General features: G+C 37.8%; 6 protein-coding genes, 1 long non-coding RNA gene and 2 pseudogenes across 7 annotated transcripts; 5 read left to right on the forward strand and 4 right to left on the reverse strand.

Moving 5' to 3' along the window:
• The first annotated feature begins 5,202 nt into the window (after positions 1-5,202).
• LOC139778996 (uncharacterized) lies at positions 5,203-5,617 on the forward strand. Its single transcript, XR_011719760.1, has 2 exons — positions 5,203-5,306; positions 5,412-5,617. It is a non-coding gene; the product is annotated as an uncharacterized lncRNA (long non-coding RNA).
• Positions 5,618-9,543: 3,926 nt separating this feature from the next.
• LOC139779006 (KH domain-containing protein akap-1-like) lies at positions 9,544-12,567 on the reverse strand (annotated as a pseudogene).
• Positions 12,568-16,377: 3,810 nt separating this feature from the next.
• LOC139779019 (uncharacterized) lies at positions 16,378-99,803 on the reverse strand. Its single transcript, XM_071717209.1, has 4 exons — positions 99,663-99,803; positions 99,343-99,444; positions 22,561-27,446; positions 16,378-18,377 (listed from the first exon to the last, which is right to left on the reverse strand). Exons 1-3 carry the CDS (start codon positions 99,783-99,785, stop codon positions 26,670-26,672), a joined length of 1,002 nt encoding a protein of 333 aa, XP_071573310.1. The 5' UTR covers positions 99,786-99,803; the 3' UTR covers positions 16,378-18,377; positions 22,561-26,669.
• LOC139779016 (uncharacterized) lies at positions 31,337-42,366 on the forward strand (annotated as a pseudogene).
• LOC139778997 (uncharacterized) lies at positions 47,570-48,562 on the reverse strand. Its single transcript, XM_071717193.1, has one exon. It carries the CDS (start codon positions 48,512-48,514, stop codon positions 47,570-47,572), a length of 945 nt encoding a protein of 314 aa, XP_071573294.1. The 5' UTR covers positions 48,515-48,562.
• On the reverse strand, positions 56,010-57,956 carry LOC139779018 (uncharacterized). Its single transcript, XM_071717208.1, has 2 exons — positions 57,904-57,956; positions 56,010-57,843 (listed from the first exon to the last, which is right to left on the reverse strand). The coding sequence occupies exon 2, from the start codon at positions 57,840-57,842 to the stop codon at positions 56,256-56,258; it is 1,587 nt and encodes a 528-aa protein (XP_071573309.1). The 5' UTR covers position 57,843; positions 57,904-57,956; the 3' UTR covers positions 56,010-56,255.
• LOC139778998 (uncharacterized) lies at positions 70,967-74,824 on the forward strand. Its single transcript, XM_071717194.1, has 3 exons — positions 70,967-71,432; positions 71,517-71,831; positions 72,456-74,824. The coding sequence occupies exons 1-3, from the start codon at positions 71,297-71,299 to the stop codon at positions 74,822-74,824; spliced, it is 2,820 nt and encodes a 939-aa protein (XP_071573295.1). The 5' UTR covers positions 70,967-71,296.
• A 770-nt stretch (positions 99,804-100,573) lies between the features above and the next one.
• LOC139779007 (uncharacterized) lies at positions 100,574-106,999 on the forward strand. Its single transcript, XM_071717202.1, has 6 exons — positions 100,574-100,823; positions 102,614-102,882; positions 103,632-103,815; positions 103,902-104,218; positions 105,382-105,613; positions 106,851-106,999. Exons 1-6 carry the CDS (start codon positions 100,574-100,576, stop codon positions 106,949-106,951), a joined length of 1,353 nt encoding a protein of 450 aa, XP_071573303.1. The 3' UTR covers positions 106,952-106,999.
• Positions 107,000-133,905: 26,906 nt separating this feature from the next.
• Positions 133,906-134,418, forward strand: LOC139779008 (uncharacterized). The gene has a single exon (XM_071717203.1). It carries the CDS (start codon positions 133,906-133,908, stop codon positions 134,416-134,418), a length of 513 nt encoding a protein of 170 aa, XP_071573304.1.
• Positions 134,419-144,179: the final 9,761 nt, after the last annotated feature.

Genomic DNA, 144,179 nt, shown 5'->3' on the forward strand with positions numbered 1-144,179 from the left:
AGTCACGTACCGCCGAACGTCCGCTTCTGACTTGTTGTCGGCTATCTGCTCTCAATATCGCGATCGTGGCACGATGGCACTTGCGGAAGCGGAAAGAGACCTATATTATAGTATGATATGCACAACGTGTTCTAACCTAGCTTCTAACGTATATATACATACCTTCAAGTAGATTATCTCTCGTACGAGGGCGAATCAAAGCGACGTCCTCGACCGTCTCTCGCCGGCGTCGCATCCTTTCACGAGCGACGGGCCGTCGCGTCGCGCGCACAAGACACCCGCGAACGCGGTTCACGATCTCCCACGGACGGTCGGTCTTCTAATGTATATCGCGATCGTGGCATGATGGCACTAGCGGAAGCGGAAAGAGACGGCGAACTTGCGCGCGCCGCTATGGCGCATGCTATCGAGGTTATATAATTCCGGCGGTAATTGAAATTATGTTATACAGCATTAATATAATATCAACGCAACAGTTGTTATATAACACGCAATATTGCAGTTATATTAATGTGTATTTATTATAACATATAAATAACAGAGCAACATCATAGTTTTATAACTTAGTCATATTATAATAATAAAGTAAGTTATATAACTGTTATGCTACTACAGTCTAACACCTGTTATATTATCTGTTACTCCTACGTTATATACCACTTATATTTGGTGTTTGCTGGGTTAAAGCTACTACTACCTGGGTTAGAATAGAAAAACTCTTAAATGGGAATACACACAAAGTTATATGTACTACATGGGTTTTCATTTTTTTTAAAATAAAGATACTACCCACCCACTTTTGGGTTTTTTCGAGGTACAAAGATACTACGTACCATTTGGGTTTTATTAATATTTTTGAATTTAAAATTAATGATACAACCATTTGGTTTTTTTTTAGGTAACAACTACGCGTGTACTTGGCGCCTTTTTTATCTTTTTGAAAAAGGTAATTTTGTACTAATATCATGCATTTTGTAGTGTTACGCATCTTAGAAACAGTATATCTTTATCTTACAAACAATATGTACAGATTGTAAAGCTCTATAAGCCGTATATATTTTGCGATACAAGACATAATCGCAATCTAGCTTGAATAATGCTAATAATATAAACACATTAAATACCGCTTGGATTTTATTAATTTAAAATTAATGATACTACCACTTAGTTTTTCCGAGGTAACCATGCGTGTACTTGGCGCCTTTTTTTACCTTTTTGAAAAAGGTAATTTTGTACAGATATCACGCCTTTTTGTAGTGTTACGCATCTTAATCTTATAAACAATATATCTTATAATCTTATAAACAGTATGTACAAGGTGTGAAGCTAAAGGTGTTACGGACTATTATTTCTAAAGAAAACAACAATTTAATATTTTGCTTAGTTTTTTAAAAATAATAATCTGTAACCCTTTTAGTTGTACACCTTGTATATATTTTTCAATTCAACATAAAACATAATCGCAATATAGCATGATTAATGTTAATGCTAATACATATGTATACCACAGAAAAAAATTAACTTAAAAATAAAAATGTAATGTGTCTGAAGTTGTTAATAATAGGTAAAACGTTTGACACACACACACACACACACACACACACACACACACACACACACACACACACACACACACACACACACACACACACACACACACACACACATGCGCCTTAGGGTAGCAGAAAAGAGAACAAGAGAAAAGTATCTTCGCGAACAATGGAGCTAGTCTCATGACGATGAGTCAAGTATGTACAGTCGTTCACGGAAAGGTTGCAACACTTTTTTTTTGATGATTTTTGGAACGCGCAGAAATTTTGAGATCGCGATCCACCATCTCTGTATACACGTAGTGAACGGTTATGATAGCTGTCAAAGTGAGCTATACAAGGTGGAGGTTCACGAAATGTATCTTGTGCGCCGCGGAAAATCTTAAGATATCAACTGGATACTGTAATATCGGGGTTAGTATAAAAGAATAAGCTAAATAGACCATTTTATTTTATAAATTAATTTTTATTTTCAAGACATGTGTAACATTAAAAATTAATGTAATATAAACATATTAATATAATTATTTATAATAATTATATTAATTATTATAATAATTATATTAATTATTATAATAATTATATTAATTATATTAATTATTTATAATAATTATATTAATATATTGTGTTATATGTTATGTTAATTTTAATTACATAATTAATTACATAATTAATAACATTAAAATTACAATAATTAATAACATATTAATTTTAATACATAATATTAATACATAATTAATATAACAGTAAAATTAACCGATGTCTGGATTAATGTTCGGCAAGCAGAGGACATCAGTCGATTGAAGAAGCTGCCGTGGAAGACGTGGATGCTGAGACTGCGAAACCACATCAATGCTTCAAAGCCAATCCTTCTCGTCAAATAACAATGAAGTAATCTTTCTAAAAAATTACAATTATAAAAATTAATTACTTGCAAATTCTGTTTTAGTACAAAATCATTATTTTATTATAATTATATTAAGTTGAGGAGATAGATTTACTTACATAAAATTGCCATATCGCTGATTACTATTGACTGTTCAGTAAGAACAGATCAATCGCAATCTGTTGTCCGCTGCAACCCAGAGCGAATCTCTTGTAGAAATTCGTTGTGGGATTAAGATGTGCATGTCTTTGTTCACTCTAGTACTGGGATCTTCTCTCGGCTGCAGGGCCCCTGGACCGATATTAGGCAGGCATGTTTGGAAAACGGCGATACGCCCTCGGGTGGTAGAGAGGAGTTTGTGAACAGCTTGACGACCGGCACCAAGGGCGTTGTTATTATTAAGAGTGCCACAGAACTTGATGGGCAGCTAGGCGAGAAGGTCGCGGAATCGGCAGGCCCATAGATATTTCAGATGACTTTTGCCTTGTGCCGTGTTCATTCAAGATTTTCATTCCTTCATTCGTTCATTTATTAACGAGAGTTGTTCACGTTAAAATCATTCAATGTCAAACATATTATTCATTTATTCATACATCATCTTGGTGAAAAAACTTCTCATATTTTCTCAGAAATTTTGCAAGAATTGGAACTTATAAAAAATTCTGAAGAAGTATATGATATTTCTCAGATACTTTCAGAAATAATTGAAGATTTTTAGAATATTTCAATATCCGTATATATGAAAATTTCTGATAAATTGCACAGATTTTCTCATATTTATTCAAGTTTCTACAAGGATATATTAGCGAAAAATATTTTATTCTTATTTTGTCTGAGTTTTTCAATTTGTATAAAAAATCTGAAAATTTCTAAGTATTCTAAAAAAATCAAAAATGTTTATAGAAATTTTGATTAATAATGTGAAAAATTTTGATATTTTTTCACCAAGGCATCCATGGAAAGTATTAATACCGTGTGACACTTCCATGATTCTCTATTACTGCATTTAATCTTTGGGGCATAGATAAATTTTAAAATAATTCAGGCCTTGCGCGAAAACCTTCCCATACGTTGAGAACATGTTGCGCTAATGCCTCGCGTCTACGTGGAAATTGGGGATTCCATATTTTCTGAGTAGCTTGTTCCTCTCGTTTTTCATAATGTTACACGCTCAGATTCATCCGACGAAAATACCTTCTCTTTCGAGAAAATGGTATTTGTCCATTCATGCTCCCATGCCAAATGCTGCAAGGCAAAAGCCATCCGTTGTTCTTTGTGGCGTTCAATTAATTGTTTATATGGAGCCAGTTTATATCGATTATATCTCTGTTCCCGCTCTCTGCGCCGCACGGTTTGCGCTATCGCATATTAGGAGCCTATCTCATAATAGGGGACTTTCCTCTACATTGCAAAGAAGTACGGTATACAAATTAGTGCGACAATTTAAAATAGACGGCCATATAAATTCTCGGCCAATAACAAGGCGTCCACGATGCACTACCGTCGAGGAAGATCAACAACTTTTAAATTTAGTTCAGAAGACCGGATTCCGCTCAGCGGCGCAGCAAACGGTAGCGGAAGTTGGTTTGAATTGTTGCGCGCTAACCGTGCGACGCAGATGGCGGGAACAGAGATACAATCGATATAAACCGGCTCAATATAAACAATTAACCGAACGCCACAAAGAACAACGGATGGCTTTTACCTTGCAGCATTTGGCATGGGAATATGAATGGACAAATACCATTTTCTCGAATGAGAAGGTATTTTCGACGGATGAATCTGAGCCTGTAACATTATGGAAAACGAGAGGAACAAGCTACTCAGAAAATATGGAATCCTCAATTTCCACGTAGACGCGAGGCATTGGCGCAACAGTTCTCAACGTATGGGAAGGTTTCCGCGCAAGGCCTGAGTTATTCTGAAATTTAGTTGCATCTATGCCCCAAAGATTAAATGCAGTAATAGAGAATCATGTCACACGGTATTAATACTATGTGATCTTCCATGGATGTCCTGGTGAAAAAATATCAAAATTTTTCACATTATTAATCAGAATTTCTATAAAAATTTTCAGATTTTTTTTTTGAATACTCAGAGAAATTTTCAGATTTTTTATACGAATTGAAAAACTCAGACAAAATAAGAATAAAATATTTTTCGCAAATATATCCTTGTAGAAATCTGAATAAATATGAGAAAATCTGTGCAATTTATCAGAAATTTTCACATATACGGATATTGAAATATTCTATAAATCTTCATCTAATTAATTCTGAAAGTATCTGAGAAATATCATATACCTCTTCAGAATTTTTCACAAGTCCCAATTCTTGCAAAATTTCTGAGAAAATATGAGAGATTTTCTGAGAAATTTTTTCACCAAGGTGATGTATGAATAAATAAATGATATGTTTGACATTGAATGATTGTAACGTGAACTCTCGTTAATGAATGGAATGAATAAACGAATGAAGGAATAAATCTTGAATGAACACGGCACAAGGTAAAAATTATCCGAAATATCTTTGGGCCTGCCGATTCCGCAACCTTCTCGCCTAGCTGCCTATCAAGTTGTGTGGCACTCTTGATGATAACAACGCCCTTGGTGCCGGTCTTCAAGCTACTCACAAACTCCTCTCCACCACCCGAGGACGTATCGCCGTTTTCGAAACATCCCTGCCTAATATCGATCCAGGGGCCCTGCAGCCGAGAGAAGATCCCAGTACTAGAGTGAACAAAGACGTGCACATCTTAATCCCACAACGAATTTCTACAAGAGATTCGTTCTGGATTGCAGCGGACAACAGATTGCGATTGATCTGTTCTTACCGAACAATCAATAGTAATCAGCGATCTGGCAATTTTATGTAAGTAAATCTATCTTCTCAACTTAATATAATTATAATAAAATGATGATTTTGTACTAAAACTGAATTTGCAAGTAATTAATTTTTATAATTGTAATTTTTTAGAAAGATTACTTCATCGTTATTTGACGAGAAGGATTGGCTTTGAAGCGGTGATGTGACTTCGCGGTCTCAGCATCCACGTCTTCCACGGCAGCTTCTTCGATCGACTGATGTCCTCTGCTTGCCGAACATTAATCCAGACACCGGTTAATTTTACTGTTATATTAATTATGTATTAATAATATGTATTAAAATTAATATGTTATTAATTAATTTTAATGTTATTAATTATGTAATTAATTATGTAATTAAAATTAATATAACATATAACACAATATATTAATATAATTATTATAAATAATTAATATATTGTTAATATAATTATTATAATAATTAATATAATTATTATAAATAATTATATTAATATGTTTATATTACATTAATTTTTAATGTTACACATGTCTTGAAAATAAAAATTAATTTATAAAATAAAATTGTCTATTTAGCTTATTCTTTTATATTAACCCCGATATTACAGTATCCAGTTGATATCTTAAGATTTTCCGCGGCGCACAAGATACATTTCGTGAACCTCCACCTTGTATAGTTCACTTTGACAGCTATCATAACCGTTCACTACGTGTATACAGAGATGGTGAATCGCGATCTCAAAATTACTGCGCGTTCCAAAAATCATCAAAAAAAAAGTGTTGCAACCTTTCCGTGAACGACTGTACAAGAGCGAGATCGCAATGACCGATATGCAAATGGATTAACCTAGTTGCGAAAGGTTCACCCGTTATACTGTTGAAGAACCGACCGCATAACATTCCGTCTTTTTCTAATCCCGCTGTGAATCGATTTTCCAGCTAACATATATCTTATGTCTTCGCAAAGCGTAACTTTTAAATCCTTTAGGGAGATCAATCACTTCAAGACGACACATTTTTTTTTAGAGCGATTGAAGAAAAAGACAGAGAGCTTGTAAATGTCGCGAATAACGTCTTGGACGAGTATAGTAGCGTATACGTCAAGTCGGGAGGCGAATAGAAGTTAAGCAATGGAGAAAAAAAAGACAGACCAAGATATGCGAGTTAATTCAGTTATGATATATTTTTATATATTTTACAGAAGGTGTTCCATGGATCAAAGGCGGCGGTGATCGAACCGTCGCAGGAGCGTCAAGCGCAATTCAATTGTCGCGGCAGTTGAATTTGTTATTAATTAACTAGGCAACGAAAAAATCAATCTGTCACGCGAATCTTCTTAGAATAGACAATTCGTCGCGCCCTTCTTCGCAAAACGATCATTTGTACGGTGATATTATCTCACGTAGAAAGAGCCGAGTCTCTCATACGAATACGCGATTGAGCCGAGTCTCTCATACGAATACGCGATCGAGCCGAGTCTCGATTACGGGGCCCCGTTCGCGATACCGAGTATCGCCATTAATCTTTGTATACGGGTAAGAATACGTCAGAAATATCACGATTTGGACGTGGTTTCCGGATTGATTTGCAAATTGGTGAAATTATAGTATTGGATAAGAGAAATTAAAAGGTCAAAGGATTTTTAAAAATTTTGAAAATTGTAAAAGTTACGCCATGTTGAATTTTTTACTAAGTATTTTTTTAAGTATTAATATTTACGAAACTATTCATCGGATTTTAATAAAATTTAAATATGTTATACTTAAAATCATGTCTTTTTAGACTATTGCATTATTGAAAACAAATTTTTTAATTTTGACCAAAAAAAAGTAAAAATATTTTTTGGAATCGTTTTTATTCGAACGGGACCAATTTGTCAGAAATTTTGTAAGATAATAAAATATTCCTTATAGTGTAACCTTTCTTTAAAAAAAAAAAAAATTAATGGAGACTCTAATAGGTTCTGAGATATCGCAATTTTCGTGAAAGCGTGCAGCACCGCGCCGCGCCGCGCGGCCCGCCCGTACAGTGCCACACGTAGTACAAGGCGCTTGTTCGAGCTTCGCTAGCGCCTAAGCTATTAACCGTAGAGTAGGGCTCTCACGGACTTTTTTATAGGAAATTTTATGCTCTACGAAAAAGGTCCAGTACAATTTTGTCGTAAAGTGCACCGTTTTTGATACGGAGGCGTCAATATGAAAACAATCTTAACATATTGGCAGAAAAAACTCAAAAACCAATCTCTTTGTTGGTTTCTTCTACCCCTATTTCATATATAATTTTTTTAAATTTGGTTGAAGACTAAACCCAACTTAAACGCAATCAAAGGTTCATATACGAAATTCACGAAAACAAAGCTTCCTCTATGAGGAAGCTATGTTGAGCAAAAAATTTCCTATAAAAAAGTCCCGGAGAGCTCTAGTGTAAAGTTAATAGCTTAGGCACTAGTGAAGCCCGAATTAGCGCAAATGCATGCGTGGAAGAAATTCACAGGATAAGACAAAAGACGGCTTGGCTTGATACTTCATACGCGTGGGTAATTTGAAAGCGAAGATAAGTGCAGATTTCGGAATTTCTCTCCGTGGAGTTGCGTACACTTGCTGTCTGCCCATTTCATCGTATTTTTACTACCGCTTTAACATTATATATATATGTATATATATGTGTGTAAATAATATTTTCAGTTTTATCTGTTTTCTTTTATAATTTGTAATAAGTAGATTTAAGAAAGATCGATTGTTAATCGACACAATGCCGCGAAGGAAATGCTTTAATCCTTGTAAAAGGAAGCCACACGGCGTTGTTAATCCGAAAAATTGTACTGGACTTTTTTCGTAGAGCATAAAATTTCCTATAAAAAAGTCCGTGAGAGCCCTACTCTACGGTTAATAGCTATAGGCGCTAGCGAAGCTCGAACAAGCGCCTTGTACTACGTGTGGCACTGTACGGGCGGGCCGCGCGGCGCGGCGCGGTGCTGCACGCTTTCACGAAAATTGCGATATCTCAGAACCTATTAGAGTCTCCATTAATTTTTTTTTTTAAAGAAAGGTTACACTATAAGGAATATTTTATTATCTTACAAAATTTCTGACAAATTGGTCCCGTTCGAATAAAAACGATTCCAAAAAATATTTTTACTTTTTTTTGGTCAAAATTAAAAAATTTGTTTTCAATAATGCAATAGTCTAAAAAGGCATGATTTCAAGTATAACATATTTAAATTTTATTAAAATCCGATGAATAGTTTCGTAAATATTAATACTTAAGGGAGGACACCACTGTAACTGCCCATTTTCGACTGCCTTCTTTGGTATTTTTTTTTTAGAAAGGAATAAAATATATGGTCAAAAGAACTTTTAGGCTTTATTAGACATATATTAAAGTATGTAAAAAAATTTTTTATTTGTTGAAAAAATACAAAATGGCAGCGCACGAGTCGCTATAGCACTTATTGGTTTTCAGCCAACCCTCTCCGCGGCACGCAGTAGAACTGTCGTAAATTTGATCCTGGAACAAAAAGTGAAATATTTTCGTTAATTATATTAGTTTTAGCAGTGAAGTACGAGGGGAAATAAGAAAATATTAAAAAACAAAAAATAGAGACGAGTTTGAATAAAAAGTTCGATTTTTCGACCATCGAACTTTTTATTCAAACTCGTCTCTATTTTTTGTTTTTTAATATTTTCTTATTTCCCCTCGTACTTCACTGCTAAAACTAATATAATTAACGAAAATATTTCACTTTTTGTTCCAGGATCAAATTTACGACAGTTCTACTGCGTGCCGCGGAGAGGGTTGGCTGAAAACCAATAAGTGCTATAGCGACTCGTGCGCCGCCTTTTTGTATTTTTTTAACAAATAAAAAATTTTTTTACATACTTTAATATATGTCTAATAAAGCCTAAAAGTTCTTTTGACCATATATTTTATTCCTTTCTAAAAAAAAAATACCAAAAAAGGCAGTCGAAAATGGGCAGTTACAGTGGTGTCCTCCCTTAAAGAAATACTTAGTAAAAAATTCAACATGGCGTAACTTTTACAATTTTTAAAACTTTTAAAAATCCTTTGACCTTTTAATTTCTCTTATCCAATACTATAATTTTACCAATTTGCAAATCAATCCGGAAACCACGTCCAAATCGTGATATTTCTGACGTATTCTTACCCATACACGTATTCTCTAATTATTCACCCAATTGTATATCACGTGAATTCAGGGGGTTTTTATGCCTTAACAGGCTTTTCCCCCATGAGCCAATAAAGGATTATTTTCTCTTGGCTCAAAATCACGACTTGTTTATTTTACTTATCCATTTCGAAACCGGGAGACTTCTTCATGTTGAAGAGGTTTTCGACGATACAGAAGGCGTATAAAAGATGTAAGAGGACTTGCGGTAAAAATTGATGCAAGTCTTAATAACTTCAAGGATTAAACTAACGAATATACAAAAGCTACTAAATGTACTCAAAGCTACTTAATGATTAATACAATGCTAAATGAAGTGTTATACAAAATTTGAATAGAGTCAAAGATTACGATCAGCTACGTATTATATACACGAAAATGAATTACGAATGATTATTACGTAACAATGTTCATTGCGCCATATTATCGCTATATTTTCGCTTTGTTAAAAAATTATAATAAATTATAATAAATTGAGTTAATTGCAGCGCGCAACAAAGTTATGTACGTGAGCACTGTGAGCGATTTAATGATTGTAACCTTACTTGTATACATTTCCTAGAAAAATATTTCTATATTATGTTTAACAACAATATTAAATATTAACATTTCATAACTGCCAAACGTTTCCAGTTGAGCGCAATTGCACGAGTTACGAATCATTTATAGACTCTTTTTCTCGGTTAACTAGTTTTTACTGCATTGAAATATTGCGTAGAAAAAAATGTGTTAGCATATCGCGCAAGAATCATCGATATCTAAGTAAACAATTAATCAAATATATACAGTATATATGCGTATATCTGGATTAATCCGAAAGCTTAGTCTCCATCTTTTGAAACATAAAATAATTTTATGCCACGACAGTGAAGTGCGGAATATTAAATAAAATGCGCCATTTAACAATAACTTCTAAGGTAACAAGTTTAATCTACGGTGACCTAAATTTGAACGTGAAAAGAAATTAAATTATTTCAATGAGTTCTCGAATCGTCCCCAATAAGAAATAGATATGAGTCACGTAGAAACGAATTTCCTAATTCGTCTGAGTTATTCGATACAATGTTCTTGTTTAAATGTGACACTACTTTGTAAAATGTTAAGTTATTGTTTTCTCTATTCTACGATCAATATAGCAATCTTTATAAATTTCTTTCTTTCTAAATATAAATATTCTACACAATCGGAAAACTATTTTACAACATGAGTAAAGAACGAAGTCAAAAAGCGAAATAATCAATTTTGACGCGATTAAAGGGGATCATCAATGGCGATTGTATTAAACTCTAGTCCATACTGACTAAGAATCGCGGATTATGCGTGAAAATTGTAGAGTTTCTTGACAACTCTTATGTACAGACGGATTCAAGTGTTTCTGGCTTCATCTGGTCCCATGCTACTTGTTCAGCATGTCCGTTCATTATCCGTTCATTTTACCAGTTCTTCAGTAAGGGAAATTAGCTTTAAAAAAATCAATTTTAATTAATTTGCGCATCTGCAAAGAGATTCTCGAAGATTGGATAATAATATAACTACTTACCCCATAATTTTGTATCATAAAATAAATATTTGCATAAATATTAGTTTGAATGTGACCTTCAATCTGAGCTTGAGCAGCAACTCCCTTTCGGAACAATTTTGTACCACATTGTAAGCTTCTGTCGACCATTCACCTGCAAAGGAGTAACATCAAAGTATAATTACATATCCAAAGATAAATAATTTTGAGTAGAGATGTATAATCTGGAAGAATAGTATACATAACGTCAATATATAGTTACCGTTCTTTGGCTGAATATTTGCTAAAAAGATTTCGATGGCTTGGAAGGGTAGGTTCAAATAATTATATATCAATGGCCTACATTACGAATTACTAAACTGCCAGTAACCACCGTGATCGAGTAATCGTACTACGCTTCTCTCTCCCGATGGATCTGGACGTTCAATGCATCTTCTAATCCATTTGTCGCTCCAATATACAGCCACGTAATCATCCTCTACAAAGTAAAAATGTATGGTATAATCAGAATATCCTGATTTCTTTTTTATTCAACGTGTTAAGATTAACACTTACTGTTCAATACATCTGGAACTGGCAGCAATTCACTGTTATACCAACCAATACATCATGCTGTCTTCCAAATTTTGCAAAAGGAGAAATGATGAATGAGTCGGAAGCTGAACGAAGAGCCAATTTGGCTTGACAGTGTGAGAGATATTAATGTCATTATTAACACTCTCAACCAGGGACAGGGGCCGTTGAATCGGGACATTATACACAACTTCTTCGATCACCTCGGCTATTGTCGCGATCTCCGCTAATGTTACTTGCGGAAACCTTTTCTCCAGAAACTTCTGCCTTACCATTTTAAGCGCGATATTAATTCCTTCAACACTGCCTCGTATCGAGCAAATCTTATGATCACCATCGCAAGGATGATCGTTGACGTATATACCGACATTTGCCTTTGTTCGAATACTGTGTAAGAAGCTACCGTGACGACCAATCAATCTACCTACTAGATGTTGCGGTATAACAAAGTCATACATTGTTGGTGCGGTACTATCCCTCCTGGATCCGTTAATACTTCCACTTGTATGAAGAAATAAAAATTTAGAGATAAAAAATACAAGATTCTTCAGAAAATCAGTGCCTGTCACACGTGCATATAGATACAGATCACTTTCAATAATATGTATTATAATGTCTTTTAGTATTCACGTGCAAATATCGGGGAGAAATACAGATACTGTTGTATTATCTATTGCAGGTGGCCACAAATCCCCCAATGATCCACGTATTTTACCACACGAACCCTCGTAACTATTCGTCCGATTACTGTAATTCCACTCTTTTAGCATTCCCATATCATACAAGTTGGTTGTACCAGTTAACATGTTGAATGTGCCGTCGTAGCTATCCGACTCGTTTCTCTGTAAGAAAAAAAAATCGTTTCTCTGTAAGAAAAAAAATAAAGGTTTACGTGATCATATTTGAGACTACTCGTATGTACTCAAATTGCTTGATGCATAAGGTTCGATTCATTGAACTCACCCCGTAGAACCAGGCGAATTTAGAATCCGGTAAATTGGTCACGTTCATCTTTCGCGCGACGCGCGATGTCCAACAACGTGTCATTAAACCCTTCAAATATAAGTATTTACATTTCTGCGTCTTTCCTCGTCAGAAACGTTTTCTGATTCTTTATGAGTCTTATGTCGCCCCAATGAGAGAGTCCCAGATCGTCGATATTTATATCCATGTTATGCACAATCTATCTAGGTTAACCTGTGTAAACACTCGCGTAATCGCGTAAACGTAGTATAGTTAAGTAACAGTAATATATAGAATATATATAGCATAATTACATATAAAACAATTACCTTGAATTAATCGTCGCGTCGCGTAAAGAGTCACGGTCGGTCTCGCTCCGACACTACCGTGTCTCTCGATAGGTTAACTGAACTGACTGTGACAGCGCGCTAAACGCACTATCTGCACTGCGCGCAGTACACACACGTATACATATGTACATATCGAAACTGACGATACTAGCACCGCCAGTGTCGAAAAAGTGAAAGTGACATTACTCTGTTATATGTATGTTATATTGAGAGACGTCGGCGTTAGGAGGAGAAGAAGTATCTTAATATAAAATTTTCACATTTGAACTTTGCGTTGCAATATCTCCGCTCGTAGGGCACGTAGCGGAAAATATTATAAGAGATACCCCCCCCCCATATCGACCCCAAGCTATCGAACAAGCCTACTTAGAACTTGATCCGTTCACTCGTTATCGAGATCTCAACATCTCGAGTACTCGCAACCCGTCGCGTCGCGTAAAAGAGTCACGGTCGGTCTCGCTCCGCGTATACTTGGCGCGAGACACTACCGTGTCTCTTGATATCTGTATATCAATCCCGTCTCGACATCCGCGTATTATCCATATCTGTATATCAGTTCCGTCTCGAAATCCGCGTATTATATCTAATGTATCACACCGTAATTCTCGTATTATTAATAAACCATTGTTGTTAACTTTTTCTAAAACCGAGTCTTGTGCCCCTATTCCGAACCTTGACCAGCCGCGAGCTAGATCCGCACTTCGAAAGATAGGTTGTTTTATCTAAGTGCCATAAAACAACCTAGCTTCCGAAGCGCGGATCTAGCTCGCGGCTGGTCAGGGTTCGGAGTAGGTTTTAAAAAGAGTTAACAATAACGGTTTATTAGAATGCTCGGAATACGGCATGATACATTATATATTTACAGATATAATACGCGGATTTCGAGATGGAATGTTATACGGATAGATATATTTGATACGCGGTCTTCGAGAGGGAATAATGTGCAAAGATATCACACACGGATTTCAAGACGGAACGCTATGTACAATGCGGCGTATAGCCGAACGTGTAAACGCGTAATGGCGCGGGATACGCGAGCGATGATTGGCGGGCTTGCGGGCTCCCCTGGCGAAAATAAGATTTATAAAGCGTTGACAATCGTTCGATGAGGGTTTTTTTGAGAGTTTATTTGCTTTCAAACTTTGTAAGAACGCTTACAGAACGCCGTTAGGTTTTGAACGCTTTTAAAACGTTTATCAAACGCTATATATAAGGTTTTGTGTAAGTTCAGCAATGCTGAACTTACGCTTTTCAGAGCATATTTAGTAAACGTAGATTCACTTTCAGAGAGTTTGCTGTCAGACTCTTCAAACGTTTAGCAAATGCTTTTCCCAACGTCGTAAGACAAGCGTTTTCTTTCCGTTCAGCAAACACTTTTTCAATACGACGAATTGTAGGGCGTTTATGCAAACGGCTTGGAAACGTCTAAGAAACGCTTTTTTCGACGCTGTAACACGAGCGTTTTCCCTTCATTCAGCAAACACCCTTCCAACCACGCCGCTAGGTGGCGCATTTTTCTTGCATTTAAAATACATCCAGCCACGTATATAAGCAGACCCCCTGCAATGTGAAAAGCAGATTCGGTTTCGAAACCTTATCATCATCGATAAAAATTATTTTTTAGTAATAAGAATATATTTTTCTTTATTGAATTATATATAAGAATTAATAGAGGTATAATGTTCGACCCAACTGGCCAAATTTTATTGCTCAAAACAACGCTAAGTTTCGACCGTAGATTCCGGTCCTTTTCAAGCGTATGTACTCACAAATATTGATTGGTCAGACATAATGTCCAAACTATGTCGAATCTAAAAACTAAGCAACAAAGTTGAGAGCTCCGCAATAAATATAAAAGAATATAAAAAGAATGTAAAAAATTCTATAAATAATATAAACCTGAAACTTACATATTTGTGCGTTAAAATTAAAACGATAGAAAACTTATTAAACGGCATAATTCGTTGTGTCAGAGCCGTGCGGTAGTAAAATCCAAACTAACGAACTTGACAAACAGACCAGTGCCGTCAATAACAAACTAAGTCGTGGAGAGGGAAGTGGCGAAGAAGGAGAAAAGCAATTATATTTCCTTTATAATATGTTCGTAGAGAACGTTAAGATTCTCCGTGTCCTTTTGTAAGTTAATGGTGTCATCAAATTTTTTAATAAAAAACATCTCTGCCAATTCCCTCTTTCTGATCTGTCTCTCTTTATGCATTACTTCTGGTTTTTCCCAATCGAAATCGTGCCCGTAAGATATTCGGTGCTCGCTCACTACGGAATGATACGGAATTATATATAATTTGATGAGAGTATTTTATCTTTGTTTAACGCTCTATTATTTTAACATTTAATGCTCTTTACGCTGTTTCTTCTACGACAAGAGTAAACGCCCGTTAAACGCTCAATAGAAGCTGCACGCAGTTTCCAATGATGAAAGCAAACGCCTGTTAAACGCTTAAGAGAGGATCTATAAATGTTTTAAAAAACTCTCAGCAAACGTCATATGTCATGTAAACGCTGTGCAAACTCTCAAAAACGCTATATACAAACGTCTTTCAAACGCTGCAGCGTTGCAATTTCCGCTCTAAGAAATCTTTACTGACCGTTTCTAAACTCTCAACGAACTCCCGTAAACACTCACATAAACGTCAAACAAACGTTCATGAAACTTCTCATTTTCGCCAGGGTCGCAGAATACGGCGCGGTGATACGTCGACGGTCGGCGCGGAAACGCGGATTCGTGCAAGGCGGTATCGCGATACGACGACGGTCGGCGCAGGCCTCGGGCGTTCGAATCGTCGGGTTCGGAGTTCCCGGACGGCGGGATAACGTATTATCGAGCTCCAGGAAGCTGCACCGTGCGAGCGTAGAAAGCACCTCTCTACTCTGGTTTGCGATGGTAAAGCTGGACGGAGATGTTTTATCGGACGGCTGAGACTCTCAGCGAGTCTAGAGAGCAATTCTCTAGACTGAATCGCGGCGATAATAAGAAACTGGTCAGGATCGAGTCGGCCGTCGAGATACGTCACTCGACTGAGCCAAAGAGCGTCTCTTTACCTCAGGCGTCTTCGGTTTAGGATTTCGGAGTCCGGGAGCAGCAGATTGGTCGGGTCGGATTGCTGGCTCACGGCGGAATCTAATTGTTGGAAGGCAATGACAGATTATAGAAGTCTTTAGTTAGTTTTTGAAAGACGCGCCCGTTTGTCATGCGCGTCTTCTCGAGATGTCTCTCGCTATTACCGTTTCCGTTTTCTTCTTTACCACGCGCGCCGCGCGCAACGAGAGAGCGCTCGTTTCATTACGTATTTTTCCGTTCTGGCGAATTAACCGTTTTTGTACGAGAGGAATAAAATATACTATTGTAGTTCGTCAATTAGCTTGCGTGACTTACTCTGTACACCCTAATATATTACAACACTAATCTTCGTCAAAAAGACGCGGGTATATATATCCCTCGACGCTGTCATATTGCGTTAAATAGTTAATAACTTTTAACTTAACTTAGTTAATTTAAAATGTATTTATTTTTAACTTAAACTAGATTTATTTTTAAAACATTATAAACTTAAACTTTTGAACTTTTTCTAAGTTAAAAATTTTTATATTTTTGAACGCCGACATTTTTTTTCTGTAAAATTTTGGACATTGAACAATTATTTTTAACATGTAATTCTTATAGACTTATATAGATGCACCGGTCCCTTCCGAAAGAGGCAACATGATAACTTCAACGGTGCAAAAATAGTTTCCTTAGAAAATTTGTCTTTTTCTTCTAATTGCTTAGTTAGAAGAACACGCTGTCTCTTACGGCAGGAGCCGGTCTATCTACACGTATAAGTATAGTAATTCTGCACAACTTTCATAATTGTAAAAGATAACAATACATTTTTATAACTTTTTTGTTATTTTATATAAACTTCAAAAATAACAAAATAAAAAAACTTCACAAATTTAAGTTTCTTTATTTTTATTGATTTCTAATATTTTATGAGCGACCAAACTTGGAACTTGTGTCCGGGGTGAAGTCGTCACCAAGCCATATCATGAACCGTCTTCCGGCGAAAATCAAAGTCAAAGAAGCAGCAGGGTCGGATTCTGGCAAGGACTTGGATAATATGTGCTGCGTGTGCTCAGAGATGACAGAATAGAGCTGACGAGAAACGGGCGAGCGTAGGACACATGAGTGTGTGCGCTTTCCTTGTAATTATTTTCCGCCACCGTGTTTTTAATTAATGTTTCCATTTTCCTATTAAAAAATAATTAATAAAATGTATTCTATCATTTTTCATGATCATAATTATGAATTTTTATTTAAAATTTAGTCCGAGAATGGAGTGATGGAGACGACTCCGCCCCGGCATTTCAATTTTTGCACCTTTGTCGTTTTCACTCTATACCAGTTGAACAAAGCGACGTAGACCAAAAATGTCCGTATAAATTTTGTAGCCAAGGGTTCATTCTTTACAACGGTATACCACATTTTACTAAAATTATTTGTGTTGTTGTTAAAAATCGGCACCGAAAAAATAGTGACGATTTTCTCGGTCTTCCCTAATATAAATAATGGTTTTAAAAATTAACTTTTTATTTAACTTAAATTAATTTAATCTTAACTTTTAACTGAGTTAGTTTTTTTATACAATTTTTAACGTAACTAAATTAATTTTATAAGTCATTAACTTTAACTTAATAACTTAGTTTAAAAAAAATTAACTTATCCATTCAGATCTTATATTTAAGACTGTCTTAAGGGGATCCTAAAGCGAAGGCCAAACTTCCTCGATGTCGATAATGTCAACATTTCTAATCCTGTTTTCTCTATATCTGTCCTTGTTTAACTATAGTAATCTGTCCTTGTTCGATCGCTGCGTCATCTCTCGCTACACGCAATACTGCTTATCCTATCAACCTGCATGTACTTTTGCACAAAGTAGTAGCGAAGGCTCAAACTTTTTTGTTACGTTATTAATTTTAGTTTTTCATGTACGGTATTCTTTGTTTACATTATACGAATTGCGCGTGTATCTTATTTTGTACATACAAACTGTACAACTTCTGTATTAAGCAAACGTTGACGGTAGGTGACAGCTCAAAAATGTATTTTTTTAATTTTTTTCGATTTTTGTCTTGAAATCAACACTCGCGCGATGTGTTTTCGTGCATATTTCAATTGTGTATAAATTTTTTTAACTTCTGTGCAGTCTACTCAAAGTTGGAGCCCTCCCTGCAATTGTCGGTAATTTGGGTCAATTTAGGATCCCCTTAAGGGGTTTACACCACAGTGAACCTGGAAACATAGGGTAACTTTGGGAATGTTTTGTAGCTAAATAATAAAATAAATAAAAATTTGGTTTTAAGGCCTGTATTCTACATGTCTTAAGCTATATAAAACAATTTTTGTTTAATTTTTTTGTATCAAAATGGTGGTGCTGGAGCTCTGCAAGTGGAACTGTTTATTTCTGGAGGTCCTCCGAGGCTTGCAGCAGAAGTGCAGTAAACTTTCACCTAAGTTAAAAAACAAAATCTTTTTATAATCTGCATTAAATTTGTTAGAGAAGTACATATGTATTCCATGCCAAATCACCGAGGATTTTCCCATTTTTAATTTGGCGAAATTTTTTTTGTGTTTTTATACTAAACTACCTGGTTACCCGGGCTTCACCCCGGAGGACGTACGTAATAAGACACGCAAATAGTCTCTCTCTCTCTCTCCCCCTCTCTCCCTCTCTCTCCCTCTCCCTCTCCCTCTCCCCCCCTCTCTCTCTCTCTCTCTCTCTCTCTCTCTCTCTAAAATGCTATAAATTGAAAAATATTACTTTTTTATCGACTGAAGTTCAATTCCGTCGTAAGGTAAACGTCCCAGTGCCCGGACACGTCCTAGTGGCCGGACAAATTGGAGAAAAATATTTACTATTTATTTAAACAATTAAAAATGAAAATAATAATTATTGTAAAAAAAAATTAATATTTAACAATTAATTGGGAAAAAGAAGTAAACCTAATTAAACATTTTTGTATTTAAAAAAATTGATTAAATGAGCATGTGTCTGTTGTTTGTCAAAATGATGGCCAATCGTTAACAGATTTGTTAAGCGCAAGCATATAACTAATAGTATAAAAATTGGATATTTAATTATATTTGTAAATAAATAATCAATTATATAATTTTAAAGATTAGTTAGAAACTCGTTTTGACGAAATTCATCCTAAAAATCACAATTAAAACGATAATTTTGAGTGTCCGGATACTGGTACATTAAAAATATCAGTAGTCCCAATCGCCGGACGCATGTGCGAACGCAATTTGTTAAAAAATGAGAGGTTAGTGTCATGCAGTGTCGCTTGTTGGAATCGATAGATTTTTGCGGTAAGTGTAATAATTACATGTTTTTAAAGGCATTAAAACTATTCACCGACAATTTATCTTCATTTACAAATGTTAAAATAAATATAATTTTTTAATTGGTCGGACACTGGGACAAGTTATGCCCGGATACTAGATCATAACCTATTTCAGCTGTCCGGCCACTGGGACAAAAGTATGTCCGGACACTAAGCCACAACCTATTTCAGCTGTCCGGCCACTGGTACATTGACACGCTCCATTATTTATGTAAATATTAAATTATTAATTGATATATGTGAGTTAAAATAATTTTTCCCTGCTTAAGGGAATCTTAAGTTTTCGAATGAATACAAATATTTTAATAAAACATCTTTCTAAATATTATAAATTGTATTATTTATGACAAATCATGCTTAACCGTCCGGCCACTGGGACGTTTACCTTATACAATTCTTTGAGATTCGCTCAATTATTTCCTAAAAAATTGGAAAAATTTCGTAACCGATTCCCCAAAAGATCGGTAACAAAAAACTATACAGTTTATAGCACTCCCGGGAAATTCTACCCCTGTTTTATATACAATTCTTTAAAATTCGATTAATTATTTCCCGAAAAATTCGAAAAACTTCTGATACCGGTTTCCAAAAAGATCGGTAACGAAAAATTATATACTTTATAGCACTCCCCGAAAAATTCTACCCCTACTTTATGTACAATTCTTTGAGATTCGGTCATTCGGAACCGGTTTCCAAAAAGATTGGTAACAAAAAATAGTACACTTTATAGCACTCCCCGGGAAATTCTACCCCAACTTCATGTATAATTCTTTGAGATTCAATCAATTATTTCCCGAAAAATTGGAAAAATTAAAAAAACCGGTTTCCAGAAAACCAGTAACCAAAAACTGTACACATCATGGCGCTCCCCGAAAAATTCTACCCCTACTTCATATACAATTCTTTAAGATTCGGTCAATTAATTCCCGAACAATTGAAAAAATTTCGGTATCGGCTTCCAAAAAGATCGGTAACGAAAAATTATACACTTTATAGCACTCCCCGGAAAATTCTACCCCTGTTTGGTCTATAATTCTTTGAGATTCAATCAATTATTTCCCGAAAAATTAAAAAAATTAGAAAAATTAGAAAAATTAAAAAAACCGGTTTCAAGAAAATCGGTAACGAAAAACTATACACATAGTGGCACTCCCCGGAAAATTCTACCCCTATTTCATATACTTTTGATAAAAATTCGGTTCAGGGCTTTGGCCTGGGCGATATTAAAGAATCCGTGAAAACACGTTTTACTCCTTTTCACCCCGTTAGGGCTTGAATTTCTAAAAATCCTTTCTTAGTGGCACTCCCCGGAAAATTCTACCCCTATTTCATATACTTTTGGTAAAAATTCGGTTCAGGGGTTTGGGCTGGGCGTTGATGAGTGAGTCAGTCAGGACATCTTTTGTCTTTATATATAGATAGATGAAAGTAGCTTCCATGGTGTAAGTAGACAGGTGAAGCATTCCCGACGCTGCGCACTCATTCAGTTTTTGAGCCAATCAGCGCGCGACCCGTTTTGCAAGAAAAGCAATATGGCTGCTCCGGTCAGCGCGTCATCCGTTATGTCCATTATGTTGCGTTCCCACTATACGCGTCGCGCGTCGCGTCGTCTGTCGTTAACCAATCTAAACATCCCGTCACAAGTAATGTAATAAAATGGGATGTTTTGATTGGTTAACGACAGACGACGCGACGCGCGACGCGTATAGTGGGAACGCAGCATTACCCGTCGCGTGCGTCTGTTGTGCGGAAAAAATCGTGTGTGCGTAATCACAATATGTGTACATACGTAATCCAACCATAAATATAAACTGATATACAATTAAACCTACCTAACTTAAACAAGGTAGGGTAATATTTGATTAAAATTCCTGATTTGATTACGCAAAAATTGTCATTATAGTTTATTTATGTATTAAACTCCTTTCTTCTGTCCTGATTTGGTCAGGTAGGTTTAACCCTTAAAGTGCATAGGTTTTTTCGGTAGAAGGTTCTAAGTGCATACGTGGGTCTGTCACGTTCAACGCTATTTTTCCCTACCTTAAAGTATTTTTAAAAATCTAAAAAAATTCATGAAACATCTGTCTACATTGCAATTGACGATTTTATAGTAATTTTGATAAACATCGTTTATTTAATATCTTCTGATAGGCTTGCAAGTTTTACAGTTACGAGCAGATATCACTTTGGGTCGGATGCCGTATGCAGCTTAAGGGTTAATCGTTTATTAGTTTATTCATTTATTCCGTTTTTCCTGCCTTAGTTGGGTTACGTAGGTTTAATTGTCATTAATTAATTTATTTATTTAAGGTTTTATTATATTTCATTAAATATATATTTAAAATTTTACATGATTCACGCATTTTTATTTCTTATAATCGAATTTCACTTTAAAGTGAGCGCCTACAAAACGGGTCGCCTCCTGATTGGTTCAACCGCCAAACCTGCCGCCATTATGCGCAATGCTTCACCTGTCTATTTACACCATGGTAGCTTCCATGATTTTTTTTAAATTTTCATCTCTATCCATACTTAAGTTATGGATTTTTTCAAAAAAATGCAGTTTAAAATTTCAAATGTCTGTAACTTTAAGAAGAAAAAAGATATTGTAAAAAATAAGGTAATCTTTTTTTTCATTTTTCATTGTACTTTTCAAAGAAAATATCGAAAAAATTGTTAATGGACAATATGACTATTTTTTTTAGAATTTAAGTAAAAAATATTTTTTTTCTCAATGCGACAGTTTTGATTTTTTTCAAAAAAATCTCAAATCCTAGACTTAATTCCAAAATTCTTAAGCCATTGGTGAAGATGGAATTTCAATAACTTCGATTTTTTAAGGGACTTTCTCTTCATTTTTTTTCAAAAATAATTTTTTTTAAATAAGATACTCTACCGATGGCTATCAAAAAATTTGATAAATTTATAGACAGCAATCCTGAAATTTTGATCTATAGATAAAGAGGAAATTCAAATATTTTCTATTTTTTAATTGCATTTTTACTTATTTTTATTATTGAATTACTTTTTTAAAATAGAATATTATAAATTGTTAAATGTTAAAATATTGATTTTTGTAGAAATGGTGAACATATGAAAAAAAGTTTTATTTTTACCTAAAAAATTTAGTGAAAAATTATTTATAACAAAAAAAGTTTTCAACCAATCGTAAAAATCATGTTTACTTCTCTAGAAATTGAAAAACGTGATTTCGAGAAAAACGCGTTTAAAGTTTCACTAACAATTATTTCGTATTTAACTGTAGAAATTTTTAATTTATCTTTACTCTGCGACGCCTGCGCCATACAGCTGTCCTCCCAGATTAATATTTTCTTCTTGTTCCTCTTTCCTTGAAGATCTGGAGATCCTACGAGCGTCTTTAGTGGCATCCGTGAGTGAGCGCTCGGCAGCCTTGAGCGGTGTGCGTCTGCCTCGGTGCAGAAATTGAAGCAATTATGGCCCACTGGGCCCACAGTCAGTTGTAGCACTTGCACAGTTTCCATTATACTTGACAATCCATCATTAAATATAGAAGTTGCAATATTTGATGCAATGTCAACCACGTTTTTGCCACTTGAGGATGTTTTTGGACTAGCACCATGTACAGTTACTGAAGCTTATTATTTAATGGTATGGGCCGTCGGACACAAAATTCCTTAGGCCCTTAATTCATATTATGAACCTTATGAGCTCAGAAGCCTTAAATCGTTGCGCACTGCTCCGAACCATTCAATGGCGCTACGACTTGCTTTAGAAAATTGGCTCTAAAACCACTTAAAAAATTTTTTTTACGTATAAGACTAATTACAACTTATTTTTAAGACCCTAAGGTATCATTTAAGACAAAAATTTTTCGATTTTTTGAAAATTTTACTGTGGTGTAATCCCTTAAGTATGTACAATCTTAAGATGTCATAAACCAATCATAGAGTCGTATTATCATCTTAAGACATTATTTAAGACGGTCTTGAAATAAGAATCGACTAAGAATACCGGCCTTAAAGTATGTTTGTTGATTTAAACAGAAAGATCGCGTGTTTAAAATAAAGTGAGAAAAAATGTTTATAATATATAATGGTAATTTATAACATCCTATAACCATATAACAATTTATAACATCCTATAGAATTGTTAAAATCTTCCTATACTTTTTAACATTTTATCTTAAAAAATGACTTTGTTATAGGAGTCCCAAAATTCCCCTTAAAAGCTTTTATTTTAACCCGAAATAAAGCTTTTTACAAAGTTTCATCAAAATCGTAGGTGGACATATTTGGGACTCCACCCCATCGGGGCTCATCACTTATACTTTATAAAAAATGGCCAAAAACGCGTTTTTTTTGCGCATTTAACCTCAATTTTTTCAAAAACCAGATGTGATAGAAAAATTTTACTGACAGATTTAGATTCAGCGGCCAAAAATTTATAGGAAACGACTCGAGGAACCCAATCCGCATCTGATATATCTACCAGTGTAATTAACCTTTTCGCTTCTAAGGCGGTTATATATAACCGGCATCCATGCGACGACTTGTAGGTACTAGCTTTGGCTATGGCCGGTATAGCCGTATTGGTACTAACTCAGTTTGTAGCGTATTAAATACAAGGTTTAAAATAATGGTAAAATATAATTTTAAAAATAAATATTGTTTTTGTGTAAATTTTGTTTTAAGCTTGGAAAATTATATTTTTGATGCAACGAGTTAAAACAGTGGAGTTACTACCTCGTCGCTTCAAGGCGAACGCTGGTGACCTATACTGCCATACCTCATAATCATTATTCAGCCGACGCCGCCGCAGCGAAAAGGCTATAGACTCTAGATATTAAAATTAACGAGTAACAAGAAAAATTGGGCTTTGAGGGTCAAACGCGATTAGTTAATATTATGTAACGTTTAATTAATAATTTAATATAAATTATAAATTGTGTCGGTTCTACTTTAAGTCATCTTTAGCGACGCGACAATAGATAAATTAAATAATTTCAAATTCTCCGACGAGCATAAGAGAATTGAAAATTGAATGTACAAAGATAGTGTAATTTTCAAGGGAAATACCAGAAAAATTCTGCAAATATTTATAATTTGCAAAATGGATTAGAAATGAAAGGAATAATCGGCAAAGAGACGTGAAATCCACTCACCAAATCAAGACCAGAAAACTCGAGTTTGAAAAACTAAAGCCTTGAAAAAGACAACGAAAACTGAGATAATTTTTAAGCGGTGGTGGTTGATATAATCGAGATAATGATACAATCAAAGAATGAACTTGGTTCAAAATATTTGCTGATTCGTCCGGCTGTCAACCGTTGACTGAGGACAAAGGCAGAACATAACTTACTTTTGTTGTACGTACTTTTTGTTGTACGGTGAAAAGCGGTGTAAATATAGGTGAAAAGGAAAGGAAAGAAGAGACACTAATGACATGAACATTAAAATTAATGACAAAAACTTGATGAAAACCCATGAAGACACTCTCTTAATCAATTCAATGAAAAACGTTGTGTGTAAAATATCCTACAAAGATTGCAATCCTATGTGGGACAAACGACAAGACAACTAAAAACCAGAATCTCAAGCCATCGCTACTCTATCCGCAGGAACACAGCTACTCCTTTTGTCATTATGAAACATAGAATCAATTACATGAATTTAATTGGGATAATGTGAAAATTTTGGACAATAAAAGATTTTTATCCGAACAATTAGTTTCCGAAATGGCACACATAAAACTTCAAACTAATGGAGTTAACTCACAGAGCAGACACAGAGTATTTACATCATGCATATGTCTCAATTTTAAGTAAATTATAAATCTTGTCCATCACGTTCACTCTTCTGCCGTAAAAATTTCAGTTGTTATTCTCCGGATTTATATTGGCGGCTAATTTTTATTTCTGTTATCCTATTGTAATTAATTTTCATGTTCATGTCATTCTCTCTTTTCCCTTTCTCTTCATCTAAAACGCTTTTTACCGTACGTACAATAAAAGTAAGTTATGTTTTGCCTTTGACCTCAGTCAATGATTGACAGCTGGATAAACCAGATAAACATTATATTATATTAAAATTTTAGCCAAATTGGAAACGAATGGTTTTTGAGATCTAGTGGTCGTTATCTTGGTTTTAAGAAAACATGGTTTTGAGGAAAACGTAATTAAATTTTTAATTTTAAATAATTTTAAAAATCAGAATTTTTTCTCTTACCCTTATTCAGCTATTCCTGGACCATAAGTCTCCGTAGCAACATGGTTTTTCTCCAAAGCTTTTTTATTCCTAAGACGCTTTTTTATTCCTAATTTTTTCGCTGTAGTGCATGAGTTATGCACGTCCGCATTTGAGATGTGGATGCAATTATCTTGCTAACAGAAGTGATAGGCATTTCTGCCGATTTTTATTCCCAAAATATCCATTATCTGCAGATAAGATTTGTAACCGTCATTGAAGATGCATATTGCTATGTAAACTGCAATTTCAATACGTGTGCCGCTGAAGAATATTTTCGGTGCTATTCTTTATCAAGTTGTTCAGACTTCCGTTTATATTTTACGTAGAGCTTTCGATGCAATATTCTAATAACAATTCTTCCATACTTAAGTTCTTATAAATTGGATTGTAAGAACTTAATTGGATATTGGATCGATTGCTTTAACAACTTTAGCATTTTTCATTGCAGCAATGATTTTATGTTGATGTTGCTCCAATTCATTTTGATAGGAACATTAAGAATCAAGTCCTTGTGGACACCAGTGATGTTGTGGGTTTCCATTGATGAACTGCATATGATAAAAAGTGACTCAAATAGTTTTCTTCATTTTTTTCACAAATTGTGTGTTTTGTGTAATTGTAAGACCGTAATAAACGTTAACTTATCGATTAACACCGTTGTCAGTTTATCTATGCTGTCAAAATCTTTCGTATTCTTTTTACAATCACGGAGTTTTTTACTCTATTTTAAATGTCCTATTTTTTGTCATTTGTATATTATTATAAGCAGTACTGTCAATTATTCATTTAAATGTTTTACAAACGTTTACAATGTAATCAAAATATGCGACGTGTTGCGTTCAAATTGCTATAACTCCGTGAATTTTTATCAGGTCAATATAAAACTTTGCACATATTCTAAAAACATTGCACTTTTAGAAAATATTTTTGTAAAATTTTATTATTTCTATTTATTTGTCCCCTTTTAATTAAATAATAGGGAAATTTTCTTGGAAAAAATAATTCAGTCATTATTTTAGAATATGTTTAGCTTCTTGATCAATTATACAAGGGTCTCGGTTATGCAAGGTGTATGAACTTCAGCAATGACTTGAAAAGTATCCATGCAGTACGGCGATGATCTTCGTCGAATACCACGGTCCTCGTTATTCGAGGAACACTCCTCAGATCAGAAGCGGGGCATCTCACCGGATTTCTCGGTAATGTCGATCTGATTGTTATCATTGATGTTTTGTTTTTTATTTTCAACATCTTGTTTGTTATTACCAATATCTTGATTATTAACTTGATTATTATCTTGATTATTACCATTAGCATCCTGATTATTATCTCCGATGTCTTGATTATTCTGGTCGACATGATTGCTGTTGTCGACATTCTGGTTGTTATTATCGACGTTCTGGTTATTATTGTCGGTATCATGATTATTATTTCTGATATTCTTATTGTTATCATCAACGAGATTTGCACCCTCTGTATTTTCCGTAGCTTCGTTGCCGTTTATGCCGTTCCTTGTCCTTCGTTCACCGAATTGTTGATGGTAATACTCCTCGCGCATTAACTCATTGAGATTACGCCATTGTAAACACATTATCAAGATAAATGGCTTACGGATTTCCTTGTTGAAAATTGCATAAATAATGGGGTTTAACGCACTGTTGCAATAACCGAGCCAGAGAAACAGAGACGATACTGAATGCGGGATATCATCAGGTTTGTAGAATGGCCTGATTAATGCCAACATAAAAAATGGCAGCCAGCAGACAACGAATGCACCAACAATGATACCCAATGTGGTGCTGGCCTTTCGTTCACTTCTTCTTCTCCTTTGCTGGCGTCTGTTACAAATGCAGACCCGATTATTACGAGTCCTTAGTATCCGTATTGATTTTTGTAGTAGATTCTCTTCGCGCTTGCCAATGAGGTGACGCTTTGGATTTCCGCCCTGTAATAAATAAAACAATTTAGCAAACCAAACGATGTTATTTGCATATAAAATACCAAAAAAAAAAGAAGAAAGTATTCTAGTGAGAATTGCATTATTTCGATATTTGTCAATTTTTATTCAAAAATTCATATTGCTATAACATTGATAATGATGTAAATAAATTCAAGCCAAAAAGACTTATTTTTTTCTGAACACCATTTAACGAGAATGGTACGGTTTGAAATTTCGAAAAATTCGATTTTTGATATTTTTACATATTCTGGTAGTGTGATCCTTTAAGAATATTTCCCAGTTTGGTTTTTTGAGAAATTCGCAAAATTGAGCTCAGAAAAATTAAAAATGTGAGTGCTGGCCGGCAAAGTGTCCGCGTGCAGGTTTGCCTTGTGCTACACTTTTTCCTCGTGTCTAAAAGAGGCTAAAGCCGAAAAAAATCTGTGATGTTCTGTGATTACTGCAGTAATTAAAGCTGACCTGGGGAGACGTCATTTTATAGCACGGATAACTTTTGAGCTTCGTACGTATCAATTTTCTAGCTAAAACTAGTATTCTAAACTTTAACCGTGTTTTTCTCGAAATAGCATTTTTCGCTAGTTTTGCCACGATAACTCACGAACGGCTGCAGATATCGACGTAACTGTTTTAACAACAAATAACTTAAATTTGTTGACATTTTTTTCTTTTTTGGCTGCCATTGTTGCAATCTTAACGTACTTTTTTAGACTTTAGGTTCAGTCTATAGAGAGGGGGATCTCACCAACAAAATGGCACCAAAAAATTGAAAAATTCCAGCTCGTTCACCAGGAATCGTGGCAAGAACAGAGCAGTGCACAAATCGCGCGGTTGCCTTCAATCATCAATATCACCTTTAATTATATTCTTGGAATTTTTACGTCTCATTTTGTTCGTTAAGAAAGCACTAATAACATGTTTTAAAAGAAAATTATGTATGTTTATTTGTTTGTCCAAAAACGACATTTGAATTTTACCCAATTTTCGGCCTTTCGTTTTGAACACATCGGAGGAAGTTCGGGTAATTTGAATCATATGAACAAGTTGAACCATCACGATATATAAACTCGCAACTCGTCGCGTCGCGTAAAAGAGTCACGGTCGGTCTCGCTCCGTGCGTACTTGGCGCGAGACACTACCGTGTATGTCTCTTGATTAAGAGTTACAATCTAACTGACAGCAGTGGAATTACTAGCTGCTGGCCCTCTGATCTAACATACAAAGCGGTAGTGAGGCACAACGTATCATAAAGTAATAAATTAAAACTAGAGGCGTAATGTTAGTATATAAACTTTTATTTTGAATATATTAACTTTTATTTAAAATCAATCTATTTCATAGATTCTTAGTTGTTTAATATTGCATGTAACTAACTTATTCGGCGTGAACAGCGATTGCGACATGCGAAGAGCTAGTTTCCCGGTTTTTGGGGCAGCGAGTTTGGTCGTTGGGTTTGAAACTGATGGACTTTTCTGTGTGGTCCAGCTTGGAGCAAAAGATCTTTGGAGTTCGCTTTAAATTAATGGAGTTTTTTAAAGTGGCCCTACGACATGTCTCAGATGAAATTATCATCTGTAACATCTGATGTAACAACGTGATGTAACAGTATAAGCCGTGTAGTAGATTTTCATATAAATTTTTATTGTAATGTACAGGGTGAGTTTAAATTGAGACGCTTAAATATTTATCTTGATAATAAAATAATTACGGACTTTCAATAATAATAAGAAACATAAAAGAAATTGGTAATAAGAGAGTCGACGCGGTAATTAGTGTGTAATGCCAAAAGACAGATATATTTGCATATTACAAATTTCCGGACGTTTCGGCTCTTTTCTTCGAGCCATCCTCAGCGGTACATCAATAAACCATTCTCCATCATAACCATGAGTCTTCGGATTAGGAGGTCGGAAAACCATGAGAACTAAATGATTGCTATCTATAAATGGTTCAAACATAATTAATGAAAAGAATAAGAGCAATAACTCATTTTTATCCGAGCACTCACCAGATAGTCCGGAGAACGGAGGATAGTCAACAATATAAAATTACATTAAAGATTAAAGATTAAAGTGTCCATGACATGTTGTTGTCACGATAGATCGCACGACACTGTGAACCGTCAAGTGGAATAAGAACAATTATACCAAGTAAAGTAGGAATCTTATAGGTCATAATGGAAATAAAAGTATAAATAGTAAATAAGTAAATGTGTATAAATATCATTCTCAGACCAAGGAAGCGCAAGGTTACAATTTATTTTAATTTATTTCAAATGGGAACGTATGCATGATGTAGGAATTTGGTATCTTTTTGTAATGTAATGTAATTTTAATTAAGAATAGTAAAGTTGTAATGCCCCTCTAGCCCAATAAAATTAGCTCGAAAAACACCGAATATCTACAAACCGGATAGACCAGCCAATTTTTTGAGGGTGAGTAGGAGGTCATAGGAGATGCCCGAAATCACAAAGTTCCAACAAAATTTCCCTGTGCATCGGCGGCCATCTTGAAAATAAAGGTAAGTTTGGATATATCGGCTCCTATTGGTCGGATTTTTTTCCATTTTTTGCTTCCTCATAGAGGAAGCTTTGTGATGGTGAAAAATTTTTTTTTTGAGATTTTGATGGAAATAGGTTTAGAATGTTCTAAAATGTCGAGAAATCACATTAGTAGAAAATGTCCGGAAGTGTGTGTGTGTGTGTGTGTGTGTGTGTGTGTGTGTGTGTGTGTGTGTGTGTGTGTGTGTGTGTACGGATTTTTTGTACACGCATCTACTTCTACAATTTTTTAGATACTGGGTTAAAATTTTACACACAAATAGAGTATTATAGAAAGTATGTTCTCCTCTAATTTTATTAAAATCTGCCGACCGGTATGGATTTTAGGGGGGTTTACATTTTCTACAAAAATGTGTTTTACACTGTAGCTTTCTCAATATTTGAGATATCGGTCTATTTTTAATTTTATTATATTCTTTAGTCTTTTCTACCCCTATTTCATATATAATTTTTTAAGATTTAGTTAATCAGTTCTTGAGTTACAGACGTTTGAAATTTTGGAGAATCCGTACATACATAGAAGCCTTATAAAGTTTGGTCTAATCAACCAAATTTTAAAGATATATATATGAAATAGGGGTAGAAAAGACTGAAGAATATAATAGAATTAAAAATAGACCGATATCTCAAATATTGAGAAAATCCAGACAATTAAGGAAATTTATTATTTCCTAATTTTATTAATAAAAGCAATTTTTATATATTTAAAAAATTATTTTAAAGTAGAAATAAAAAAATATTGTAATAGTATAACAAATATTAGTCGCAATAAAGATTATCACAATAAAAAAAGTGTGCAAGTAGAGACTTGCACATTGCTTCCTCATAGTTTTTAAGTATGCAAGTAGAAACTTGCACATTGCTTCCTTATAATTTTTAAATGTACGAATTATAAATTTGAACATTACTTTCTCACAATTTTTAAGTATGCAAATTATAAATTTGCACGTTGCTTTATCAACATTTTATTTCGTTCATAGAGCTTCCTCTATGAGGAAGCCAAATTAATAAATATCTATTAATAATTATACATAAAAAAGGCTTTCTCATAAGAGAAAGCTCTATGAGCGAAATAAAATGTTGATTAAGCAACGTGCAAATTTATAATTTGCATACTTGAAAATTGTGAGAAAGTAATGTTCAAATTTATAATTTGTACACTTAAAAATTATAAGGAAACAATGTGCAAGTTTCTACTTGTTTTGTTTTGTAGGGAAAAATATTTGCTACAACTTTTGTTTAACCCTTTTAGGTCACACTGGGTAAAATACACCCCAGCGTTTTTTGACTTTGAAAACGACCCAGTAAACCAATGGAAATGGGCCTTGTGCCGCCATCTACAGGTAGTTGGGACCTTCAAGTATCGATCCCCGTCGGTGGTATATTTTTCGGCCCGTTAGTTCTCTCTCGGCATTTTTTTCCGCAAAAAATCGCACCTTTATACCTCAAAATCAATATACTTTTTGGAACGGCTGGCATAAACTGCAATAATCAGTGAAAAGTGCGTCATCTGAGGATGAAAAAACTGTTTGAAAAATTAAAATATCTTAAAAATTGAAAAAGTTACATTAGTTTTTGTGAAAAGTCACTTTTCCGACTTTTTTTTTCAACAATTTTTTTACATATGTTAAATTAATTTTTTGCAAATCAAACCTATACAGACTTTTTAAGGAAGACTTAAACTACAACAGGATATTTTTCTTTTTTTTTTTAAGGTCACCTACAATTTTTTATACACGTGTAAACACGCTGGGGGTGTATTTTACCCAGTGTGACCGGTACGGGATTCTCGGGAAGTGTGACCTAAAAGGGTTAAAAAATTTTTTAATAGCTGTCAAGGAAAAAAGTTACAACAAAAAAGTGCCGTTAATTTGAACATCTTTATTGACAATTATATTGCCCCCTGTTGGTTTTATCAAAAAAATGTTCAAATAAAACTTGTAGAGGACTCAATTCTCTACAATTTTCGTATATGCGCTTTTGCGGTGACTTATGAAATACCAGAGATAGAGGACGCCAAAGGTATTTGTTGAGTCACCGCAAAAGCGCATATACGAAAATTGTAGAGAATTGAGTCCTCTACAAGTTTTATTTGAACATTTTTTTGATAAAACCAACAGGGGGCAATATAATTGTCAATAAAGATGTTCAAATTAACGGCACTTTTTTGTTGTAACTTTTTTCCTTGACAGCTATTATAAAAATTTTTAAACAAAAGTAGCAAATATTTTTTCATACAAAACAAAAAAAATGGAAAAAAATCCGACCAATAGGAGCCGAGATATCCAAACTTACCCCTATTTTCAAGATGGCCGCCGATGCACAGGGAAAGAGCATCGGCAAAAAATGCCCGTTTTCGGTACCTCGATTTTTGAAACTTTTTTTATGCCAAATGGTTACTTATGATGACCCAATAATCCCTGCAAAATTTCAAGATAAACATATGCCCCGTTTAAGAAATATAGGGGGTCAAAGTTGACCATGTCCAATCAAAAAATATAGCAGCTTCACATTTATACTCCAATAATAATGTCCAAAAAATTCAGCCAAAATGGTTCTTTTAAGATTTTTGGCTGCTGATTACGAATCTGAAGTCAGATTTTAAAAATTCAAAATGGCGGATCCAATATGGCGGACGAATTTTTCTTAAATTCATCAGATTCACTTGAAACTCGTTACTCGGGGGTTTTTGGGGTCGCAGATTACGAAATTGAAGTCAGTTTAGAGAAATTCAGAATGGCGGATCCAATATGGCGGACTGATTTTTTTAAAATTCATCGGATTCACTTGAAACTCGTTACTCGGGGGTTTTTGGGGTTCACCAAATACGAAAGAGATATCAGATTTTAAAAATTCAAAATGACGGATCCTATATATCCAACAAAGGCAAGATGTAATAATCCAACCAACGAAGGCAAGATGTAATGCATAATCCAGCCAGCAAAGGCAAGATGTAATGCCAAATCCAGCCAGCAAAGGCAAGATGTAATAATCCAACCAACGAAGGCAAGATGTAATGCATAATCCAGCCAGCAAAGGCAAGATGTAATAATCCAACCAACAAAGGCAAGATGTAATCGACAATCCAGCCAGCAAAGGCAAGATGTAATAATCCAACCAACAAAGGCAAGATGTAATGCCAAATCCAGCCAGCAAAGGCAAGATGTAATAATCCAACCAACGAAGGCAAGATGTAATGCATAATCCAGCCAGCAAAGGCAAGATGTAATGTCAAATCCAGGATGGAATGGAATGTTAATGAAATGATGATCTGCTGATCGTCTTTTGTTTTCAGGGTTTCGTAACTCTAGGCCGAACTGTTTAAAACGAAACTCAGTCCGCTCGACGCTCACCGCTCCTAGGTAGAATATAGGTCCAATGTAAGGAAAAATAGGTCCATTGTAGGACAAAATAGGTTCTATGTAGGATCAAAGTAGGTTTAATGTAGTGACAAAGAAGATTTAGTGTTGGTTAAAAGTTAGTTCACCGTTAGATTCGTAATCAGCGACCCCAAAAACCCCCGAGTAACGAGTTTCAAGTGAATCCGATGAATTTTAAAAAAATCAGTCCACCATATTGGATCCGCCATTTTGAATTTCTCTAAACTGACTTCAATTTCGTAATCAGCGACCCCAAAAACCCCCGAGTAACGAGTTTCAAGTGAATCTGATAAATTTAAGAAAAATTCGTCCGCCATATTGGATCCGCCATTTTAAATTTTTAAAATCTGACTTCAGATTCGTAATCAGCAGCCAAAAATCTTAAAAGAACCATTTCGGCTGAATTTTTTGGACATTATTATTGGAGTATAAATGTGAAGCTGCTATATTTTTTGATTGGACATGGTCAACTTTGACCCCCTATATTTCTTAAACGGGGCATATGCTCATCTTGAAATTTTGCAGGGATTATTGGGTCATCATAAGTAACCATTTGGGATAAAAAAAGTTTCAAAAATCGAGGTACCGAAAACGGGCATTTTTTGCATGGGGCTTGCCGAGGCTCTTTTGTTGGAACTTTGTGATTTCGGGCATCTCCTATGACCTCCTCTCACCCTCAAAAAATTGGCTGGTCTCTCCGTTTTGCCATTTTCAAAGCTAATTTTACTGAGCTACTCGGTAGGAGATCATTTGCGGACCTATGTTGATAAAAACTTTTTTTATTATTTTGGTGTGTATTATTCACCTTTAAAGCAGACAACCTTTTTGTTACACCCTGTATATTGTTTTAAAAAATAATTGCTAAAAAAATAATACCCAAGTGGTACTAGCTTTAATTCTCCTTAACAAAATTGAAATATTACAAAGAATCATCGGGACGGGGCGAACGAAGCGAGCGTTGCCCCTCTATATCCGACTCTGCATCATTTTTGAAATCACAACTCCTCTTCAACTTAACTGATCGAATAATACTGTACATGGATCAATTGCTTTTGACAGACCGATGCTCAGAAAAAACCCGAAAATTCATGATTTTTTTTTGTAAAAATTTGTTTTGAAAAAACGCTGTCAACTGTCAATCGTGATAGTATCATTTCATTTTGAAGGTTTTTCTCAGTGGTATCGACAGAGTGCCATTTTACTTCTACCTGTATTATGACTGAAATATTGTTAATTACCTCAGAACGCTAAATTAATAGAAAAGTGTTAGAAAAATCAATTAATTGCCAGTTGCTTCGGAATGCTTAATTAACAATTTTGTTAAGAATTCCAAGACTCAGATATTATTAATTACCTTAAAACGCTAAATTAACAATTTAGAGAAGTGTTAGGAAAATCAACTAATTGCCAGTCGCTTCGGAATGCTTGATTAACAATTTAGAGAAGGCACTCAATAACGTACTATCAAGTTTAATAAAATTTTAAATAAGTTGTAAACAAATTGTATTAACTCTAAGGGTCCAGCGACACAATCCGCAACATTCGATTTAGTTAGTTAAGAAATGTTATGCGTTAATAAACAGCGTTAGTAAACAGTTCCGTACCGTTTAATTAACAAGTTAATCAACAAATTGTGTAAAACCGTTACCCGTTATACATAGAAAAGCGCCGAGGCATAGAACAGTTCTCAGTTTCGCTACTACGAGGCTTCCGCTCTCTTAAGCAAGATTCCGCCGACTAGGTATATAACCCGAAACTTCGAGACGCTCGTCTCAGTGTATAAAAATACTTCCATCAAGATACACAGCGACTCAGACACAGACAGTTCAGATAAACAAACTTAGAATATTTTTGCGGACTACTCTTTGGTTATCGGACTTATTGTTAGACTCATTATCAGATCGGATTATCGCATACGGACTTAGAATATTTTCACAAATTTTTCGTTTTGATTTTTGAACTTAGACTCAGATTATAATATACGGACTCGGATTAGAATATACGGGATTAGAATATTTTCGCGGAATACACACTCTTTGCTGCCGAACACGACGAGATATCAGTTCATTTTTTCATAATTTCGAACGAACTGAAGAATTGAATTATGAGATATGTGGTAACTGCAATCGAGATTTGATAACTTATACAGCAAATTTTCATTGTGCTTATTGCAAGAAAAAAGCAACAAAGTTTACGGCTTCCAATGAAATGTGTCCTTGGATAGTTCCAGCTGTATTGAAGAATTTGTCATATCAATATACAACAAATTGAACAAATGTTCGCACGCAAACACCCAGTAATGCGTATTTATCGTTCAGGAACAAAAGGATCTCCAGGACAGTACACTTACAGTGGACACGTGATTAATATTGAGCAAGAAGTTCAAGACATTGCCAAGATATTATCACATTTATCATTCAATATTAAGACGGTTTACGTACGTCGCAGTACGCCAGAAGGATTTAAAGATTTTCAGATTCGCCGAAATAAAGTGCAAAGAGCTCTTTTTTGGTTAGTACAAAAAAAATGTTTCTATCAAGATGTTATCGCCGATTATTTAAATATTCAAAGATTACCAAAGTACGGTGATGTAAGATCTCAACTTCAACAAATTGATCTTGAGGAACTCCCGACTAACTCAAGATGATAACAATAATGTTGTGAGCTCACAACGTATTAAGGAGTAATTAATGTACTTGGCAACACCGAGTTGCCTCCTATACGAAATCCGACCCTAGCGACAAAAGTAAAATTTAACATCCGCCGAAAAGACTGACGATTGCATCGGACGATCGATCATCCGATGCAATCCGACACGGGAACCAGGAGCGTTCAACTCCGGGACAACCAAAAACGCTGACGCGAAGGTCAGCGCACGGCACTGACCGCGTAAGGTTAGCGCTACTTCAGGAGCCCCCGAGTTAGCAACGGCACGCGGATAAATACCGCCGAATCCTACGATCGCGCGGGCAGTCGCTAGTTAACACCAAAGCGGAAACGTGGGTCTAATAAATTACTGTCACTAATTATAAAACGTTAGCGCGTTTAGTTACGCGAATATCGGGATTTGAATAAAGGGGACTATTGTAAATTGTACAAGGGAAATATATTTTACTTAATTGTTCTACACATTGTGACGAGCTTTACTCTCCGACCCGAAATTCCCGAATCCTGTGTCGGCCCTGAGCCCAACTCCCGGTTATGGCACAACAACAACAATATTGTATATGAAACCGGTATTCCAGTTATTCTACAAGTCTGCTAAGGAACTGCTATTCAAATAATCATTTCGAACAAAATTCTGGCATGGCCAAAAGCTAAGTCAAATCCAATAAATGAGTTTACTGCGATTGGATGCATATCTATGGCATTTCCACGTTTATTTAGTTATGGAAATGCCAATTTTTCACTACCACAATCAATTAATGTGTCATTACTTGAATACTTTCAGTTTTTAATGCAACGATCAACGTTTCGCACGTGATGAACGATTTGGTTATTTTGCACTCAATACCATTCAACGTAACGAAGCATTAAAATTAGGTCAAGTTTATGCAAAGAGGAATGATTTTCGTGGTACCATAGGACAATTACAGCATGAACTGCAAAGAAACCCGTCAATCATAAAATGTTTATCACACTGGAGAGAAGCCTTCACTGGCGCACAGTACAATTGCGCACAGTACATTTGCGCACAGTACATTTGCGCACAGTACATTTGCGCACAGTACATTTGCGCACAGTACATTTGCGCACAGTTCATTTGCGCACAGTACATTTGCGCAGTACATTAAACTGTGCGCAAATGAAATGTATCCAAACGGACTGTGCGCAATTGAAACATGTCCAATCGAACGGTGTGCAACTTTATATGTCCAATAGCACTGTGTGCAATTGCAACGTGCGCAATTGTACTGTGCGCCAGTGAACCTGTTCCACACTGGAGTTCAAATATATGTGGCTCACGTCCATATTGGTTTGCTCTTCGGAAAGAATTAGAGGCAATGATCAGTCAATTAGAAATTCCAACCGTGTTTTTAACATTATCTGCAGCAGATTTCTAATGGAAAGATTTAGCACGTTTATTTGGAGTTGACTTTGAAGCTGAAGATATCTTAGATGAAAAAAAATCGCGAAGCAGAGACAAAGATTGTTAAACACAAATCCAATAATTGTCGATAAATTTTTCCAAAAACATGTAGTACTTTGAGAAAATGTTAACGCCATTCTTCAAAATTAAAGACAAATGTATAGATTTAAATATCAACATCAAGGTAGTCCACAGGTAGTGAAACAGGCACCTCCATGTCGAATCCATGTAATTCACGAGGACTACGTGGATGGAGATTCATCCGCGAGTTATCCACATATATGGATTCAACGTTTCTTTTCCATTGTCAAGTCGAAGTATCTTATCCACGTAGTGTCAATGTAGATTTCACGTGTATATTTCCATTGTTCTACTGACATACATGTATACAGGGTGAGTTTGTTAAAGTGTTACAAACTTATATCGCAGAAACAAAGCATTTTAGAAAAAAATGTTTCATACAAAAGTTTTGTGACTTTGAGGGGGACATAAGATGGAGTCATTGGTTTGACTTTGGATAGTCGTTCAAAGATCACATAAAGGTCACCTTCAATTTCTTAAATGTAACCCCCCATATTGTAGTATGTTGTTTGAAGGGGTATAAAAGAAAGAAAATTTCTAGCGCAAATCAGAGGTCGATACGTTGATTCGGGAGTTATTTAGGATCAAATTTCGAAAAAGGCAATTTCTGACTCTAAATAACTTTCGAACGGGTCAACGTATCGATCTCTGATTTGTGCCAAAAAATTTTTTTTATGCCCTTTCAAACAACATATTACAATATGGGGGATTCTAGGGCCGGTGACTTTTGGTATTTTCGGGTATGGAGCAGGAGAAACGAGTGGGGAGGGGAAAGGGGTAGTACTACAAAAAGAAACAAGTGAAACGTATAAAGCTATTTTCTTTTTTTATTTAGTTTGATAATGCAAATGTATTTTTTCTTACTGCATTTTTCTTTATAAACTCATCGAGTATCTCATCTGGGTTCAGTTGTTCAGAATCTTCTGAATGGATGTGCACAATCGTGACACCGTTGAGTCTGGTTTGTCGCATTGACGATCGTAAATGTTTTTAATATCCTTGACGTCGAAAATGAACACTCAGCTGTGCAAGCAAAGTGGGGTATAGTCAATATCAATCTGATTGTTTAATAACGTGCGAGAAACTTTCCCGTCGGCAGAAACTATTCCGATACGGAGTACGGGAAGGAATAGGTAATTCACGAGCCCTCGTGTGGTTTATTTGAGTCACAAATTGTGGCAGCGGTGCCCAACGGCGCCGTGTTCACAAAAAGGCGGACGAAGAATTCGCAACAGCAACAATGTTCGTTCGGCGGCTTAAATTCGGAGCACATGATCGGAGCACGAGGAATCCGCGATCGGAGCACAGTGATGGTTCGGAGCACACAATCAAGTTTCGTTCTGCCGCGCGGAGCACTTGCGTTTCACGAACCGCCCCCGTTTGGCAAAGGGCAACAGCCGTTCGCGTAGTTTCGTTTCGACGACGTAATCGCCTCGAATTCGCACACAAATTTTACTCTGGACACGGACTTGACTACGTGACGATTAGAATGCTTCTGCCTGTACGAAGTTTCGCGAGGGACATGAACACCGCGATTCTAGATCGTTCGATTTTTTTCACCAATGGATGATTTACATAGTACGGCTGTAATGCGGTGATTGGTCGATTTTCGCGGTATCAAGTGCTCCGCGCGGACAGGTGTTAGACGGGTCGTTAGATTTCGCGGTTTGATGCGCCACCTTCGGAGGGCGCCATGAGTGCATCGGCCAATTGTGGATCGCGGAATGACCCTTCGCGGAGTCGCAGCGCGAACCCCCTATATCCCGCAACACTGATCAACTTTGTGAATTGTGGTAGTAGAGTAGCAACTGAAGGATTCTGTTTAAGAAACGTCACCACATCCAATTAGATTAGATACCGTGACATTTCTCTGTTGCAAGATATCATGAAATATATTTGAATGAAATCTCAGTTGCTCTGCATCAAAATCGTTTTGTTCCTCAATTTTTTTATTCTTTTCTATCTTTCTGTTATAAAATGAAGTGATTATCTCAACCAGAACTTGTTTGCCATCCTTGTCTTTTTTTCCAACAATAAAATCCTCAATTTTGCATAGGAATTTTATTTTATCAGTCAAGAAACGATCAGTCATTGATGAAAGTGTTTGATCGAGGATTTTAAAGTAAATTTTTTGAAAATAATGTTCTGGTGAAGAAAATTCATGGGTAACCAGAATCGATTCGTTTTGGTGTTATTCAAACTCTGTCAACTCGAGCCATTTTTTGGTCTTTGAGATTGAGGTCTTTTGCTCCATCGACAGCTTGAGACCACACATCTTCGAATTCATTAATTCTCAGCTGTTTAAGGTCCAATTCCACAAACGTCGGTTAACTTTTAACCTTAGTGTTGAGGAGAAGGATGTGCGCGCGCAAAGCGCAAGAAAGCAGCGAGGCGCTGGGTTCGAGAGTATGCGAGCGTAGAGGGAGAGAGTAGTAGACATGGCGGACAGAGCGTCCCGTTGCGTGCGTGCTAGCGATCTGTGTGTAAGAATAAAGCAGTAAAGTCGATCCAAGGCTCTGAATTATTCCAACATTCCATTCCATAACACTTAGGTCAACTCACTCTTCGTCTCTTTCGAACGTCCCCCATAGAAAGACGACCGTAGAAAAGACCGTAGTAAGTTAACCTAAGATTAAAAGTTAATCGACGTTTGTAAAACTGGACCCAAGACTATCAATGACAGTCATAATTTTTTCGTGAGATTCAGTGATATTCATATCAGATTTTTGAAGGTCTCTATTCAACATTTCTACTCTTTCAAACACATTGATCATAGGAACAAAAATAAAATAAAATTGAAACTGTTCTAAACGTTCCAAAAGCCCTTTCGCCTTTGCAAATTAAACTGGCATCTGTGTCCTGAGCTTGTATAATTGTCAAAAAAAGAATCCAGAACAGCTTTATAATTCTGATAAAGGGTCTTTAATGATTTTACTCTTACACATCACAAAAAAACAAAGATAATTATCCAATAAAATAAACATGTAACATTTAGTTATAAGATAATTTTACCAAGCTAGTTGTACAAAAAGGTGAAACAATGAAATGCCCAGTGAGAAATATATAGTTGACCCGACGTCGAATCAATGTCGATAATCTGATGTCGAAACAAGTTGAAATTTTGGTTGATTCGACATCGAAGTCGTATCAGATATCAACGAACTTTCAACTGTCGTTTCAACTTCGTTTTAATGTTGAATCGACCTTCTTTCATAACGGTTTTTCCCATACAGCACAAAATATTTCAAAAATATTTTTTAGTATAATTAAAATAATTTATAAAAATATTTTTAGAATGTTTCTATGTCCACCAGATAATGTCAGAAAAATATTTTCAAAAATATGTTTAAAAGATTGCAAATAAATATATTTAATAATATTTGTAAATTTTTTTAGAAATATTGCTTTAAAAAATAAAATATGTTTAACCCAATTAGCAATAATTATTTCATGTTTAAAATATTTTTTTAATATTTGAAAAATATACATTTTTACACCTTACTTTGTAAAATATTATTTTGTAGATCTATATCTAGAGCCCGGACGTTCGGGCACGGAAACCGGGCACAAGCCGAAATTGGCCGAGAACCGCTGCGCGCTCGTCAAACATCGAGTTCGATCGCCGAGCGTCGGAGCGCTCGATGATCAGACTCGATGGTGGAGCAAGACTCAATGGTGGGGCGAGCCTCGTGAAATCTACTACTTAGGCCCAGTTTCACAAGTGTCGGTTAACTTTTAACTTTAGATTAACTCGCTCTTGGTCTCCTTCTAACGTCCCCCTTAGAAAGTTTAGTTTCTATTGTTCGCGATTGCACGAAAAGGCTTTTTACTATTTCATCGAATTGCAAACATAATTAAAAGAAAAAAATGACTTTTTTGTCATATGAATATGACAGAAATATATATGATTTTTTCACAGAGCCGAATCGACTTTATTGTAAAATATGTTCCACGCTTCTGTATAAAGTTACTTCCTATTCCTTAAAACGGCATAAGCAAACCGATAAACATATACGTAATCTTTACCGATCGCGATTTTCGTTGGACGATTCTCCACCCACAATTCAAGGAAGAAAGTCCACATTTTCGCAAGAACTATGCGAAGCTTTCCTTGCCGATATCCCGCTAACAAAACTAGAAAATTCTAAATTACACAAGTTTCTTGAAAAATGAACTCAACGAAATATCCCGGAAGCGTCCACATTACGAAAAAATTATGTAGAACCAAATTACGTCGAAACAATGTGTAAAATTCGTAATATTGTGAACGAAGATAATATCTGGTTATCGGTAGACGAAACTACAGATGCAGAAGGCAGAGCTGTTGCAAATTGTATAATAGGGACCTTACATTCTGATAAACCCGGTAAAATTTTTCTTTTTAATTCTGCAGTATTGGATAAAACAAATAATGAAACTATTGTTCAATTTGTCAAAGACTCTTTAAAAGAATTGTAGCCTACTGGAACAAACAACGAGAGAGTATTATTGTTTTTATCGGGCGGTGCTGCTTATATAAAAAAAGCTGGGAAAAAACTATGCGGCATGTTTCCGAAAATCCACGTAACTTGTCTTGCCCATGGATTACACCGTGTAGCCAAAGAAGTTAGGTGTACGTATAAAAAAGCAAACTGGGTCATTTCGGAAACAAAAAAAATATTTCGCAAAGCTCCACATAGAGTCGACTTGTTTAAAGAAATGCTTCCCAATGTTCCTTTACCGCCATCGCCAATTACAACTCGTTGAGGTATTTGGATCGAAGCAGCAAGTTACTATAAGAAGCATTTTTGGAAATAATATCTGTCATTGAGGCTTTGCCAAATGATTCCGCCGCTATTAAAAAAGCTAAGAAATTATTTAAGTCGACAAAGATCCAAGAAGAGTTCGAATTGATTCATACAAATTTCAAATGCCTGGTGATTGCAGTTAAAAAATTAGAAAATCAGATCTTTCCTATACTCGACGCAATCAACAAAGTACAAAATATTCAGAATATAATTTCTGCATCTGACAAAATTAAATTATGCATTAAAAAAAGATTGTTCACAGTTCTGAGAAAAAATGAAGGATACTGTTACGTACGGAAATTTTATATTAAAATTTCGAAGACGCGCATTGGAATTTTCGAACGTTTTAGACGACGCACGCTAGCTCGGAATCCCGAGCGAACGTTTAGGTCAACGCGGATGTTTATCTTATCGGACGACCGTTAGAGGGCTGGGGGCCAGATGGGGCCCAAAACTACGCTTCTAGAAGATTCTAGAAGCTTCTAGAAAACCTCCCCCCTTAAGACGCGTAGGAAAAGGGCGGGAATCTCGCGCGGGAGATTCCGGTCTTTTTCGGGTATAAATAGGGCGGAAAAACGCCGCGGAAGACAGATAGTTCCGAGCTTCGGCTCCTTCCAGATAGTCCTGAACTTCAGTTCCTTACACATACTCCTTCGGCTCTAGCATTCAATTGCTCAGCCATTCCTTCGGCTCTAGCATTCAATTGCTCAGCCATTCCTTCGGCTCTAGCATTCAATTGCTCAGCCACTCCTTTGGCTCTAGCATTTCAGTTGCTCAGCCACATAGTCTTAGACCTAAATAATTTTCCTAAATCTTACTCAATTCCTCAAACTCAATCTTGGGACTTAATCCCTGCACTCTTATATCTTAAGACTGCGCCTCACGCATAACTTGTACTAAATTTTAAGAATAAAGGTAAGATAAGTTTGGAAAAGAAAAGCTCGAAATCTGGAATCTCATCTCATGTTAGAAATCTTAATCGATCACTTCTAAGATTCGACTCGCAGTTGTCGCTGACAAAGTGCGTGGCGATTGGTTCTGAGCGCTGACGAAGAGTGTGGCGAGCAGATACCATTGCTGCCGAAAGCGTGGCGATTACGGGGTTGATTCTTGGAAATCGTAATAATTAATTCCCGAAAGTGAATTTGGCCTTTACGCTGACGATCTGAGCGCTGACGAAGAGTGTGGCGAGCAGAGTGTGGCGGATTGGCTTTTGAGCGCTGACGAAGAGTGTGGCGAGCTATAAAATTCATTTTCGAGGATCCGGGTTAGATGACGAAAAAAGGAGGTAGACGAACTCAAATTAAAAAGATTAGGTTCCAAATTAAACAAGCAGTAATTTCTAATCAAGATCCTCTCCCCCTCCTCCAGCGATTACAACAACTACAAAACGCACCTCCATTTAAACCTATTCCTGTCGACTTCGACATCGATTATCCCCATTATAATCAGATAAATAAAAGTGATCCTCGGTACAAAATTTATAAACTCAGATATCTTTTCGGTCCCGAATAATAACAACAATAATAATAATAGCCTTCACACGACTTGTCCAAATCCCTGGTAAATTGCTTAAATGCATTCACCAAAAAACGGACGAACAACAAACAGAACGTGACAGAACGTGACAATACCAACAGTTTGTGACAGATCTACAACGTATTCCTCCTATTTTCAAGTATACCCCACTTACTTCATGTGACGTGGAACGAAGTTTTTCTAAATAGAAATTCATTTTATCGTTTAATAAAAGAAGCTTTAAATTTCAAAATCTAAAACACCTTCTCATAGTTAATTGTTTTTGTTGGCGTTTCCGGGCATAACTCCGTAGCGCCAATTAGCGTAAGCGCGGGTTCTACCCTGACAGCGATAAGGCGTGCGGTTGAGTAAGAAGACACTGATTTGTTTTAACAATTGTGCAAAGCACCAGTTTAATAAACGTCTTAACATAGGAGGTAAAGATTTACGATAGACGCACCTTTACAGTAGTCACAGGCGCGTGAGCAGGTTTCAATATACAGCGTGCACGTGATTCGAGTGTTCACCGGTCGCGAGGTGCACGTGACGCGTGAGTGTTCGCCGGTCGTAAGACAGCGACGGTAATATGTGTGAGCGCACTTGTGGCGCTTGCAATTAGCTGGCGCACTTGTGCACGGTAAAACACGCACAAGACGCGATAATGTTCACCGGTCGCAAGACAGCGACGGCGATAAGCAGGCGCACGACGGCGCGGCGAGCAACGCGTACAGAGACGTGAATGTCCACCGTTCGCGATACTGCGACGGTGAATTTGCGAGCGCACTAACGGCGCGGTAATCAACGCGCACAGAGACGCGAATGTCCACCGTTCGCGGGATTGCGACGGTGAATTTGCGCATGCACGATGGCGTGTTATAGCAACCGCGTAAAACGGAGTAATTTTTGCTACTGAGGAGACCGGAGCTCTCGCGGTTCCGTTTCGGGAGTTTTCGGGCGCGCGACACGCATCAACCAATCGTTTTCGTTGGCAGGATCATGCGATCCAGGCATGGCAGGATCGATAACGCGTAGGGAGAGACTTCGCGGTCTGGGGGTGACGGGGATGCGGCACGAAATCAACTCGTTCAGAGGGCGACTAAGGGATGGCGTTACATGTGCCTCATTGATCCGCGATCGCGACGGATTAAAATACTGAACAGTTTTCATAATTTATAATTAATTAATTTATATTTAAAAAAATATTTCTATTTAATTTTAATTTCAGAAAAAGAAAAATGTTAAAAATAAATTAAAATGAAATATATACAGGGTGTATCAGAATGTTTGGTACTTTTTTCATATTTAGATAGAGCGAGCCAAACTGAGTCGAAAAGTCATGTACCATTTTGCAATTTTCGCAATAGTTGATGAGTTATTAATGATTAAAAATCGCCGTATTGGCCCGGCCCACCGCCAAATCCAAGCGCGCGGCGAGATGCGGCCGCCCCGCGGTCGGCGCGCGGGCAGTTGTTTTCTACAAGCGGCGATGATTACGCACGAGCGGCGCGTAACGCCGGGCCCCCGTCCTGAGCGATGATAGTTTCTCGCTTTTTTTAAATAGAAATAAAATTTCCTAACAACAGAAAAATTTTTTGTGCGTACATATGTACATACGTGTGTACATGCACACACAGGAAAATATCAATTGTACTGCTTAAAAAAGCGATTACTCAATTTACTTTTTTTTTTAGTAAGTAACGGTTGTCTTTAAAAAAGACAGTTATTTCTGATATTACGCACTGTGATCTGCGTCTGACCGTCATAGCCTTGACTTCTCCTATTTTAATCTCGAGGGTTCTCATATTACTTTATTTATTATTTTGACTTTTCTTTAATAAAATTTTATTATGTTCTTTGAAGGAGTATAAATTCTTCTTTCGAGTACATGATAAAGACTCTTTCTAAAATTTGTACATTTTAAGACTATTATCAAGAAAATATTCTTTCTTAAAGACAACCGTTACTTACTAACAGAAAAAAAGTAAATTGAGTAATCGCTTTTTTAAGCAGTACAATTGATATTTTACTGTGTATGCATGTACACACGTATGTACATAAGTACGCACAAAAAATTTTTCTATGTTGTTAGAAAATTTTATTTCTATTTAAAAAAGGCGAGAAACTATCATCGCTCAGGACGGGGGCCCGGCGTTACGCGCCGCTCGTGCCGCTTGAAGTAAACAACTGCCCGCGCGCCGACCGCGGGGCGGCCGCATCTCGCCGCGCGCTTGGATTTGGCGGTGGGCCGGGCCAATACGGCGATTTTTAATCATTAATAACTCATCAACTATTGCGAAAATTGCAAAATGGTACATGACTTTTCGACTCAGTTTGGCTCGCTCTATCTAAATATGAAAAAAGTACCAAACATTCTGATACACCCTGTATATTATACATAATATTAATAATTATTTTATTATACAGGGTGTCTGGTAATAATCGCCGGACCTTTTGTATGCAAGTAGAGTGAGTTAAACCGAGTAAAAAAGTCCTACTGTTGTGGAACGACGAGATCGAAAGAAAGCCGGTAACAAATGCTTGATGAGCAGCTGAGTTCGTTTGAAACAAATGAACTCAAGAACAAATAAAGCATTTGTTATCGCCGCGGTTTTCTTTCAATCTCGTCGCTCCACAACAGTAGGTGCCCAGAATTCGATCTCTGTGTGTCTTATAAAAATTATAAAGAAATGGCGGAATATTCGAATTAAATTAGACAATAAAAATGAACCGAACTTGATGTGCAGTCGATAAAATTTATTTTACAAAATAGTCAGAAGATATATACGTCGCGTACGTTTCGACACTTTTTGGGGTCATCTTCAGCGCATTGTCTACCAGTACATTTAAATTTAGTCCGAAAATATAACTCGCGTTTTACACATTTAATAAATACTTATAACTACAACGAAACCTTCATTATTCCGCAAATTCTTGTCAGACGTTACTTCCAAAAGTCATAAGGGCAGATGTACACTCCGAAGCCTCCGCTGGTATCTCCGTGTGTAATTTCTTGGTTTGACCGCTAGGAAATTAAATTATGGAATCTCGTCATTGTGGATCGATAGATAGATACCTGTATCAATATTCGGAGTAACAACTATGCCCTGCGATTGCATATCAAATAATCTAAGAGACGTAATGCTACTTACAATTAAAGGTGTTATTAGTTAGCCAGATCATTAGCCACGAAATTGCACAAGTGTCTAATGAAAAAGAATGTGTCTCGTCAACATTGATGTGTCACGACGAACAGTGACACATCAATTTATACAATTGTTACTATATTGTACCAACCAGGCTAACCAACCATGTGTCTTACACTTTCGAAAGTCCTTCGATAATGTTTATGTATAGGTCTGGTAAATTTTCGGTATCCGTTTGCAAGTTTATACCGTTTCTTTGTCTTTTTATATAGATCATTTCCGATAATAGCCTCTTGTTTAGAAGCATTTCTTTGTCTAGAATCTTTACGTCATTCCAACCGAAATCATGATTGCATTCCACTCTATGCTCCGTCACTACGGAATTACCACTTCTCCTTATCTGAGATTCGTGTTCTTTTACTCTCGTTTGCAGCTGTCTACCCATCTGACCAACGTAAGACGCATCACAATCTTTACAATTAATTTTGTAGACAATATTCCTCATCGAAGAATTAGGAGAAGAGGATCTTTATGTACCCTAATGAATTTATTTTATTTATTCATACTAGAATACGATAATTTTACTTTTAGATCTTTCGTAATGTTCTTATATTTCTCCGTTAATGTGAGAACATATGGTATAGTAAAAAATATATCTTTATCTACACATTTCTCCTTTTCTGCTTCATGGAGGGTTCCAAAAAGATACTTGAGACGCTCATGCATAATTTTAAAGATAAACTCTAGAGGATAGCAATTTTTTATTAAAATTCGGACTATCAACTCCATGTTTTTTTGTTGAAATTGTGGATGTAACAATCTAAACACTCTATCAATTAAGCTAATGACCGTGCCTTTTTTTTGGCAAAGAGGATGTTGTGAGAAAAAGTTCAAGTATCTTCCAGAAAACGTAGGTTTGTGGAACCAATCAAATAATAAGTGGTTTTTAGAACGTATGATAGTAACTTCCAAAAAATTCAACCTGTCATCCACACCAATCTCCATAGTGAACTGCAGTCTCGGATGGAATGAATTAAAGATTTCTAACGTATGCACACAGCTAGTGGAAGGCACCGCCATCGCAATGTCATCGACATATCTCGTGTAAAACGGAGGGATGAAACTTAATAGTTCTAGCGCTTTCCTTTCAAGGTCCTGCATCGTGATATCCGCTACTATGGGAGACAAAGGCGAACCCATAGGTGAACCAACAGTTTGTCGATAGATTACCCCGTTAAACATAAAAAAAGTTGATTCAAGAACAAATCTGACCGCTAACAGGAATTCCGATTTCGGGTTCTTGCAATTGGTGGAGATGTAATCCCACCTTGATGTAATGCTTTCAATCATCATTTCGATTGGTACGTTGGCAAAAAGAGAGACAACATCTAAGGATATTAAGGTATAGCTCTCTTCAATATTCACCGTGGAAAGTTTTTTCACTAGTTCGAAACTATTCGCGATGTGACTCTGTCCCTTCGGAAAACTATTGTGCATTATTTTGTGCAGAAATGCGGCCAAGTTATATAACGGGCTATCCACCGACGAAACTATTATTCTAAATGGACAGTTGTTTTTATGAATTTTAGGCAACCCATATGCCCTCGGTAATATTCCATCACTACAGTATAAACGTTTATATTCAGAACTCGTTATATATTCCGATTTTTTCCATCTAGATAACAATTTCAGAGCACTCGATGTTAGTTTTTTTGTAGGATCTTTCGTAACGACTTTATATGTTTCAGTATCTTTTAGTAAGTCTTCGATGCTTTTGACGTATTTATTCTTATCAAGCGCGACAGTAACGTTCCCCTTGTCTGCCCTGGTTATAATGAGATTCGGATTTTCTTCTAAGAATATTTTCGTAGTAATTGACAATTGTTTAACTAGATTACAATGTTCGTTTCTGACCATCGAATAATTTGGAAGGTTATTCACCATGTTCGCAAATCTATTTCTTAAACCTGCATTCTAAGGGGGAATTTTTTTACATTATTCTCTATGTTTTTGAGAAATTCTATCGTCACCTTTTCACTATTAACGACAGGAAGACTAAAATTCTTGCCAAGTTGCAAAAGACACTGTATATCTTCTGGAATAGGTGTGGATGACAAGTTGACGAACCACGTTTTATTAATTTGCATTAACGACGATTCTAATGTGATGAAAAGTCTTGGATCCACATTAATCTCAATTTCTTCGTTCGCCAGATTTCTCGGTGGTTTGAGAGAATCAAACGAGTATCTCACCTCCTTATTGTCAATGCAGAATTGTTGGTCAGACGGAAAACTGCAAACATATTTAATCGGTCTAATATTATTTTTTTGTAGATTACTAAACCTCAACGCCAAGTGGTCGAATTTTTTATTTATTCTACTCCGCGAGTTTACGAAAAAGGAATGCAGTGGTCCTGCCTGTCTGTCAAAGAACGAATTGCAAACAAATGCCGGAATACAGTGGTACATGGATCTAGAAATTTTACAGACTTGAGTGTGTGCAAAACGAGAATGGCGGAATATACTACAAGAGAATACACCGATATAATTATCGTGTACGGAATAGCCGGAGAAAACGCTGTTGGCGCGGCTCGTGTTTACGCGGAACGATTCCCCGAGCGTGAACGACATCCTAACGACAAAGTAATTTTGAGGTGTGTACAACGCGCCAGAGAAACCGGAAGTGTTGCCTTAAATCGGCGAAACGCTGGTGCACCGATACATATTCGTGTAAACGAAGAGGAAAGAATCCTGCAGGTGTTTGAAGAAAACCTCAGGTACAGCGTACGCCATGTGCTCGGATGCTTGGTTTCTCGCGATACGTAGTGCACCGTGTTTTACGTCGGAACCGAAAGCATCCGTATCATCATCAGGGAGTACAGCAACTTTTTCCGAGAGATCAAGAACAGCGCATCTATTTTTGTGGAGGTATTTTTATTATCTTTATTTAATGTTTTTGCGTTATTTTTTAATAAATATTAACAGTCAGCGAAACACATACAGGATTTCTCGCGCAGTGTCGGCGGAATAATTTTTTCCCCGACCGTATTCTGTGGACGGATGAAGCTACGTTCACCCCGAATGGCGTGTTTAATACACGTAATTATCTGTATTGGGCAGAAGAAAATCCGCACGTCATTCGAGAACGCGCATTTCAATATCGCTGGGCGATAAATGTATGAGCGGGAATAACAGAGTGTATGAAGTTAACCCCACTTTTTTTTAAATTCATATTTTTGAAAGTTGTTCCAGATTGTTCTCAATTTGTACTACATTGTTCCAAAACAATATTTCTTAATTCCAAACAGTTTTTTAATAAAATAAAAAAAACGATTTTTTTGACTGGCCCCCCTTTTTTCGAAAATCAAAATTTTTTATCGCTACAGATTGTTCTAGTTGTTCCAAATATTGTTCCAAAAGGACAGATCCCTAAATCAAACCGAAAATCTAGAAAATAAAAAAACTATTTTCCGCTGGCCCCCCTTTTTTCGAAAATCGAAAACTTTTTATCGCTACAGATTGTTCTAGTTGTTCCAAACATTGTTCCAAAGTATTAGTTCGATTGGTTAAAAACTTTAAGAGATATTGAAAAAAGAAAAATTTTTTAAATAACAGTTTTTGGCCATTTATTCGTAAACAAAATGACTTACAAAACTGTCGATCTAGAACATATTTCTAACCGCGTAGAACAACTCGGAACAAAATTTTTAAGACCAGAACAAGAACCTAAAGGGCACTTTACTCTTTATCGGAAATATTATTTTTCGATTTTCTTGGTTAAAAATCTTGTTCCAGGCATCCCGCGTTAAAACTATCGTGTTCTCCACTGGAACAACTCAGAACAAAATTTTAAAGACCAGAACAAGAGCCTAAAGGACACTTTACTCTTCATCGGAAAAATTACTTTTGGAATTTTTTGGTTAAAAATCTTGTTCTATGCTTCCCGCGTTAAAACTATCGTGTTCTTCACTGGAACAACTCAGAACAAAACTGTTAAGACCAGAACAGGAGCCTAAAGGGCACTTTACTCTTTATCGAAAAAATTTATTTTTTGAATTTCTTGGTTAAAAATCTTGTTCCAGGCTTCCCACGTTAAAACTATCGTGTTCTCCACTGGAACAACTCAGAACAAAATTTTTAAGACCAGAACAGGAGCCTAAATTCTGGTCATTATACTGCATACATACGTAATGACACCAATTTGATTGAGTACGACGACTTGTTACGTAAGCCCAGAAAAGCGTGCATAGAACCAAAAGGCAATATCAATATGTGTATATATGTAGAAATATAAGATATTTTATATAGTCATGCGAGGGGGATGACCGAAACTACTCCCGTTAAATATATTGTTAAGAACATTGTTAAAATATAAATATTTTTATTAATATGATATGTTATTATTACCATCTATTTGTTAACCCTAAAAGACAAATGAGGGGGACTTTGTGCTTCCAAACTAAAAATTCACACTACGCTCCTGAAGTAATTAGGTATATTTTCGGGTCCAGATTTTTATCATAATTCAGTTCAATAACTTTTTTAACTTTTTATATAGTTATTAATATATAACATAACTTTTAGATCCACTCTCCATAAATTCTCACTCAAGTAATAATTAAATATGGGAAAAAAAGTTTTAAGACTTTTATGTTAAGATTTTAAAAGAATTAGAAAGTTTATTCTCGGAATTGCCAATCTTAGTTTAAGATTCTTTAGAAGTATAAAATCGAAGCATCGGTTACACAAATCTCGATGTAAATGCGATGTGAAATATTCTTATCTGTAAATCACTTCAACGATAACGGCAGTTCAATTCTTTGGCAATTGACGTACGTTAGCCAGAGCGTAAAGTGTCCCGTAGGCGAGTTGGCGTGGGGGAACATGTAACCCCACTTTTGCCTTTTAGATTGTAAATTGTATTGGTAAGTAAATTTTTGTTTTTTATGTAAAAGTGAGTAAAACAAAGGGATTTGCTCATACGTTTAAGGTTTTGAGTGAGATAAAATTTTGTTCGTATAACTTTATTTTGATTTTATACCAATTTAGAAAATAAGATGTTCTCGCGGTATTAGACGCGTATTATTACTATTGTGCAAAGTATATCCAGCAAATTGAACATTTTTCTATTGTACCGTTTGTACGATTGAAAAGTAAATTTCATAATTTTTTTTATTTATTTTTTCCACTGATGACTTTTTGAAAATTTGCAACACTCATTTCTTCAAATAATTATACTTTTTCAAGAGAACGTTAAAATGCCCTGTAGGTAAAATTATTTGAAGAAATAAATGTTGCAAATTTTCAAAAAATAATCAATGGGGATGTGGCAACTTCGTCAGCCACCAGCTTCAAGGGTAACCTCCGTACCTACGCTCCGACGACACGTGATTTCCGCGACAGCAAGCAGGATACGCGCGGGGCAAATTCAAGTTGTCAAACGCGGAGAGATTCAAGTCATCGGTAAGCGAGAATTTCAGGTCGCTTCCTGGATGACAGATTGCAAGATTCATGATACGCAAGTATCCTAGCAACCCCGTTGTTGATGCTCACCGCCGATTTTTCTAATAAAGAGGAGCCCGTCGCAGGAAAGATTCGGTGTATTGCGAGCTGTCGGACGAAGCAGTAGAGCTAGCCTCACCACGCCACGCTCCAATAGCACCCAGCACCCTTCCCGGCTTGCCGAGGAAGTGGTGGTTGCCAAGTCGACAGAACGACGCAGGACATAGCCGCTCTAAACCGTCTAAACCGATACCCAGCGCAAGACGCACGGTGTCAGACCCTCCGAGGAAGGTAATCGTACGTGATTCATCCTCCGGTGCTAGCCACCAGGCTAAGGCGAGATCCCTTCCTTCCCTCGAGAGTCCTCATTCCTCCGGTGCTCAGTCACCGTCACCAGAAGATAACTTAACCCAAAGCGTCAAGTCGCTATCTGGCGCAGGTCGCCCTGTCAGTCATTCACCGATTCTTGGTGCCAGTCGACCAACTCCCTTGGTCTCACCAAAAACAAAAACTTCTTTTCTTCCAGTAACCTCTACACCGAAGCCAGAGTTAAAAGTACTCCTGAGACAATTCGAAGTTCCCCGTCTCATCTTTCCTCTTCCTTCCTCTCCTCGTAGCCACAACGTAGATCCATTGAAAGAGCTATCAGAGAAAGCAACGCAGACTGAAGTACCACAACGCCCTAACGTGACACATAAAGCCACGCAGACGAAAACTCGAGGAAGAGAACGAAGAAGAAATTTTCGAGGAAATTACAATAAAGAGAATAGAGTGTGTTCTAGTTGTCACAAGTGTTTTAACTGTGGAAAATGTTGAAAGTTAATTGAATAAAAAGTTAAATGTAAACTGTGTCAAATTATCTTAGCGAGCCCTGTAAAAATAGGAAAGCGTCTAACAAGGGAACGGTCGGGGGTGTCCGAGACCGATTTGGATGCGCTTTGGATATGTTGTTGAGCATCAAAAAATATTAGACTCGTATTTTATTTGCGGCTTATCTCGACGTTTAGGGGTTGAAACAACCCCTCGAAAATAACGGATTTTATAGTTTTTAGCGAATATCTTCGAAAATATAAGGCGTATGAAAAAAAGTTTGGTACAAAAGGTTTATGGCTTTTTGTGCTCTTTACAATGGCGTAATCAGATTTTTCAAATTTGTCACATTTTTTAATTTAACCCCACTCCCACCTATTATTTTTGCCAAATATAACAATTTTTCCAACGCAAATTTAAGAGCGTCAAATGCCAAATACATCCATGTGTATTTTTATTATGATACCATTATTAGATTTTTGGCAAGACGAGATGATATGTGGTATAGGCGTCGCGCTGTAGGTAGGTGTTGCGTTATTTTTGTTCAAGTTGCGCCGTACGCTTAAAAATTTCCATTTCAACTCCGGGATGACCGAAAGCGCTGATGCGAAGGCCAGCGCAAGGCTATTTCGAGAGTCCTGGACTAGCAACGGAATGTAGACTCCGATATTATAAATACCACCGCCGAATTGTAAGATCGAGCGGGCAGTCGCAAATTTGAACGTGCGTCACATTAACCGCTACAATAATACACTATCCTAATTATAACTCCGGGACAACCGAAAGCGCTGATGCGAAGGTCAGCACTAGGCGCTGACAGCGAGGAGTTTACGCTATTTCGATAGCGTTAGCACGAAAATAAATAAGCAGGAAGTCCGGAAGGTTATATGGAGTAGGGGAAAGCCTTCGCGCGTTCTGAAGGAAGGCACGGACGGACGGCAGATAGATTTGAGTCGCTGAGCGAGAAGTACATAACATAATTTGGAGAGAGAGAATCATAGGTGCGTGCGAGATATATAGATATAGAGAGATAGATCGGTCGAAAATCCTTGCGGTAAAGTAACGAGGGAATGTTTTCGGACTATATGTATATTTATTAAAATAAAGGACTGTCGTTATATTGAATCACAAGATCGTACACATCTATATATCGAGTGCCATTTCTTATGGAATATCAAGGTGTCATGGAGTTCCTCGATGATCGATTGCAACTGTGAATATCGGAGTGCCGCGTCCGCGTTGCTTTTCTTTACCTGAAACACACAAATGCAATAAGATGATTAATATAAAGATTCAATATTTTTTTATTGGAAAAACGAATAACTTACCAATATTCTTCTTCTTCTTCTTCAAAATCGTCCTCCATTTCAAATAGTCGACGTAAGCCGAAGATATCTACGTCGCCGGAAGTTTCCCAAATTTCGTCATTATTCTCTTGGTCCATAGTCCGGAACCAGCGGACCCAACGCTGCTGCGCCAAATTTATAAACCCACGGATTTCTATTTCGTGCATATATATATAGCGCTGAAAACAGATTAGACAAAAATTAAAAAAATGTTAAATTTATGAAAATATTCATACATACCTGATTGTGAGGAATCCGAACCCTCACCATATTTCTGATTCGTATCTCGTGCACGGGCACATTGTCCACCCATATCCACTGTTATAATAAAAGAATGGTTAATTTAAAAATATTTTTAATATACAATTATGTGTATTATACGTACTCCTGTGGCGGGATAAAGGATTTCTATGTAATCCTCAATTCTGTACATTCTTTCTTCAATTCTGTCCATTCTTCTATGCTGCTTTATTCTTTGTCACGTAACTACCGGCTCAACTGACTGCAAAGGCTGAGCCAGAGATCAATGTCGACTCCGACATCAAGAGACACGGTAGTGTCTCGCGCCAAGTTATAAATACCGCCGAATTGTAAGATCACAAAACATAATCTGAACGTCACATTAACCGCTACAATAATATACTATCCCGGTAAAGGTGCCAATTCATGAGACGCTGAAAATGAGCGTCAACAAGGTGAACGTGGGTGGTTTCGCTTTGACGCTAGCGTCAAAGAAATGAAGTTGAATTTGTTTAATATTCAGCGTCGTCACTGAATCGTCGTTAATCGTCCCAGTACAATCAAACATAGACTTCGAAATACGTAAAATATTAATTATTTTCAAGCAATATCTTCAAGTAATAATATTTTATGGATACATATATAAATAAAAGATATTATTTCTGAAGATTTTTACTTGCTGAAAATGAGCGTCGAGCGTTAACGTGAAAAGGCACCTTTACGGCACAACAAAAACAACAACCAAATTCACGCATTTGAATATCATTTGCTCGTGTCATAATTCCGGAAAGGAACTACATTGACATATACATATACTTTTAATATACATTTAAAGAAATAATGTTATTTGTTGATCTTTTTTTAGCGGGGGTCATTGCGGTGAGATACTAGAATTCGAGGATTTATTGAACATAGACGATGGGTTCGGTATTATCCAAGGCTGAATCCAAGAATGAATAAAGCGAACGAGCATGTTTGGGGAGGCACTGAAGATATTTACAATCTGCAAATTTTATTCGATATGCGGACATATATAGAGGAAATATGGTAGAAAAATTAATAAAAATAGTAATAGTAATAAATTAAAAATACAAATTACATTTCTTCATGTGTTTATTTTTACAATATTGGGTAATAATATTATGTGTAGACGAATAATATCGAGTCACAATAAAATATTAATAAACTTTTTTAAACGTCGCCAGTAAATGATTGATAAAATTGTAGATTTTAAGACGACTTATGTATTAATAAATCAGAGCAGAATTTTTAAATTAATCAGTAAACAATCCATCAGTAATTAATCAGTAATCAATACATAAACATATATGTAAATTACATTTACGGCACATATTCGTCGCAAAGATGATGATCATGAAAGAAATGTGTTATGCAAAGCGATTTTTTGCACCAAGAACAAATAATTATGGCAGTTTTACCACAAATGTCGCATTCTACTTTAAAATCACTCTTGAAACAAAATTCGACTGGTGTTTGAAATTCACTCGGCCTATTCTGTATATATCCACTTTTAAACCATGCATATTTCAATAAATTTTGAAACCTAGGCGATGAAAATTGATTGTGCGTTAATGACTGCAATTTCAAGATATTATTTCGAACATGAAGATCTATTGCAAGGTCTAACATCATAACCATATCAGAAAAATATCTAATAAAATTTTTCCACATTCGGAAAAAATATACATCTAATGGTTGTATTCTTCCCGTTGTACCGGCCGAAATAGTTAATGAAACAAAGTCAGTTACACTATCTGGTTTAGTTTCTGAAATTATATTAGGACAATGCCCACTCCATGAATCTAATAATAATACAGATTTTGGTCCGACATTCGGAAAAAATACATCATTTAACCAAGTTTTTACATGATTTGATGTTAATTTGCCTGATTTTGAAGCCGTAATAAAAATATTAGGCGCGTTGAATAATGTTTCTTGCACTTTCGGACCAAACGTTCCTGTAACTTCTTTCAATGTAATAAAAAGAGGCGACAATAATCTACCATCAGCGGAAATAGTTGGCTGTATAGTGTAACTATGTGTGGTTGCTGATATAGATTGTACTACAGATTCTACCTTTTTTACACTTTTATGTGATAAAGTACGACCGGAGTGTAATTCTAACTGGAATCCACTCTGATCCGAATTGTAAATATTTTCCACTCCATATCGATCAATGTAATATTTTACGTTAGTAATAAATGTGTCGCACTTATTTTCCAAATCTTCTTTTGATAGCAAAGATTTTCTTGTTACAAATTTAGTTATTTTCCGAGACACAATATTATGTGTAATTTTAAATCTTTTCACCCACGTTTCTGAAGCTTTGAATCCTGCCGCATTTTCCTCTTCTTGTGCCCGAGAAGCCCATCGTGCGATGTCAATATCATGAATAATAATTCCTCTTTCAAGAGCTTCATTAAAACAATTTAATGTGTATGCAGAAATTCTTTCTAATTTTTCCATTCTACTACCACCTTCACTAATTTGGCTCTCCCATCGTGCTAGTTGTCGTATTGATGTAACTTTTTTGTACCTTCGTTTAACTCCTTCAAGCGATCTTCCCCTTGTTTTACCACTCCTCCAGTATTCCACAGCTTGCCTTTTATAGTCACTTGATATTGTTGCCTCAACAGAGCTGCAAGTAACTTCTTCCGGAAGATATATTTTACCATCATCTTCCTCAAATAAATCAACTCTTTCCGGTTCTGGAATCTCATATATATCATAAAAACCTAAAGTTTCTTCCTCTTCTACGTCAAATTCTTGGTTTTGTATGTCAAGCAGTATACGTTCAATGTTTTCTTTTACTTCTTCTTCCTCCGAAGTTGTCGGACTTGGTGAATAGTTGAAAGCAGTGAAAGTTGCAGAAAGTAGCATTATTACATTGTATGGATTAAACTTCATTCTGAAAGATATTAAAATTAAATATTTGTCTCGAACTTTAATTATATAAATAAATACGCACTTTATAATTAATGGAGTGGTCTTTGTTAGGTTTGATACCGTCTCTTTCCAATTTGCGACTTCCCGCCCGATACAATTCGGCGGTATTTATAATGTCGGAGTCGACATTCCGTTGCTAGTCCAGGACTCTCGAAATAGCCTTGCGCTGGCCTTCGCATCAGCGCTTTCGGTCATCCCGGAGTTGAAATGGAAATTTTTAAGCGTACGCGTACGGCGCAACTTGAACAGAAATAACGCAACACCTACCTACAGCGCGACGCCTATACCACATATCATCTCGTCTTGCCAAAAATCTAATAATGGTATCATAATAAAAATACACATGGATGTATTTGGCATTTGACGCTCTTAAATTTGCGTTGGAAAAATTGTTATATTTGGCAAAAATAATAGGTGGGGGTGGGGTTAAATTAAAAAATGTGACAAATTTGAAAAATCTGATTACGCCATTGTAAAGAGCACAAAAAGCCATAAACCTTTTGTACCAAACTTTTTTTCATACGCCTTATATTTTCGAAGATATTCGCTAAAAACTATAAAATCCGTTATTTTCGAGGGGTTGTTTCAACCGCTAAACGTCGAGATACGCCGCAAAAAAAAAACACGTGTCTAATGTTTTTTGATGCTCAACAACATATTCAAAGCGCATCCAAATCGGGTAGGTTCTAAATCGGGTTTTTTCGACCAATAAACGTCGAGATAAGCCGCAAAAAAAAATACGAGTCTAATATTTTTTGATGCTCGACAACATATCCAAAGCGCATCCAAATCGGTCTCGGACACCCCCGACCGTTCCCTTGTAAGTTTAACAGCGAGCGATTAAAACGAGCGACGTGATAGATTATTTCCTAAAGGGAAAATAAATAAAAAATAGTGAAATTTACATTTTAATCATAATTTATTAAGCTTTTTGCGCTCACAAATAAACAAAACTTGTTAATCGCGAATAAACAAACGGTACAAAAAAAATTGCGTCTTAAAGTGCATTTTTTCTCCTTTAAAATGGCATTTGAATTTTTAACATAGCTTCATTTGTTAAATTAGTTTTAACGCGGGAAGTCTAGAACAAAATTTTTAACCAAGAAAATCGAAAAATAATATTTCCGATGAATAGTAAAGTGCCCTTTAGGCTCTTGTTCTAGTCTTAAAAATTTTGTTCTGAGTTGTTCCAGTGGAGAACACGATACTTTTAACGCGGGAAGTCTGGAAAAAGATTTTTAACCAAGAAAATCGAAAAATAATATTTCCGATGAAGAGTAAAGTGCCCTTTAGGTTCTTGTTCTGTGTACCATTTTGCAATTTTTGCAATTGTTGATAAGTTATTAATGATTAAAAATCGACGTATTAGCCCAGCCCACCGCCAAATGCAAGGGCGCGGCGAGATGCGGCCGCCCCGCGATCGGCGCGCGGGCAATTGTTTATTACAAGCGGCGATGGCTACGCACGAGCGGCGCGTAACGCTGGACCCCCGTCCTGAGCGATGATAGTTTCTCGCCTTTTTTAAATAAAAATTAAATTTTCTAACAGCATAGAAAAATTTTTTGTGCGTATGTGTTAGTGGACCGCTCCGGTTTTTGCGATGTGGAAGTCGAGGAAAGCACAATGAATAAAGCGTTCGGAGATAAAAATAGTTCTTTATTTCACAGCTGATGATGGTTTCGCGCTCGCACCTTTACTGTCGCGCACTCGCTCCGATACGATACCGCACGCGGAACGATACGGATTCGTTTTGTCGCGGAACACTCGCCAAGAAGCACGAGTGTCGCGAACGGATTTCTAGGGCTCACTGCCCGTCCCGGCCGGAGCAGGCAAGGGATCGCGGCCGGAGCTTCGCGTTAGGCCGCGAGGAATTCGGTGGTGTGAGAAATGCTGAGTGGCTCCAAATCGTCTATTGGTCGTGCTCCTTGTGATCACGCGAGAAACACCTGGCCGTTGGCTCGAAAACAACAAAAAAAAGTAAACCTTCGCGGTTTGGAGCCACTCGAGCGATCTCGAAGAATGTTTGCACTCAGGAATATTCCCGTCGCGAATATTCCTTTATTCGATTCGCAACATGCCGCCCGCCTCGTATTCGACGGAATGCGAAACAAACGGGGATTGACAAGGTCGCACAGAGGAGCGCGTGGACGTCTTATTATACAACTTCATATACATTATATACACTTGTTAGAGTTACAATGTCCTTAAATCTAATGAAAAACGTTGGCTTAAATCTAACGAGATTCTACGGGTCCCGGTGGACGGATAGATGCAGGCAACCGACAGATCTGCGTTATTGGTCGTTTAAGCTCGGAATTGGCGGTGCGCAATGTGACGACGCGAACGCGACCGTCAAGTCCGGGATGGACTTGCTGAATCCTTGCGAGTTCCCACTTTGAAGGAGGGAGTAGGTTATTTTTAAGTAAAACTAACTCGTCAACCTGCGGATTATCGTGAGATTCGGTCCATTTAACGCGCTGTTGCAATGAATGTAAATAGTCCGACGACCAAGAACGCCAGATTTGTTCGAGCATTAATTGTACGTGTTGCCATCGCGACAAACGATTCGCATTGATTTCGAGGACGGATTCCTCCGGTACGCTCGTGAGCGGTCGGCCGATAAGGAAATGACCAGGCGTCAAAGCGGTATAATCGGACGGATCGTCGCTAAGTGGAGAGATCGGTCGCGAGTTCAAGCAAGCCTCTATCCTACATAAAAGCGTACCGAATTCAGAGCGAGACAGAGTGCGAGCACCGGTGACTCGCCTGAGATGGTGCTTAAAGCTCTTCACTCCAGCCTCCCAAAGCCCGCCGAAATGTGGTGCCGCAGGGGGCACGAAATGCCACCGTACACCGTCGTTAGCGAGAATTTCCTTAAGGGAGGGGTTGTTCACAAGCGCGCGGAAGCTGCGTTGAAGCTCGCGGTCAGCACCCACAAAATTCGTGCCATTATCGCTGTACATGTCCGATGGCAGTCCGCGGCGACTGACAAACCGTTGAAATGCCGCGAGGAATCCATCGGTGGAGTAATCCTCCACACTTTCGAGGTGGATCGCCTTAGTGGCGAGACAAACGAATACCGCGACGTAGTGTTTGCTCCCCTTTTGACCGCGACCGACAACGGGGGTAATGTTCATAGGTCCGGCGTAATCTATGCCCGTGTGAGAGAACGGAGGGGCAGGATTTACTCGGGGACTCGGGAGATCACCCATTAGTTGCGTCGGAGTTTTCGCGGAATGTCGAACGCATGTAACACATTTATGAATGTGAGATTTGATCATGCTTCGCGCTGAAATTAACCAATAATTTTGACGGAGACATCTAAGCGTGAGTTGAGTCCCTCCATGGAGGGAGCGTCGGTGTGCTTGATCGATCAAAAGTTCGGCAATATGATGTCTGGGAAGTATGACGGGGTGTCGCTCATTGTAACTCAGCGCGGAGTTTTCGAGCCGCCCGCCAAGCCGGATTAATTTATCTTTCCCGATAAAGGGGTGGAGAGAGCGTAAGGAACTTGATCGCGGTACCGCGGCGTGAGCGTTCAAAGCCTTCAAGTCATCCGAAAAACAAGTCGCTTGTGCCGATCGAAGCCAAAAGACGGAGGCTTCGTGGATCTCCTCTGCGGTCAAGGGAGACTTGACGATCACCGAAGAGGCGACTTTATTTTTTAAGTTCTGAACGAAACGCCGAATGTACGCGGTAATACGAAGAAGTCGGATCCAGCTCGAGCAGGAGGTGGGCAGATCCCACTCAGGAGTTGAATCGACGAGATGAACGGTAGCTTTACGCGCTTCGGAAGATACCGTTTGAAAAATGTCCTTTTCAATAGGAGTCGGGGGGCTCGGCCACGAGGCCGTGGTTGAGCTAAGCCACCGGGGCCCGGACCACCATAATTCATGATTGACGAGATCGGCGGCAGTAAAACCGCGCGAAGCGCAGTCGGCAGGATTTTCCTGGGAGCGAACGTGTTGCCAACGTACGGTCGGAAGGCGCGTCTGCACTTCGGAGACGCGGTTCGCGACATAGGAATTCCATCGGGATGGATGTTGTAGAAGCCAAGCTAATACGATTTGGGAATCAGTCCATCCAAATAAGAGAGCTCGCATCAAGCCCGTGGTGTTTCTTACCCATTCTATCAATCGAATTAATAGAACGACGGCGTTAAGTTCCAAGCGTGGAACGCTAACGGTTTTCAATGGCGCGACTTTCGTTTTGGCCGCGAGGAGGATGACTTGAATGTTAGAGGGAGAATGCACAATTCGGAGGAACACTACCGCGGCGTAAGCGCGAGTGGAGGCGTCCGCGAAGCCGTGCAATTCAACCTCGAGTTTATCTTGACGCATCCCTGTCCATCGAGGAATGCGTATTTTGCTAATATTCGGCAAGTCTGAAACGTAATTGATCCACTGATGCAGAAGATCATCGGGGATGGGAGCATCCCAATCAATTTTACGGAGCCAGAGCTCTTGCATCAACATCTTGGCCGCGATGACTATCGGTGACGCCCAGCCGAGGGGGTCATACAGCTTTGCAATAAACGATAAAACGGAGCGCTTAGTATGAACTGTCATGGCGTATGGCGAAATTACGAAACGAAACGAGTCATCGCGCGGAGACCAAGACAGGCCGAGGACCTTGAGCGTGTCATCGTGATTGATCGGATAGTCCGAGGATTCCCGTTGGTCCTCTGGAACATCCGTCAAAAGTTCGGCTGAATTCGCGGCCCATTTTCGAAGAGGGAAACATCCGCGATTCATTATGCCCACGAGTTGCTTGCGCTTTTCGAGCAGTGACAGAAGGTCGTCTGCTCCGAAAAGAACATCATCGACGTAGGTCGACTCTTCGATTATATTGACCGCGTCGGGGAAGTCTTTACCTTCGTCGCGAGCTAATTGGAGAAGGGAGCGCTGTGCGAGAAAAGGCGAAGGTTTTTGCCCGTAGGTCACGGTGAGTAAGCGGTAAAGCCGAATCAACAGACTGTCGGGAGGGCGCCAAAGAATTCGTTGATAGTCCGCGTCATCCCGATGCACGAGTATTTGTCGGAACATTTTAGCAATGTCAGCCATGTACACGTACCGAAAGAGTCGCCAGCGCAGGATTATCGCGGCGATGTCTTGTTGAAGTTTAGGTCCCGCCATTAGGAAATCATTGAGCGAGGTTTTGTCGGTCGATGCGCTAGAGGCGTTAAACACAACGCGTAGCTTGGTCGTTGTACTCGATTCGCGTAAGACAAAATGATGCGGGATGTATATCGGGGGGTAAGGGGGGCGCTCGTCCGCCCGCACCGCCTCCATGTGCCCCATCGATTCGTATTCCCTTAAAAAATCGTGATACTGCGCGGCGATTTCTGGTTTCCGCGAGAGTCGGCGCTCCATATTGGAGTACAGAAAGGAAGCCGTTCGAAATGTGTCGCCGACGCGAGGGGGGCCGTCTTTGAACGGCAAACGCACAATGTAGCGTCCTTGTGAATCGCGAGAATGAGTCGTCGCAAAATGCCTCTCGCAACGTTCGTCCTCTTCGGTGAGAGGAGTTCGAGAGGGGATACTTTCGTCCTCCCAAAAACTTTGAATTAAGGAATTCGTATCTTCGCAGGATACGCAATTCAGGACAGAAGCGGACTCTCCGGCCGGGCGCGCAGGGCCGACGGGACAGGAGAGGATCCATCCGAAAATTGTAAGCTGGCCCGTCGGTGTGCCGACCGGGCCTTGACGTAGGCCGTCGAGTAGCAGAGACCCGTATAAATCCGCGCCGATTAATACATGAATCGGGTGATTACATGAGGGATCAGGATCTGCTAAAGGTAAATCGCGTAGATGCGGCCACATTGCGGCCGGCTTCTGTTGAGAGGCTGTATAAGAAGTGATTCTTTGATATACGTAGCCCGAGAAGGGGAGTATCGGTCCCTGTTTGTCGCAGGGCGCGAGAGTAAGATTAACTTGTGACCGCGCGACTCCATTAAATTTTTCTCCAAAACAATGTATTTTCAACGCGGCACGATGACGCCTGGTTCGCATAGTCTGACAAAGAGATTCTGATATAAAACTGTATGTCGAGCCTTGATCTAGTAGTGCACGTACTTTAAATGTGCGGCCCTCGATTGTACTTAAACTAACATACGCGGTGGCGAGAAGTACATGAGGCGGCTGCTTTACAAAATCTCGAGTAGCATGCACGTTTTGAACGAACGCTGAGGGCGCGGCCGGTGACTCGGAGGCAGCGGCGACTGACACAGCTGACGGAGCTGAGGACGGCGAATTAATCGCGGAAAGCGTACATTTAGTACCAGCTTCCGTACCCTCGCGGTGAAGCAGCGAATGGTGAGCTTGGTGGCATTGATTGCACCGTCCTTTACTCGGACAATTGTTTAAAAAATGCTCGGTTCTCAAACAATTAAAGCAACATTTATGCTGTCGCGCAGCGAGTCGACGCTGCTCGACCGACAGACTTAGAAATTGATTACACTTTGCCAGACCATGGTTTCCGGAACAACGGACGCATTTGACGGGCGAAACAGTATTCACCGAAGCACGAGCTTTATTACCGCGCGCACCATTTGACGCAGATTCGGATTGCGAAGGGTAATCCGCGAGACCGCGAATGCGGAGAGTCATGAAGTCATGAATCTCTTTATACGTAGGGTATGCATCCGTGTCGCCTCGTTTAAGATGCCATTCATTTCGCGTTCGCGGACTGAACTTTTGCGAGATAATATAAACAAAGAGGTCGTCCCACATATCGACCGGACGATCGAGATTCGTTAACGCGACGAGAGATGCGGACACACTATCGCGAAGTTTTTTCAACTCGGTCACGTTCTCGTTTTTCATTTTCGGTAAGTCGGCGAACGAATGGATATGCGCGTGAATAATCGCGTTGCGGTTGTCGTATTCGTCGGTAAGAAGTTGCCAAGCTGCCTCGTAGTTCGCGTCAGAAATTTGAATGTTATTAATCAACGACGCGGCCTCGCCGGAGAGGCTCGCTTTCAGATAATGTAATTTTTGCGTTCTTGTCAACGATTCACTGTTTGCTACGAGAGACTCGAAGATTCCGCGAAAATTCTCCCATTCAGCGAAAGCACCAGAAAAGTTCGGCAGCGAGATACGAGGCAGATGCAATGACACTCCGGAGTGCGCGTCGCGATAAGAAGACTCGTTACCTCGATACGGCGCGCTCGGGGCGTCGCTACTTAATTTACCGATGACCTCGTGGAGATGGTCCGCCGCGTCAAGGTAGGCGTCCTCGGCGGCAAGAAATTCCTCGTCTTTGAAGTAGTGGGTCGACTTCTTCTCCTCCGCCGTAGCCGTCTGCAGCAGCTGGACATGGAGGGCTTGTACCTTCTCCCAGAGACCGTCCAAATTCGTCAGTCTCCCCTTCGTCTTAGGGAGAGTGACCTGAGCCTTGGGAAGCTTTTTGAAGTTAATCAGCGACCGTCGGAGCTGGTCAATCGCATTGCCTTGAGCAATGAGTAGATTTTCGAGATCCGAAGACATGTCAAGCGGATGTCTGGATCGTGTAGAAATCTTTCAGACACTTGCGTGTCAATCTTCTTGTCGAGCGAAGACGCTCGTGTGCGACTCCGCGGCGAGTAGCAGGGCGATACTCGCGGAAGGCAGGGACGTCTGGCACGTCTCGGTGTGCGTCTCCGCGGCGAGTAGCAGGGCGATACTCGCGGGAGGCAGGGACGTCTGGCACGTCTCGGTGTGCGACTCCGCGGCGAGTAGCAGGGACTCGCGGGAGGCAGGGACGTATAGCACGTCGCAACGCAGGGCGCCGTCGGGCAGCGGATGCGTATCGCAAGGAGCACGATACGTTTGCTGGAGGTCACGCAGGAGCCTCCGAAGCACTTCACAAAATCACAAGGCACCAATCTTTAGGAGAGCGGGTGCAGAGCGCTCAATGTTCGGAGTGAGCCACGGAGTCGAGGGCACGTATCGCGAAGTACCCCGTGAACCGGGACAACGGTTCGAACGGCGAACTCCGTTTCGAGCGAGTCGAGTGAGCGCGACGGTCCGTCTGTCTCGGAGCAGCACAACGCGATCACCTTTGAGGCGGTCGAACTGTCTATGCCGGTCTTTTATCACTATCCGGCTCGAAGGACCATTAAATGTTAGTGGACCGCTCCGGTTTTTGCGTTGTAGAAGTCGAGGAAAGCACAATGAATAAAGCGTTCGGAGATAAAAATAGTTCTTTATTTCACAGCTGATGATGGTTTCGCGCTCGCACCTTTACTGTCGCGCACTCGCTCCGATACGATACCGCACGCGGAACGATACGGATTCGTTTTGTCGCGGAACACTCGCCAAGAAGCACGAGTGTCGCGAACGGATTTCTAGGGCTCACTGCCCGTCCCGGCCGGAGCAGGCAAGGGATCGCGGCCGGAGCTTCGCGTTAGGCCGCGAGGAATTCGGTGGTGTGAGAAATGCTGAGTGGCTCCAAATCGTCTATTGGTCGTGCTCCTTGTGATCACGCGAGAAACACCTGGCCGTTGGCTCGAAAACAACAAAAAAAAGTAAACCTTCGCGGTTTGGAGCCACTCGAGCGATCTCGAAGAATGTTCGCACTCAGGAATATTCCCGTCGCGAATATTCCTTTATTCGATTCGCAACAGTATGTATGTATGTACATACGTGTGAAAATGCATGCATGTACACAGAAAAATATCAATTCTACTGCTTAAAAAAGCGATTACTCAATTTACTTTTTTTCTTTTAGTAAGTAACTGTTGTCTTTAAGAAAGAATATTTTCTTGATAATAGTCTTAAAATGTATTCGTTACAAATTTTATAAAAAGTCATTATCATGTACTCGAAAAAAGAATTTATACTTATTTAAAGAACATTATAATATTTTATCGAAGAAAAGTCAAAATAATAAGCAAATCAAATTTTTGTTTTAATTTTATATTCTTAATTAAAGAATTAAATAATTAGAATTCAGAATATTATTTATTTTAAGTAATATTATCAAGAAAACATTCTTTGTAAAGATCATCGTTACTTAAAAGAAGAGAAAACTGAGTAATTGGTTTTCTTAGCACTAGAATGATAATTTTTAGCGTGTGTGTATATGGCACGCCGTTTTGCTATTTAATACCATCATAAAAATTCTACCAAATTAAATTGATACTCTAAGAAAAAAAATTATTATTATGTCTAGACATACTTATAATTCATCGAATTATTAATAAGCTATAATTGAAAATGCAGAATTAAAATTATGTCTAGACAAAATATTAATTCCGAATTTATTTTATGTTATAACATAAAAATTTTTTGGGAATTAAAATTATGTACATAATTGTAATTCCCGAATTTTACTTATGTACGCAATTTTAATACTTGAATTTCTATTATGTACACAATTGTAATTCTGGAATTACTTTTTTTCTTTTGGTAAGTAACGGGGTTCTTTAAGAAAGAATATTTTCTTGATAATAATCTTAAAATGTATTCATCACAAATTTTAGAAAAAGTTTTTATCATGTACTGGAAAAAAGAATTTATACTCTTTCAAAGAACATTATAAAATTTTATCAAAGAAAAGTCAAAATAATAAGCAAATCAAATTTTTCTTTTAATTTTATATTCTTAATTAAAGAATTAAACAATTTGAATTCAGAATATTATTTGTTTTAAGTAAAGAGAGTAATGAGTGTATTTTAAGATTAGGTATTGTCAAAAAAATATTCCTTGTAAAGATAACAGTTACTTAAAAGAAGAGAACTAAAATGGAGTAATTGGTTTTTTTAGCACTAGAATGATATTTTTTGCGTGTGAATTGTGCGTACATGAATAGCAATTGCGATATAAGATCGCGAGCCAAAAAATAATTATTTTTTCTTTCTGTGGCAAGAAAAAAATAGAGCGCTATCATTTCCACACACTACCTTGCGGCAGATAGCATGGCGCATTTTTTTAAGTGGTAGGGGAGAGTTGGCAATTACCGCGCGGTTGACAATTCCGTGCCATTGTTTATCTCAATAACTATTTGTATTACGCGCCTACAATGATGTTAATATCATAGAGTAACACGAAATACCCCACCCGCATGCGCCGTCAATGCGTTCCGGCCGTCCATGTAAACACAGTGCGCTCTGGAAACTTCTCTGCTTGCTCGTTGCAATTTTGCTGGTAGTTTCGATAAGAGGTGAGTAACATAATATTTTCATTAGAGAAATAAATTTGACGGATTTGATAGGCTAAAACACTATAAAATTAGGTTGCAAAGTGATTTTAGAAACACGCGTTTCTTTCCTATATATTTTAAGGTTGTAAAGTGAAATGATTGAGTTTGATAATTTCGCGCCCAAGGTATAATACTCATAGGTATAACGATAACTGTGTGTTAAGAGTTACCAAGACTGTTTAGTTTACAATGTAAGGTGCTTACAGAAAAGATCGTTGCTTAAGTTTTGATTTGAATTTATAATGATCGTTATTTGTTAACGCATTCACTTATTTTTATATGTAGGTACATACCTACTAGACGATATTAATGCATAAATATAAAAAAAACATTTTGTTATTGTGTTCTACTTCATGTCACTGGCTGAAGCCAGAGTAATTTTTATAGGTACGGCTTTATTAAACTGGGCACGATTTTATCAGACCTGGTCACGATATTATCAGACCAGTTTGATAATACCGCGTTTTCTCACTTTTTGAAAAATTATTAACATTTTAGTTTGTGTTTAACTTTCAACATTATTGGTATGATATATGGATAGCCAAATAAATGACCTATCTAAAACTGCACAGTTTGTTTTTTGAAGCATTTCTGAGCTTAGATATACGCTTCGGTTCTTAGGGGCTCGGTAATTGCCAACTCTCCCCTACCCCCAGTAGGTCTAATCCACTTTGCATTAAAATATTCTCATATTTTAATGCAAGAACTATTCGAAGTGCCTTTTTCCAAATGATTAGGCCACCTCGACCCATCCATCTGTCTGGATATCGCGCGTCTAAAACATTTCGCGCCTTTCGCGAAAAATCCGCAGGAGCCCCATCGTATTGGAAAATGCGCATTTTTCGCGACAGGCGCGAAATGTTTTAGACGCGCGATATCTGGACAGATGGATGGGTCGAGGTGGCACAATCATTTGGCCGGCGCGGTCGCCGGATATTAACGTGCTCGACTATTTCGTTTGGGGTTACATCAAAGATTTAGTCGAGTACACCGGCGAGGTGGTACAGAAACTGACGTACGAGAAGAAATTCTTGCAGCTTTCGATACCATCACGCCGGAAATGGCGCACCGCGCGACGCGCAATATTAATCGAAGGGCCGAACTCTGTATACGAGAACGAGGAAGGCACTTCGAACAGTTCTTTCATTAAAATATGAGAATATTTTAATACAAAGTGGATTAGACCTACTAAGGATACCACTTAAAAAAATGCGCCATGCTATCTGCCGCAAGGTGGTGTGTGGAAATGATAGCGCTCTATCATTTTCTTGCCACAAAAAAAATAATTATTTTTTGGCTCGCGATCTTCTATCGCGATTGCTATTTATGTACGCAAAATTCACACGCAAAAAATATTATTCTAGTGCTAAGAAAACCAATTTCTCTATTTTAGTTCTCTTTTTTTAAGTAACTGTTTACTCTCTTTACTTAAAACAAGTAATATTCTGAATTCAAATTGTTTAATTCTTCAATTAAGAATATAAAATTAAAACAAAAATTCTATTTGCTTATTATTTTGACTTTTCTTTGATAAAATTTTATAATGTTTTTTGAAGGAATATAAATTCTTTTTTCCAGTACATGATAAAGACTTTTTCTAAAATTTGTGATGAATACATTTTAAGATTATTATCAAGAAAATATTCTTTCTTAAAGAACCCCGTACTTACCAAAAGAAAAAAAGTAATTCCAGAATTACAATTGTGTACATAATAAAAATTCAAGTATTAAAATTGCGTACATAAGTAAAATTCGGGAATTACAATTATGTACATAATTTTAATTCCCGAAAATTTTTTATGTCATAACGTAAAATAAATTCAGAATTAATATTTTTATTGAGAGCCGGGCTATGAACGAGCGATGCGCTCCCGCCTCTTGAGAGGGCAGCTCCTGTGTGGCGCGCACCTCGGAGCGCCACGCGTACGTGCGGTCGTTGTCTGCGTGCGGTCGTCACGGTCGTGTGCATAAGAGCCTTGACCTTTGTCAAGTCAAGACGTGTCGTGTGATATTCTAGTGAATACAATAAAGAGTTCTAATATAACAAAGACTTCATACAGTTTGTGTTCTGCCCATCTCATCGTCTCGCGTATCGTTCCAAGCGAATATTCCAATAGGTTATGGGCCCAGGGCACGTGTCCCTGCGCAAGGAACGAGACGCGTGTAAATAAGTGGACGAAAAGTTCGTGAGACGCCGGCGAAGGGCATCAAAAAGAGACGAGAGCATTAGAAGATTAGAGGGTAAGTAAATAATATTCCTCGTTGCTGACGAGCGAAACGAGAGAATTCTCAGCTAATAAGAACGTTCGTTCGATAAATGCTGGTAGAAGGAGATAGATGTTTTTGCCTTCTTCTTGAGAGATAGAAATACAGGTAATAGATGTATAAAGAGTAGATGCGAGAAATTAATTAAATTCTAAGAGAAATAGAGAATAGATGTGTGATAGAAAGAGATAGATGTGAGTGGTAGAAAGAGATAGAAATATGCCGCTTGGTAACAAACTGGCGGGAAAAGCGACGTGCGCGTGCAAGTCCGATCGTGAACGGCGAGAGTCATTGTTTTTGGCGCGCGGAAGTCCGATCGTGAACGGCGAGAGTCATTGTTTTTGGCGCGCGGAAGTCCGACCGTGGACGGCGAGAGTCATTATTTTTGGCGCGCGGAACTTGTTGCTGGGCGCGCACTAACACATCGATTTCAACTAACAATATGGCATCGATGCTAGATGGCTAGATTACGATACATGTTGGCGTATGCGTATGCTAGATGGCTAGATTACGATATATGTGTAAACATGATATGCGTATGTATAAAACTCTATATGACTCTGTATGAGTTTATTTTTTTTTAAATCGATATGTATCGGGTCGGTGATCGAGCATGACTTGCTGTGCGGTGTAGCTTGATTACTGTTCAGGGAAGCCGCGTAAATTTGTATGGGCCCCGTACGCGTGCGTGATCAACCCGAGCTCCCATAGATCTTTTCAGCAGTGCTGGGGATCGCAACGGACAGTGGTGTGCGCGTGCGGATAGCCCTGCAGAGGCGGGTGGTTTTTCTCGCTTTGGGGTTATTGTGAATTGCAGTGCGTTCTATATAGCCTCATAAGCATTGAATTTTTATCGCTGAAAGAAGTTTAGTGATAGAAATTAAATTATTATATGTCAATATGAATGTTGGTTTATCTTGTCAAAAGAGGAATGCTAATGTTCAATCGACATTTGAATCCTGATTTAGATGGAAAAAGAGACAGAGAATCTTCCGGTGGAGGAAGAAAGCCAAGATGCGCTGGTCGACTACGACAGCGATAGCAGCGTGGTCACGGTGGTAGAGAGAAAAAGTGACAGCGTAAAATTAATGAGAAGAGATAGAGGTAAGAGAGTATTTTAGATAAAACAATCCAGTAGGACAATATACATGTGAATTTAGAGATAGAGTAATTTATAATTTTGTATAGAAGAAAAAGAGAAAAAGGAGGAGACGGAAAGAAGAGGTGCAATCCCGAAAAAGAAGTTGCCCAAAGTCATAGAGAATGTAGATGTGACCAAAGCGTGGGCAGAGAACCGTCCAATATTACCAATTGGAAGCAGAATGATATACGAAAAGCAAGAAAAATTGGTCGCAAAAATGGATAATTCGATGCAGATGCTGGACAAGATAATGACGAAGGCCACCGAGATGATGGAGAATATGGTGGAAGTCTCCCGTATAAACTTAGAGAAAGAAAAAGTTAAACTTAGACGTTTAGAGGTAAACAATAAAAATACGCAAAGTTCAGTACAGAATGATATAACAACGGTTAAAGAATTAGAAGTAGAGTCTAAAAAGAGAAAATTAAATGAAGCAAGAGTCTGTTCCGCCGGAAAAGATAGAAGTTTAGAGACAATTAAAAGCACTATAGAGGCAGAATTAAACAATCAAAGGTTGCATATTAGAAGAGAATATAAGCTGACGCAAAAATACAATTTTGATCTTTGGATGGATTATTTAAAATCTGAGTTAACGAACAATGATTTATTAGATGTAATAGATTCAAGTATTGAAAGTCCTGAAAATCTTTCCGAGTCAAAAATTGCCAAAAGAAAAGGTTTAGTCAGAGATATAATAATTAATCATTTGGATGAAAGCTATCATAAAAGGATTTTACATGAAAAAGAACCGATAGAAATTTTAAAGAAACTAAGAGGATATAAAAAGAGTGAAATAAATGTTACTCATGCATCAGTACGATCTAGACTCTATCAAATTAAAATGAGAAAACATGAAAAAGTAAGTAATTTTTGCGAACGCTTTGATTCAATAATTAGAGAATATGAATAATGTGAAGATGCGGTACCTTTAACAGAACAAGAAATTAGATCTGCATTTTATCAGGCTGTGTCAATTAATTTACCAGAGCTGAGAAATGTAGATTTGATTAGAAGACAATCGAATCTTAAAGAAATGACAGCAGATGAAATAAAGTGCTACAGATGCAACAAGATGGGCCACATGGCAAAAGACTGCCCGTTAGCAGAACTAGGGGCCTGGTTTTGTTACTACTGCCAGGAAGTTAGAGGCCACAAGGGTGACAGCTGTCCTAATGCCGGAGCCCAGGCGAACAGATTTAGAGGAAAAAGGTATTTAAACAAAACCGTTAATAACAATATAAAGAAAAAGGGTAGATTTGTGCAAAAAGGCACAAAAAGAGTAGATAACAAAGGGAAAATAACTAAGATACAACCAGCTAAGAAACCTATACCAACGAAGACAGCAAAAGAAGGAAAATCAGAAGAAGGTAAATTACGCATGGTTAAATTAATAGAAGATAGAGAAAGTCCGAAAGAGTTAGTCAATTTCATTGTAGATTCGGATGCAACGGATCATATTGTGAATAAGAATATAATTCTGTCAAATTTTGAAAAATGTAATAATAGAGTTATTAAATGCGCGAATAAGAATGAGCTAGCAGACATTTCAATAGATGGTAAAGGAGATCTTTTGTTGTTAACAAATGAGAAAGAAAAGAAAGTCATTAAATTAACAAATGTAATTGCAACGAAGGAAGTATCCGAAAATTTACTATCTCTAAGAAAGTTGGCTGATGCAAGGTTCAGTATTTATTTAGATGATAAATTGTTCAAGGTCTATAATAAACTGACAAATAAAATAGTTTTTGAAGGAATTTATGAAAAACCAAATTGGATTATACAATTTGAGGTCAAAAATAATAATATAGAGGATAATGATAATGTAGAATGTGCTGTGTATAGATGTAGAGCAGAAATTGTTCCACATTGTGAGCTTCCTGAACAATCGCAAGCAAACATTCAGACCAATGAATTATCAATTTCGGAGAGAGAGTTAGATGAGAGGGATAATGTTGGCTCTGCGATTGGGAGGGAGAATGAAGGAGAGCTCGCAAATGTGAATGAAAACATAGAACATAACAATACTGAACTCGAGCAAGTCATTAAGTTAGAGGATATACAGACAATAGAGAATATAGAAGAAATGTGTGAAAGCTCAGTAATTGAAAAAGTAAAGAAATTAGAGAAAATAAATGAGGCAATGTTATGGCATGTTAGATTAGGTCATGCATCGTTAAACTATCTAAGACAATTACAAAAAGTAGAAAAGAGACTAGAGAATGTTAAGTTTGATAACTCCATATTAGAGTGTGAAGTCTGTATAATGGCAAAGATGGCAAAACTGCCGTTTAAAGAAAACAGAAATAGAGCACAGAGACCACTACAGGTAATACATACGGACATCATGGGTCCAATAAAACCTACATCCTATCCAGGACAAAAGAGGTTTATAATCACTTTTATAGACGACTATTCTAGATTAGCGAAAGCCTACTCTCTGAAGACAAAAGATGAATCGGGAAAGGCTCTAGAGAAATATTTAATATCCGCCAGAAATCTACTAGGAAAAGAAGAAAAGCTATGCTACGTAAAGTCAGATCAAGGCAAGGAATTCACGGGAGGTGCTTTTAAAGAGGTATTAAAAAGAGAAAAGATAAAAGCCATATTTGCACCACCGTACACTCCGGAACATAATGGAGTTGCAGAAAGGTTCAACAGAACGTTGCAAGAGAAAGTAAGAACATATATGTTCGACTCGGGATTACCAAAGAGTATGTGGGAGTTGGCAGTTGACGCTGCTGTGCATGCGTACAACAGATCTCCACACAAAACTATAGAATACGAGATCCCGTTGAAGAAGTTTTCACCAGAAACGAGTTGTCACTTTGAGAAAATAAAGAGATTCGGATGCATTGGATATGCAAGAGTACCAAAGCCTACGTCGAAATACGATAAGAGAGCTATTAGAGGTGTGTTGGTGGGATATACTGACACTGGATATATACTCTGGCATCCAAGCACAAGAAAATTCATAGAGTCCCGACACATCCGATTTAATGAAAAGGTAACATATAAAGATGTATATAAAAACAGTCAAATAGAAGATGATAAAGACTTGAATAAAAATTGGATGAAAGAATTCGTAGAAGACGAGGAAAAGGGAGAACAGAAACTAGAGATTCCTGAGAAAAGGAAAAGAGGAAGACCGAGAAAACAAACAAAACAATTAGATGAACCGAAGCAGAAGGCCGAACGAAAGGAAAGTGAAACTCCAATGACTAGAAGTAAAACCAAAAGAAAACTAGAAGATAATGGAGATACTAATGTGCGGAGACTAATAGAAGATATTAGTTGTGCCGCCGCCTTGAATTGGAGATTCAGGGCCGGCACCGAGTTCTTTGGATCCGCCGATTAGAGGGAGAGAGGACACTGGCGATATGTAGTTTGCAGTCGCGTTTAATAAAAGATAGTTTTATTAATACACTTGTAGATTTGCACTACCCTGACTTGCGGGTTACAATTAATGTTTAGTTGACTCGCGGTACGCTCTCGATTCTTAGACTGCCCGCCGTTCCTTGGAAGGGCGGGCTTTTTATCGCCTCGGCATTGCTGACTTAGCAGTCAGCAATTTTGACTTCGCGATCAACGTCCTAGCGGGCTGGTGATATCCCGAATGACCATATATGGTCATTACCGCGACGCGTGCTGGCTTTCGCGTCATCGGTCCTCGTCGCTAGGGTCGGATTACCCAGTAATCCGGCCCTCGGTGTTGCCAGGTGCCATACTTTATCGTGAATACGTTGTGCGCTCACAACACTTTGCTAATTATACTACTGTGAAAAATATTCAACAGAATATAGAGAATGAAGATGAATTGAGTCGATGTCTTCTAGCATCATTACATAGAGAGCCCTCGACATATGAAGAGGCGATGACAAGCAGCAAAAGAGAAAACTGGAAAAATGCTGTAATAGAAGAACTTGAGTCTATGCAAACCAATCAAGTATGGACGCTTGTTAATAGACCGACAGAAATGTTAGATGGTAAACGAGCTAACATTATAGATTCAAGATGGGTATTCAAGAGAAAATTAGAAGCAGATGGATCAACCAGATATAAAGCGAGACTGGTGATAAGAGGATGTAAAGACAAAAACGTGTATGATCTGAAAGAGACATATGCACCGGTTTCGAGATTGTCATTGGTTAAATCTATACTGGCAATAATAAACAAGTATAATTTATATACCTGTCAATTAGACGTAAAGACTGCATTCTTGAATGGAACTCTAGAAGAAGAAGAAATATATATGGAAATTCCAGACGGAGTAGATGTGGATGAAAACACCAAGAAGACCAAGGTGTGTAAATTAAATAGAGCTTTGTATGGATTGAAGATAAGTCCGAAAAGATGGTATAAGAGATTTTCAGAAGAGGCTCAGAAACTTGGATTGGAAAATGACCTACATGAGCCATGCCTGTTCACGTGGAGGAAAGAAGGCAAAATAGTGGTCGTACTACTTTATGTAGACGATATGTTAATTGCAAGTAATGACAAGGAGAAATTAGAGAAAATGAAAAAGAAATTGAGTGAAATATTTGAGACGAAGGATCTTGGAGAACCCAAGAACTTTCTGGGAATAACAATAGAGCGAAACAAAGAAGAAAGATATATGTATATTCATCAGACGAGATATACTGAGAGCATATTGGAAAAGTTTCATATGAATGAATGCAAACCTCAGAGTACTCCTATGGTCACCAGAAAAGTGAGCAATAAAAATAAAAAGAGTAAATTGGAAGAAAAGAGTATTGGAGAGGAAATTAGAAGAGTACCTTATAGAGAAGCTATAGGAAGCTTAATGTATCTGGCGAATGCTACACGACCTGATATCGCTTTTGCAGTGAACTATTTAGCAAGAAGACAACTAGAGCCCACAGAAAAAGACTGGCAAGATGTAAAAAGAGTCTTCAGATATCTTAGAGGAACTGCGAATCGAGGATTAATATTTAGAGGTGAAACAGATGAGTTAGAGTCACTGACAGACGCTAGTTTCAGAGACTGCATTGATTCTACATCCACTGGAGGATATATAATCAAATTATTTGGAGATGTGATAGCATGGAGAAGTCATAAACAGACATATGTTACACTCTCTACATGTCAAGCGGAGTATCTAGCAATGAGTGAAGCCTGTCAAGAAGTAATCTCATTAGACAAGTCACTTAGGTATGTTGTTGGAAGAACATTCTTGCCTGCAACAATCTGGTGTGATAACAGAGCAGCAGGAAACTGCACTAAGAAGGATGGAAGTCACAAACTTAAAATGTTTGATGACAACTTAGAGAAAATAAAGAAAAACTTAGAAGAGAGAGAAGAAACTGGAAACAGAAAACATATGGCTGACACTCATGGAGATTTTATCAAGCAGTGTGTTGATCAAGGGAAGGTGAAAGTCGAATGGATTGAGACCAAAGAGAATTTGGCAGACATTATGACAAAACCTTTGCCTTTAGAAGCATTTGCATATCTAAGAGATAAGATAATGAATATAGAGTCTAAACAAAATTAGAGATTAATTTTACTCGATAACTGATTCTTGTTGTGTTTCAGATAAGGACTGAATTTAGAGAAGGATCACGGATCGCTCGCACAAAGGGAGGGAGTATTGAGAGCCGGGCTTTGAACGAGCGATGCGCTCCCGCCTCTTGAGAGGGCAGCTCCTGTGTGGCGCGCACCTCGGAGCGCCACGCGTACGTGCGGTCGTTGTCTGCGTGCGGTCGTCACGGTCGTGTGCATAAGAGCCTTGACCTTTGTCAAGTCAAGACGTATCGTGTGATATTCTAGTGAATACAATAAAGAGTTCTAATATAACAAAGACTTCATACAGTTTGTGTCCTGCCCATCTCATCGTCTCGCGTATCGTTCCAAGCGAATATTCCAATAATTTTGTCTAGACATAATTGTAATTCTGCATTTTTAATTATAGCTTTATAATAATTCGATGAATTATAAGCATGTCTAGACATAATAATAATTTTTTTCTTTGAGTATCAATTTAATTTGGTAGAATTTTTATGATGGTATTAAATAGTAAAATGGCGTGCCGTATACGTACACGCAAAAAAATATCATTCTAGTGCTAAGAAAACCAATTACTCAGTTTTCTCTTCTTTTAAGTAACGATGATCTTTACAAAAAATGTTTTCTTGATAATATTACTTTAAATACATAATATTCTAAATTCTAATTATTTAGTTCTTCAGTTAAGAATATAAAATTAAAACAAAAATTCGATTTGCTAATTATTTTGATAGGAGAAGTCAAGGCTATGAGGGTCAGACGCAGATCACAGTGCGTAATATCAGAAATAACTGATTTATTCGTCGTTTTGATACATTACATCGATCCGTACGTTTCGGCTCAGCTGTGAGCCATCTTCAGCGGTAGTTACAGAAGTTAAGTTACACGTTCTCCGTACACTGAGAGAAATAATTATTTTTTTCAAAAAAAATTTTGTTGGTTTAATAAAACCGGAAGATTGTATGTTGCCAAGCAGATGATTTGATTGGCTTAACAAAATATTTGTACAAAATATTTTGTTCTTTTTGTTTTTTTTAATTAAATATTTTATACTATCAATTATACATAATATAACATTAACTAAATATTTCTTTGAATAAATTTACTATTTTTAACAACGTTAATGTTCTTGGTTCAACAAAATTATTTTATTGAGTTAACAAAATTTATCATTAACTTAAAAAAAATGATTTTGTATGATACCATTTTCAGAATTCAATTATTTTATTTTGTTCAAATAATAGACGTGTACTTAATTCAATGAAATAAATAATTGGATCAATAAATTGAAAAATCAACAAAATTGTTTTGTTGATTCTACAATATTTTTCCCTCAGTGTACCGTATGGTGAGTTTACTGATTCAAAGTATCAGAAACATAGACCAATTGATCCATATCTGGAAATTTGTTCAATTAATGTTGAGATATTAAAAGATCCCTTAGGAAACTCACCATTCGGTCTGAAAAACGTGGAATACAGAGCCATGTACATAATGAATACTCTCTGCGAGAAGACTTGACGATCTTATCGACACGACACATGCACAGCAATGAAAGGTCTTGCAAGAAGAGGCATGTCGTAGGTCAACACACCGGCGAGGATTATAACAAAGCACGATTTGACATACGGTACGGAGAACGTGTAACTTAATTTCTATAACTACCGCTGAAGATGGCTCAAAACTGAGCCGAAACGTACGGATCAATGTAATGTATCAAAACGACGAATAAATCAGTTATTTCTGATATTACGCACTGTGATCTGCGTCTGACCCTCATAGCCTTGACTTCTCCTATTTTAATCTCGAGGGTCCTGATATTACTTTATTTATTATTTTGACTTTTCTTTGATAAAATTTTATTATGATCTTTGAAGGAGTATAAATTCTTCTTTCGAGTACATGATAAAGACTTTTTCTAAAATTTGTACATGTTAACTATTATCAAGAAAATATTCTTTCTTAAAGACAACCGTTACTTACTAAAAGAAAAAAAGTAAATTGAGTAATCGCTTTTTTAAGCAGTACAATTGATATTTTCCTGTGTATGCATGTACACACGTATGTACATACGTACGCACAAAAAATTTTTCTATGTTGTTAAAAAATTTTATTTTTATTTTAAAAAGGCGAGAAACTATCATCGCTCAGGACGGGGGCCCGGCGTTACGCGCCGCTCGTGCGTAATCATCGCCGCTTGTAGTAAACAACTGCCCGCGCGCCGACCGCGGGGCGGCCGCATCTCGCCGCCCGCTTGGATTTGGCGGTGGGCCGGGCCAATACGGCGATTTTTAATCATTAATAACTCATCAACTATTGCAAAAATTGCAAAATAGTACATGACTTTTTGACTCAGTTTGGCTCGCTCTATCTAAATATGAGAAAAGTACCAAACATTTAGGGACACCCTGTATATATAAAATAGAATGTCTGTATGTCTGTTCTTTATACACTCTTAAACCCTTTGACCGATCTGGACCAACTTTGGCACAGTTACTCTCTATATCCCTAGTAAAACTGTGATGTGATGGAGACCACACAGCAAAATTAGCAAGATGTAAAATCATTATACAGCTTGAATGGATCGAATGGATCAAATTTCGAGCTATCGCGAATCACGAATCGCGCATAATCTGGATCCAGTTTCAGAGGATTACAACGAATTATTGTTTACAAGTTGCCAAGGAGATTCGAAGTTGAACTTTCAAGTCAAACAAACGTAACGCGAGCTGTGCTGTATTCTAATTGCAAATTATATTCTAAATCAGTTCTAAACCGTGAGCCTGTGTGTGTTAATAATTTCTGCAAATACGGAAGTGGGGGGGGGGGCGCGGATGCGAGGAAATGCACGCGTAGGTTTTGCCCTCCTGCGGGGGGCTCCACAAAAAAAACTAACCTAACTCAACCCAACTGTTGTGTGGATGGAAAAGTATATGCGTGAATACAATAGATTCACTCTTTTTTACCCAAAACAGAATTAATGAAAGATTTATTACTTTTACCAAAATGTCTCGGTTACAATTACCAGTAAAATTAATAAATTTGCTATAATTTATCACATTTACGACCGTATATTGAAAATTAGAGAAGCCTTCACTGGCGCATAGTACAATTGCACACCATGCTATTAGACACATAAAGATGCGCACCGTTCGATTGGACACGTTTCAATTGCGCACAGTTTGTTTGGACACATTTGATTTGCGCACAGTTCAATTGCGTGCAGTTCAATTGCACACATTTCAATTGCGCATAGTTCGTTTGTGCACAGTTCAATTGCACACAGTTCATTTGCACACAGTTTATTTGCACACAGTTTATTTGCACACAGTTTGTTTGCGCACAGTTCATTTGCGCGTTTATTAGTCAAGTAAGTTACATATTTACTATTTTTCAGGTAAAAGTGCACAATAACGGATCCAGCTCCAATGACCTTGACCTTGACATATGTTGTCAAGGACATGACCCTGAGTAACTTTTCCTTATAACTTAATCGTCGTTCATTGCTTATTTAAAAGTTATGAACAAAAAAAGTTCGAGACATAATAACAGTTATTTTGAGTATTGAAAGGCACAGACTAATATGTATGTGGAAATCGTAAGAGAGGTGGAACCTACTGCCCCCACGCATACCCTTTCCATACGTTTTCATAGTTTGTATCAGTACTAAAAAAAGTAATTTGCTGATATATGTGTATAGACAGTACAACACATGTATAGACAGTAACATATGTAGGCGGGGGTGGGTGGGGGTGGACCTTGATGGTTTGCGTGGAAAGTTGAAAACCCGAACAATGATAAACCTCGTTTTACCTTATAAGCAGGGTTGAGGTGGGATGGGGTAGACCTTGCTTTGCGTGGAAAGTACAATGCTGTCCAGAGAAACATCCACTTTCCACGCGAAGCGAGATACACGCCCATTTACCTCTGCCCGCGGGAGAGGAGCGGCAGTCCCTCTCTCGCCTACATGTGTACTGTCTATATACACATATCAGCAAATTACTTCCCTTAGTATTGACACAAACCGTTATATTTCTTAAACCTTTTTTGTTTATAACTTTTAAATAAGCAATGAGCAATGATTAAGTTATAGAGAAAAGTTACTCAGGGTCCTTGAAAACATATGTCAAGGTCAAGGTCATCGGAAGTGCTTTAAATAAAGTAAATAATTACCGAATATAACCTTGATACGTTTGAATTCCCGCATTTGGTCATCGGGGCGGGGCCTAAATCTCGAAACATATCGAATTAATGTTGTTTCGTAGTCGCGCTATAGTTTACACAGGTTGCTAGCAGTCCATACTTTTATATTCAAAGAGTAGCCACCATAAAAAAAATCTCATAGCTATTTGGCAAATTGTTTTTAAATGCAAGACACTTAAAAATACAAAAAAAAAACGTAAAGAATAAATTTGTGTTGTTGTTCCACACGATTGTTTTTTTGGGTCAAAATAAAAAAGAGGAAAATCTTATTTTTACATTATTTTCATCCATTTGCATCATGATTACATGTTATTTTAAAGAATTTGGCAATTACACCATTCAAGCAAAGTTTCAGCTTTAAGAATTTGTTTCTTGAATTGCGGTACGATGGATTTAACGGTGTTCGAGATTGCAAATGTTCGAGATCACGAATGTTCTTGAATATTATATTCTTAATTTGTCGAGATGTTGTTAGTTATAGTTTGAAGAGAGTAACACAATATTTATCGAGAAGGTCGCCGCAGCATATCAGTTTCGCATTCGCTTGCTCGAGATATTTATTCTCACTGCGTCAAATAGTTCTTTGTAATTCACCGGCACAGCCTTGAATTATTGATTTTCTAAACGAAAGATAACCAGCCACCTGCATCTTAGTCACTCGTCTATTTCATCATCTGACGGTTGCTAAGGACTCATCATCTCTGGCGCGTTTTTTGTGTGCATATAAAAACCCACAGAACTTATGGCGCGCTGCCATTTGCAGTTTGTCATTGTCGATGTCTGCAATGGTCAGTGCACGCGCGGGTAATCTGACACGACGAGCGAGAGAGTGTCGATAGCGATTCCCTTTAAGACGTCCGCGCTTTCGGTTTCAGTTAAATTCAATCTGTTTCTAAATTACATGTTTAATTCTGTTATTTCAGTTTCGTTATTATCTTTGGCTGTGTAAATAAAGTGTTGTGTTACTTCAGTGCTTCAGGTGTTCGTGTTCCTCACCCACTTTCCCCTTCCTTGCTAACACGCGCGCGAACATTTCTGGTCCTTTGAGCCGGATTTTATAGCGTATACCGGCAATCTCACATCATCGTTGCGAGTGTTAGTGTCAGTGTGTGAAACCAGTGACACCTACAAGGCGTGAAGACGAGCCTCGACGCTGAAGGCGCGCTGAGAAGTCAGTACGAGCTCCACGGACGCATCGCACGCGTAGTGGAGAACCTGAAAAAGTCATTAGGAGAAGCGAAGATAACGCCTAGAAGTGAGAATCAAGCTTTTGGATTCTTATTGGACAAAGTTTGAGAATGTTCACGACACGCTCTGCACTACCCTTTGGAGCACAGTCAGTCAGCATGATTATACGAAGTCAGATTTCTTCGGAGTGGTTGAAGAAGCTTACGTCACACAGCGCGCAATACTTTCAGATATGCTCAAGAAATTGCGTGGTCAACCCGGGGACGCAAGTGTAGCACGAGTGCATGAGGGAGAAGGCACTCCTCGGAAGTTGTTGCCACGGATTCAATTGCCCACCTTTACCGGCAGGTACGATGAATGGTCCTCGTTCAAGGATCTTTTCGCTTCGATAATCGATAAGGACACCGGGCTGTCCCGCGTGGAGAAGCTCTACTATTTGAAGTCGTGCTTGAAAAGGCAGAATATTACTGAAGAACCGACCAACAACCGCAGATAACTATCTGAGGGCGGTGACTTTGCTGACTGAACGTTATGACAATAAAAGATTATTGGTAAGAGCATGCTTTTCAACCTTGACCGCGCTACCGAAATTGAAAGATGAGTCAGTTCCGGGCTTGAGACGATTGTTGCATACGATGATTCAGACCGTCAGTTCATTAGAGAGTATCGGGCGTCCTATCAACAACAGCAGTGATTTATTCGTGCACATCTTAGTGGAATTACTAGATCCCAGCTCCAAGTGCGAGTGGGAGAATAGCATAAGCGATTCCACTGAATCTCCATCTTTATGGAGTGTCGTCTACGAGCCTTAGAGGCTTTTCATCCGAATAGTAGTGAATCGAGCACGACCAGCAGGGCGAACGGTATTAATCCACAAACGAGGCGGACACACCTCGCGCAGAAGTCGAACGCGCCGAGTACGACCACGGGGTCAAACGGTGGCAACCCGCAAGCGAGGCGGGCTTAGCCAGCACGGAGGCAACCTGGAAGCGGAAAGTGTTCCTTGTGCGAGAAGGAGCATTACATTACATGTTGCGGCATGTTTCAGGAGAAGTCACCAACGGACAAAAAGGAGTTTGTAGAGAGCAAGGGCCTTTGCTACAACTGCTTCGGTGAGCACTTTATTTCTTCGTGCCCGTCAAGGAAGACGTGTGGAGTATGTGATGAGCGGCATCACACTTCAATCCACGAAGTTTGTCAGCGTAGGAACGATGCCACAGGGGCATCCACCTCCTCACTGCATGCGAGAAAGTTCGGTGGAAATCGAGCGGTCATCTTCCTCGCGACAGCTCGCATTTCCATAACGGACAGGTATGGAAATCAAGTTTCTGCACGTGCTTTTATAGACTCAGGTTCCGAGGTCTCACTGGTCGCTGAGTCGCTCGTGCAGCGTCTACATCTTCCTCGCTCTCCCGCCTCTATCGTCATCTTTGGAGTAGGTGGCAACAAGACGGGGTCATCAAAGGGCAAGGTCGATCTCAAGGTTACATCGCAGGCAACCGAGGCGGCAATTTGGGTAACCGCATTGGTGTTACCTCGCATAACAATTTAAAGAGGACGCATTGATTGGGGGAAGGCGGCGTAGCCTCACCTCGACGATCTGCAGTTGGCAGATCCTGACTTCCGAGCCAGGGATCCTGTGGAGATTCTATTGGGCGCGGACGTCTACGCAGCAATTTTGGAAGACGGAGTGCGGAAAAGGGAGCTGTACACCCGTGGCGCAGAGGACCACTCTAGGATGGATCCTCTCGGGTGTCGTCAAGGATGCTGGGCAGCGGGTTCCAGCCATCTCTCACCACTGCTTAGTTGGTGAGGATTTAAGCGCTTTTGTGAGGCGGTTCTGGGAAGAGGAGGAGCCGACGCGAGCTCCGTTACTTCTCATGGAGACCGAACAACAGTGCGACGATCTCTTCAAGCGGACGCACTGCCGGACAGAAGATGGGCGATATATGGTGCGCCTGCCAGTCGCACCAACTCTACCTTGTCTAGGCGAGACAAGACGAATAGCGGAGAGAGTACTCAAAAGCATGGAGCGAAAATTCGAGTCTGACGGAAGGCTCTATGCATTATATGCTAACTTTCTAAAGATTATGAAGTGTTGCAGCATATGACCGCCGTGCCGCAGAGTGGCAAGCTAAATCAGGCGCGCACCTGTTACCTACCACACCATGGAGTCCTGAAAGCTGCCGGAGACGAGGTCAAGATACGAGTTGTCTTTAATGGTTCGGCACAGTTAACCTCAGGCGACTCTTTGAACAGACACCTATACACGGGGCTTAATCTGTTGCTTGCTCTGGGCACCATTCTAACGCGATGGCGACGGGATCGGTTTGTGATGGTGACAGACATCGCCAAGATGTATCGACAAATCTTGGTACATCCCGACGAACGGGATCTTCAACGAATTCTTTGGAGGAAGGACCGCACCGAGGCGATTCAAGAATATCGCCTCAACACTGTGACGTACGGCCTCTCATGTGCGCCGTACCTCGTAATTCGGACACTGCATCAGTTTGCAGCGGACGAAGGACACCGCTTCCCTCCTAGGGGCGGCTGTTTTGGACCGTGACGCATATGTCGACGACATCTTCGCAGGAGATGATTCCAAGGAGAGTGCACGAGGCGTGCGAGATCAGCTGATCGAGATCTGCACGGCGGGCGGCTTTCCATTGAGCAAATGGGCCGCTCATGACGAGGAGCTCTTGCGAAATATTCCGGAGGACAATCTCAAGGCTTGCGAGAGTGGGAACCTGACGTCGGCCACTCGACTTTAAGCATCCAATGGCGCCCTCGTCTCGATGTCTTTGCATTTAAGGTACATCCTTACGGAGAAGGAAACATTACTAAACGAATTGTGCTTTCAGAGACGGTGCGTCTCTTCGATCCGCTATGATGGCTTGCACCAGTGGTGGTACGAGCCAAGATTCTGATACAATTGTTGTGGCTACAACGAATTGAATGGGACCAACCTTTGCGCCCTGAGGACCACCGCGCGTGGCAACTGTTCCGCAGGGAGCTTCTCTTGCTCGAGGGACTGCGGATGCCGCGCTGGCTCAACACCGGTGGAGAGAATCTCAGGATGGAGATTCACGGATTCACAGACGCATCAGAACGGGCTATTGCAGCAGTGGCTTATCTAAAGGTCACACATAACGACTACCAGAGTAAGGTATCTCTGCTGCAGGCGAAGACTCGGGTGGCCCCGCTTTGCCAAGTATCGCTCCCTTGCCTGGAACTATGCGCTGCTGCATTGTTGGTTAAGATCATCGAGGATGTGAAGAAACATTGGACCTATCAGGCGCAAAAAAACATATCTGGTCTGACTTTAAGGTGGCCCTAGCCTGGATACAAGGCCACCAGTCAAAATGGAAAACGTATGTGGCAAACCGAGTTGCTGAAATACAGAGAGCTCTTCCTGACGCGATTTGGCATCACCTTTCGAGCGAGGAAAATCCAGCTGATTGGATTCGCGAACGCCTCTAAGGCCGTATCCTCTCTAGTCAAAGGTGGCAATGATATCTCTAGGAGTCTCGTGAGTCGAAAGGCTCAAAACAATGTGACACACTACTAGGCGGCCGGTCCTCGCGGGCCCGGTCGTCGCACGAGCCCGGTTTGCCGTACGGCGCCTCTGCCCGTCGTCGGGATCTCACCGCTTACGACGGCACGGCGTCTAACGGTCGAACATGAGTTTCGCGAGTTCGATGTCGAGACTCGGAATCGTCTGTAAACGACTTAGGTACCCCACTTAGGTACCCTCGCGAAGACTCTCGCCCAGCGAGTTACTTCAGCATCATCTGTGGTGGCAAAGACCGATCTGGCTTAAATCTGGAGACGAGCTCTACAGCCAGACCTTACCGGAAGAGATCGAGGACTTGCCTGAGCAGCGGACGCACGTACACATTGTATTAAAAGAACCGGAGGAAGATCCGACTCTTCTCCGATTCTCTGGATTCCAGCGCTTGCTGCGCGTTACAGCATGGGGCCTACGATGGCTCAATATTCTGCAATCTCGTCAGAAACAGTTTGTTACAGGAACATTGACGCCTCAGGAACTCGAGGATGCGGAGCAGAGGTGGACCCGTGCCGTGCAGGAGGCATGGTTTGCAGACAAGCTGCGAGCATTGGCACGTGATCAGGAGTTGCCGAGGCGGAGCAACCTCTTAAAAATGCACCCTATCATGGACGAGGAGGGCATACTTCGTGTCGGCGGGCGGCTGAAGCACGCCATTCTAAGCAGAGACGAAAGGCACCTAGTGCCTCTCTCTACCAAGGCGTTCTCACCTGACAAACCTCATCGTGGACGCCTACCATCGTCGAGCTTTACACGGCTGTGTACAGCTTACGCTTGGTTTATTAAGACAACGCTTTTGGATTTCAGGCGGACGGATGTTGGTGAAGCGCACATTTCACCGCTGTGTGCAGTGTGTGCTTTGGCGGGCGGCTTCTCTACACCCATTAATGAGAGACCTTCCGCACCCAAGGGTGCGGGCTTCACGACCATTCACTCATACAGGAGTGGATTACGCAGGACCGATCCTGCTGAGAACAACTAAAGGTCGGGGTCAGAAAGCGTACAAAGGATTCCTGATCATCTTCGTGTGTCTCAGCACACAAGCGGTGCATCTGAAGGTGGCATCAGATTACACCGCGGAAGCATTCATAGTAGTCTACAAGAGCTTCGTATCCAGACGAGGTTTGTGTACGGCTCTGTACAGCGACCAGAGGACTAACTTTATCGGAGCGGATGCTCATTTACGAGCTCTGTTTCATGACACTATCAGGGATTCCAGCATTGCGAATACACTTGCAAACGACGGTGTGCAATGGCGGTTCAACCCACCTTTAGCACCGCATTTTGGAGGCATATGGGAGGCAGCGGTTAAATCAACGAAGCATCATCTACGGAGAGTGATTGGAGACGCCACCCTGACCTACGAGAAACTCTCCACCTTTCTGGCGCAAATAGAGGCGTGTCTCAATTCGAGACCCTTGTCCCCTCTCTCTGACGATCCAGAGGATCTAGTGGCTCTTACACCGGGACATTTTTTAATAGGTACAGCTCTCAGCGCCGTCCCTGAACCAGTGATCACAGATCGTGGGATATCTGACGCATGCGCAGTAACGCATATGCGCTTTACCTAGTAGTAACGTACATAAGTTCGCAAACTAAAAGGCGGGTCAGGGCCCGGGGGACTTGTCACGGGAAAGAAATAGGAAATATAAAGGAGATGATATAAAGGTTTTTATCGATCAAACAATACAGTTTATGATAATAAATGAGTAATAATAAACTTTATTAATGTTTTGCGTCTGCAGCCGACTTATTACATAAATACCAACATTTGTTGCAAGGATAAGGAAAACTGCAGAAAACCAGTATTCGAACAAATACAAATAAATAAATACAATATATAAATACGATATATAAATACAATATATAAATACAATATATAAATACAATATATAAATAGAATACATAAATACAATACATAAATTACAAAATATTATAAATTATTTAAATATTATCGCGGCAAAACTGGCAGGACTATGTGGGAGTCTTTCTAAAACAACTAGCAGATTAATCCAAATTGATCCAAAATTACATAAAAAAATAAGTTTATAAAATAAGGAAATAAAATAAAAAATAAATAAAAATTAATAGATCGATTTACATAATTAATTAATAAACATAAAACATAAAACATAAAATATAAAAATAATAAAACAAAAAATATATCTTTTAATAAAAATAAAAGCAATAAATAATGTACATTTATCACAAAAAACCTCAAAATATATATTAATAAAATAAATTTATACTATAAGAAAAAAAATAATTAATATAAATTCAAGTAAGAAAAAAAAGAATATTGCACATGCTTATTTTTAAGATGCACTAAGACGTAAATATTATATTAAAGGTTAATGCGGAATAAAAAAAGTACCGAAATTATTTAAAAATAACAAATTCTAATAATGAGCAAAACAACCAGTACAAAATATTTAAAAAACAATTTCAATTAAAATTTCAATTTTTTAAATTTATATTTAAAAAAGGCATAAAACATATAGGGTAGACCGGGGCACGTTGTCACACATTTTTTTCAATATTTTTTGTATTTTTTACATTCAATATTTGAGAGTACTGTGATATGCCCAAATTTCGAGTAAACCCTCAGCTTCAATTGGACAGTATCGAATTTTGTGTGATTGTTACTCTACAGTTGTTACATAACAATAAATAACGACAGGTCGCTTGTGACAACGTGCCCCGTGACCGGGGCACGTTGTCACATCAAATGTAATTGCATGCAAAATGTTATCCAAACTGTATTCAACGTAAATATCAATATATTATAGTGCGCTGCAATGTAAAAAAGTAAAATCCTTCACAGAAACATTTATTTTATTTCAAAAAAGTACAAAAAGCACGAAGTTTTCGTCTTAATCTAAATACAAGAATTCCACTCGAATGCGCAACTTATTGATCGTTAACAGCAAGACGAATTACTTCTAGATCGACTACTGCGGCTCTCGCAGTTTTCCGTTTGTAGGAGCGCACCATATTCCAATTGCACCTATGACATTAAAATTCGTGACAACGTGCCCCGAGGGCATTTTTTTACTCCAAACAGCCTCATGGCCGACACGTTTGAGATATTCATAAGGTTAGGTATTGCACGCGGTAGGTAAAAGTACATACTTTAAGATAATATAAAGGTCTATTCTGAAAAAACATAAGCTTCATGTCCAGTACGTTGAATATTAGACAATAAAATTTTACTTACGGTCGCAAAAAACTTTCAAGTTGATTTTACGTCAACACGGCTGGAGCAATCTCAACACTGTAAACACACCAAAGATGGGCATACACTAACACGTTTTGGGAATGACGGGTGCTGCCCTATGGTTATTAGTTTTTTAAATAAAGCCGATGTGACAACGTGCCCCGTGTGACAACGTGCCCCGGTCTACCCTACGTAAATTATGTCATTGCAATAAATTTGGTAAAGGACAATTTTAAGTCTCTAATTGTAAGTTTTCTTTATCCGTATCTATATCTTTATTTGTATCTTTATCTTTATCTGTATTTTTATTATAAGTGTATAAATTTCTAGAATTATGTAGGTCTAAATGGCTCGAATTCACTTGAAAATTATAACAATTTATATTTTGAGCCTGAAAGCTTGACCGTACTTTACAAATAGCATTAACATTTTCAGTGTTAATTCGATTTCTCTTTTTATTCTTTACATCCGTAACAATGGAAAATATTCTTTCAGCTTGAGAATGAGGCAGTGAAAGAGCTGCATGTACTAATTTTTCCAAGTTTGGAAACATTGGTTCGTTACTAAAATTTTTGGTTTCAAAAATCTTTTTCCACATGTCATCTATTTCTAATTTGGCCAAAATATCCTTATCCGCGTCGCTAAACATTGATGGTCCCCATTCTAAAGCCAAAGCTCTAACATCAAAATTCCCAAAAGACATAGCGACGTCAATGAGATTTCTAATCACACTTCTTGCTTCGTCGTATAATGCAAATTTTGGATCTAAAAATTTTAAACCGCGGAGAAGTAAATCATTAAATGGTAAACATTTTATCATTTCATCGGTTGCCGTAATATAATAATTTAGAAATGTTAATTTTATTTCTTTTACAAATTCTGATGTTAGATGTTTCAAGAATATTTCGCATTCCGGGCCTACATATATTTCGTTCAAAGGTAAAAAATTATCCTGAGTTAAATTTGAAGAAATATCACGCAAAGCTACAGGTAAAAGAAAATTTTGCCCTATCTGCTTCATTAGCTGCTCGCAATTCTCAGACAATCTATGTATTAAAACATTCCTGGATTAATATAAAGCGTTAAAACTATTGAAAAAATTTAAAGAGTATTTTAAAAATAAAAAATATGCTTTTATTATATCATTATTTAACAAATCAAAAATTGTTTCAGCCGATTTATTTTTAGTTTCTGTAACTTCGAGTAAGAAAAAATTTTTTAATACTTCCCAGTTATCGAGAAGTCTCACTACACATTTATGTAAACTAAGCCATCTAGTACCTGATAACTTTAATATTTTACGAGTCTCTACGTTAAAAAATTTTTGAAATTCACGCAGATTTGCAGATCTTTTTGCACTGCCACAGATGTAAGTAGTAACTGCATGTAGTAAATTTTCACATGAATCCGGCAATTTAGAACAAGCTTTACTAGAAATAAGCGCGGTGGTATGGCATATACATTTTAATACTATGAGGGCCGGTACCTCTTTTTTTAATCGGCTTACAAAAGAATTTCGATTTCCAATCATTACAAAAGCATTATCGGAAGCCATACCAACAATATTTGTTAATGGAATATTTTTACTTTTAAAACAATTTTTAAATGCAGTAAAAAGTTTTTCTGCAGAGCAATCTTTTGCATCTAATTTTACTAATTCTAACAATTCTGTTATACATTTTTGATTTTCAGGTGAAACATATTTTACTAAAATACAAAGCATTTTATCATTAGTAATATTCGTGCTTTCATCTAACAAAACAGAAAATGCCTGATGTTTTAAATTTTCAATAGTTTTTTCGTTTTCTACTTTTGCTGTAATATTTTTAATACAATAATTTGCGCGCACTTAGTCTGTGACAATGTAAAATCTTTTGCGATCTGCGAATCACAAAAAATCTTTTTTAATACAAGAACCAAATGATCTACTGTTTGGAAAGCAATGTTATGTTCTGCGTAAAATGTAGATAATATTATTTCGGCTGATTTAACTTTACTGATATGGTCCCTATTTTGCAATTGAGAAGCGAGCAGCGAAGTCTGCGAAGTAGATGGATTATCGCGTTTATTAATATTATTAATATTGTCGATATGTGAGGCCCGATTTGCATGCTTACTCAACTCTGATTTACCGCATGCAAGGATTGTATTGCATGCTGTAATACAGAAAGCTGCTTACAGAAAGCTTTTCCATTGTCCGGATGCTGCATTAACCAATTTTTAAACTTTGCATCCTCTAACCAAATAGTTTGAAAAGATTTTACCTTACGTTTTTTAGTAGGCGGTTCTTCGATGCCACTCGTCGATGGTCGTGGATGCTCCATTTTTTAATTATTTAATATAAATATTATTAATAAAACTACAAATTACTATTGCACACTAGTATTGCACACTATCACATACTTCTGCCATTGAACTACTAAACATTTGAACAAGTACCTAATACAGCGAATTCGATTGAATGCACCAGTGCGCACTCAGTGCACATCGTACACAAATCAACGTAAAGTGTATGTTTAATGTAAACGGGTTAAGTCCACGAAAGCCTCAATAATCTTTATTGTACTATTTGATAAAATATGTATTAGGCATTTTATCAAACGAAATATTTGCATTTTACTTTAAATATTTTAAATATTAAAAATTAAATCAATGTATAACAGCTTTAATGTGCACTGAGTGCGCACTGGTTCCAACCAAATTTGCTATAAGTTCTTGTTGCCCCATGAATCTGCAGACTTTAAAATAAAAGTATTCTTTTTTATTAGTCCGCATACCGAATCAGGGGCTCGTTTCTTGAATTCATTCGCAAGAGAAACGTATGCGAAAATTCTGGGGCTTGATTCTTGAATTCATTTGCAAGAGAAACGTACGCGAAAATTCTGTTCTTACAAAAACGTTGAAAGTTGATTGGCTATCGCATGGCTTTTAATCAATCAACTTGCAACGTTTCCGTAAGAACAATATTTGCTCGTACGTTTCTCTTACGAATGAATTCAAGAATCGACCTAGATCTAACGAATCACTCCGCTGCACTGAACTGCACTAAAACTTTCTATCTCACTTTCGCCAAACTCTTCAAACATTTATCTATTTCATTTTAAGTACAACAAGTGTACGTACACTAGTTTGCAACCAAAGAATGTAGGAGATAAAGAAGATCGCGCTTAGTCGGTTAATTTATCGATAATATTATTGCATTCTCGATCATAAAATTCATTATATATATATATATATATATATATATATATATATATATATAATGTATATATATATGTATATATATAATGTATATATATATATATATACAGGGTGTATCAGAATGTTTGGTACTTTTTTCATATTTAGATAGAGCGAGCCAAACTGAGTCGAAAAGTCATGTACCATTTTGCAATTTTCGCAATAGTTGATGAGTTATTAATGATTAAAAATCGCCGTATTGGCCCGGCCCACCGCCAAATCCAAGCGCGCGGCGAGATGCGGCCGCTTCGCGGTCGGCGCGCGGGCAGTTGTTTACTTCAAGCGGCACGAGCGGCGCGTAACGCCGGGCCCCCGTCCTGAGCGATTATAGTTTCTCGCCTTTTTTAAATAGAAATAAAATTTTCTAACAACATAGAAAAATTTTTTGTGCGTACTTATGTACATACGTGTGTACATGCATACACAGTAAAATATCAATTGTACTGCTTAAAAAAGCGATTACTCAATTTACTTTTTTTTCTGTTAAAACAACCGTGCTTCGAAACGCGGATCTAGCTCGCGGCTGGGCTGGGTTCGAAGGAGGTGCGGAGGAACGGACGCGCGGTGAGGTTCGGCAAAATGAAGTGTATCGTGGTTGGCAATAACGTAACAGAATTTATTCTATAAGGAACGGTCGCGGTATTTACACTGGTGCGGTGAGCGCAGGACACAAAGTCAGGGCGCACGCGGTGTGCGCGGGGATGCACGAGGGCGGCGATCGGGGCGGGCGATCGGCTGGTGGCGGGTGGCGCGAGGTAAAGCGCGGTGCGCACGGGCGCGGATACGGTGACGAGATCGCGGTAACTCGGCGCGTATTTGGCGGGAAGGCGGCGGGATAACGCTGGCGCGGGTCTGGCCCCCGAGACGCGCTCGGGGAAGGCAGAGAGGGCCGGAGGCGCTCTACCTTGGTCCTGACTAGCGGGCGTGGTGCGCAAGGAAGCTGGTCGTCGCTCGAGAATCGCTCGGCGAAGGCAGAGAGGGCCGGAGGCGCTCTACCTTGGTCCGGACTAGCGGGCGCGTTGCGCCAGGAAGCTGGTCGTCGATCGAGAATCGCTCGGCGAAGACAGAGAGTGCCGGAGGCGCTCTACCTTCGTTCTGACTAGCAGGTGCTTTTGCGTAGGGAAGCTGGTCGTCGATCGAGAATCGCTCGGCGAAGACAGAGAGTGCCGGAGGCGCTCTACCCTCGTTCTGACTGACTAGAGAGATGCGGGAATTCAGGATCGGTGCGGTCGGTCGGAGTGTTGATCAGGAAATCGCATTTAGCGTTAAAAACGCTCGTCTTTTATACCCGGCGCGGCGGTGTTACGCAGTGGCGGGGGTAGCGACGGCGATCGCGAGCGCCGGGATGGTGCGGCGGAACGGTCGGAAAATACGGCGTCCCGACGCCGCGATCGCGTTCGGCGGTCTTCGGTCGCGGTCGGCATCGCTCGGCGCGTCGAGGCGGTTGCCGCGTTAAGTCTGCTCGCGGACTTCCTAACGTTACATGCTAGCTTTAAAATAAGGCGGGCACACCGTGTTCGTTCCTCGCCCGGCGGATGGTCGGCCGGTCGGCCTCGGCAGGGTGTTACGCCGGAACGATGCAGTTTTCGGGGGTGCATCGTTACACTGTTAGTAAGTAACGGTTGTCTTTAAGAAAGAATATTTTCTTGATAATAGTCTTAAAATGTACAAATTTTAGAAAGAGTCTTTATCATGTACTCGAAAGAAGAATTTATACTCCTTCAAAGAACATAATAAAATTTTATTAAAGAAAAGTCAAAATAATAAATAAAGTAATATGAGGACCCTCGAGATTAAAATAGGAGAAGTCAAGGCTATGAGGGTCAGACGCAGATCACAGTGCGTAATATCAGAAATAACTGATTTATTCGTCGTTTTGATACATTACATCGATCTGTACGTTTCGGCTCAGTTTTGAGCCATCTTCAGCGGCAGTTACAGAAATTAAGTTACACGTTCTCCGTACCGTATGGTGAGTTTACTGATTCGAAGTATCAGAAACATAGACCAATTGATCCATATCTGTAAATTTGTTCAATTAATGTTGAGATATTAAAAAGATTCCTTAGGAAACTCACCATTCGGTCTGAATAACGTGGAATACAGAGCCATGTACATAATGAATACTTTCTGGGAGAAGACTTGACGATCTTGTCGACACGACACACAATGATATGAAAGGTCTTGCAAGAAGAGGCATCTAATTGTTTAATTCTTCAATTAAGAATATAAAATTAAAACAAAAATTCGATTTACTTATTATTTTGACTTTTCTTTGATAATATTTTATAATGTTCTTTGAAGGAGTATAAATTCTTTTTTCATACAAAGTACATGACAAAGTACATGACAAAGACTTTTTCTAAAATTTGTGATAAGTACATTTTAAGATTATTATCAAGAAAATATTCTTTGTTAAAGATAACCGTTACTTACTAAAAGAAAAAGAGTAATTCAAGAATTACAATTATGTACGTAATAAAAATTTAAGAATTAAAATTGTGTACATAAGTAAAATTCGTGAATTACAATTATGTACATAATTTTAATTCCCGAAAAATTTTTATGTCATAACATAAAATAAATTCAGAATTAATATTTTGTCTAGACATAATTTTAATTCTGCATTTTCAATTATAGCTTAATAATAATTCGATGAATTATAAGTATCTAGACATAATAATAATTTCTTTTCTTTGAGTATCAATTTAATTTGGTAGAATTTTTATGATGATATTAAATAGCAAAACGGCGTGCCGTATACGCACACGCAAAAAAATATTATTCTAGTGCTAAAAAAACCAATTACTCAATTTTCTCTTCCTTTAAGTAACGATGACCTTTACAAAAAATGTTTTCTTGATAATATTACTTAAAATAAATAATATTCTAAATTCTAATTATTCAGTTCTTCAGTTAAGAATATAAAATTAAAACAAAAATTCGATTTGCTAATTATTTTGATAGGAGAAGTCAAGGCTATGAGGGTCAGACGCAGATCACAGTGCGTCCCTTATGAAAAAAAACTATTGAAAAACTATTGAGAGCGAATTAACTATTGGATAACTATTAGATTTGAATAGTACGTACTATTCAAATTTAATAGTTAACTATTGAAAGTCCAATAGTTAATTCGCTGTCAATAGTTTTTTTTCATAAGGGGTAATATCAGAAATAACTGATTTATTCGTCGTTTTGATACATTACATCGATCCGTACGTTTCGGCTCAGCTTTGAGCCATCTTCAGCGGTAGTTACACAAGTTAAGTTACACGTTCTCCGTACCGTATGGTGAGTTTACTGATTCAAAGTATCAGAAACATAGATCAATTGATCCATATCTGTAAATTTGTTCAAATAATGTTGAGATATTAAAAAGATCCCTTAGGAAACTCACCATTCGGTCTGAAAAACGTGGAATACAGAGCCATGTACATAATGAATACTCTCTGCGAGAAGACTTGACGATCTTGTCGACACGACACACAATGATATGAAAGGTCTTGCAAGAAGAGGCATGTCGTAGGTCAACACATCGGCGAGAATTATAACAAAGCACGATTTGACACCGTCACAATATTGCTTGTACCAATAGTAAAACCCCGATTTGCCAACGACCAAGTTCATGAGCATGGATTACAATTTGCTCAAAACCGTGACATATGCATGATGCAAAAAATCCGTGTTATTTTGAGACGGTGTCAAATCGTGCTATGTTATAACCCTCGCCGGTGTGTTGACCTACGACATGCCTCTTCTTGCAAGACCTTTCATATCATTGTGTGTCGTGTCGACAAGATCGTCAAGTCTTCTCGCAGAGAATATTCATTATGTACATGGCTCTGTATTCCACGTTTTTCAGACCGAATGGTGAGTTTCCTAAGAGATCTTTTTAATATCTCAACATTAATTGAACAAATTTACAGATATGGATCAATTGGTCTATGTTTCTGATACTTTGAATCAGTAAACTCACCATACGGTACGGAGAACGTGTAACTTAACTTCTGTAACTACCGCTGAAGATGGCTCAAAGCTGAGCCGAAACGTACAGATCGATGTAATGTATCAAAACGACGAATAAATCAGTTATTTCTGATATTACGCACTGTGATCTGCGTCTGACCCTCATAGCCTTGACTTCTCCTATTTTAATCTCGAGGGTCCTCATATTACTTTATTTATTATTTTGACTTTTCTTTAATAAAATTTTATTATGTTCTTTGAAGGAGTATAAATTCTTCTTTCGAGTACATGATAAAGACTCTTTCTAAAATTTGTACATTTTAAGACTATTATCAAGAAAATATTCTTTCTTAAAGACAACCGTTACTTACTAACAGAAAAAAAGTAAATTGAGTAATCGCTTTTTTAAGCAGTACAATTGATATTTTACTGTGTATGCATGTACACACGTATGTACATAAGTACACACAAAAAATTTTTCTATGTTGTTAGAAAATTTTATTTCTATTTAAAAAAGGCGAGAAACTATCATCGCTCAGGACGGGGGCCCGGCGCGGGCGTTACGCGCCGCTCGTGCCGCTTGAAGTAAACAACTGCCCGCGCGCCGACCGCGGGGCGGCCGCATCTCGCCGCGCGCTTTGATTTGGCGGTGGGCCGGGCCAATACGGCGATTTTTAATCATTAATAACTCATCAACTATTGCGAAAATTGCAAAATGGTACATGACTTTTCGACTCAGTTTGGCTCGCTCTATCTAAATATGAAAAAAGTACCAAACATTCTGATACACCCTGTATATATATATATATATATATATATATATATGTTGTCAAAGTTATAAATAACTTTGTTGTATATATATATGTAATTATTGAAGCAGTAGTTTTTTCGTGTCGGTAAGGCGGGAAGCGCGGCTAGTTTCTTTTGTGGCGGCGGCGAGACGCGCTAGCTTCGCCAATTTGAACTTTTTTTTGTCTCGTTGCGTTGCGTGCGTTTTCCTATTGAGCAGTGTGTTCTGGGTGTCCGTCTCACGAGCACGTACTTGTAAAAATAAATTCTATTACTAATATATAATATATCCCTCGATCCTATCACACAAGATAACCTGCCGGTCAAGGCGAGTGCGATTCTCGCGAAGTTCTAACAGGTTATGGGCCCAGGTTACGTACCGCGTATAAACCTTGTGTAAAAAGAAGTCGAAGTCGCGAACGCGAGGCGCGGGCGGTAGCCAATTTACGGTCGAACTTTTGTGAAGAGAACGAGCGCGTGTGATTCGCATCATGTCTCAGGACATCTCTGCAAAGAGCGTGAAGAAGTTCGATGGAACGAATTTCCAAAGTTGGAAATTTCGAATGAACTCACTACTCATCGCAAACGAAATCGACGATATCATCCGTGGCTCGCGAGTGAAGCCGGAGGATCCGACGACGGCTGTGGCTAAAGCATGGCATCGGGATAATGCCAAGGCAATGTTCCTAATATCGTCGGCACTCGAACACGCTCAACTCGAGCCGTTACTAGTGTGTGAAACGGCGAAAGACATGTGGGACAACTTATGTCGGATTCATGAGCAAAAATCTGCCACAAACAAACTTTTAATGCTACAGAAGTTCCATGAATATCGGATGGCATCGAGTAATTCGATTGTCCAGCATATTGCGAGAATTCGGAACATAGCCACGCAACTCGAAGATGTGGGTGAACGAGTGTCAGAGCTGACAGTGATTGCCAAGATCTTGGGCAGCTTACCGCCTAAGTACAGTACACTTCAAACCGCTTGGGACAGCGTCGATCCGGATCGTCAGACCCTACACAACTTTGAAAAAAGACTGCTTCGTGAAGAAGCAAGATTAAGTGTCGAGAACGAGGACGGGGCGAGTGCATTCGCTGCGTCGAAGAAAGATATCAAAGATCACCGAAAGAAAAAAGGGAAATCAAAGAAAGCCAAGAAGGACATCAAATGCTACAAGTGTCACGAGATGGGACATTACGCGTATGAGTGTTCGAACAAAAAAGGCGAGAAAATTGGCGATGATGAACAGTCACGTGACTGCGCGTTCGTCATCGAAAAAGTGCGATGTGACAAGCGAGAGTCGAGCAAGTCCGGACTGCCGAGCAACAGTCAACTGCAAGAGTTGCTTGCAGTCAATCAAAGTGAAGTCTGGCTTACCGACAGTGGTGCATCGAGGCACATGACACATCGACTCGACTGGTTCATCGATTACCGAACGATCAAAAACGGAGGAACAGTGGTTCTCGGTGACGGCGAAGAATGCATCATTACCGGTGAAGGTACAGTCGCGGTCATTAATGCCTTCCACCTGAAGTCAGTCGCGTTCGGGGGCAGATAGTAGCTGAACGCGTCGCGTCTAGCGCTATTCGTGCTTCATGACTGTTGGGTCGGTAACGTCGTGGAGCACGGTCAACCGTGTCGTGGAGAATGAGAAAGCTGTCAGTTTGACAGCTGTGTGTTTGCGGAAGAGAGGTTAAGAACCACGAGGGATCGTCAGAAGTATAAGGAGAGTATAAGAAATACAAGAACATGTTAATTATTTGAATGTTAATTATTTGAATGGTAAATAATTATTATACGACAAATTTATATTAATATATATATATATATATATATATATATATATATAGAGAGAGAGAGAGAGAGAACTATAATTTTAAAAATAATTACATTATAAGGGTGGAACCAGGCCACACAGCATGAAATGTTTTGAAATATTACTGAAATATTTCAAAACATTTCATGCTGTGTGGGAGACTATGCGCGAATGCGTAATTCGCGATTCGTGATTCGTATATTCGTGAATAGTGTGGAGAAAAATTTCGTCGATTGAATTACTAAAGAACAGACGTACCGAATGTCCAACGAATGTTTACGAATCACAAATAACGAATTTGCGAACCACACGAATCGCGCATAGTCGGTTCCACCCTAATGGTAATATATGCTCACCTCTCCATAATTAAGGTCTTCATCTAAATAATCAACTTCTGCCATTTCATGGCATTCAATCTCATGCATTTCGATGACATTCTTTTCCACATTATTTTCTCCCTATAAAAATATTTCAACATAAAGTTTATTACGATCTCTATTATAACATACAAAAAACAAAAGAATAAAGCTAATTAGAAATCAATTCGATATGCATTTTAATAAATTTTCCATGGATTTTGTATGCTTTTGAAGCAATTAAGTTATATTTAAAATTATAAAAATAAGATTTTTAATTTTAGTAAAGTAATTAATAATTTCATTTAAACTGTTCATACCTGATTATTTAAAGCATCGATTCCTTGCAATACTTCTCTTTGGCGCCGTGAATGGATTGTTGTTGCTGGAATTATTTTTTCTTCATCTTGGAGGTATTCTTTATACGGTCCACGACGATGCATATTTTTTATAAAACACGTTTTATTTTTACAATGCACTATACTGTATAGGCACACACTGATGCGCGTTCGTATCACCAGCTATTTTTTTGTTGCGTATTTTAAGCACAGATTTTTAACTGAAAATACTCTTTTGAGAAATAACTACACAGGAAGGACTATAGGAAGCTGCCGATCTGCTGCCATATTGGCCGTTGCTAAGCTCGTTGTAAAAATGCTAGCGGCTCGTGGCCGCTTCTTCTTCACTTTATATGGCACTCCCTGCCGGACGGTCTGGGATATGGCCAGCGACTTCTCGGTTATAGTGTAAAGAAACACGTAACAAGATAGGAACTGAATCGAATGGATAAAGCAAAATATCAGTATTTCCTAAGAAACTTTTCAATAATAATATAATCACGGACACAACACATGAAACGTATGTGCTCTAAGATGTCCCGAATCGATTATCGAACTCGGGGCTCGCGGCCGCGACTGCGATTGCGATTCCGTCTTTTGACCAATCAGATTGCATCAATCGCAGTCGCGACCGCGAGAGTCTGATACACGGGCATGAGCCGCCATAACCGCAATATTAGCAACGACCCGCGCATTTCTCATTTGTTTCTATGTACATACATACATTACCTTATTACGTGTTTCTTTATACTATAACCGAAAAGTCGCTGCAAGGCCATATATCCCAGGTCGTTTGGCAGGGAGTGCTATATAAAGAGAAAAAGACTATACGACGTTTCGTGGTGACGGATACGTTTACGTGTAAAATTTATAAGCCGTAATAGTTTTGCAAGATGGACAACGCTCATTGTATTTTGGTGGAGTTTGTGAATGAAGAAAACTCTGTAGCCGTCGGATACAGAGATTGGTTAAAAACCAAATTCGACGACGTATGTTTGCAAAGTACCATTGACAAAGAAACCATTGTTCAAATACGATGGCCTCTATGTGAAATAAAAAGTGCATTGTCCATGAAAAGGATCATTAAGAAACTTAAAGAGAAAGATTGGATCTCGGCAGCGGTAAAAATACATGCATTTGGAGGTAAATATTCATTAAATACTATCATTTATACTTTTTTATGTATTGTATCATATTTCTGAAAAAACATTTTTTTTTTAAATAGAGAATAAAAAAAGATTTGTATATACATATAAGCAAAATGTTAAAAATTCCTGTCAGGATTTGTAGAAAAATAGTTTATATAAAACTGTGTATATACTCGACATTATCTCTTTTCTGCAATATTTCATCTCTATTCTCTACTCGAATGGGTGTTTTCTCTTATTGTGAGGCTGTCGCACGAATCGAGAAATAAAAACCTTTGCCTAATATCTATGTGATTATTGGATGATTTTCTTTCACGTCGATCGAATACAATACGTGACCGAGTCGTGCTTCTCAGCTGTTGGATAACTTTATATACACGGTCTGATATAAATTTATCTCATTTGTTATATTATTGCCAAATTCAAAATTCCAAATGTCCTGAATGTGTACCTATTGAATCAGCAGACATGAATTAGATATTTTTGCCAATTATGAAAAAAATCTTTAATATTTATCCATTCGAAAGAGATGGTTTTCTTGCAATTAATAAATATATCAATAATAACGAAAGTAAGGCAATTGAGAGCCACACACCATTTTTACAGCGAAATTGATTTTACAATAATCTTAATATAACATTATCTGCATTTAACGAAATTTCTTCGACAGACGTTTCGGTCTTCGTTTCAGACCCTCTGAAACGAAGACCGAAACATTCAACATTCGACACTAAAGAGGGTTTGAAACGAAGACTGAAACATCTGTCGAAAAAGTTTCGTTAAATGCAGGTAATGTTATATTAAGATTATTGTATTAAATCAATTTCGCTGTAAGAACGGCGTGAGGCTCTCAATTGCCTTACTTTCGTTATTATTGATTTTACATGTCGAGAGCCTGTTATTTTTTTTATAATAAATATATTATGCAAAATCTTTTTTTCAAAGTGGACACTCATGCACAAACAACTTTTCGACCTACAAAAATTTAATATTGCAAATCCTTGTAAAGAAGATCGTAAAAAAGTCATGAGAAAATCTTTTAGCGACAGTGCAATATTTCATCTAACTATTCTCTTTCAATTCGAATGGGTTTTTCTCTTATTTACAAGTATTTAGGCTGTCGCACGTTAATTCGTCAGGATTTGTAATAATAAACCTTTGCAATATTTCATCTCTAACTCGAATCTATTGTGAGGCTGTCGCACGAATCGAGAAATAAAAACCTTTGCCTAATATCTATGTGATTATTGGATGATTTTCTTTCACGTCGATCGAATACAATACGTGACCGAGTCGTGCTTCTCAGCTGTTGGATAACTTTATATACACGGTCTGATATAAATTTATCTCATTTGTTATATTATTGCCAAATTCAAAATTCCAAATGTCCTGAATGTGTACCTATTGAATCAGCAGACATGAATTAGATATTTTTGCCAATTATGAAAAAAATCTTTAATATTTATCCATTCGAAAGAGATGGTTTTCTTGCAATTAATAAATATATCAATAATAACGAAAGTAAGGCAATTGAGAGCCACACACCATTTTTACAGCGAAATTGATTTTACAATAATCTTAATATAACATTATCTGCATTTAACGAAATTTCTTCGACAGACGTTTCGGTCTTCGTTTCAGACCCTCTGAAACGAAGACCGAAACATTCAACATTCGACACTAAAGAGGGTTTGAAACGAAGACTGAAACATCTGTCGAAAAAGTTTCGTTAAATGCAGGTAATGTTATATTAAGATTATTGTATTAAATCAATTTCGCTGTAAGAACGGCGTGAGGCTCTCAATTGCCTTACTTTCGTTATTATTGATTTTACATGTCGAGAGCCTGTTATTTTTTTTATAATAAATATATTATGCAAAATCTTTTTTTCAAAGTGGACACTCATGCACAAACAACTTTTCGACCTACAAAAATTTAATATTGCAAATCCTTGTAAAGAAGATCGTAAAAAAGTCATGAGAAAATCTTTTAGCGACAGTGATTGTGTTAACTCTGACCAGGAGAATAAAGTTCCGAAGAAGAAAAACACTAAAGTACTTTTGTGAATTTCAATTTTATTGTCGTTATATGTAAATTGTAATTTTTTTATTTAAAGTTATTTTAAATATTTTTCTAGGATAATCAACAATTTACAACCTCTAAGATTACAAGACAACAAAATATTTTATCCCAATTAAAGACTACAAATGTTAATTTAAAAGATGATGTATGTGAATCTATTTTATTATCGTCCTTTTTTCAATTATTTATTAAACTTCATAAATTTATATTTTAGTTATTTAATAGAGAGGATAAAGTGCCAATATCGGCCAAGCAAGATCTAGATAGCTTATGATTTTTTATTTCAATTCATAGTGTGCGCCGACATAATTTGTCAGTCTTAAAATATAGTAAGATTTAAATATTCAAATACCGAATATATAGGATGTTAGCCTGAGAAAAAAGCGTTCTCTTTACATCCTATATATTCGGTTATTGCGAGGAATATTATCACATGCCTCGGTAGTCGAGTTGGTGAGACGCCCTCACGGAATGAAGGGAGGTTCAGGTTCGAATCCTGGTTGAGGTAATATTTTTCGCAATAAATTCTTTAAATTAATTACGATTCAAATATTTGAATATTTAAATCTTACTGTGTTTTAAGACTGACAAATTATGTCGGCGCACAATATAAATTGAAATAAAAAATCATAAGCTACCTAGATCTTGCTTGGACGATATTGGCACTTTATCCTCTCTATTGATTTTAATTGCGGCCGAATTTATTTTCTTATTATTTCAGTTATTTAGTTCGCCGGATGAAAGTGATGAAACATCTTTCACTGATGACAGTTGCGAGTCAAGTAAGAAGAATCTAAACCGATCACACCTAGAGGAAAAAGTAAAAGCCTTACAATTAAAAAATAAACAACTCCAGAATGAAGTTACGGCGTTGAAGCACGACAGATCGATTACATTAGAAAATAGTAATTTAGTTGTTATTAAATATTTAATCGATATGAACAAAACTCTGAATTATATATTTTACTACATTGCAAAAATACTGTTTTAGAAATGGAAAACTTGGATAAAATGGCGGATAAACTAGCTGTCAAATTACAAGACATTAAAAAGCATATAGCAGAAATAAACAAAAATATATCCGCACAAGTTTTCCAGAAGCAGCAGACATATCCAAATGTGAAATTTGTGAAAGAAGAAGATCCGTCGAATGATGATCAAATAAAGTATAACTTTGTTTCCATCATAAATACGGAGCATGATGATAAGTCGTCATCTATCGATATCGACAAGAAATTTGATGAAATCGTTATGGATGTGCTAGATTGTAAAGAAGTAAAAGAATTGGAGCAATGCGATGAAATGCATGTATTAGAAAATGGTGTGAAGGAAGATACATCTAAACCTAAAATTATAAAAAAAATTAACGATAATGAGGTAGGTATATATTTTATATGGAGACCGGGGCTAGACCGCTAACGGGGTAAATCCGCCAAATCAAATATCTCGGAACCTGTATTTTGTGCGAACTCGCTATTAACATTGTAAACGCTGCTTATGGTACCCATGTGACCAACGGAGTTTCGGCAGGTTACCTGCCGTGTTATGATTTTTACGAGGGCAAACGTGTTTTCGGAAGGTGAAAGTTACATTTTCTGCGCGTGGAAATTTTGTAATATCTGCTATAATATTTGCTCTCCAAATCTCGAGGTACGTGATTATAAAGAGTAATGCATGCTGAACACGAAACCAGTGTAGTTTTTTCATTATCGTTGATGTCTAATATTTCGTGGGCGATCAAACCTGAAACTTGTGTTTGGGGTTAATCCGTTAGTAAGCAGTCCGGGTGCATTTCCAAAGCATTTCCGGGCATTTCCAGGCTCACTGCATATGGAATATGGATGAGACGGGAATTACAACCATTCAGACACTGAATAGAGTCATCGGACGTCGAGGAGTGAAACAAGTCGGGCGAGTGACTTCTGCGGAAAGAGGAACCCTCGTAACTATTTTTTAATAACGTTTCGCATAAAAATTTTAAATAAATTTTTATATTTTTCTCTTAAAAAACAATTATTAAGATGTATCCTATCATTTTTCAGGATTAGATGTACGTATATGTATTGAAAATGCAGTGTAACGGTTAAACCCCGGCATTTTTGAGATTTCAATTTTTGCACCGTTGTCGTTTTTGCTCTATACCGGTTAAACAAAGCGACGTAGATAAAAATTTCCTGTATAAATTTTGTAGCTAAAGGTTCACTCTTTACAGTGGTATACCACATTTAACTACAATTATTTATTTTGTTGTTAAAAATCGGCACCGAAAAAAAACTAACGGTCTAGCCCCGGTCTCCCCTACGTATATATTTTATATCTATTTTATACTTTATCTGGTTATGCGCAACTAAAAATAAATGAAGTTGTGCTAATATGCTTCTTTTAATTTTTATTAAACTACAGCAATGTTCACAGCAAATTTATTCATAAATTTTAATTGCTTTTTTAATATATTCCGTTTTTTGTTATAGAAAATAATCTCAATCGGTCGAGGTGTCACGATTTCTGAGTCCATGATGCAGAATGTCAGAACAAGTGACATTGGAAAAATGACTTGCGATCTCATGTCTTGTATATTTACAAACAAAGAGATGGCATTTTCATCCAGAACGGGGAAAAAAAGCAATAAAACTAAAACTGGAGAAAATGTTACAAATGATAATAAAAAGCCATTGGACTCCAATAAACTGCTCGCAATGAAAGGTAACAAGTGCAATATTTAAAATACATTTATATAAACTGTGGCGAGTAAATATTTTTGAAAAACTCTACAAATTCGTAAATCAATTTGAGAAAGTAGGAAATAAAAAACTTTTCATGTAAATTTTAATTAGTTTCAAATTGTAAGGCTGTCTTATCATAAATCAAATCAATAATAAAAGTAGGGCAACACAGCCATAGGACAAGTTGTACGTGTCAAAATTTTTAATATTTAATATTGTCCTATGGCTGTGTTGCCCTACTTTTATTATTGATTTGTTATCATGTAAACTAAAATAAATAATAGTAGAAACATTTTTTAAATCAGAAAAATTATAAAATATATATAAATTATAAATACAAATGTGACAAATGTTTTCTTGATATCTCTAAAATACGAACCACTAAAAAATAAACATCCATTTTAGAAAGTAGCACGATAATTAATAGAAATTCATAAAATGTAAAAATAAGTTTAATATAACACTTGTTACAATTTCCAAAAATCTGTTCCTTTTTCGAATAAGTACTATCAAATATAACTTGTTTGATACAATTGTAAAACACTTTTTACAATTTCATGAATTCTGCAGAGTTCTCCAAAGAAGTAATTGTAATGTTATGAATCACTTATTACCATATCTTCTGTCTATTTAACCGGTTTAAGCTTATAACTTTCATGTCGCACATTGAAGAAGATCCAAAACAGGGTCGAAACGTTTGCATTTATTTGGATTTTGTACAAATTAATTATTGCAAATATAAGCAATAATGACGCACCAACAACTGCGTTGGCTCTTAATATAAGCGGGCGCGATATTTTTCGAAATGAGAATAGTAAAAGATGGGCAAAAAATATTAATTTACAAACGTTTTAAAATTATCTTATTATTTATTTATTTAATTATTTATTTAATTATTTATTTTATAGAATTAAAACGTAAATAAGGCTCCGGAATAATAAATCTCAAATTAAAAGGAAAGCCTATATTAAGAGCCAACGCAGTTGTTGGTGCGTCATTATTGTTTATATTTGCAATAATTAATTTTTACAGGGGTTAACTCTTTAGTTTATCAAAAAGATATGATCATGAAAACTCGAATAATTACGACATATAATAACTTACAACTTGGGAAAGCCATAAATATCATTTTTCTGAAATTTTCGAGTTTTTCAAGGATTCTTTTTCATTGTTTTAAATTTGTTTATATTATTAACGTAATATATTAAATATTACAGATTACGTACTCAGCCAATTTAAAAATACGCCGAATGGAGAAAAGTTATTCAACAATACCGTCTCAAACAAGTGTAAGAATGTTGCTCGGAGCTATAAATGAATCATCAGAGATTCTCTTCCGTGAATATAAATATATATACTTTATACTTAACTTTATATATCGTATAATTATACGGTTTAAAAATACCGTATCATGGTGGCCACTGGTCAGGAAAAACCTGGAAATCAGGGAAATGTCAGGGAATTTCTCAATTATAAGTCAGGGAACGCTGAGTGGCGGTACGAAACGAGAAAAACAAAGCTTTCTCCATAAAAAACCAAAATTTAAAAAATAATTTTTTCTAACATGGTGTCAATTTTTAATCAATCAAAATAAAATGTTGAAAATTGATGTACATTTACGATGAAATGTTTCGTATACACAAGCGGCATTTTTACTTCGGTAAAAGAAAAATTGCTTCCCGGGTACACATCTCTTTGATGACCGCTGTGCACCGCGCAACACTTATACGCTACGTAGAATCCTTTTTGGGACAGTATTGTCTCTAGTCTTGTAGTCTAGTAAAATGTTTATTCCAAAATTCCTTGCTGTTGTTTAAGATTCCTGGTCTCTTTAAAAGATGTTGTAACATGTTTATTTCAAAGTGCCAAAGTTCCTTGCTGTTGTTTAAGTTTTTTAGTTCTTAGAAAAGATATTCCATATAGTAAATATGTTTGTTTGTAATTGGATTTAAATACAAAAAATTTAAATAAAACTATTGACCGAGCAATGTTCGCTGTAAACGTTTATGCAACAAAATGAAAAAAAAATCAATCCTGTTAATCTCTATGGCTTGGTTGTATAAATAAAAATTTCCATTTAAGCAGATTATAAACATGTGTTGGAATACCGATTAATCCCGAATTTCATTAATTAGTTACTCGTATTGGCACTATTAATTTGAATTTTAGTCAGGGAAAAGTCAGGGAATTTTTTCCACTCTTTTTAGTGGCCACCATGCGTATTTAGTTCAAATATTTTTTGAGATTTTATCTTTTTGTTTAACATTATTTGTGATATGTACTATGTGATATGTAGAGTCTTTCTAATAAGAGTCTGGCCAAGATGACAGTTGGCGACAGTTGGCACACTTGTTTTGGCAAAATTCTGCGAGAGAGAAGGATATATTCGCTATTTCTATCTCTTTCTTTCCTTATTCTCTTTCTCTTTCTTTCTAAGGGAGTTGGCTAAGAATTGGCGGACCAATCAAAAGTGGCTATTCGTTGGCCAGACTCTTATTAGAGGGACTCTATGTTTACGCGAGCGTTACTTCTGTAGTAATTAAAGTGTTTATCTTTGTATATAAACGAGAAATCTTTTATATACGAAGATAAATACTTTAGTTACTACAGAAGTAACGCTCCGCGTAAACATAGTAATGGTAATAAGCCATCAGTATTTCTATGCAATATAAGTTTTTTTTTAATTAAACATATGTGAAATAAAAATGTATAAGTTATGTTACACATGGACAGTTCTAGAATAATATAATAAATAGGGAACACAATGTTACACATGTATATGTGTAAAAATATATATATGTATGTTACAATTTAAAAGAAATTTTAATATAATAAATTACTAGAAAAAACAAAATTATTGTCGTTTTTGAAATGTCATAGATAGTGTATTACACGTGATAAAGTGTGCAAGTTCAATTATATTAAATTTGCAGTAGGTATTTGCAGGGTATTCACCTTTCATGAACCTTATTTAATCAACGTGCACGCTGATGTATAATATAAATCTTAAATAATAATTTCCTACAGCTTTGCATATATATTTTTCTCCCGAAATTTGTCATTATTGCCAGCCAATTTCTTTATCAATATATAACAATATATGTATATTAATATATGCGTACAGGTAATGCGCAGAATCAAATAATCCATTCGATTCCAGCTTATTTATTGCAATACGGTTATATTTATTTCAGGGTTACTCTTCGTTTGGGGGTTTCTTTCATTTGGGAGTGACTCCATTTGAGGATATACCTCCATTTGAGGGTATACCTTCATTTGAGGGTATACCTCCATTTGTGGGTTACCCCTTTTGAGAGTACCTTCATTTGGGGGTTACAATAATTTGAGGATACCCCCATTTGCAGGTTCCTTTCGAGGTTAACACTCATTTAGGTGTTGACCGTCAATTGACGATCCGAATTTACACCAAACTGTTTTGAAGGTATTTTTACACCCAAAATTTGAGTGTTTTTTTCGTAAGGGTGGTGACTGTCCGCCGCTTCTCGGAAGGGCGGGCCTTTTATCGCTCGGAGATACTTCCTCGTTGCCGACTCAGCTGTCAGCGCTTTTGCTTCCGCGATTGGGTCAGTAGTGACCCGGTGGTGTCTGGAATGCCAGCTCGGGTATATTTGGCAATTGGCTGGAATGTGTATGTGGCAATTATCGGTGCTTGCGCTGACAGCTCGATGTTGCAACTAGGGAACGTTGACTTCCGTTTCACAACAATATTTAACTTGACGTGTATTTTTAAAATAAAAATTTGGTGACGATTCTTGAATCGCAGGATCAAGTAATTGCTCGTAGGTCACTTTTTTACAGTAGCGAGTGAGAGCCCGAACATTTATTCCAAAGTCTAACGCTGTTTTTACGAAAAGATTCTCGCTCAATTTTTATTCTTTTAATCGCTCTAAATATAATTTTATTGGATATGTCTACCTTATCCGTCTTAAGGAAAGTCTTTCTTTTGTAGTTACGCACTATTATCTATTTATAAAAGAACAATTCGTCATTGAAGTATGGACATATTGCCCCATCAAAAATAGGACAGATAGCTCCGACCACGTTTTTCAGTCTTTAACATGTTGCCAATTTTAGATAATGCGGAATTAAGATTTGACGCTTCTCACACCTGATAACTATATATTAATTGATAATATTATGAATTGCTTACTTTAATTTAAGTTAAACTACTGTTGCATAGCAAATTTTTCGACCATCGGAAAATGTGAATAATTGTTTTCGCTTTTCTTTTATATAGCGTCTGCGAGAGGCATCGCAAGAAAACAAACAACATTTAAATATCTTACGTAGGGCATTTTTCAACTACTTGTTACAATGGTAGAGACATCTGTCTCTTAAAACTTGTGATAGCAGTACTGTAGACACATAGCCCCCGTAGACAGATAGCCCTGGTCTCCCCTAATAATATATACTTTGTAATTATATTTGAAAACACGAACACAGGGGGTCGGCCACATGGACAGGTGAGAGAGAAAGAGAAGGAGAGAAAGCGACGGAGGAGTAGAACGAGTAAGGAGAGGAGGTGCCGAGCATGCGTGAGCTGAGTAGATCGGCCGCCGCACGGCAAGAAGACGGAGAGAGGAGTGACGGGGGGGGGAGAACGGAGAGAGGGGAGTACGGGGAGTGAAAAGTGGCGAGCGAAGAAAGGCGAGAAGAGAACGGAGAGGGTAAAGAACGGTGAAAGGATAGAGGAGGGAAGGGACCGAGTGGAGGGCGAAGAGAAGAGAGCGGAGGGGAGAGAGCGGAGAGAGGTTAAAAAAGGCAGAGAGTGGAGAAAGGAGAGCAGAGAGAGGACGAGGAATTGGCGTGGATGAGGAAATGTCGATGGAGGAGAGAAGAAAGAAAGGGAGGATAGAAAGGAAGGTGGACAAGAAGGGAGGTAGGGAGGAGTAAGAGGAAGGGAGGAGAAGCAGGGAAAGAGGAGGAGAGAAACAAGGAAGAACGATTGGAAAATAGCTGGGAGATTGAGAGAAGTCGGGAAGTAGAGGACGAGGAAGATGTGTCGAAGGGGAGGAGGAGGTAGATATGGAGGGTAGCGGAAAAGGCCAGGGTGGAAAGAGAGGGCAGGGAAAAGGATAGAAGCGGGAAGGAGAAGGAAGTGGAGAGCTGAATAGGAGAGAGGCGGACGAAGAGGAGGAGGGAAGGGGAGGGGGAAGAGTGGAGGAGAGGCAGAAGAGATAGGGCGAAGGCTGAGAGGCAGAGGAGTAGAAGGGTAATAATTGGCAATAGAGTCTAATAGTTTATTAGTTACAGAAGGAGATAAAGGCGAAGAGACGGAAGGGACGTAGAGAGGCAGTAGAGAGGAGGATATATGAATTGCAGAAGGAGGAGTAGGTTGAGAGGGAGAAAGGCGGAAGGAAGGAGAGGGCGGGGGCGGGGTGCGTGAGGGTTGGAGGGTAACAGATTGTAAAGGGTCGCTTACGGCCAGGCCGGGTATAGGGGTATTGTTAATTTTGTAAGGGGTTTGGGACCGTTTCCCGGTTAAAAAACGCCTTGTAAACCCTGAGGGGAAACAATAAACGCTACATACATACATACATACATATTTGGAAACACACATATATATATATGTTACGTCCTGTTGACTCCACGATTTCTTTCTTTCGTGGGATCGCTCATTTCATCACACGAAACAGACGGAAACCGTAAAATAGCGGTTATCAATTGACGAAGCGGATGCACTCCAACTGTCATCGCTCATTAAATAGTAAATGACGAAACCTTCCAGAAGGCTCGAGCCTAATAAAATAGGCAAATTATAGACTTGTTTGTCGGATTCCATTCTAATTCCACGAAATGAAGCACGAAATTTCAATTATCTCGAAATTTCGTGGGATAAGGGCGCAATAAATTAAAAATGCCATAAGGATCTGGGTGACCTCTCGGGTCACGGGGGAGCTGATCACGCTTTTCCGTGAAACGCAGATTTGACCTAAGACCCACGGCTCGCGGCGATTGATAAAGTTAAGCTTCTGGAAGGGACTGTCAAAGGGCAAGTGATAACGTACTCGCCAATGAATAGCCGCTAATTAGAAATTGCTCATAGACAATGACGATTTTTGGGGAAACTCGCCAGGGGATAGGCGGAAAATCGAAACCGACGTCACGATCAGAAGAGAACTCCACCAATCAAATCGAATTAAAACATAATCCCGCCTCCTTAAATTTGTATAAAAATCGCGACTTTGCGCACTTGGAGTCACTTCTGATCCAGTCCGAGACGTTTTATCTTGAAGCCATATTTACCAGCCATACTTTTACTCAAACGTGAAACAGATTTCTGTTGCTCCCGCGGTTTCAACAATCGCGAGTAGATTCTGTGTGCGTGTCCATCACCCGCAGTACTAACCCGAACAGAGGCCTCCGACGAACTCGCTAATCGGGACCACTACCGCAATTATACGTTTCACGTCCGGAAGAATCCGCCGCAGTCACCTCAGACATTCCCCGATCGCAACCGTCAACAGTAAGTCCGAGATACCCCCTCGGTTATCTATATACATCTCTACATAACTATATATATATATATGTATATACCATATACGAGAATACATATATATATATATCTATATACATAAATATAAATTTGTCTTTAAAATCCTGCCTCATTTCGGATTCAAATTAATTTTAGTTAACTCACAAATACCCCGTCGCAAGTCCTTGAGCATAACTATCCGGAATCGGATAAAACGAAACAGGCGCGCTCGTATAGTGGAGCGACAGCTCCTTGCTTCATTTTTAAGACGCAAACAGTCTCCGCATATCGACCACTCTATCCTTGATTCTCCTCTTTCGCCATCTCCCTCACCTGTCTGTCGTTCCCTTGCGTATCGGATCTTCCCCGATACCCCTGACTCATCCCCCTTCTTAGAGCCCTCCTATTCCCCGGTTCCTTCCGTCGAACTCGAGGATTCCCCCCGGAGCGCCTTTTTCGACCCCTATTCCCCTCTCCCGTATGAATATCCGGAAGATCAACATTACCGGACATCCTCTCCCGCTATCTCCACATCATCGATCGAGATCCTCGACCCTCGATCACCTTCCCCCGCGCTCTCTACTTCTAGCGTAGAAATCGTTTACGAAGCGATTTCTTTAGATTAGAATATTTTTTTAAATAATATAACTAGAACCACAATAGTTCCTCGATATGTGTACATACTTTATATAAACATCTAGCTTGTAATTATATTTCATTCTTATACATTACTTTTATATATTCACACATATACAGCCCGTGCTTATTCCCCACAATCTAATGTAAATTTACTCACCAAATGTATTTTGACGGGGAGAATACCGATCTTTATAAAAATCATCCCCGACCCTCCGAATCTGTGGAACATCCGTACCGAAACAAATGTCACTCTACACCCACACACCACACTTTCACGCATTTTATATATAATAATGAATTTTAATTTGTAATAATATTTGTTCTTTTGCTTTTTGTAATAAATGTTCTAATTATTTGATAAGATTAAACTCAATGTTTATTCGTTATAAATAAGACCTCGCCTCACCGCTACCTCTCTAAATCGCACAAGGTCCGATCCCCGGTAATAGGGATATTATATCCTTGACCGAAAACAGGACCGCGAGTGCACGAAACTCTCAGCTGGCGTAATAGCGTCCCTTCTGGACGTTGACCCACGACTAGAGTTGTCCCGAACCCGTCATGAACCAAGCTTAGACTATGGTAAACAAACCGCTTTGACACATTAGTGATTTTGTTTTTACGTCATATACTTTTGATTGTGTAAAAATGTCTGATTTTGTGCCAAATAATCGTCATTTGCGGGAAGTGTTGCTTTTCTTCTTTCATTCGAAGAAAACGGCGGCTGAAGCGCATCGAGAACTGCAAAAAGTTTACGGATCTGCTGCTCTAAGTGAAACAACGTGCCGTGATTGGTTCCGTCGCTTCAAAGACGGTGATTTCGATGTTGACGACCGTTCGCGTGAAGGAAGGCCAAAAACCTTCGAAGACGCTGAATTGGAGGCATTGCTCGATGAGGATCCGTGCCAAACGCAGAAAGAGCTTGCTTCAGCATTAGGAGTTACCCGCCAAGCCATTTCCAAGCGATTGCATGCGTTGGGAATGATTCAAAAGCAAGGAACTTGGGTTCCTTATGATTTGAAGCCAAGAAATGTTGAGCGTCGTTTTTTCGTCTGTGAACAACTGCTCCAGCGGCAAAAAAGGAAGGATTTTCTTCATCGCATCGTTACGGGTGATGAAAAATGGATTCATTACAGCAACCCAAAGAGAAAAAAATCATGGGGACAGCCCGGTCATGCTTCTACGTCGTCGGCTCGGCCGAATATTCACGCTGCGAAGGTTATGCTGTGTATTTGGTGGGACCAGAGCGGTGTTATTTATTATGAGCTGTTGAAACCGAGCGAAACCATCACTGGGGAACGGTATCGAACTCAATTGATGCGATTGAGCCGAGCACTGCGCGAAAAGCGGCCACAATACGAGCAGAGGCACGAAAAAGTGATTCTACAGCATGACAATGCTCGACCCCATGTCGCAAAGCCCGTCAAAACCTATTTGGAAACGCTTAAATGGGAAGTCCTACCCCACCCGCCATATTCCCCAGATATTGCGCCGTCCGATTATTACTTGTTCCGTTCGATGGCACATGGTCTGGCTGATCAGCAGTTCCGCTCATATGAAGACATCTCAAAATGGCTTGATTCGTGGATAGCCTCAAAAGACGAACATTTCTACCGTCATGGTATTCGAGCTCTGCCAGAAAGATGGGAAAAAGTTGTCGCTAGCGATGGGCAATACTTTGAATGATTCACTTGTAACCATTTTTTCACAATAAAGTGGCATTTTCATAAAAAAAAACAGCGAGAACTTAGTTGCGCACCTAATATTTCAAAAAAATATATGAAATCTTTAAATTACGCCAACTACAAAGAGAATATATATATTGCTTTGAAAAATAATTGTAGTGCAACTACTCTTAAAAAATAAAACAAAATTGTGTTACCTAACTCAACCCAAGTGGTATGTATCTTTGTATTCCTGAGGATCTTTCTATCAACCCAAGTGGTAGTAGTTTTAATTCTCCTTGATAAAATTATAATACATATTACAAAGAATCATTTAATCATTTTAATCACAAAGAATTAAAGAGGTAACATTATAAAATAAAAATATTTAATTAAAATAAAATAAATAAATTTTCTTGTAAAAAACTTGGCGCTGCTTTTTTAAAGTCTATCCAGACAAATTTGCATCGCGCATAAACATAAGCGTAAGAAATTGATTGGTTCATATATATGTGCAAAAGGAAATAGACCAATCCATCTTTTTATAGTCCAGTCAAAATACGATTAGACCTAGAAAAAATTGCAACACAAGGTTTTATTACGTCATTGTGTTCAGAAAAATATACTGAACAACATATTCAAATTCCGCCATTTTCCGCTATCCCTAAGTATGTTTTTTATTAACAATTTATAAACAAATTCGTTTTTCTCCACAAATGCGATGAATTTCGAAATTTTTGTAGAGATCAAAGTTGTAGAGCAGACAAATATCTACAAAAAATGTTCTTATGAATTTTTTGAAATATCTCATATTATTTGAGATATTTGCAACAAGAGCTACTAGGCTACGCGCGGAGCGAAGCGGAGAGTTCTAACAAGCACACGGCAGTCTCTACCGGTCGCTGCTAGTTCTCTAGGTTCTACAAGGAACTTGAGTTGGTTCTCGATACTAGTATATGTGTCTATGTATATACACACACACACACATATATATATGTACATTCATATTATATATATATATATATATATATATATATATATATATATGTATATTGTTACGTACGGAAATTTTATATTTTCGACGACGCACGTTAGAAGTTTTGAACGCTTAAACGACGCACGCTAGGCTCGGAATTCCGAGCGAACGCTCAGTTTCCTGTAAATGTTTATCTTATCGGACGACCCCTGGAGGGCTGGGGGCCAGATGGGGCCCAAAACTACGCTTCTAGAATGTTCTAGAAGCTTCTAGAAAACCTCCCCCCTTAAGACGCGATGGAAATGGCGGGAATCTCGCGCGGGAGATTCCGGTCTTTTTCGGGTATAAATAGGGCGGAAAAACGCCGCGGTAAACAGATAGTTCCGAGCTTCGGCTCCTTCCAGATAGTTCCGAGCTTCGGCTCCTTCCAGATAGTCCTGAACTTCACATACTCCTTCGGCTCTAGCATTCAATTGCTCAGCCATTCCTTCGGCTCTAGCATTTAATTGCTCAGCCATTCCTTCGGCTCTAGCATTCAATTGCTCAGCCACATAGTCTTAGATCTAAATCATTTTCCTAAATCTCACTCAATTCCTTAAACTCAATCTTGGGACTTAGTCCCTGTACTTTTATATTTTAAGACTGCGCCTCACGCATAACTTGTACTAAATTTTAAGACTAAAGGTAAGATAAGTTTGAAAAGGAAAAGCTCGAAATCTGGAATCTCATCTCGTGTTAAAATTCTTAATCGATCACTTCTAAGATTCGACTCGCAGTTGTCGCTGACAAAGTGCGTGGCAATTGGTTCTGAGCGCTGACGAAGAGTGTGGCGAGCAGATACCCTTGCTGCCGAAAGCGTGGCGATTACGGGGTTGATCCTTGGAAATCATAATTAATTCCCGAAAGTGAATTTGGCCTTTACGCTGCCGATCTGAGTGCTGACGAAGAGTGTGGCGAGCAGAGTGTGGCGGATTGGCTTTTGAGCGCTGACAAAGAGTGTGGCGAGCTATAAAATTCATTTTCGAGGATTCGGACTAGATGACGAAAAAGGGAGGCAGACGAACTCAAATTAAAAGGATTAGGTTCCAGATTAAAAAAGCAGTAATTTCTAATCAAGATCCTCTTCCCCTCCTCCAGCGATTACAACAACTACAAAACGCACCTCCATTTAAACCTATTCCTGTCGACTTCGACATCGATTATCCCCATTATAATCAGATAAATAAAAGTGATCCTCGGTACAAAATTTATAAACTCAGATATCTTTTCGGTCCCGAATAATAACAACAATAATAATAATAGCCTTCACACGACTTGTCCAAATCCCTGGTAAATTGCTTAAATGCATTGACCAAAAAACGGATGAACAACAAACAGAACGTGACAATATATATATATATATATATATATATATATTTGTGTGTGTATACATAGACACATATACTATTATCGAGAACCAACTCAAGTTCCTTGTAGAACCTAGAGAACTAGCAGCGACCGGTAGAGACTGCCGTGTGCTTGTTAGAACTCTCCGCTTCGCTCCGCGCGTAGCCTAGTAGCTCTTGTTGCAAATATCTCAAATAATATGAGATATTTCAAAAAATTCATAAGAACATTTTTTGTAGATATTTGTCTGCTCTACAACTTTGATCTCTACAAAAATTTCGAAATTCATCGCATTTGTGGAGAAAAACAAATTTGTTTATAAATTGTTAATAAAAAACATACTTAGGGATAGCGGAAAATGGCGAAATTTGGATATGTTGTTCAGTATATTTTTCTGAACACAATGACGTAATAAAACCTTGTGTTGCAATTTTTTCTAGGTACCCCCCCTTTTTTCCGTATTTTGACTGGACTATTATGCATATGCTTATGCACCTATGCAAGTTTGTCTAGATTAATCTTAAAAAAGCAGCGCCAAGTTTTTTACAAGAAAAATTTATTTATTTTATTTTAATTAAATATTTTTATTTTATAATGTTACCTCTTTAATTCTTTGTGATTAAAATGATTAAATGATTCTTTGTAATATGTATTATAATTTTATCAAGGAGAATTAAAACTACTACCACTTGGGTTGATAGAAAGATCCTCAGGAATACAAAGATACATACCACTTGGGTTGAGTTAGGTAACACAATTTTGTTTTATTTTTTAAGAGTAGTTGCACTACAATTATTTTTCAAAGCAATATATATATTCTCTTTGTAGTTGGCGTAATTTAAAGATTTCATATATTTTTTTGAAATAACATATCACTTAGGTTGAGTTAGGTAAAACAATTTTGTGATATAATTTTGTTAAGGTATATATCACTTGGATTGAGTTTGGTAACGCAATTTCGTGATATAATAATAATTTTGTTAAGGTATATATATATATATATATTCGCTCTTTGTAATTGGCGCAGTATTAAAAGATTTCACGTATTTTTTTTTTTTAATAGATACCACTTGTTATTTAGGTTTTTTCGAGGTAGATATCACTTGGATTGAATAAAATAACAATTTTGTAATTTAATAATTTTGTGAGACAATTTTTGTGAGACAAATTTATGAGACAATTTTTGTGAGACAATTTTGTGAGACAATTTTTGTGAGACAATTTTGTGAGATAATTTTTCGATTGAATTTACAAAATACATTGGGTGTACTTGGCACTTTTTTTTACCTTTTTTGAAAAAGGTAATTTTGTACTGATATCACCTATTTTGTAGTGTTAAGCAAAGATCTGCAAAACATTTTTATTTTTTATTTTTTAATTATTCACAAAATTAGCAATAACAACAAATACATAAAAATTAATAATATTTAAGTAAAAGTAAAGTATACATTTCTCACAAAAATTGAAGGAACACTAAATTTATCTTTAAAAATAGGCAAAATTCGAGCAGCGGTAACTTTGTTAAAAATGAATAAAATTTAAATTTCAAGCTTAAAACCTCTACTTTCGAAAGGTTACTATTATTCGTCCAATTTTTATTATGTCTAGACATAATTTTAATTCAGCGGATTTTTATTATGTCATGACATAATTTTAATTCTGCCGCTAGGGAATTTTTAAGTCGATTCTTATGAATCAAGCTTGAATTTGATGTCTAGGTGTCCCAGGTTGCCGATAACGAGGCCCACATAGTGCGCTCCATAGTTTTCGGTGTCCAGGTGTATTAATACCTTGAATTCGATGTCCACGTGTTCCAGGTTGCCGATGACGGGTTCCAGATAGTGCGCTCCATAGTTTTCGGTGTCCAGGTGTATTAATACCTTGAATTCGATGTCCACGTGTTCCAGGTTGCCGATGACGGGTTCCAGATAGTGCGCTCCATAGTTTTCGGTGTCCAGGTGTAATAATACGTTGAATTTGATGTCTAGGTGTCCCACGTTGCCGATGACGAGGTCCACATAGTGCGCTCCGTAGTTTTCGGTGTCTACGTGTATTAATACCTCGAATTCGATATCTACGTGTCCTACATTCAGATTTAAAGTTATTAATACACCTAAACACCAAAAACTACAAAGCGCACTATGTGAACCTCGTCATCGGCAACCTGGGACACGTAGACATCAATTTCAAGGTATTAATACACGTAGACACCAAAAACTACAGAGCGCACTATCTGGACCTCGTCATCAGCAACCTGGGACACCTAGACATCGAATTCAACGTACGATTACACCTGGACACCAAAAACTACGGAGCGCACTATGTGGACCTCGTCATCGGCAACCTAGGACACCTAGACATCGAATTCAAGGTATTAATACACGTAGACACCGAAAACTACGGAGCTCACTATCTAGACATTGTCATCGGCAACCTGGGACACCTAGACATCGCATTCAACGTATTATTACACCTGGACACCGAAAACTACGAAGCGCACTATGTGGACCTCGTCATCGGCAACCTGGAACACCTAGACATCGAATTCAACGTACGATTACACCTGGACACCGAAAACTATGAAGCGCACTATCTGGATCCCGCAATCGGCAACCTGGGACACGTGGACATCAAATTCAAAGTATTAATACACGTAAACACCAAATACTACGGAGCGCACTATGTGAACCTCGTCATCGGCAACCTGGGACACGTAGACATCGAATTCGAGGTATTATTACACCTAGACACCGAAAACTACGGAGCGCGCTATCTGGACCTCGTCATCAGCAACCTGGGACACCTAGACATCAATTTCAAGGTATTAATACACGTAGACACCGAAAACTACGGAGCGCACTATGTGGACCTCGTCATCGGCAACCTGGGACACCTAGACATCGCATTCAACGTACGATTACACCTGGACACCGAAAACTATGAAGCGCACTATCTGGATCCCGTCATCGGCAACCTGGGACACGTGGACATTGAATTCAAGGTATTAATACACGTAGACACCGAAAACTACGGAGCGCACTATGTGGACCTCGTCATCGGCAACCTGGAACACCTAGACATCGAATTCAAGCTTGATTAATAAGAATCGACTTAAAAATTCCCTAGCGGCACTTTCTGCCAAGCGTAGAGAACCTTCTTTTCCGGCAGCGGTGGTAATACGATGTAAGGATACGAAATCTCGCCAGATAAACATGAAGCAATTGACTCAATATGTATTATATATATACCTAATTTACCTAAATAGAAATCTTCCTCCTGACCGATAAGTCTATCGACCTAATTTAATTTACCTACTAGATCGATCGAAATACGCGCGCGATATCGAAACTGGCGATACCTGCGCCGCCAGCGTCGAAAAAGTGAAAGTGACTTTTCTGATTATATATATGTCATAAGACGTCGGCGTTAGGAGGAGGAGTATCTTAAATAAAATTTTCACACATTTGGACTTTTCGTCGCAATATCTCCGCTCGTAGGGCTCGTGGCGGAAAATATTATAAGAGATACCCCCCCCCCCCTTTTCGACCCCAAACTATCGATCAAGCCTACTTAGAACTTGATCCGTTCACTCGTTATCGAGATCTCAACATCTCGAGTACTCGCAACCCGTCGCGTCGCGTAAAAGAGTCACGGTCGGTCTCGCTCCGCGTGTACTTGGCACGAAACACTACCGTGTCTCTTGATTAATGCAATTAATAATAATTAATTATTAATGTAAAAATATAAATGTAAAGATACTTTAAGCGCGAATTTTTTGTCACACCCTTATACACGTACACCATTGATACCTAACTCTTCTGTTTTCTTTTTTGAGGCGATTACGATATGAGGCGATAACTGTGACCCCCTGATTTGACGATGATTTCTGGTAGTATTTTTTACGCTGAACAAAAAATGATATGTCTTATAGGGTTAACTGCTCTAGTTTTCGAGATATACAGTGTTAAAGTTAAAAATAAAGAGACAAGTATGATAATTTTGGTCCCTTGAAATGTGTGGTTTTCGAAGGCATTTTTAGCGAGAAACAATAGTAAACGAGAAAAATAGTAAAAAAATTCTATAATCAATATTTGTCTCTATTTCCAAATTTTTATTTCAAGTTTTTAGAAATAGGCTTGGAATTAAATTAGCTTTTTATGCAGGGGAGGGGCTTCGCCGCAGGCGGATTACGATTTACGTTCAAAAAACGTAAATAACGCAAGACATTAGAGTAAGGTTCACCTTACCCCAGCCTGGCTTGCTTATAGATCTTAAAATTTTAAGGACTTAAAATTTTTTAGTGCCTTAGGGAGCACCAACTCAAAAATTTAAAATAGAACTTCCCATATTGTAGTATATTGTTTGAAAGGGCATAAAAGAAGAAAATTTCTGGCGCAAACCAGAGGTCGTTACGTTAACCCGTTTAGGAGTTATTTAGGGTCAAAGTTCGAAAAAGCCAACTTTTGACCCTAAATAACTTTTGAATGGGTCAACGTATCGACCTCTAACTTGCGCCAAAGTTTTTTTTATTTTATGCCCTTTCAAGCGATATATTTCAATGTAGGGAGTTCTATTTAAGAAATTGAAGGTGACCTTCATGTGATCTTCAAACGCCTATCCAAAGTCAAACCAATGACTTCGTCTTATGTACCCCTTGAAACCATACGACTTTTGTCTGAAATATTTTTTTCTAAAATGTCGCGTTTACGGATAAATCGGATGATACGGGTGGTCTGAGACACCCTGTGTATATACCTATATAAACACAACACATATGCATTATATATATATTACACTTTTAAAATCGGATTATCCGATAGATGGCATCCGATAGGATTTGTTTTTCGTATTTAAAATTTGACGAACAGTGACATAAGAACAATCAACGATATCAAGAGACACGGCAGTGTCTCACGCCAAGCAGCGCCAAGTTATAATATGGGATAAATCACTTCACTTTTTATTCTATAAGCTTTTGAAAAAATATAACTTTATTTATCAATGGTTTATTCTTATCGAATTTAACAGTTCTTTTTCAATATATATTGACTATATATGGTCATATACATATGATTATATATATTTATATATAGAGGAAAGTGCCCTATTATGATACAGGATCCTAATATGAGATATGTTAAGCTAAAAGGCCCTATATAGGCCCTATCTGTTGATCCCACCATGAAAAAACCCCGCCATCTTATATTAGGATCCTATCTCATAATAGGGCACTTTCCTCTATATAATCTCATTATATATGTTCATATATGATTATATATGATTATATATAATTATATATGATCATATAGAGACAAAATTCATATATAATTGCATTATATATATAATTATATATATTTATATATAATTATATATAATAATATTTTTTCCCGGGATAAGACACCTTTTATGAAATTTCGAAGCCTTGTTAAAACTATGAACTGCCAGGCTACTTTTTATATCACAGTTCTGACGAAAATAAAACAAAAGATTGTCCAAAGCAGCGTTGTTCAACAGCTTCCGCTGCTCATTGACAGAATGCAACACGTAACAGTCTCAATATCGTAGGGTGCTGAACAAGGGCAATATTAGGCATAATTCCCCTAATAGAATTTCTTATAATATTTCATAAAACTCTTTATGGTATTTATTTTTCATGTCATTTTCTATTCTATAATAGAAATGGCTCTAAAAGTATTTATGTTATATTTATTTTAATTTATTATATTTATTTTAATTTACTTTTTGCATCAATTTTATTCTATTTAAGTCATTTGCAAATACACAGCTTTTTATATTTATATATTTAAAAGCTTAAGAATGTGTATTTGATTGTGTTTTCGTCACATAAAATTTTAAATATAGAGGATCATGGAATATCCATGTGTATATTTGAATGTGAATGGATAGAACGCCAAAGGTATGTGCACATCATATTTTAACAGCTATCCTTTTAAGGTGTCGGAAGAAATTGCTTGGAGAATAATGGCGTTGTCACTTAACATCAAGATGTAAATCGATTCCTCACAGTCAAGTATGATATACATGATGTATCGATTATTATGTGTGAAAATTCCCTTGATATCTAAAAGATAGTATATTTTTTAAAACGTAGTGTAGTAATTTTTTAAAACGTTTATCATATTTTCTCTTTTTATTTGGTGCAATTTTCTAATTTCAACATCTTTCTTAAATAATATTTTTAATATTTTTAAAATTATGAAATGTTAACAACACTTATTACTCACATAAAGACTATTGTTCTTTTTACGGAAATCAGAACCATTTATGTTACAATGCACAATTATTTTATATTTTTTATTAAATAGGTTTATTTAAAAAATTTTGTACAACAGATTTCTTTTTAATATATTATAGTTTTTCACACTAACGCGTGCACTTGGCGACTTCTTTTATCTTTACTTACGTAGCATTTTAACGGATGAAACCATGGGGTCCTTATCTGTTTTATGACACGCGCGCGCACGCACACACACAAAGGTGTAAGCCCGATTGTACGACCTTTATGTGATAGCATTGGATAATGTTAACGTTATCGACATATTAACTTTCAAGCTTTATATTTAAACTTATATTCGGGAACAGTTAATCGAAAAAGACAAATAAGCAATGTTTTGAAACTGTCTTCACAAAGGCTACAAGAATCCTCTTATAAAAGCGGTATGAAACCCTGAAGTCGGCTGAATCGCGTTTGAAATTGTTGCCGTGTTATTGCGAACGTGATTGGTCGTCTCGATTCAGTCCATTGATCGAGTGTACAAATGTTTTTTGCATAGATAATAAAACAAATATCCTCTTATAAAAGCGGTATGAAACCCTGAAGTTGGCTGAATCGCGTTTGCAATTGTTGCCGTGTTATTGCGAACGTGATTGGTCGTCTCGATTTAGTCGATTGATCGAGTGTACAGATGTTCTTTGCATAGATAATAACAAATAAAAAACATCACAGTGCCAGACTAGAGTCAAGCTCAACAGGGTCTTATTTTCCCGCTAATTTTTCCAAGCCCGTTCCCTTGGCAGTGGTTTCGCTAGATAGTAGATAGGGACAGTGGGAATCTCGTTAATCCATTCATGCGCGTCACTAATTAGATGACGAGGCATTTGGCTATTTGTTTTGTTTAAGGCAAAACGACTGCAATAATGCACAGTCACCCTGAACCTACAACGATATTGCAAGGTGGTTTGCTGTCGGTGTTGCAGCTGACACCCTGGAAGTGCTTGAAAGGAGCTGTCTAGCAGCTCTCACTCTACTAATCATGCACACTCACATTCTTACTCGTCCGCTGATGCGGAGGCACCCAACTCTACGTGCCAAGCCGACGTGCACCACTAATCGCGGTTACGTTCCGCCCTCGCATATAACGGGTTGTTATACCGTTACCCTTACGAAAAAGTAGTACTAGCAATCAGTACTCATTACTAAGTGATCCGTACTCGTAGTATTGAGAGTATTAGTATGTTAATAATCATGAATACTGCAGAATGGTCAGTACTGTGTCTGTCAGTGCTTACAGTACCGGCAGTACTACAAGCAATAATACTCATTAGTACTTCAAAGTATTGAAGTGGTCAGTACTTTATCAGATTAATATTCAGAGTACTATCATAATAGTACTGCCAGAAACTAATAGGCACAGTACTGACCATTCTGCAATATTCATGAGTATTAACATACTAATACTGTCAATACTACGAGTACTGATTACTCAGTACTGAGTACTGATTGCTAGTACTACTTTTTCGTAACGTATCTTGGAAATACTAAACTAATAAAATACTAAATTAACACACTAAACTATCAATATGACGTTATTTTGATATCATCTTGACTTTTTGTTCTACTTGGATAGTACTGCGTAAGTAGGGGAGAGTGGGCTCCCTTGAGCCACGGGGTCCAATGTGACAGTGCGAGTTTTCTGTATTAACGTTCTGCAAAATAGTGACGGTGGGTATGAAAACTTTAGTTTTCAAAACATATAACTTCCATCAAAAAATTATGCCGAAATAAGCATATATACTTTAGTTAAAGGCAGATATGTAATTGGAGCCTTGCAAAGTAAATTTTTACTTGTCATAACTTTTTGATATGTATGGATTTCTAGGGATTCTACAGTTAAAAAAAATTCATAAGACGTTCGTCGGGATCTAGGTTCAACACCAACGTGCGCACAAAAACGTTTAATTGTTCTGTATCTGAAATATTTACGATAAATAATATCGATGTTCAGTGGGGTCCAATGTGACGTAGGTTGATGGGGTCCTCTGTGCCACGCTTACAGAACTATCTAACCTACCTACGTGACAGCGCGAGTTTCCGTAGTGTGTTTCGATCGCGGAATAGTAAATGTTAGTGCCTAAATTTTCCTATAAAATGAAATAATTTCCATCGATAATCATATCCACACTTTCATTTTCTCTTTTTTTCACCCTTTAGTTACAGATCACATGTAATCCAGTCGCTGTGAGGCAATATTCGTTGATCTCTGCTAGGTTACGACAAAAAGTGAGGTTATAGGACTTTGTTTTCAGTTTTCAATTTCTTAGGTCATCTGATGAAACAAATATGACACGATTATTGATAAATTGGTTCTCTAGCACAGTCTTGGTTTTTCAATTGACCAAAGATTTGTAATAAACAGGATTTAAACAGATCTCTTCTACATGTCACAGGGTACCCTACCTTTCACATTACATGTCACAGTGTACCTTACGCTATGGCTCAATCGACCCCATGCGTGGGGTCCACTGTGACAAACGCAGCATTTCGAAATATCATTATTTTTGCAAAATATTTCTGAAAATTTACTTCTTAAATCATTTACAAACAAAGTTTATTATATCAAACATCGAATAGTCTCATTTATATTATAATAAAGTTATTAAAAATCATTTGTGATTTGAAAGAACGTGGTTCAAGGGTGCCCACTCTCCCCTACTGCGCCTGTACCACACGTTAGTATTCCACGATTATTCGATAAGTACTAAAAGATTACTGGAGGGAGTACTGGAGGGAATACTGGTGGGAGTACTGGAGGGAGTACTGGGGGGAGTACTGGGGGGAGTACACTAGGGGGAATAGTGGAGAAAGTACTGGAGGGAGTACTGGAGGGAGTACTAGAGGAAGTACTGAAGGGAGTACTGAATGAGTATTGAATGAGTACTGGGAAGGAGTACTGACGAAGTCAGTATGGTCGAATTTAGTAGTACTTTGAGTACTTATGTCTCCAGTACTTTCACCAATACTTTTTCCAGTATTAAAACCAGTACTACTTTTTCGTAAGGGTAAATCGCTTCCAATTAAGCCATGAGCCCCAGAGGACGCGAGTCGTAAGCGTACGCAGTTGGGCAGGCGTTAGGCCCAGACTACGCAGCTCACCCCCGCTCCTAGGGCTCCAGACACCTCGCCATGAGATCGTAATGGCGGTGAAACGGACATTATTACGCGGCACTCCTGTGCGCTCCGCCACCCGGTCCACCAGATCATCACAAGATCGGTACTTCTCCACCTTGCGATCATGCAACACCTCTAACGCAGTTTCGCTGGATACTACCTGCGCGTCTACGACCACTGCCTCATCACCTTTAACGATGGTCAGGTCGGGCCGCCTCAAGCCGGCAGAGCTCGAATAGGCTAACTCCGCATCGACATGCCATCCCTTCTGCTGCAGGAAGCCACCGACTCGACGACAAAGGTCGTTATGCCGTAGGATTCTCCCTCCGTGCGTTCTGAAGCAACGCTGAACGCAGTGAGCCGGCGTCTCGACATCGGGACAACCAGCACGACAACGAACCTCGCGCCCATCACGACCTCGGGAGACTCTCGCTCTAGACGGAATACAATTGGCCCGTATGTGATGATAGTGCACGTAGTCGGCTCCGGGAATGAGGTCGGCTCCCGCCGACACCCAGTGGGAGCTCAGTTTCGATGTTTCCACCTCCCTGAGCCCGTTCCCATCGCATGACTCGCGCAACCAGGCTGCACACTGTTGTCTGAGCTCAGCGGTCGTATGCACCCTATTACCCCGGATGCGCATCTGATTCTCACACCACACCAGCCACCTAGCCACAAATGTGGTTTTGGCGGCGGCGCGCGCCGCGGGCAGAGTACTGCGACACAACCGCTGCAGTCGGTCAAACTTCAGAATAGGGATTAAAGTCTTGAATAGAGGCACACCAAGCCCGCCACTCTGTATCGGCGCATGAAAATATCCAGCAGGAACATCATGGGGAAAACGCAACCACCGTCTAATGGCCGTGCGCACCAAAATATCCACACCCCTCAACGTTTTGGCCGTGACTGTTCCCACCAACCAACGGTGGTAATACCGTGGCAGAAAAAAGTCGCGCAAGAGCCTCAGCCGCTGCTGCGGCTTCAGAGGCGCTTTCGTAAGTTGCTCGATGGAATGAGCTAGGGGCGGATCATTGGCAAATTCCCTAGCACCTTCGTACATGCAGCCCAGGTACGCCCAGATATTGACAGGGGATCTTTGCGGGATCAACACTCCCCCCACGGTGAAGTAAGGTGTTGTGTCAATCTTCACCTTTTTGTCTCTACCGGACGCCACCATGGACAGCACTCCTGTTTTCTTTGCGTTGATGGTTAGTCCATTCCGCGCAAAAGCAGCCTGAAGCCGAGTCAGGTTCTCCTGCAGACCAGATCTGGTAGAGGCAAGGAGCACAATGTCGTCTGCGTAGCCCAAGGCGCTGATCAGCTCATCCCCCATCTGATAACCAACATCCTTCGAGAGAATCGCTAGTGCTCTATCTACGACCAGATTGAACAGCAGCGGCGATAACGGATAACCCTGTCTTACGCCACGGCCGATCTTGATGGCCGACACTCCACCGGTGACGGATCCTATCACCGTTTGCGCATCCGAATAGACAGTCCTGATATACTCTCTAAACTCCCAAAGGAGGTCCAGTTCTTCGAGAGTCTCGTGTATAGCTGGGTGCGAGACCTTGTCAAATGCCTTCGACAGGTCAATGCACGCCAGATGTAACGTCCGACACCGCCTCCGGGCATCGCCAAGCACGGCTGACAGGACTGTGACGTTCTCACACACCCCATCCACCGGCCGGAAACCCCTTTGGCGAGTGTCGAACACGTCCAGGGCTGCTAAACGCTTAGCAAAAATTTTGTGGAAGTGTCTTATTACAACTCATCCTATGCTGAGAGGTCTGTATTCCGCCGGTACAGGCCGGTCGGACATCTCTCCCTTCTCCAGGAATACAGTTTTCGTTGTGGCGATCGACGAGGGCACCGTTCTTGCCAGGAGCAGCAGATTGAACAGAAGCGCACGAAGAACAAGCGGAACAGCGTTCCACATTCTCGGCGTAATCTGGTCCAATCCGGGCGCTGTACCAGTCTTAATCGAAATCCTTCTAACCTCGACAGGTTTTATAGGATCCCAGAGCGAGGTCTTATCCGCCACCCGAGCTGGGCCATTGGCGGCGCCCTCACCAACGCCTTCCAGATGAATCCCTCTGGCCGTTGGTGGACGGCTCTGGCTAGTACGCGCTACCTGCCTCGCCTCCCCGTACAAGTCGCGCAGGGCCGTCATGTCACCATCCGCGCCACTGGACGCCTCCATGACGGGACGCCCGTACTCGTCGAATTCGACAGCGGACGGCCGCTCACGTACCGAGCCGCCTCCGAGGACATGCGATAGGCAGACCTTTGGGCTCTTCTTATAGAGAGACTGCACATGTGCATATTCTCTCTTTCTTTTCTGCTTCCTACTCTCTTTTGTGTTAGGAGGACTGCGCTGCTTCAGCGAAGCGCGCTGTGGAGGGCGCACAGCTGATGGCGGGAAGATCAGGCCCAGCCATTTCTCGATAGCCTGGACGTCGACCACCCCCGTCAGTCGAGCATCTCTCGCCGTTCCCACGAGAGTATCAGCCTGATAGCTACGGAACGCTGAGCTCTGCTCTATGAGCTGGTTAATATTGTCCCGCAGCCTCTGAGATCTATGCTCAGGGGAAGGCTGATGTGCGCTTGGAACCTCAATGTCAGACTCTATGGTCGCAGGGACGGCAGCGGCTCCTGTCATCGCCGCGCCGCCCCTATCGCCCTCATCGATGCCAACCGCGTTTCGCGATTGCAACTCTTGGCAGAAGACTTTAAGAGAGTCATAGTTACTCCCGCCGTTTACCCGCGTTTGCTTGAATTTCTTTACGTTGACATTCAGAGCACTGGGCAGAAATCACATGTAATGAAGTTTGTTGTTGTTATGTATCGAAGTTTATTGTTGTCGCTTTTCCGCGATGTCGATTGGTTCTCTCGCTGCGCTTACTTCATGAACAGCTGTCATCGTATATTTTGACAGTTGTGTGTATCAAGGAGTTAATAGTGTAATAGTATAGTATAATGTTAAAGCTAAAAAGCGCACGCAAAGACGTCTGTGACGTCTAGTCCCTCTCTAAAAAAGGCATGCAAAGTCGATACTCGAATCTATCGAAGTTTATTGTTGCCTCCATTCCGCGATGGTTCTCTCGCAGCGCTTACTTCGTGAGCAGCTGTCATGGCATATTTTGACAGTTGTGTGGTTAATAGTGTAATAGTAACAGTGAAATATTAAAGCTAAATAGCGCGCGCCTGTGATGTCTAGTCCTTTTAAAGGACACGTCATCGATACTCGAATCTATCAAAGTATTGTTGTCGCTTTTCCGCGATGCCGATTACTTGTTGCGCTTACTTCATGAACGGCTGTCATAGCATATTTTGACAGTTGTGTGGTTAATAGTATAACAGTAATAGTGAAATATTAAAGATAAATAGTGCGCGCGTAGCGCGCGTCTGTAATGTCTAGTATGCAATAAAAAATAAGAGTTTTGATTTAAGGATGTTCTGGCTATATATACAATCCCTGCCAAAAGTTAGCTTTCAATAAAAAATTACTAAAATAATGACTTTGCATGTATGTCAAACAACTGAAACAACTCAAAATTTTTTATATGTTAGAAAGGATTACCGTTAACAGTTTGAGTATGGTTTTTTGTCATTTTAATAATTAGTATTGTTTAAACAATTAAAAAATAAAAACATTTTAGCAAAAAGTTTTGAAACTTGGACCTTTCGAGAAGATGCGAGTATCGATTTAACATGCCTTTTTTTAGATAGGAAAAAAAGTTTTAGAAATATCTCACTGTTTTTATTTATTATATTTTCGGCAAATATGTCGATTCTCCATAAGGGATCCCGGGAAAAAAGAATGAGATCTGCCGAGATATGACCAGATCTGGTTCATAAGATCTGGCCAGTTATAATTTGATCTGCAAATTGTCTGTATCTGGCCAGATCTGAACAGATATAACCAGATCTGACCAGATATAATTTGATATGCCGAGATATAATTATTTATTGAATGTATCCAGATCTGCTCAGATATAATTAAAAATTATGAAGAGATGTAAAATGTTATGGAACCATAAATATATCGATTTAATTCGAAATTGTGTGCCACTTTATTATTAGCGTGCGATACAACTGATGATATAAGTTGTACCGTGCACTTGATTTATATACCGTTCTTATACTATCGTTTGTCATATTTTAAATACGAGAAACGGATCTCATCGAATATGCCATCTATCGGATGATCCGGACATTTGCATAGGGTATAACAAAAAGGTCGGGATACTGAATCATCTCGGAAAGATGACGTTTTCGGAAGAAATGTTTTATACAAAAGTTGTAGGGTACCAAGTTATCCATTATGTGGTGATATTGATTTGACCTTGAACGATCTTGGGAAAGTCACATCAAGGTCTCATTGAGTTTTTTAACGGGGACCCCTATTTTTTATATCATATTCTTGTGACTCTTGTCGAGACGTTTTCAAAACATTAAGATAAAGCTCTCTTTCGTTATGAATTTCCTAAAATATTTTAAATTTTGTCATGATTTTTTAATATAAAATATGTGATATCTCATCAAGTATTTACTTTTTGATAACTTTACCATCATACTTTTATACGTAGAATAATGAAAGAAATCGAATAATAATATTAATTTTTATTAATCTTTACATTTGCAATTTTGCAAAATTGAATTTGCGTCTACAAAATGCAATTAAATTTTTTTAAATATTTTTTCTGTTTTTTTTTTACAACAATAGATTCCTGACCTTTTTGTTACACCCTGTATAACCAGTAAATAATTCTTATTAATTAAAGTAAAAAATGTAAAGTCTCTAATAATTCTTATTCGAGTTGATAATTATTTATGCAAGTCTCCAAATAACTTCAACAAAATTTTTAATGTAATTTGGCTATTAAATAATAATCAAATTGAGAATTTTATCACTTTTGTTTATCCATTTTCTGTAAGCTTACAATGTACGAAATAACATATTTCTGTGATTGTCTTTTGTATTTTAGATATAAGGCAAATTGATGAAAATGCTTTTATAACAAATAACTAACATTTATTTGTTCATAAAAAAATACTTGTTTTCTGCAAATTATATCTTTATCATAATTTATTTTTATATAATTATATCAAAGATATTTAATTGAATATCTTTTTAATTTGCTATGTATATAAATAAATTCATATTTATATATTTAAATATCTCATTAGACGAATATCGATCATCGAATATTTAATTTATTATAGTTAAACATGGCCAGATATCGACAGACTTGAACAGTTTTCGATCAAACACAACCTCAGTTCGACTTATATCTGGACAGATATGGTCAGATGTAATGTATTTTGGATCGCATTCGAGTATAGACATAGTTATATCTAAACAGATACAGTCAGATCTAGACTGTTTCGATGAAATCCAATCACAGATATGGTTCGATCTGAGCAGATATGGTCCGATTTGAGCAATCGAAGAGACCAGATTACACCCCATATATATTTATACATATATAGTTATATATGAACATACATGACCAGATCTGCGCAGACATGAGAAGTCATATCTGAGCATATCTGACCAGATAAAATTTGATCTGCTGAGATATATAATTTGATCTAGTCAGATCTAATCCTTTTTTCCCGGGAATAATGTTAATTTTATCAACTTTAAACTTAAATAACTCTTAAATCGTTTAGTAAATCACTTACAGAGTATTTTTAATTTAATTTAAAAGAAACATCTAAAAATTGCAGCCATTTTTGAATATATTTGAATTACCTCCAATACATCCTTAAAATCGTTATAACTCAGCAACCGTTTAGTGGATTCGTTTCAACTTTTTTGCAGCACATCAGGAAGACTAAAAGAACAATATCACAAATTTTTATCGACTTCACACTGTTTTTTAAGATGTAGCCAGAACATCCTTAAGAAGTTCAAGATGATTTTGATATTACTTTGGCGACACCATCTAAAGTCACATTGATTATACTGTTAAGGGTATCCTATAGCGAAGGCCAAACTTCTTCGATGTTGATAATGTCAACATTTCTAATTCCGTTCTAATTCGTTTTCTATGTTACCGGCCCATATCTGTCCTTGTCTAACGAGATATCTATACGATATATCTATCCTTGTCCGATTGCTGCGCCATCTCTCGCTACACGCAATACTGCTCATCCTATCAACCTGCATGTGCCTTTGAATAATAAAACTTCATTAGTGAAAATCTTTTTTTCTAGGCTTTGAATCTTAGTTCTATTTGCACGATATTGTTCCTATATGTTGTCCCTAGGGCAATTGGATATCATTTTGTATATAAACTGCAGTATTTTTGTTTAAACAAATATTGTCGTCAGGTAACAACTGCATGTGCCAAAATTTTTAATTTTTTTTCGTTTCTGATATAAAATCCTGTGTTCTGCCCTAGATTTTTGTGCGTACTTTAATTCTATAAAAGAGTTTTGCAATTCTGTAAAGCCAATTCACGAAGATTTCTTCTAATAAAGAAATGTCGGTAATTACTGCCACTATAGGATCTCCTTAAATAAATTCTTTTAAACTCGATAACTTTTAACTTTTGTCTAAAATATTGAAAAAAGGATGGCTATGAGAGTCAGACGCAGTTATCAGTGCGTAAGTGATCAAATCACTGATTTATTCCCTGTGTATACATTCGTACGTTTCGGCTCGGGATTGAGCCATCTTCAGCGAGAAAATTAATTAAATTACTCTCCCTTTCCAATTCTGTTGAGCGAGTTTCAGGATTCAAAGATCCAAAAACAACATTGACTATCAGATTGATATCTGTAATAAATGTCTTTCTATAAATCGAGTCAATTTGAACAACATTATTAAACTCACCCAATAGTCAGGAGAAAAGGAATATCACACAAAGCCATGTAGAAAAGCATATAAGATGTCATCCGAAAAGATAAAGAAATACAAACAATGAGACGGAATCAACGAACTTGTCAGGACGACGCGCGACGGACACGAAATATCTAACGTTAGTTTAGTCATGTCACGGGTCTCCCCCAAGGCTCGGTCTTGAGCCCCCCTCTTTGGAATCTAGGATTTGACCAGGTTCTCCGCACAATGCTCTACAGAGATTGTCATATTGTATGTTATGCTGATGACACTCTTCTAGTGGTCGTTGAAGATGATTTTGACTCTGCGTGTAATTTGGCAGCGGAGTGTTTGGAGAGGATGCTGTTGAATATCAGTGATCTCGGCCTAACTGTTTCGTGGTCGAAGTCCGAAGCCGTCTTTTTTGGTCATTGCCCCCGCGACTCTTATTTCGTGTACGACGAACACAGAATTAGAATATCTTATAGTATGAAGTATCTTGGCCTATATATCGACAAGAGATGGGCGTTTAACACTCACGTCCAATATGTGGCGTCTAAGATCGCTAGGGTTAGCCGTGCACTATGCGGGATACTCCCGAATCTTAGGGGCCCTGTAGAAAGTAAACGCAGGCTGTACTATACAATTTGTACTTCTATTGCGTTATATGCGGCTCCTATATGGAGCGAAGAGTTCCTTGGCTCCGAGAATAAGCAGAGAATTTTGAGACGTGCGCTTTGATTAATAGCGCTTCGTACCATCATGGCGTACCGCACGGTTTCCTATGAGGCCTCTACTTTACTCGCTCGCGTTCCGCCTATACATTTATACGCGGAGTATCTAAGGCGTACCTACCTTCGCCTACGAAGTATGAAAGAGGAGGGGACCTATAATGAAATCTCTTCTGCAGCGGTTCGACTGGACGAGTGGGGGATTTTGAGGCAGCAGTGGTATGATTACATCCAACAGCCGCAGCTCGCCGGAAGAAGGACGAGAGAAGCGATAATGCCAAACTTCGAGGAATGGTTGGATCGAAGAGCGGGCTTCCTAACATTCAGGTTAACTCAATTTTTGACCGGCCACGGGTGCTTTGGGGTGTACTTACATAGGATCGGCAAAGAGAACTCCCCCATATGCCGCTACTGTGCGGTTGAAGATGATACACCCGAGCATACGTTAGCAGTCTGTAGCTCCTGGAATCTTGAGCGTGGAGAGCTGACGGCTGTCGTCGGACAGGATCTCTCTTTGGCAAGGATAGTTGAGTCTATGTGCTCAGTAAGAGGGTCTTGGAATGCTTTCTCGGTTTTTGCCGAGAGGGTCCTGCAAAGGAAGGAGGAGGACGAACGTAGGAGACAGCAAGCGGCTCTTCTGGACCCTGGATAGCGGCGGTGATGCGACAGCTCGTGTTGACGGCTTGATTAATTTTGTATTGCGTTTTGTTTTATAGCGTGCGGGTGGGGTCTTTCTGTCGCTCCTGGGGCGGTCGGGCGCCGGCTGGCTCCGGGCTCTTCCTCCTCCTGGGGTCCGACGCGTCGTTCGCGCGACGCTCCCGGATCCCTGGGGGGGTGGCTGGGTTGGGGGCGGTCGGCGTGTGGGCGTTCCCTTGGGTTGTCGGATGGCCCTACAACTATGTTTGCAATTGCGTTACTGCGTACTTTGCGCTCTCTGGGGGCTCTGTCGCGTTGGGCCGGGGGGTCCTCTGGGGGTCGGTCGCCCGTGGTTTTGCTGCTCACCGCTGTTGCGGGGCTCCGGCTCCGCTGCTATGTAGAGGATGCAGGAGGCCCCGTTGTGGCCACGGGGTGCGGGTGGTCGTCCCTCTGGGGTCTCTGCGGTCTGCGGCGGAGTTCCTTGGGGTCATACTCTGTTCTCGCTTCCCCCCCTCCTCCCCTTCCCTTTCTGGGGTTGGGTGGGTGGGGGTGGGGCGGGATCTTTACTCTTAGCCGTATATCTTCGGCCTGTGATGCGGATCTCTCAAACGGGGTCCGTTTTTTCGTGGTGATGGGTTTACCCTAAATGTTAACGAGTTCTGAACTCGTGGGTAATTATGTGTGGAACCCCTCTCCGGATAGAGGGATTCCTGTTTGTTTGGTACGTGCATGTCCCGTGGCTGTGCACGTTTTTTCCTTGGGATGCTTGCGGCTCCTTAGGGGATGGCCTCGCAGCCGATGAAGAGAGCCCTCAATGATATGACTGCCCGCGGCTACTATCATGAGGGCTCTTCGAGGCGGTCGAATGTCGACACTGGTGTTTGGACATTCGACTAGTACGTCATCCCTCCGGGTTCTGTGGCGTCCCTGTTTGATCCTCCGCGTGATCTTTGTCTTCGGTTTACGTTTTTCTGTCGCCTCTGCGTGAGGACTGTTGCATCTCGTGAAGTATTACCTCGAGTCTCCCGCGTAATGTAACTATATGTCCAGCGTGCTGATTGTTTGGGAGTGAGTTTTTAGTGAGTGCAAGCCCCACATATCCCGAGGGCCGGCCCTCGGCAGAATGCACGAGGCATTTTCTCACTTCCTCCGAAACAAAAAAAAGTCATGTCACGGGTCATGGTAACAAATCTTAATAAATAAAAGCTGAAATATAAGGGTCGACAATATAAGAAAATTTTAAAACCAAAATAAGCAGTCCGTATTATAACGAGGTATATACACAGGCAATCGGCATGGTTTACAATTTATTTAATATTGATACATAGGCGTGGTGAAGAAATTCTGTATCTGTTTGAGAATTGAGGCTGTTCTTTTGTAACTTGATATATGCCATTTCTGACACTAATCGTTTAGCTAAAAATTGTTCTCTATCTAATATTTCGACATTCTCCCAATCAAATTTATGGTCAAAATTAATTCTGTGTTCAGTGATAACGGATTGAGTTGTAGTGTTTCTATGGATATGATTTCTATGTTCGGAGACTCTGGTTTTTAATTGTCTCATCGTTTGCCCGACGTAGGAAGCATCGCAATTTTTGCATGAGATCTTATAAACCACATTCCTGTTGGATTGGATTGGGAGAGTGTCTTTCTGTGCTCTAATAAATTTTCGCATTTTATTTAAGCTGAAAAACGAAAGATTAACATTTAGATCTTTAGTAACATTTTTAAACTTCTCCGCAATGTTTGAAACATAAGGAATAGTGAACCAGATGCGTTGTTCCTCGTTGTCGTTACTCGGTGAAGGTTTATTTTGTTTGCGTGTACATTTATTGAGGAAAGACTTAATTCTAAAGGGTAGTCATTCTTTAAGAGAGTGTCTATTATAAATTTTATATTCTTTGAATGAAATTTTGGATGTGATAGTAAAAACGCCCTATCTACCATGCCCATTACCGTGCCTTTTTTTTTAGAAATAGGATGTTGCGACATAAAATTGAGATAACGGCCCGAGAAAGTCGGTTTGTGAAACCAGTCAAATTCTAAAATATTATTGTTGTTAATGATAGTTACATAAAAAAAATTTAGCTTTTCACCTCTTATTTCAATCGTGAATTGTAATCTAGTATGGTATGAGTTAAATACATTGAGTATTGTGTCAATCGAATCTTTAGGTGCAGCCATCATGGTGATGTAGGACCTTGAGAATAGGGCGTTGCAGATATTAACTTTCATTTTACCGTTTTACTGCAGGTATGTTGATGATGTAGCGATGGCTCATCTAACCTATGTAAGTAGGATATTTTAAAAAATACATAGGTTAGATGACGCGCTTTAAAAGTATTTAAGTGTTTAAAGCGCGTCATCTAACCTATGTAGGTAGGATATCTTAAAAAATACATAGGTTAGATGTTGCGCTTTAAAAGTATTTAAGTGTTTAAAGCGCGTCATCTAACCTATGTAGGTTAGTGAGGATGTAGGAAAGTGTATGTGTGAACTATTTCGACATATTTATTAGTAATTTATACCTTTCAATACTCAAAATAACTACTATATTTTTGAAACTTTTTTTGTTAATAACTTTTTAATAAAAAACGAGCGACGGCTAAAACTTTCTGTAGGTCACTCAGGAGGGTGACCTTGACAACATATGTCAAGGTCAAGGTCATTGGAGCTGGGTCCCCTATTATGCATATTTACCCGAACTTTATTGACAAGTAAATAATTATATAATTGATGTCACAATCGCAGTTACCGTCATCAAAGATACGATTTATTCATCAAATCGTCACGGCGAACAGGCTACGATTAAGTATTGATCAGCAATCAGTGTATGTTGCGACAGCATCATTAATAAGCCTTCTGTTTGCGCGAGTATTGTTTTGGTGTCATCAATGCTCACTTGCAATCGTACATCCCGGGAAAAAAAGATTATATATAATTATATATAAATATATATGATTATATATAGGGGAGACCGGGGCTAAGCCGACACTATTTTTTCAAAGGCAATTTTTAATATTTAATTAAAATTTTTAGGGAAATTCAATGGTACATATTTAAAGAGTGTTTCTTCAGGTACAAAATTGATTCAGGAAGTTTTGCTGTACGTCGCTTTGTTTTGCCGCCAGGAAAGGAAAAGTGACGCAAAGACAAATTTTCGAATTGAAAAATGCCGGGGCAAACTCGACACCCCGCCGGGGCAAACTCAACACTTTGTCTGATCGACACAATTTGATCTGGAACTTATTTTTTACTGTCTGAAAATGAAAATACATTGTTTATTGTGTATTTAAAAAGTACAAAAATTCGGAATAAAGTAGCTAGAACAATAATTTAAAATAATGAGAACAAAAATTGTTGAACTTTTAATTATCTTCATCTAAACTCATGTCTGAAAAACAATTAATGCAGGTAAACTCGCGATCGGACGTGCGCATACATTTGTCATGAGCCATACGGCTGCATGACAAGCATCGTTTGTTACTGGGAGCCGACGAAACGGCGTGGTGTTGACTTTGCCCCGGACGTCGTTTTTCACTTTTGTCACTTCAAAAACATGAAAATTTTGAAAATATGCAAAAACGATTATCGGATTCATATAGAGCATCAAATTTCCCATCAAAATCACTTACCGGTAGATTCGCAAGAGTAAAGCTCGATGAAAGAGTAGACATTTTCGAGAGATCAGAAAAATTACTTTTCACTATCAAAAACGCTTATGTCGCGTTAAAAATTACACTATAACTCAGAATGTTACCAAATTCCGTTGATAATACTGGCACATAAAGACGCATTTACAGTAGGAAAGGCAAGTTTCTACGATAGATTTAAATTGGCAAAAAGCCTAGTGTCAAGTTTGCCCCGTTGTCGGCTTAGCCCCGGTCTCCCCTAATGCAATTATATATGAATTTTGTCTCTATATGATCATATATAATTATATATAATCTTATATAATCATATATGAACATATATAATGAGATTATATATATGTAAATAGATGTAATCATATATGACCATATATAGTCAATATATATTGAAAAAGAACTGTTAACTTCGATAATAAAGCATTGATAAATTAAGATTTATATTTTTTCAAAAGCTATAGAATCAAAAGTGAAATGATTTATTCCATATATTATAACTTTGGCACTGCTTGACGTGAGACATTTTTATACCACTGTCTGTCAAATTTTAAATACGAGAAACGAATTCTATCGAATGCCATCTATTGGATAATCCGAAGTTTATATATGATTATATATAATCATATATAATTTACATGGATAAATGCTTCTTATATATAATTTATATATAAATTATATGAACTTATATATAATATGTCAAAATGTATATAAAACATTTATATATATTTAAATATATTTTAATCGCCTGTATAATTATATATAATCATATATAATCATATAGGATTATATATATACTTCCATATGAATCTTATATGTATCCATACATGAATGCATATATGATCTATTGTTCATATCTAGTTATATTTGGAATTACATATACCCATATATAATGATATATGGACCCATATATAATTTTATATAAAGCACCAAATTTTATATATAATCACATATAATCATATATATTTATATATAATTGTATATAATTATATATAATCTTTTTTTCCCGGGATAGTTCTTCGCAGTATCCGACCAAGTTCTTCTGTCACGAGTAAACATTTAAATTTCAAACATATTTGATAACGTTATTTAAAATTAAAAAAAATGATATGCAAGGTGAGTCCGGAGGAGAAGGAAATATATTTTAGGAGACGGTGGTATATGGATTATTGTAAAAAAAAGTTTATATAAACATGTATATTATTCTCAATAGTTTCGGACATACAGCTGTTTGAATGTAGCGCAGTTACAGATGAAACAGGCATATCTTTCAGGGTGTATATCTCTCGCTTTTAAGGTCGTTCTGCGGAAAATCGGTTTTCTCTAGATTTTCTTGAAACTGTAAATATACGTTAATTTAGGTGTGCTTTATGCGATGGTATAAATTTCAATACCTCTTGCGGTATTAAAAATCGAGATACTGAGTTTCAAAGTTTCAACTTTTAACATGTAATTCCTATTCCGAGCTATTGTAAAAGAGACATTATAATGAATTGTGAAAAAAGTTTTCTTTAAATGTTTTTGAAAAATTAGTATATAATGCTCCATAAAAATAACAATAATATGCAATTAAGTGTCAATACCCTTGCGGTACTCGTTTTCGACAAATACTTGTGTAAAGTACGCGATTTGATGAATTTTTCGCTCGGTTCAGAGTGACAGAAGAGGAGAGGCGTCAGTTATTTGGCAACGCTGCATGAGTTCTCAAGCGTGAAGTTAACTTCTTATTTTTTAGATGTTATTATGGCTGCATTCCGATATTCACTGTCAGTACTGCAAATCTATATTTTACGTCACGTATAACTATAGATTTTCAGTACTGAAAGTTGCTGACAGTGAATATCGGAATGCAGCCTTTATGTAATATTTTGTATATAAACAATTAACTTCAGTAAAATAAATTTTCTTTTTAAGCATGAATACAAGTTGAGCACGACTGGAGCCGGAGAACGTCCTTAAATCTAACCACATTTAAAGTTTAAACGCTATCTGGTTTATGTAACAGTTATCAGCAGAGAAATTTAAAAAACTTATATTGTATGTACGTGTTATATGTATACCTAATTACAAATCTTCTTTGCCCATTATATGTAACGCTCTGTCGTGCGTAATTAATTTACTGTTAACATAAGTATATACAATATATGCACACGCTATTATTTACTATTCATATTTGTTTTTCTATTTACATAATATCATACATATGGCATGATGATGGCGATATAATGCAACATTCTCGTGAACAATTCATTGCCGTGATATTACATAATACGCGCCCGATCAATATGTGTCCATTATGAGACATTATTAACACACTGCTGTTACGGCATTTATATAAAGCGGTAATAATAGTCGGTATCGCTGTGGTAATAACAATAATAATATATTATTACGTGCAGTGATCAAAGCGAACTGCCTTTGTCTTTATTTGAACGAAATACCGATTTTATTTTAGATTTAATTTCGATTTGCCAATTTTTCCATTTATATATATGTATATCACAAAAATGTCGTATTTTACGAATTGTATCGTGTTCGTTAGACGCAGCCATTATTAAATTGATTGCATATCTATTTGGTTACAATAATCGTCTGTCGAACGCTTTCGCAATTTCATTTGAGATTATAGCAAATGCTATTATTAGTAGAATATATTGCTTCTCCTCCTCTTATATATTTTTTAATAGATATTTATAAACCATATAGAGAATATAATCAGTTCATATATCCTTAGACAATCAGGGACAAACACGAATCATGTTTGTTTTCTCATTGGGTAAACCCATTGCGACCATAGAAGTATAACGTTACAATATCGATTTTTGCCAATTTAATTGCCAATCAATCTCATCCTAAATTGTAGCTTCAAAAATAATTAATATATATATATTTTAATAATATGAAGTATTAATAATAATTGAACGAGCATTAATAGATTCTTTTATTTAAGTAGTAAGAATATTTTTGTTGCATTAATTTCAAACTTTCAAGATAATCTCTTGAAGAGTATTTATTTTATTATTTATGTTTAATTTATATGTTTAATTTAAGCTGTTATTTCTTTGTCTTTTGCAATAAAATGATAAGCCTTGCATGATTTGTTAATGAAAGTAGGTACTTTTTATTTCCATTTTTGAACTTGATTATTTCATTGTACGAGATAAGCTGTAACAATTTATGGACTATATAGAGAATAAAATTAGTTGACATTATCCATGTCAGATAAATCGAATTTTATCTGACATGGATAATATCAGATAAAATTCGATTTTCATACAAGAAAGTTAATCAAGTATTATACAGGGTGGGCCATTTTAATTTCCACTTAAATATTTTTTTTTCCTACGTTTTAAAAAAAATGTTTTACTCAAAAGTTGTTTGACCTTAAGGGATAGGTACATAAGACAGCGATATCAATTTATTTACAGATAGCACCATTATTAGTACAGGCGAGATACGGAAGAAAAGGGGTCAACCCGGAAAAAATTGCACTACGCACGTTTTTAGGCTTAAAATTTTCAGAAAAATATATTAAATAACATATCCAAAATCCACCAAAATCGCCTTTGCCGTTCTATGTTTTTTTAAACAAAGTACACGTGAAAATGTAAACAAATAAGTTTTTCTCAAAAACTATGAGGAATATCGAAAAAACTCAAGAGATCAAAGTTGTAGATCTGATCGAGATCTACAAAACGTACTTTATAATTTTTTTCTTAAAATTTATAATTTTCGATATATTTACAAAAAACTGTGATTAGTCAAAGGAATGAATTATGCAACGTATCCGCGTTTAATTACTATATTGTTTTAATTTTTATCAGTGCTATAACCATTTTTGTGCATTGTTGTAACAATTTAAAAAAATTATTTATTTATAAAATTTTTTAAACAAATTAATATTTTTTATTAACATTATTTTTGCAAATAAAAAACATGTATGTTATAGTAGTAAATAAATTGTAACACAAATATATAATATATCAAAATTATGAGGTGATCAGATAGAAAATACCCGGTTTGACTTGATCTTTCTTGTTCATGAACCTCGAAAAAAACAAAGTGGTAGTATTATGAGATGATCAGATAGAAAATATCCGGTTTGACTTGATCTTTTTTGTTCATGTAATTCAACCGTACGATTCATCCGTAAGTGAAAAATTACTCTACAAAATAATTGGGAAATCATATTGATAAGCGATCACTTTTCGTGTTACTTTGAATCATTATAGGTCCTTACTTGACACAAAGAAGAAAAAAACTGACATGCGGAGTACGGTTGAATTACGCAAATAATAAGAGATTCTTTGAAATTCTAAATAAATAAGATAAGCACATTGCACAACACTAGCGCAGCAGGCGACTTTGATTAACTTTGGAATAAAAAAGAAAACAGATGAGAAAATGAAAAATGTGCCTTTATTGAACCGCATTGTATTTTTGGCGAAACTTCCGAAAACGTCCGTGCTTAGATTTAGGTCAAACTTTGTAAATAGGTTCCTTTTAGATAAAAAAGACATATACCAAAAGGATTTTTTGCGACTCCAAAGTTTAGCAACTTTTTAAATATTTTTTTGAATTAACTCAGTATATTACGAGCGAACTAACTCAGTATATTACAAACCAAAACAGCTCTCACGTAATGTAAACAACTATAAAGTCATACCCGTCAAAGTCATAACATAAACATCATTGGCGAAACTTCAAAAAATCAGAAACGTTGTAAACCCATGTGACAACTCGTCTCGCGTGAAAAGTGTATGCGTGGAGGCAGTAGGTTCCGCCCCCCTGCGGGGGGGTCCACTATTGCTAAACTAGACACATAGAGTGCCTTCAAAGTACATGCGTGGGCTTTCCACGCGTGGAAAGTTGTAAACCCATGTGACAACTCGTCTCGCGTGAAAAGTGTATGCGTGAAAGCAGTAAGTTCCGCTCCCCTGCGGGGAGCTCCACTATTATTAAACTAGACACATAGTGTGCCTTCAAAATACATGCGTGGGCTTTCCACACGTGGAAAGTTGTAAACCCATGTGTTAAAAATGTTAAAAAAGTTGCTAAACTTTGGAGTCGCAAAAAATCCTTTTGGTATATGTCTTTCTTATCTAAAAGGAATCTATTCACAAAGTTTCACCTAAATCGGAGCACGGAGGTTTTCGGAAGAACAGCCTGTTCAATGTTGAAATGATACGATCGAGAGTGCTTTAAATGACGTCTTTCACTCGCAATGCTTTTTGAGATTTGAAGTTGCACATTTAATATACTTATCCGCAGATAGTACACAGATAGATATACTATTTTCTCTTGAATTCACTCGTAAAACGTAACAAAGAAATTCGAAATCTCAACTTGTTTTCGATCTATTTTGGCGAATTCGTTTTTTAGTAATCTGCGTTATATTATTTTCTCTAAGACGAATATCGGATATCTTCCTGTAATTGTTATATTATTTAACGCTATTTTTCACGTGAACTTCTTAAAGCGATTTCAGTCTAATCAATCGTAGAAAAATTTTTCCAATTACTTTTATTTTCTAATAAAGTATTTAAATGAATCATATTGTTTTTCACTAAGAATGAACATAAAAGCTATCGGCATCATTTAAACATATATTTAAAAAAATTTTCCTATATATGGAATAAGAATATATAAGAATTAGAATAAGAATATAAGAATTGATCCCCATAAGTTATTTTAAGTAGTAAAAAACGCAACACGGTGTATATACGACAGGATTTCAGTGATTTGCGTTTGATTCCTCACGTTGACGTGAGATTTTTCATTAACATATTCACCGCCAAGCATATATTTTATATATATGACTTTTCGTTCAAGCTAATTAAATTATTTTATATTTAAAAAAATAAAACATTTAATTTATAGTAGTAAATTTATAGTATTGAATATTCAATACTATAAATTTACTACTATATAAATATGAATTATGAACATATATATATTTCAATATGAATACGAACGTATTAACATGTCTCTGCGTTTCTTTTGCTTTATCTTATTTATTATTAATTATTGTCTTACACATAATATTTGTACTTGATCAATACAGAATACGAAGCAAAGAGACGATCGACTTTATGATTAACGAATGAAAAATGAAGAGACATGTTAGAAT

The sequence above is a fragment of the Temnothorax nylanderi genome, unplaced genomic scaffold, assembly GCF_030848795.1.
Source record: "Temnothorax nylanderi isolate EJ_2023f unplaced genomic scaffold, tnyl_v1.0 TNYL_tig0205_pilon, whole genome shotgun sequence".
NCBI lineage: Eukaryota > Metazoa > Arthropoda > Insecta > Hymenoptera > Formicidae > Temnothorax > Temnothorax nylanderi.

Bases quoted from the DNA above. Each gene is read 5' to 3' on its own strand.
- LOC139778997 (XM_071717193.1), bottom strand. From the start codon at position 48,514: ATGCACAATAGTTTTCCGAAGGGACAGAGTCACATCGCGAATAGTTTC.
- LOC139779018 (XM_071717208.1), bottom strand. From the start codon at position 57,842: ATGAAGTTTAATCCATACAATGTAATAATGCTACTTTCTGCAACTTTC.
- LOC139778998 (XM_071717194.1), top strand. From the start codon at position 71,297: ATGGAAAAAGAGACAGAGAATCTTCCGGTGGAGGAAGAAAGCCAAGAT. The intron at 71,433-71,516 runs GTAAGAGAGTAT...AATTTTGTATAG, and splicing joins ATTAATGAGAAGAGATAGAG to AAGAAAAAGAGAAAAAGGAG. The intron at 71,832-72,455 runs GTTCAGTACAGA...TTAATTTACCAG, and splicing joins AAACAATAAAAATACGCAAA to AGCTGAGAAATGTAGATTTG.
- LOC139779019 (XM_071717209.1), bottom strand. From the start codon at position 99,785: ATGCATCGTCGTGGACCGTATAAAGAATACCTCCAAGATGAAGAAAAA. The intron at 99,445-99,662 runs GTATGAACAGTT...ATATTTTTATAG, and splicing joins TCGATGCTTTAAATAATCAG to GGAGAAAATAATGTGGAAAA. The intron at 27,447-99,342 runs GTGAGCATATAT...TATTTATTACAG, and splicing joins AAGACCTTAATTATGGAGAG to GGCGGAAATCCAAAGCGTCA.
- LOC139779007 (XM_071717202.1), top strand. From the start codon at position 100,574: ATGGACAACGCTCATTGTATTTTGGTGGAGTTTGTGAATGAAGAAAAC. The intron at 103,816-103,901 runs GTAATTTAGTTG...ATACTGTTTTAG, and splicing joins ATCGATTACATTAGAAAATA to AAATGGAAAACTTGGATAAA. The intron at 105,614-106,850 runs GTAACAAGTGCA...TAAATATTACAG, and splicing joins TAAACTGCTCGCAATGAAAG to ATTACGTACTCAGCCAATTT.
- LOC139779008 (XM_071717203.1), top strand. From the start codon at position 133,906: ATGAAAGAGGAGGGGACCTATAATGAAATCTCTTCTGCAGCGGTTCGA.